We start from the raw sequence: 123,105 nt of genomic DNA on the forward strand, positions 1-123,105 counted from the left end.
GCATTTCTGAAGGCAGCAAGGTGAAAGCTGATGAGAAGAGAGTGATTTTTTTTTTTTTTGGGGTGCCTGCCGCGGTTTTGTGACGAGCTCTTTAAAATGTGCTGCTCACCCCGCATGCTCTTGACGATTAACAAAAGCTGGGTGCTGTGCAATACTAAGGACAATACATTCAAAAAGAAGATTTTATTCTGAGTCACAAAAGGAGTTTGACTGTGATGCCGTGGGAGGGATGCAGAAGGGAACCTATGAGAGAAACCTAAATTAGTCCCTTCAGCAGAGGGCCATGGGCAGAAGGGAAATTTGAGCTTTTCCACCATTTGCTTTGTCGCTTCTTTAGATTTTTCCCTCTCCTGCATCCTCTGAGTTCTTGTGTCTCCAGGACATCCCCATCACCAGAGAGGAAGAGCAAACAGACATAGCCAGAACACCACAGAAAACATCACCAGCATCCAGAGAAGGAAAAGTTGCGTTGCAGTTTCCGTTAATTTTTTACCTTGGTATGAATGAGGGAAAGCTCTTGGAGTTCAGAGCAGCAAGAAGCAGCCTCAGGGATAGGAGGAGGCATCAATACTTGTGACGGTCACGTCCCTCTGTGGAAGAAAAGAGCAGAAGATGGTGGTTGTAGCCATTGTGGTGGTAACGGCGGGTTGCAGTCCCATCACTTGCCGTGGCCTTCAGCCATGGAGACACCTGTGCGGAGGTCAGCGAAAGTCCCAGGCTCCAGCTGATGTGAACAGAGCTGTCCCAGGCTCCTGCTGCCCAGCAGGTAGATCAGAGCAGGGTGTGGAGCACCATCTCCACTGCATTTTCCCCAGAGATGTGAGGGGACATCTGCCCCTCCTCTGCCACCCTGAAGAGTGGCAACGAGCAATGGGAAAGAGCTGCAGGGGTCAGCACCAGGGTGCTGCTGTCCCTCTGAGCCACCCTGCTCCGAGGGCCATCGTCCCCCATGCCCCCTTCCCTCACCTCCCTGCCCTGCTGTACCACCCATGGACGCACCCTGAGCAGGCCTTTCCCAAGGGGATTGAGGTGGATGAAGAGCCGGGAAAGGCAGAAAAACAAGCCCCAGTGACCCCACAGAGGATGGAGGGCCCTGAAGGGCACATGGCTCTCATGCCACATCTGGGCTGCACATCTGGGTGGCGATGCTAGCCTTGCTGTGCTGAGCCACAGAGAGCACCCGGCCTCTAAACTGCTGATGCTGAGCCTTACCGAAGCTGTGAAACCACAAATCGCACTAGAAACTTCTTGCTGTGACAGCTGCACCTACTTCTCCCGGCTTCCTAAAAATAGAGCCTGGCGCGGGGAGCCCCTTGGCCACGGCCCTGCCAAACAAGCCCCTGCTGCCTGAGTCACAGCGGAAGGGAGCGGGAGCATCCCGCGCGTCCCCCCGCACTCGGCCAAGTGCCGAAAGCCGCTCTCTCCGGCACGGGGTGCGGGGGCCTGTGACCATCAAAGCCACAGTGAAACGCCCCAGCAAGGCTCTGCCCTTTCATGTTGCGAAAGGAGAGGGTAGGAACGGGGAAAAGCAAAACCCGCGGGAGGCTGTGGGGCTGCCAACGCCAGCAGCTGCCTCCCACGGCACGACATGACGGGGTAGGTGGGGAGGGTCCCGGCATCGCCTTTGCATGGCCCCTTCCTCCCCCGCCCGCCCCGTCAGGACAGGACCGAAAGGCAGCCGGGGCCATGTCTTCTGCATCCGTGTGGGACTCTCAAACAAAACAAAAGCCTTGGGAGGAGAGGGGGGATGCTGCCATTCCTCCCCACCCGATGGGGCTGAGCCCCCAGCAGCCACTGCTGCAGCCAGCTCCAAGCTCTTGCTGGGTTCCACGGGGCCAAACCCAGCCTTGCCGCGGCAGAGCCACCCCGCCCTCAGCTCCCACTGCCCTGCGAGGGTCCCTGGCCGTGTGGGTGGGACATGCCCATAGGTCAGGGTTTGCATTGTGCCCTAAGGAGAGTTTCACAGCTCTTGGCCAAAGTTCAGGAGGTGATGCCACGTGAAGTGCTGGGATGGGTGGGACCCCAAGGATTTTGGGTGGATTCTGTCATGGGAGGTGGGTGAGATGCAACCCGGATCAGCTGCTGTCCTGCACAGCCTTTCCCTCCGTAGCCAGAGGTTTGCAGTGAGCCCTCGCACTGGCTGAGCCCCAGGCTGGCCGTGCCTGCTTATCCCACCGGGGCTGCGTGGCACCGACACATCTTGCAGCAAATCATCTGGATCCTGACTGGAAATTATCAAGACATGGGCAATCTCCCAGGGTTGATTTGGCAGCCACTAATTTAATCTTCTGCCTTTCTCTCCTGCATTAAACCACAATCCCCCTGCCAAAGCAATATTAATGCGAATTACTAATCTTTTTCAAAACCTTACACACATTGACCTCCATAAGGCTCCCATCATAGGGCTTTCTTCACCACTACAAGAATCACCTCTGTGGCTTTTCACTGCATCCCCTTCCAGCCTTCACTGTCATTCTCCCCTCTCCCTCTGTTGACCTTTGGATCTCCTGGGAGGGTGTGCTCGTCCCTCAGGATCACTGGGATCCCCTTGGGGTCATGCACAGTGCCAAGGTGAGCAAGAGAGAGTGATGCTGCTGGCAATGGCAGGAGATCAGCCAGCAAGGGTGAGCAGCCAAAGGGGTGAGGGGCAGACAAGGAGCACTGCTCTGACCTGAGGGCTCTGGGGAGAAAATCCGCAGACCCTGCCTGGGACTAACCATCCTCATGGAGAAGGCAGCACCTGGGGGCAGGAGGGATCTGTGCTTGGGTGGAAATCCACATGCAGCCACGCTCTCTAGTAACGCTCGGTCTGAGAGCCCAACCAAGACGATGCACACACAGTCGGAGGCAGCAAAACCAATCTTGAATCTCTTGCAAAGCAATGCAAAGGCAGAGCAGCGTCGCCTTCTATGGCATGCAATAGATACTGCAATGGTAACCCACAGCCCTTTTGTCTCGGTGCTGTAAGCCGTGATGCTCTGAGCCAGGCGCGTAGGCGTCGCAAGGAGCCCTCTCCCTGCGCGGTGCCAGCCCTGCCGCTGCTGCAGCGTGGTGGTACGAACGCTTGCCCCGACCAGCTGGTTTGGAGCAGCCCCAGCCCCAGCTTGCTCCTAGGCCAGGCTGCAACGGCCTGAGCTTTGGGGCATCATCTTGATAACAAATCCATTATAGAATCCCTGTGAGCCTGCAAGAGACACGGCAGAGAGCGGATGCTAAAACAACTCTGCCATCTACTGACTTCTCTGGCTCCCCTCCCTGCCCTGTCCATCCCTCCATCCCTGCCGCACACGGCCACCTGGAAAGTTGTTGCTAAAAATGAAGGGCCTCTGTGCTGGGCCGTGATGCCGGAGGAGCCCTGCAGCCAAGCACACATGCAGCCTTGCCTGCCCCGCGCCCCGGGGGTGCGGGCACGGCTCAGGCTGGTCCTCAGGCTGCAGAGCAAAGGGCTTTGTGGGGAGAAGAGCAAACTAAAGCTGCAAAAGCTGCTGTCGACATAATAATGTTCTTAGTGCTCAGGCCAGGGACAAAACCTGCTTAAAGAAGAGAGTAAGTCCAACTTCCATAAAGCACTGATATTTCAGGAATTTCTCCGTCTGAAGAGACCTCAGCTGCAGGTTTTCCTTTGTGCGGCCGATGAAGCAGCCCCCGTGGCTGGCGTGTGGCTGGCCACCTCCGCTTTCCCCACAGTCCATGGGAGCAGGGCCAGTGCAGAGCCCAGGTGCGGTTTAACGCGTGCTCAGCCGAAGCGCTGGCAGCCACGGTGGGGAAGAGGAAGTGACAGCCCCAAGCCAGCCTGGCAGCCCTGATGCCGTGACCAGAGGCGGTGCAAAGCCTGGGTCCAGGCTGAGCTCTGACCGCACGTGGCTGGTTTCACCGACTGCCACAGTGGCATGGACAAGCCCCGGGCAGGGGTAGATGGCACCCCTTTTGTAGGAACTACTGCCTAAGCACAGAAACCTGAGCAGCAAGATCAGCTCAGCATCGCCTCGCTAGTAAAATTAAAATGAAACAACACATGCAGAAGTGGAAATAGAAGAAGGACATCCCTGGTGCTATGGAAACCATCCTACCGGCGTGGGAAAGTACATCCTGGACTAAATCCTGGCCACTGGGGCTGCTCCCTCTTTCCAGCGCTGCAAAGGAAAGGAGCTCCGGCTGCAGAGATCAGGGGAGACACCTGGCCCTAAGGACAAGGCTATGACTGGCACCCCAGCCCCAGCTTGCGCCTTGCTAAGTTCATGCCTTAGCAGTGCAGAGGCAGCTGTGTGTGATAAGTGGGAGTGTTTAAACACACCAGGAATTCATTTTCTCTTTTGCTTTCCTCTGCAGCAGAGTCCTGGTGTGCACTGCACGTGCAGGACCTCTACAGCTGGAGGTGGCTGGTGGGCCTGGGCACTGCGCTGCCGGGAGCACCATGGCCTTGGCCCCAGTCTGCCGCCTTCACACCAGTGGTCCCAGCAGCTTGGGGGGCTTCTGCAGAGGAAAATGGTGGCAGTGCAATGACAAGTGTCAAGCTTGCATCTCGGAGGCTGGAGACTGCCTCTCCCTGCAGTGCTCTGGGGATGCACCAGATGAAGGATGGAGACTTCCCATGGCAGTGCTGCAGTGGGATGGTGCTACCAGAAGCATCTATATGAGGGTTTTTAAGATGTTTCTCTTTCTAAACACTGAGAAAGCTAAAACCATGGTTGCTGTGTAGGTGAGCTGTTCCGCTAATACTTTATTTTCCCACGGGAGATATTTCCTTTTCAACACAGGTACCAGTGGCAAAAGGCTATGTTGCAGCTCGAGCTCTCCTGCCCACTGACACACCACTTCCATCACAGTCAGACACACTTGTCACCAGTAAGACCTGCTTTGAATTTTTTTTGGTCACTGCCCAGAGAGATGCAGGTCTCCAAACACCCTGCTGAGCTGTGTGCTAAGCATCCTTTCTGCAAAGGGTGCTGCACACTTGAAAATTAATAATGAGGTCAATAGATGCGGCCGCGCATAGCGCCTGGTGATGGTATGGCATTGGATATGCCAGCTTCAGCTTTCCCCTCTGCCCTTTTCAGCCCGGAGGAGTGGTATTTCCAAGAAGTGGCTCCAGCCTGGGTGAATCACAGCCCCGACGCACAAGCAGGGCATCTCCCGTCCTTCTAGGAACGCAATGGCAGAAGATGCTGCAGCCCCGGCCCCTGTGTCGCGCTGACGCTGGGAGCAAATCCGCTGGGGTTTCCAGGTACAAGTCACTCTTACCGGCAGACACATGGTGCTTCTCAGAGCTTGCAGCCTGCAGCCTGTTTGCAGAGGGCTGAGAGACCTCAGCTCATCTCACATTTACCACAGGGGCCAGGCATGCACCCAAGTGGCTCCTGCAGAGTGGCTGCATTGCTAGGAGCCCCACATCTGGCCCTGGCCCCTCTTGCGTGGCTGCTTCATGATGTGGGAGCTCTGCTCCGGCTCCTCTGCCACCACGCTCAGGCTGTGATGGGCTGGTAGCTGGAAGCCCCCTGGGAAGCGTGCTGAGCATGTCAGCTGTCTTCATCCTTCCCCGAGGTTTCCCATAAGGTGTGGACAAAGTTTCTGCAGAGCTACAGAAAAACATGGCTTGTTCAAGCACTCTGATTTAGGAGAGGATGGGGCTAATAAACTAAACTTAAGATGATTATCCACGTGCAAGGCCCCCAGGATCAAGTCACACCAGAGGAACAAGCTTCACCTGGAAAAGACTCCTCCAAACATATCTCATGCATAATAAATAGAACCCAGAGCTACGTGCCTCATGGGTGGGTGCTGGTGATGGGTTCAGAGAACAGATCCCAACATCAAATTGCAGAGCCATGGGATTTCAGCTCTCAGTCAGAGTCCCAGGCAGCACATCCCCACCATGTCAGCTGATGAAAGCTGGCCTGGGGACACCCAAACGCTGCTCAGAGCACACCTTTTTCTTTCCAGAGCAGCTCCTCATAAGCCCAGGCTGGGGGATACACTGGTCCTCTCTTGCTTCAATGAGTCACCAAAACCCAGAAGCTGTATTCCCTTTTAGCAGAAAAGCAACATTTATTTTAAAGTGGAAAACCTTTGGCCTAAAAAAACCCCACACACCTGGTGGGAGCTATCACACAGATATGATGCAATCAGAGAGGCTTGCGTGCTGAAATGGCCACTTGCTGCAAAATACAGTGAAAGAAACACCCCAAACACCCTGTTCAAGGAAAATACCCAAAAGGCACTAACCGTAAGGACAGAAAAAAGGACCATTTCCCCCCAGTATTCAGGGAGGGGAAGAAGAACGTGCAGCTATCAAGAAATTATCACCATTTCGCTGAGCCATAAGAAAATCTACCCACATAACTATTGAGTCTTGTCAGCCCAGTGACAGTAACATGGGGGAACCGTACTGGAAACAGGGCTAAGTGGTTTGAGAGAAAGGAAAGAAAACGCAGAGCACCTCCCAGCTGGTTCCCTCAGCATCAGCCTCCTCACGCCCCGCCGCAGGCCAGGAGCCGGCCAGGATGTGGATCCTGTTGGCCTTCGCCACCTGGGCATATAGATGGAGAGATCTGGAAGGCAGGACACTGGCTTTCTCTTGCTGCCTGTGTCCGGTTGCTTATGATACCTTAGATGAGTCAGCTGGTCTCAGTTTCATCACTGGTGAAATAAGGCATCTCTGTTGCTGGGAAGAGTAAAGATCCAGAGATGGAAACAGCCAAATATATTCAGTGGATATAGAAAAAAATCACTATGCCAGCTCTAATCTTCAGAGCAGTATTATTTCAGAGTGGATTGTATCTCGAGGTAAGGCTGCAGGATTAGCAGACCCCTTTTTTCCCCAAGTTGAGTCTGTTTTGCCTGTGGTGGTAACTGGTGAGTGATCTGCCTGTCCTTATCTGAACCCATGAGCTTTTTCGTCTTATCTGCTCCCTTTCTTGTTGAGGAGCAGGAGTGAGAGAGCAGCTGGGTGGGTGTCTGGCAGCCAGCCAAGGTCAACCCACCACAAGGTCCCAGCCCTCCCACAGCCCCATTCACTTTTCACTCTGCAATGCAGCTCCTGAGGAACGTCACTGCCCTTCCTGGCTTCCTGACCAGTGAATTCACCCTAATCCTCAAAGAACTGAGCTAAATCACTACAGCTAATAATTACGTAGTGCAATATTGAGTCTCAGTGCTGGCACACACACACACCCCTCCCATCTCTACTTCACGGTCCCCTGGATCGTGAAGGTCTGTGCCAGTGCCACATGATGCAGAGACAGTTTCTAAGCGACAGCCTGGATTTGGTGCAGGACAGCAAATTTCCCCCATTGCCTCCTGCGGTGTGTGAAATAACAGCGGAGCGTGCACGCAGCTTCTGGGACGGTTGTCAGGATCTTTGAAAAGGGGTCTCAGGTTTTTTTAATTAGTTTTGCAAGGCAAGAACATCAATAGAACTGAAAGTAGGTTCACACCACAGCCCAGCAATGCAAAACTATAACGAACCACAAAACCAGGCAATTACACAGTCTTCTTCTGATGTTTACCAGGTTCATTTTCCAAGCACCGGCTGCTGCTGAAAACAGCCTCAGTGGTAGAAATGACCTCTTGGTCTGCTATTGCCAGAAAAACCACTGAGCTTGTCCTATATGGTAGAAGCACATGATTCAGGTCTTTAAGAGCCCTGGTCTTCAAATAATCCTGCAAGTGTGCCGGTGCAAACGCAGAGCTCTCATATCACCTTCCCTCACATACCTGAGCTCAAAGGGAGAAGATGTAAAGCAAGTTTTCCTCCCTGCATGGCAAGGATGGACAGGCATCTCCCAGGAGAATGGAGCTTGAGGTTCACCGTGCCTGCAAAGAACTATATGGAAAGGCCATATCTGATTAACAGTAGAAAATGGGCATCTCTTAGACCCAGCTATGTCCTTTTAGCCCATTTCAGGAGCTGCCAGGCACTGTCCCTGCTGAAATCCTGACCAGGTTCTCCAGGTTCTCTTTGGTCACAGCCAAAGGCACTATCACACACAGCATCCAGCAGAGGAGAAGGCGAGTAACCACAGACACCACCACAAGGCCTATGCAATGTTCCTTCTTCTACAAAGCTCCTAAAATAACTAGCTGCTTTTATTAAAAACCCCACTGAAGTGACGTTGAGGTAAGAAGCAAGTTGCAGTACTCTGTCTGAAGAACGGAGTCTGGGAGCCCACCCGGACACACTGATATTTGAGCTGTCTCGGCCATGCCACAGGATCTGGAGCTGAAACCATCTCTACCCATAAGGGATGGTCAAGTCCAAGGCTGTGTGTACACTGAGGTGTGCAAGCTGAAACCCCACTGGGCGCACACATCGTGGAGCCATGCCAGGTCTGGACATGGTGCCCACCTTGATGCAGGGACACTTTTCCAGGTCAGGAGAGGAATAAGACCAAAGAACTTTGCAGTGACCAATTCCTTCCTCTGAGCAGATTTCCAAAAACCCTGAGAAATCCCTCTCCAGCTGCATATAAGGACTCAAGAGGAAGCACAATTTACAACGCCTTCGCACAGGTGAGGACGTGCCCACCCTGCCTCGCATGGCACAGAAGCAGCAACATGGCCTGGAGGATCGTGGGGCATCTGCAGCCTCTGCTCCCATGTCCTCTTCACAGCCTGCAGATAACTGGTGTCCATGGGATGGGACAACTTTTTCCTCCTTCCTAGAAGGAAGAGGAAATTTCTTCCCTAACAGCTGCCGCTACAATCCTTTGCAACGTGGTGGCTCCTGCGGGGTGGCAAGGCACTAGCAAGTCATTCATAAAGTTATGCCTCAGGTAGGAAAAAGGCCAGAGCTCTGCATGGGAAATGAGACGCTCTTGAACTTACATAGCTGTCATGGGGATATTAACATACAAAATTAATGAAGAGCCCTTGAGCGTTTCATACATCAGCCCAGCATACAGCCTCGGTGAACACCAAGCGCCAATGCTCAGCAGCTCTGGAACGTGATTAAGGCAAAGGAAGCACTCAGCAGAAGTGACTCCTGAATTGCTGTGTCCCTAACAAGGTTCGGCGGTGGCGGGGCAGAAAGTCTCACCTGGATTGGCAGCACGTTGACCAGCAGTTTTGGTTCACACATGGTGTTAGAGGATGCCGGATGGGGTTGCATGATGCTCAGCACACATCATTACGAGGGCTGAGGGCTGGGTTACAACGCCAGACCAACCCAGCTGGACCTCAGGAGACACCAGCATAAAAGCCATCCTACATTAAGATCAAAGATCCAGTGCCCACCTCCAGGAGTAGCTGATAATCAAGGAGATTAAGGACCCACCTTGTGCCAATCGAAGTTTGTTTGTAACTTCCTAAACTGGGGGTTGCATCCAGGGAGCTGCATTTGGAGAGGCCTGGGCGTGCTGCCGTCCCCCGTGGTATCCCTGAGCTGGGAGCACCACAGTTTGGTTACATGCTGCAACAGAAACACTTGTTCTCCCTTGTTTCACCTGTCTGTCTGATCCTTGCCGAGCTGCCCCGCAGTTTTCATTTCCTTAGCAGTGGGAATTCACTTGTTTTATGCACTTCTTCAAGCTAAACCTGGTGGGAAGTTCGGTTCCCACACCGCGCCATTTGACAGCAGCTCTGGGACACAGCGAGGCTCCCCGGAAAGCCGTGGGAGCCGTGGGAGCCAGGACCTTTGGAAGAAGAGCTGGCTTGCGCGCAGTCTGTTACTGCCTCCTTTTGAGGACTAAGGCATATGCAAAGCACCACACCTGGAGCACGCATGAGCTTTGTATTATCCCTCTTCCACTGGGCATTGTATGTGACTTTTCCAAATATCTTCTTGTTTCAATCCATTTCTTATTCTTGTGTCATTTGCTGTCTATACAGCAAATGTAATGTTCAAAGACTGCAGCAGCAGCAGAGCGTGATAAATGTTAAAGTCTTTGGGATCAGTGAGCATCTTTTTATTCTGGGCATCTACACAGCAGATTATCTTTGTCCTCATGGAGCCTCCTGGAACTGCCATACTGGCATCATGACGTGACATTTGTCACCTGCCTGTCTGCCTGTCACTGCACCACAGATCCGTCGCAATCACCAGCAGCATGCTGAATCCATCCACAAACGTGTGGCAAACTTCATTGCACGGGTGCAAACACATTGCATATCCTCAGGCATGCAAAGTACTGCTAACAGCACTAATAATCTCCAAGTGCTGTAATATGCAAAAGCAGCCCGAAGTGACCCTTGCTGTTTGACCTGCTCCCACTCTCCTTCCGCTGCAGCCGTGGAAGCACCGCAAGGCGGGAGATCCTGCAAAAGGGACGAGACACACACAGCATTTGCACAATCCAAAGACACAGGGGACTATGCACACCTGGCGAAAACCTGCCGCAGCCAAAAATATGTATCTAACGAGGCCGGACCAAGCATCCTTTCTGACTGAGCCATACTGACACAGCTGGATTTCCCAATTTAGGAAGAAACGAGTATACGCCTCAGGAAGAAGAGATGCTCGTCCTCTGACCCTGCCACCTGCACGCCAGCAGCACCCAAGTCCAATGCACAAGCCCTGCACATGGTGGAGTCTCCCTGCAGAATGAGTGATCACAGACAGCAAAATCACCACTGTGATGTTGTTTTCAAAGAGAGCAGCTAGGAATGTATTTCTTTTTCTGAAAAGAGATTTAGGGAGGTCTAAGCTCTAAACCAGGCCCTGAGAAGAAACAAAGAATAATGGATCATGTTTATCCAGGGAGTAAATGGCAGCACTGAGCGTTCAGGAAATGCAAGACCAGACTCATTTCCTACATGGAAAATAACAATATCTTCTTTCATGCCATAAAGACTTCAGGCTCTTGGTATTTTTACTATATGCCAGATGACTGAAATAGAGCTACTTGAGTTCAGAGCCACCAAAGAATTAGGCTGAAGTTACTGAAGCCATTGCTTTGGCTGAGGTTTCAGAAGGGCTCTTAGAGAAGTACAGAAACAAACCAAATCCAAACGCAGTCCTGCAAGAAGGGCTCTTAGTTTCACATCCAACCACATTTGGTCAGTGAAAACCTGAACACTGACAGTTCATCAGCTGCATGATTTACCCAAACCTACTTCTGAATAATCATAAATCATAAAAGTAGCTGTCAGCTGAGAGGCAGTCTCAAGAACACACATCAAGAGCCAACATAACAGCTTAAAAAATCCTGCAAATGCATAGAATGATTTGACTCATTTAATTGCTTAAATCAAGCCAAAATCCAATTTAATAACACCCTTATATACAAAGAATATGTCACAAATAATGCGTCAACAGAAATACATGTTTAACACAAAGAAGTTAAACTGGTTCTGTGGCAGATGCTCGTTTACATATGTATTGATTTAATTACAGATTTCTCTCCCTCCTTTCAAGATTGCTAAAAAAGATTCAGAACACAATCCCAGAACCGCTCAAACTGAGCCAGATTGACTAGATGCACTAATTTTTCCCTTTGGTTGTGCCTGCAGAGATGCGCAACATTCCTGCTCTTATTGACATAAACAAAGTCGGAGGCATGGGCAGGACTGCCATGGCTTAAACCCCTGATGCACCGCTGCATGCGAGGAAGCGTGTATCTGTTTTCATAAGCATAAAAGCCGGAATCAGGCCAGAAGATCCTTGGGTTTTCAGGCTGCATCAAAGCAAATTTCTGTGCATGCTGCAGCTGTGTATATGAGAGATGAGGGGGATGGATATGCACAGGGGAATAAACCTGGCTTTAGGTTCCCGTGCTCCCCAGTTTGCAAAGCTACAGAAAACATTTTTCCCACGGAAGAGCGATAGAGAAGGCTCTTATTTCCCTGAAACCCCTCCCTTCCCAAGTGCTTCTGCATGGAGACGTGCAGCAATTCTCATTAGTCACTGGTATACAGGTTTTTTGTGCCCTACAGCCTGTCAGTGCCTAGAGTAAGACCAGCCTGGCAGCCTGCTGCAGCCCGGGCAGCGCCAGCACCCTGCGGGACGATGCCAGAGCCGCTTCCCTAACTGTCATTTCTCACCAGTATTTCCAGGCTGCTTTCCTGTGTAAGCAAGGAAAAACAAACCTCTACTTTTTGGGATACCACTACACAGCCTGTGGGCAGACAATGGGTTTCCATGCAGGGAGGGGGTCACCACTTGCGCCTGTGCTGGGAGGATGCTGCACAGGGATGCCCTGCGGGATGATGATGCATGTGCATCCCTCGACTCGCTGCTTGCCCGTGGCTGTGAGCTCCAGCGTGGCTTTGCCTCCTCATCCTCCCCGTTGTTGCACCATCCTGTGGATGTTCCTGCGAGACAAGAGATCCGTAACAGCATGTTTTGAACGACAGACACAGAAGCCTCCTCATCAGACGCAGCTCATGCTCCAGCCCTGCCCAGGTGTGGACAGGCATTAGTCACACGCTGACCAGCTTTATTCAATATGCCATCTTATAGATAATGTATATGGATTTTATGCCTTAAATCCATCTACTAAACTGAATCCTCTATATTTTTTTTGCAAGAAACGGGACAAACAGTGCAGCCGTGAGCTTGGTCCAACATATTTGGACAAACCTAGAAAAACAGTCCAAATTGCCCAGGGCAGGCGTTGGGCAATCATTTCAGGCTCTGTCGGCTAACGTAGACGTCAACAAGAGGGTGCTTAGATCCTGCAGGGAGCGGAGTGGAAACACCCCCTGCCCGCCTGCCCCAGCCCTTTTACTCAGAGTAAGTCACCCACCTTCATGCTACGCAGCAGCCTCGGGAGCTGTAAACCCACAACGCGGCTCAGTCCTTGATGCTGTTGTTCTAGCAAAGTACCTGTATGATTCACGAGCAAAATAATGCCTGGCTGCTCTTTGCACACTCACAATCAGCAGTCATTGGTGCAACCTTAGGCAGGGCAAAAAGAGTGTTTTGATGCTAATCTTTTCTTAAAACATGGCACAAATCCAGCACCAACAAACAATGTGTGGTAAGTAGAACTGTGATAGTATCACACGTCTCAAATTTCTTGGTTATGTGACAGCTTGACTGATTTCCTTAAAAGCCAGATTGCCTTAAAATCTACTTATTCTACCTTAAAAAAACCACCTCCTTTATGCATCAAAAAGTCCAGCTGGAAGACTTTCCTAATTGCCCATCATTTTTAATTAGCCCTTGTATTTTTCTTTGGAGTGATTTGAGTACAGTCCCCAGATTGCACAGAACGTTCCTCACACTGGTGAGCTGCACATGGTGACTTTTGTTAAATATCATTTATCCAGCACGCACTTGAGACTTGGTGATATTTGGGTACTTCCCAAGAAGCAATATCATTCTTCCCTGCTCTTCTGAGAACCTGGCTTTTCTGCATTAGTCCATACTGCTCTACAACCTACACAAATCGAGAGGTCCTGGTTTCCAGACCCAGCTAGATGTGGGGGCTGCTCTGTGGGTAGCTGCATGGAGTCCATGAAGCTTTGAGACAAACAGACTTTCAAGGCTTTATGGCAACTAATCTTTAAAGACCAAGAAAGAGTTGACCTTCTGCAAGACCAAAGCAAATCGTTGGCCCTTGACCACATCATTCAGTGGTATCTGCAGGACTTGGGTCATCTCTGAGCCTACGAGCATGGTGCAACAGATGGAGCCCGTGCGTGCAGGGGTGCTTCTCCGCTGCTGATGGAGTCACTCGCAGCCGTCCAGGCACGGGGAGACAGCGTGTGACAAGCAGCCAGTACAGGATTATTTTAGGCTGTGCTCAGCATCAGAGATGCCCTTTGGGTGTTTGGTACGTTCAGTTTTCTTCCATCCGCTCAATTTGTTTTTTTCATATAGCAGAGGGATTTACCTAAAGTGACACTTCTCTTTGGTAAATGTGCAGTATTGGGAGCTAATGCAAATGAGTCATAATGCTGACTGTAGAAACTTTTTATTTTAATTGTGGGAGAGAGCTGTTACTTTATCCCTATCTCAGGTCAAAGGTAGTAAGCAGGAGATGAAATACTGTTTGCGGGGCCAGCCTTGCCCATGGGAAGCAGTGCACCCAGCTTAACCCCCACCAAGAAACCAGGCTGCAGGGGCAGCGTGAAGCAGCAGCATGGGTGCTGACAAGCTCAGCTGGGTTCACGGTGGCCTCTTGCTGAACTGTATTTTGTTTAACACCACATTTGAGCTGGCTCGCAGCCAGTTTGGGTCAGCCAGCTCTGTTATGGCTCCAGCCACCTGAAAGCATCCTCTGAGGTGGCCCGGAAAGCCCTGCAACCCTGCACCACAGCCCAGCCCCTGACTTCTCACCCCTCGGCTGCCTTTGCACCCCCTCAGCAAAGAAACTGCGATCTGGATGATGTGACCACAGCCAAGTTGCTTGCACAGCAATATTGCCAGCGTGGTAAGACGCAGTCCTCTGACACAGTGAGTGATACTGAAACAAGGAGACCATCTTCCTCCCAGCAACCAAGGCATCAAGAACACTGGTTTGCACCAGTTTTCTGCTGAAATCCTTCAAATGTAACGATATATGATAACTTGGAGGGGAGTACCAAGGTCTCAGTGGATCAACAGCTAAGTGGATCAGAGCCCTGAGCCCAAAACATGCAGTGCGTTAAACCAGACAGTACAGGAAAACAGGGCTGATTCACAGATTGCAGTGCAACAATGCTTTTATCCTTCTCAGGAAAACGCCTCTTCCAGTTCTTTGGGGTTTTCCATCATTTGTACTAAGGCCACATGGGCACTTAGTCACAAATCTGCCTAAGGGGAAAAAAAAAAACCACACACATGCACACACAAAAGTAAGGGGCATTTTTACTGACACCAGCTTTGGAAGAGGCTGGCAGAGGCACCAATGGGGCAGGCAGGTTTGGCTCCGGTACCCCTCCGTATCGCAGCTCCGGCTGGGGCGGCTGCAGGCGGCAGCACCAGCCTGTCCGGCTCCTCATGCCCGGCGGCAGGGCTGGCAGCCTGCGAGGCTCCCCGGGCTGCTTGAAATGAAGGAAGCAGAGCCAGCCCTTCAGAAAGGGATAGAAAGGGCTTGGCTCGGGTTGGCTGCCATTTTCCTGGGGGGATTTGGGAGCTCACCCACCCAGGAACAAGGAGCTGTCACATTCACGAGTGAAGGTGAAGGCCTCTCTGGTCAGACCGCAAGCTCTTTCCTACCTGTGCTTCTGCTCTCCATGCTGGGGGGAAGGATGCCATGAATTCACTGTTCTCTTCCCCCAAACTGCTTGCTTGCTTCAATGCTTTGAGAACTTTCCCACATGAACCCCTTTTGAGATTATTTTTCTTGAGGAAGAAAAAAAGAAGGAGGAGGAAGAAAAAAAGAAGGAGGAGGAAGAAAAAAAGAAGGAGGAGGAAGAAAAAAAGAAGGAGGAGGAAGAAAAAAAGAAGGAGGAGGAAGAAAAAAAGAAGGAGGAGGAAGAAAAAAAGAAGGAGGAGGAAGAAAAAAAGAAGGAGGAGGAAGAAAAAAAGATGAAAAAAATATTTTTGATACATGCAAACATAACTCCTATTTCCTGACCTTGCAGCATTGCGCAGGGCACAGATCACACTTTTACTTCAGACAACTACAAACTCACCAGTGCTGACATGCCCCAGCCAGATCTCAGCCTTGCCGTGTGGCTCTGAGCCCCTCACCAGGAGCAGGACTGTCCTGCTTGGCAAAGCCTGCCAGAAAACAGGCTTAAAAACCGCAAGACAGTCAAAAATTCCAGTAATGACTGGGTGTTTACCAAAGGCTACATGCTACATGGGTACATGAGGTGTCCCTTTCTCACCTGTGATGGGGCAAATTAATTGACACCTGAACAAAAATGAAAGCAACAGCAGCTTGGGTTCCCTTCTCTGAAAAGGGATAAGGGATATCAGCTCCAGGGTGAGGGCCACCGGCTATGACCATTTTCCTGGGTGACATTGCTGTTGGCATCACTGGGAGATGGCGGTCCCCTGGGCTGGGGACTGCCAGCCCTCTCGAGTGACCCCAGAGACAGCCCAGCTCCCCAGCAAAGCGCTGCCACCTCCAGCCCGAGTGCACACGGGAGAATGTGTTTCTTTCCGCTGCTCATCCAAAATTAGGAATAACATAAATGCAAATGTACTGTCACATCTCCGTCATGTTTCTGGGACATTTCAGAACTAGGCTGACTTCAAGTAAAAAGCTAGGCTGATGGGGAAGAGAGGCAATGAACGCCCAGAAAAGGCCATGTAAACTGTGGCCGAGTTACCCAATAGCATTCCTTCCCCCTTTTTTTTTCTTTAATAGCAAAAGAATCTCTCTTGTTTGTCATTGCAGTCCAGGACTATTTTTAACACTGCTAATGAGTGACTAAAAAGGGGTGGAGTAGCTAAGCCAGCTACGCTGCTCCCAGCCACCCACAAGGTTTATCTGACCATCAGAGGAGGAGCTGGACCAGGGCCATCCCGCACGAGAAGGCAGAGCAAGGCGCCTGCAAATGCGAGATGCGGGGAAGAAAATGTCTGTGTCCTGGGACATGCATGGTGAAAAAAAAATGTACAACAGTTCCTTGCAGCTTATTAAAAATTTAAAAAAGCCCCAGACTTCTCACAGGGTAGGTATGTCAAACACTTGAATATTTTTTCTGCATTACTCTCTGAACAGGGCTCACAAAGCATGTAGTTTGCATCTCATCTGCCCATCAGAAAAAGACAGGAGAAAAAACCATCTGTGCAAAGAAGTTACTCCTGGACTAGAGCTTTAGAAATGGTACCCAAATGAAGGCAAATAGTGGTTTCCCACAGGGTCAGTAAATTACCAGCAAATGTAACACCCGGCCCACGTTTGTCCTTCTGAGTGGTCTCTGCAGAGGTTGCGGTCTCTGTGCTAGCGTTCGGGGAGTCGGAAGCTGTTTAAATGAGTACATCCCGCATCCCTTCTCCTCCTGTCACCACCATGATTGCTGCATTCAGAGGAGGAACTGAAAATAACCGTGGGAAGTACCAGATGGCAGCTGCTGAATGCAGCATGCCGTCTGCCAAGTCCTTCTGTGCAAAAGAGCACACGTACTGAATGGGAATGAAGAGAACCTCACTGGAGCATGACGGCAGGATGGCAGCGTCGGGACCGCAGCGCTAGCCTGAGCAGAAAAGCAAGAAACACTCCACTCTGGACAAACAATACTGTAGAGGAATATATATACATGTATATAATATATATAAAAAAACCATATATAACAGCCTACCTAATGTAGGGAACTTCTGTGAAATGCTCAAACCTCTATTCATACTAAATCATTAAAGGCAAATTGCACTGATGGGTTAACTATGTTTATTGCAGAAGAAAAGTAAGATGCCTACGAACCCAGGCACGCTCTGGTGCATGCTGCTGCGGGGGCATAAGACAAAACGCCGGAGCAGCAGAGCCTCTGTCCCCCAGCCCTCTACCCCAAGGTCACCATTATTCTAGCAGCCGGCGAAGAGAGCCAGCACCCGCACGCCCGGCCCGGAGCCTGGCTCACAGTGCTGGCGAGCAGGGTCCGGGACGAGACACCGGCCCTTGGGCTGCCCGGGCACTTGCTCCCTTTCCCCAGGTCTGCCACACAGCTGGATGGCAAGGACGCAGCGTTGCCAAACCTTGCAGCAATGGCTCAAAGTGTTCCCATGTCAAGGCAGAACCAGTGATGCCTTGTGTCCTTGCAATAAGTGACATGCATTTAAAAACAAGGGTCTTTTTCCCCCCACACTGTCCAACCCCACTTGGTTGATTCACCAGAAACATGGGCTTTATAAGTCACCTTGAGTATTCCCAGCTGTGACATGCACAGGACCAAACTGTTCCAAGAAGCAGCACATCTGAAGAGCATTTAGATATACTGTTATATGTCTTTTCAGACCTTAGAGCTAAATTATGTGAGCATTTTCTTTTAGGAGGTATGGCAGAAGGAGACAAAAATAATTTTTCAGTATTTTGAAGCAATAACTTCACTGGAATTATAACACACACTAGTAAGGCAGGTGTACAGAGTACAGCTTGGAAATCTTTGCTCCGGCCCATAGAAGAAGTCAGATTATATTTCCACGTAGCCTTGAAAATCAGAGAATTAAGTGCTTTGTGGATGACAAAAGAAAACTACTTGGAGAGGTATTCCTAAACTTAAAACAGAAGAAAGGCAACTTTGTAGAAATATTAAACACAAGCAATTTTTCAGTGCTTATCTATAGGAAGACAGGATGTTGGTCTACCTTTTATTAATTACTTAAAATGGTTCCTCTTGTATGTGATCTCAGGTTGGTCTAGCTCATGTACATGCTACAGCAAGTTTGTATGATACAAACTAGGATTTTTTAAATTTTTATTTTTAAATCAGTACCATAAACACCTAAAGTTGCTGAACTCAAATTATTCATAAAATTCCACAAGGTGTTATAACTGAAGTAGACCAGTGGCAGCACAGATATCCTGTGTAAATAGAGCCACAAAAACACTTAACCAGCTAAGGATTTGTCTTATAAACCACAAGCTCTAGGATCTCAAAGGTCAACTTTCCTTAAGCAACTGCGTAGAGCTGTCAGATAAAGTTAATTGTGCTCCTTTATATTAAATTAATGTATAGCTAATGAAGAAGGAAAAAATAAACCCAAATCTTTTTTATCCTTAGGATTTACAATAAAGGCTAAGCAGTCTCTTACTGCAGGGATTACATACACAAGCCTAAACATCAGTCACATGAGGTTTTACTCACAGTAGCTTCAGCAAACATATTTGCAAGGGCAAGCAGTGAAGCAAAGTGGGGACCTGAACGTGCAGGATCGATGCACAGCTCATGGCTGCCACTTCTGCTGCACGGAGGAGCATCGAGACCACATCCCATTCAGCTCTTCTGAGGTCGGTGGGATGCAGTTGCCGTGAACAGAGGGATTTTTGCTTGTTCTGGTGACACAGCCCTTCAAGCTCAATAATTTAAAATTCAACCACACAGGGTTTATTTAGAAAAAGAACCTTTTATACCTGCAAAGAGCCTGGGAAAATAGACCATTCCCACCTCCAGCTTTTTGCTCAGGGGTATTTTAATTGCATCCAGCGAGGACCCAGATTTCCTCCCAGATCTAGTGTTAATTCACTGTTTTCTAGAGAATGATTATACATTATGAGAGGGCAAAACAGAGCCTTGGGGCATATGCATATTATATAGTTTCTGAAGAATGTCCCTGTGAATTGCAAGTATGGTTACAAATTACTGTACTTCCAAAACATAAATATGATAACGTGCTTTGCTGACCTGTGGTTGTCCTGAAGTCTCTTGCCCATGGTCTAAGACTATTTTAAAAAACATAGAAATATCAAATCAAGATAAGAAGATGCAGCACTGAATTTGTGCTAACTGCATCCCTGCAGTTATCAGTTATTAACTGCATTGATAAGAATTGTGTTTCTTATCAAGAGATGGTAAAAGAATAAACACAAAAAGATTAAAAAGTGCTAAGAGTCCTTCCGGAGAGGGCTACATGAAAAGCCTTAAGTAGACAATGTTTCTTCACAACAAACATACTGTCAGGTTTAATACCACAGCTATTAGCAGTTATTTACCGAATAGAAAAAGATGATTTTTCATTCCCCAAATAGTAAATAGTACATGTATTCTTCCAACTGAGAGAAAAAGCACAGAGTAGCTGCAGTTCATTTCTTCTTGATTCACAGTTGCAAACAACAAAAGTTCACAGCAAGAACTTTCAGAATAAAGTAGAAACATCCAGTTGCTAAAAGTACAAATCTTGTCTTCTGTCATGAATCTGAATACCTGAAAGACACAGCAGTATTAGGACAGTCAAACAGCGTAGTCCATGCAATCTCTTAGGATGTTGTGCAAACAAAATTGCACCTTTGGGTCTGATGCAAGAGGGCCCTTACTAGAATAACCAGAACCACCCCTCCAAAGTAGCCCCAAAATATTGCACATCAAAGAACCAACATCATGGTATGACACAGTCTCAAGAGACTAATACAAATATGGAAGCCTGAATGCTTTGAGAATAATTTCTTAGAACAACTCTCCTAGCAGCGTGGTGGGTTTGCTGGTGAAAACTGCAAATGCTAGCACATGGGTCCAACAGGGACCTCAGCCTGAAGCCAGGTGCTTGAGATACAAAGCAAGGGGTGTCCTATCTTTATACGATCTGAAACTTGGACAGCCAGGGCAGAATAGGTGTTGTGACATGGCAGGCTGATGGTATAACCACAGAAACTAAGGTAGATGGAGTTAGAAAATCATACATCTAATTTTAATAGAATGTTTTCCCTCTTCTCTGTTAATGTAGTTATGGGAGGGGGTGTGTATATCTCAGGGAAAAGCAAGCTTTTGAAATACAATCTGGAAGCAACCAAGGAAGCATCTTTAATTCTGTGTTCATAAGCAAGGCAGCTATCCTTCATAACTGAGTATTAATTTGTTCCAAACCGGCTGGTTTCATCACTCACCTGCAGTGGCATGGCTTACACCGGGATTTTCCGAGCCTTGGTAAGAGCTTGCTTTCCTCTCTTAAAAAAATAAAATACTGGAGATGAGCAGAGATTCAACACAGAGCTAAAAGTAGGCAGTAGCTCCTAAAGAAACCTTGTGCTTTTCCAGCCCAGCCTATAGCACAGGTGCTGGGGAGCTCTGTGCTGTCTGGCACAGCAATATACACTTCCATAAATATAAATATCAGCTGTTCTTAAACATGACACAGCGCAACGAGAAGTATATTTAACAGATAGAGCCAAGAAACAGGGACTCCCACAGCCAGACTAGATGCACACATCCTAAGGACTTGCCAAAGACTCCCTGTGAACATGGGCCAGCCATTTCTTATCTGTTCTTTTTGGGTTGCTTGATAAGCACATGTACGGTGTTACACATGTGGTGTTATGAGGCTCCCCGAACATTCAGAAAGGCCCTGTAAACATCCTGAAAGAAAAGGCCTTAATCGGCGATGGCTGGGGACCATCAAGCTGTTTAATTTCCTTTTCAATTTTTCCCTACTCATTTTCTTTCTGAAATTTTGAACAGAAGTCCACTGTTGTTAGCACTGCTTCCCTTTTTCGATCCCAAGACCAGTTTCATGAAACATCTCCTTTTTTGGAGGAGTTGGTTCCTTGGGCTCCCAAGCCTTGATAGGCTCACATTGCCCCCTTGGGGGAAGAGGGCACCTAACCTTGTTCTTAAATTAAATCCTAGAAGTCCAGACAGTGTCTTTAAAGTAATTAGACTGTCATTTACTAGCTGCAAAAAGTCTAGGGTGCATGCCTGTGCAGCACATACATACAGTCTCAGCTAAATCTATCCAACTACATATCAGGAGCAGAAAATTTGTATTCCAGCTGAAGACATACACACTCTCCCTTTTCCATGCACAGACACAGACAGGCATTAGACACTCTAGCAGGAATAAGTTAGCAGAACACCTACAGTTGGGGTCCTCATAACAACATAGCTTCGGTATAGCCTCAAAAGAGGAACTGCGGATAAGACTGCCTGCAAATATAAACCATACTTTTAGCTCGTGTTCTGCCAAATTCCTGCTGATGCAGATTGGAAATTGGGTAACCCGTAGGTATTTCACAGCTGGTTTTTTTCAAAACCTAAGACTCAGGATTGCTTCTTCACGTGCCTGGTCCTTTTCATCTAGAAGCACTAGGTAGGAGGCGCTGTATTTTTCCAGCAGACTCCCTAAACAATTTCACAATCCTTTTTCTTGGAGACCAGTGCCAAGCTGACTATCTGGGTAACGCCCAAAAACAGCAATGCAGGCGTACCCTAACAGGGCACCAGGGCTCTGGATGGGAAGCCTGATCTGGGAGAGCTTCTCAAAGGCAGAAATTACTCACAAGGGAGCAATTTCATCCAGCAGTCCTAGATGCTGTGGGGATGTAAGCTCCCAGGAAATGGACTTCAGTCACCAGCCGTCTTTATTCTGTGTGCTGGCAGTACATAGGATTGGGATGCCTACTAATTGTTAATAATAAATAAGCAACAATCATTGTTCCTGCATGAAATGCATTAGCTCTGGGAAATCTACTGCAGAGAGCAATTGCAGCCTTTGACACGCAGGGCAGCAGTGCTTAATGACAGGCAGCAATTAGCTGGGAGACAAGGCAAGGCTGGCCCACCAGTCCCTCTACCCTAGTCCTTCCAGCTACAGACAGAGACTGGGGAGGGAGAGAAATCCCTGGCCTTTCTGGTAAGGGCTGCAGTTTCACATCCGGTATTCAGAATATCTTTAACACCCTACACAGAAAGATAGGTTGCTCAGGGCTCTTACCTGGCCACCGCTTTCTGGTCATAATATGGGAGCATCTGGTACACACCATACCTACTACCTATAAGGCAGAGACTCTGATAGCAGTGAATAATGTTTATATTCACTTAAAATATCTCCCTAAGGTAAGCCAGAGGGTAAAATATTGTGCAAGTGGGCAATGCATATTTTTTGATTAAGCTATACTATATAGCTAATCAGTCCCAAGTACCACAGTACATATCATGGGTTATCTATTGAAAAAAATTTCTATGAGCTGGGCTGAAGACGGCTCCAATTTGAGAACCTTAGGAACAGACTGTATTGTTTTGTCTCTTTACATAAGATGCCATCAAAGAATAAAGTGATAGTAAGTATTTCCTTACCTCCCCCAGGAGCTGAACTTTGACTTATATTTTGTAACCTAGCAGGTCCAGTCATACAAGCAGAACTTGAGTGTTGCTTCATGGTACATTCTTGCATGGATGTTAAGCACCTTTCCTGTTGCAGAAGACCAAGAAGAGAACCGTATTTCCTGTCAGAGATCGGTTCATCTGCCACGTGCAGGTCAGGCAAGGCATGATGATATACCGAACTGGTAAGACTGGGAGTCCCAGTCGAAGGGAAGGGCCATAAATCTGCAGGTTGAGTTGGATGACTCCGCAGAGCTGATGGCTGGTATTGGCCTGCCATACCAGCAGCAGAAAAATTCAGACCAGAATTTGACATGTTTGTTGCAGAAGACGACGGATATGGTTTGGAGCAATGTGAAGAGAAATTCCACTGATGGGGAGACATGCTATCTACTTAAAAAGAGAAAGAAAGCATCTGAAGTCTCATCAGTTCTTACTTTTTTTCCCAAGGCAAATTCCAATGGACTTCTAAGGGAACACTACCAGATTGCATATTCATTTTTACAGAAATATATATTCACTTTAGTGCTGCTTATCTTAAAAATCAACCACAAATTCATACTAAAAGGAGACTAAACCACCACCACCAATACTTTCAAATAAATATTACATGTGTTTTCTTACAGGCCACTAGCATAGGCAGGTTTTTAACAATTGCAAGCTTAGACAAATATATTTTTGCAAAGACGACACATTAAGTCATAATGCACTTAACGCATCTGACAGCAATGGAGACTCTTGGCTGGAAAATGAGGACCCAGTCCTGCCAACAGGCCCACGGAGAGCTTGGGAAGCACCCCAGAAAGCACAGGGCTTTACCTAGGAAGTCCCAGCTACATAATCCAGGGCTTTGCAAGCATGATTTTCTTGCTTTCTGTTTGCGCGCAGTTCCAAATTTAAGCACGCTGCATCTTAAATTCCTTAGTGAAACCTAGTCAACCCTAACACTACGCTCATGCATGGAAAGCAGCTCACCGTTCTTCAGGACAACAGTCTCGCCCTTGTGCTTTGTGCTCAGGTCTTGTGGGTTCTTGGCATTGCTTAGAGCTCTAGAAAAATGTTCATCTACCACGCTGTTAATATCCCCTTGGAAATACGTAAATACAACACTCTGAGACCCCCATTCTGTTTTCACAGGTTCTTTGCTTTTACACAGTTTTGGAGAGAGCTTCCTTGTTTCTTCCATTTTCAGTAACCAACAGCCCCTGCCAAAAAAAAAGCCAGACCTGTCAAAGAAATACTATTCAACTTAAAGTGCACAGTCAGTGGTGAGCCCATCTTCCTCCTGAAACTGGTAGGGCCAGAACAACTGTTACTAGTAAGATTAGATTCTTTGTCTGGGCTTCTGCTTCTTCTACACACCTTTTCTTTACTAATTTCCTTATTATATACTTCTAATATGAAATACTTTACAATACTGAAATATTATATACTTTACCAATACTGAATATACAATACTGAAATAAATACAAACTGAAATACAAAATGAGAAACCTTGCAATAAATGTGCGCTACATGTTTCAGAACTGTGATGGGAGTGCATTTTTCCCAATCAGACAAATTGAGTCCAATTAGTCTTTCACTTGTTCAATGCAGTATCTTTTGCTGGCGAGCTCTAAGTTTGATATAACTGTACAATATGCAACCTTAGTAAGGGATACTGCATCCTGAAAGCAGTGAATGGCTCAGAGGTGCAAAGGGCCTGATGGATACCAACCTTGTATGAGTTACCTGTCAATACAATAGCATCGGCTCTATTGAAGAATAAAATGGGCACATCTATCCATCAGCTGTCATTTCTCATCCCTGCCTTCATCCTTCTTTATAACCCTGGGCTTAGGACCTAGCACTGTGCAAACATACCCTTGAGGATGGAAGTGTGCTGAAAGACCTGAAGCACTTAAACAAATAATTCAGACAATATAGAGGTGGCATTAGCCCTGGATGAAGCTCAGGGTGAACTTACCAAAATGCTTTATCCAATTCTGGTTTTTGTATTGTTCAAAAAACATACTGACAAAGTGAAAAAAAAAATTAAAGAAAAAATACTAAATGGAGCTTAAAATAATAATAACTTTAGATAAGGTAAAATTCGAAGTACCTTGATCACTGTCAGCACACACCCCCACAAGGAAAAGACTTCCGAGAGTAATTAGTTTCTCAACCTGTTAGAAAAAGACACTCAGATTAAATTACTGGAGATTCAAATTACGGCAAATTCAAGTAAAAAAAAACCCCAACAAATAAAAAACCTTTTCTGTTTGAAACAACTTACCTAGGAACGTGGTGGGTCTGCCAGTTGCTTAAAACTTTGGTAGCAAGACTGCTAAAACACACGCTGTAGCTCAACCAGAAGTTATGGATTTAAGGCAGGAATTACTCTAAAATAGTTTGCAGGAAGTCAACAGAAGACCATAAGACTCCTTTTTGTTCTCCTTAAAAATCTCTGCTGCCAGATATGGTAAGAGTAGGACAAGGAACGTCACTGCTTGCCCTGGAGAAGCATCGTTTTTATGCATTTGTGCAGTTTCTGGCCGCAGGGGAGCTAGTTCTACAACCAGAGCTCATACGTTCTGCTGTAATCAAAATCATATTTAGCAATGCTCAGGCTACAAATGCAGTGAGAAGTGCCTGCTGTTTCTATTCAATTTTCCAGTCTCATTGTCAGCTCATCACACCGCATAGCATAATTGATTTACCTTGGTAGCAAAAAGAAGGCTGTTATTTTTCAGAGATCAGGGAAACCTTCGGCTGATAGCCAGCTATATCACGCAAAACCTAATGAATCATTAGATTTGTGTTTCCATCCAACTAACCCTGCAATACACAGTGTTGCTTAACCTATTCCGATACATTTATCTGATTTCTTTTCTAATCATAATCCCCCCAATCCTCAGAAGCTTCCTAATAAACACTGCACTCATCTGTCTTGAAGGGTATTCTGAAGTATCTGCAAAGGCTTCCTCCGAATGGTCTCTCAGTGTTTCCTATACATGAAAAGACTGTTCAGGCTGCAAAACCAAGTACTCAGACATTAAGAAGTACGCAGATTAAGGTTATCCAGCCATAACCCATCCCCTTTTTTATGCTTAAGCCTTCATCTACAGACTTCTTGTCCATGTTTATTATTTGCTTCTATGTCTAGTTTTGCTTGTTACCCCTACCTCCCGCATATTCTCTGTTCAGTTTCCCCCCTTCATGATCCCTTGCTCAGCAGGCCCTAATCCCCTGTCATCAACTACCAAATTACGTTCAAACTCAAGAGTTTCTCTGTCCTCATTTTCGGATTTCTATTACTTTGCCCTGTCTGCATCCTTTCCCTAGCTCCAAACCTGAACACAGTGGAGGAGATGGGACACATACAGGTTGGTCACCAGTTAGGAAATGCAAGGGATTTGTAACAGTCATCTGATTCAGAAGACCATCTTTCAGAACTTTAAAACTGACCAAACTTTCCCAAACACAGAAACTTAAACTGAAAAACCTTCCTCCTGATTTACAGGCACCTTCCCAAGGCACATGAGGTGAGCAGGAACTAGCACAACCCAGCCAAACAACTGGAAGAACTTCAAGCACAGGAAGAGACACTATTTTTTCCCAGTCTTGTTTTAGAAAGGAACCCACTGTTTAGGTTAAGAAAGTTTCTGGTTGCTCAGTTGGAGGCCAACGCTTGCCATGGAAAATTCCAACCCAAGCGGTGAAAGCTTGGCAAAGTCATCAGTGACCATATGGCCTGAGAAAGGACTACATCAGGCCGTCTTGCCAGCAAGCAGCAAACCAGCTCTTCCTACACTGCTCCACCACTGCACATCAACATGCAATTTAAAAAGCATTAGCTCTGGCCCAGAGGTCTATTTTTCCTGTTCCTCACTCAGTGCAAGCCAGCCATTGCATCTTTGTACCACTTTATTAACATGCTTAACTTGCTCGTGACATTAATTGTAAGCTCTTTTAGCACCGTTTATTGGTGTGTAGCAGCTGTTACGCTTGTGTGAATTGTGACCACAGTAGTTATAATGCTAGAAAAATGATACATTTTTTAAAAGAAAGAATGGTCATTTATCTATTTTTTTCTCATTTCCCTTAAAAACCTCTTGCGCTTTCCAACAAGTAGTCATAAGAAGGCTGGATATAACCTAGGTTATATCTCAGTCCTCTCAGTGATCATATGCACATGAGGAATCTAAGTGTCCCAAGAGTCAGGACTTATATTTTGTGCACTGTGGTCTTCATTACCTGAACTTCCCATTCTTCCATCTTCCAGCAGGAAGTCTGCAAAAAAAGGCAGAAATCCTTCTGATTTTTGTGTTTGCCACAAACTGCTGTCAAAATGTAGTAGAAGTGGAGCTCACCATGAAACGGACTCAGCTCACCCCACACTACTCTCAGAATGGGTTAATTATGGCAAAATAGTGCATGTAACTGTCCAAGTTATTTGTCCTTCAGGTGGGCAAGGATGCATGGTCAACACAGGCTTAAGAGACATGGTTGTTGACTGCTCATCACAAGTGGCAGTATTTTACAGTATTTTTCACATTCCCCACGCTTGCTAGTACTATTAATTTCCCATCACTGTAGTATCAGACAGGGAACTCTCTGTTCTTTATTTCATGCAGCCCAAACCAGTTTTAAAAATAAATAAAATAAAAAAATTTCCACTTCCCAAGTATTAAGCAATAATTTAACAAGCAGGCATTATCTTTCATCAAGTATCTTTCAAATAAGGGAACATTTGAGAAAGTCAGTGAGCATATGTTGAAATTATCATTGAATCCTCCTACCTTAACTCACTGTCATGAGCAGTGTCACACCAGTAAGGTTTTCCAGATGTAGGATGGTCATGCTGTGTCCAACAGTTTGGGATCCTTCCCCCGGCAGGCTATGTGCACTCTGCAGTGACTACAGGAGGAGACAAGCAACGTTCATGAACTCCCTACATGCTTTCTAGCCTCTAGCTGTGAGTGAACTAGGCGTTTCCTTCAGCCTATCTGCTAAGAATGCATGAAATGCACTCCAACAAGTCAACCAGGTTAGGAGGTTTCAGGAATGAGGAAAATCGGATTCTAAGTAGGGTTTTTTTTATGACAATGTGTACACAATAAAGACGACAGTGTCTGGACTTCGGAAGAGTTTAGTGTAAGATGATAAACAAGTTATGGCAAAGAACCAAACTTGGCCAGGGTCAGAAAGGACTTTCCTATGCCAGGTTATAGCATATTCAGCATTAAGTGTGTAACTATAAACATCTGCAAGAAGGAAAAGATCACCTGTCTCCATCCATAAGCTGGATAACCAATTTTCTCTCTCTTCGTCACTGGATCTGTTTAAATGACTACAGAAATCTTCAGAAAATAGAAATACCATTCCTGTTCCGTAAGGGTGGTAGCAAGCAACAGATAGTTTGGGGGTTTTTTTGTAGTAAGTTTACCAAAATTACCAAATTGCAGCCATTCCAGAAATGCTGAATTAGGGTCAAATTTGTCAGTCTCAGCTGGAAAAATACACTGGGGAATGAGTCACCAAGCTGGTGACATTGTCTTTTATGCAGTAGCTTAAGAGTTTGTTTACTCACCCAGAAAGTAGGAGAGCACAATCCAATTCCCTCTGCCTAAATACGTATGAATCTGCCCTCTGCCATCTCCCAGAACAACTTAACTACTAGGCTGTAAGATTTCCTGGGACAGTGCTTAGTCTTTTACTGACACACTCTTTGCATAAACACATTTTCATTGAGACAGACTGGATTCCAGTCTATCAGCAGGGCAAGTGCCCTCAACATCAGTCATTCGTGCTTTGATCCCTTTTTCTAAACTGTTTCATACAGCAGAGATACCTTCTGCTAAAGCTTTTCAAGACCTCATTCAAGAATTTCCTCTTAGGTAGGCAGTTAAAGCACTCGTAAGGTTGTTAGAGGGCATCAGTTTAAAGCTCCTGGGTGAACACCCCAAAGAACTACTGGGTAAAAATGGGATCATCATCCCTATTCCTTTGTAGTTTATGAAACAACTGATTTCCAGTGCTCTTTAAGCATTCAAAATGTTAAGCCTTAAACAACAACAACAAAAATTTAAATCTTCATTTCTAACAATAAAAATTGAAGTTCTGCTTGTTCACCAAGAAGTCTGAAGTTCATACAAACAAACCCTGCGCACACAATCTCAATTGTAACTATGGTGTCTGCAGTCATTCCTCCTGCTCCTTTTCTCTTCATGCAGGGTCCATTAACACACCAAGCCAGAATGAAGTCTGAGACAAAACCCACGAAGAGGGAACAAATACCATGTCCCACTGTAAACACTTACAGTTCCAGCGACATGCCTACTGGACTCCAGTTGGAAAGCTCTGGCATGTTAACACATAGGCTTTATCAACTGAAGTCACTGGGCACCAAGTGCTATGCTATCTTTTACTGAAGAAAAAAGTAAGACAAATACATTATCTCAAAACTAACCAGAAAAGACTGTTTTGTTCATGAGTTTGTTTATTAAAAAGGTAGTATAAAACACAACCCCTTTAAGAAACAAAATTGAAGACAAATCAAGGGATTCTCAGATGCTGTCACAGGACTAGGTATTATTCAAATTATTTTTTTTTTTAATATTGGTTTTCTAAAGGATGACAATGATCAATGTAACTTACTGAAAGAAAATAACCTGTCAGAAAAATTGCAAGTCAACTTACTGAAAAGTTTAATCTAACAATATACTTTCATGTTACAGAATGAGCAAAAAACCAATTTGCTGCAAAAGATTTCATAATTCTATAAATATTTTACAGAACTTTCAGAGTATCCTGACAGTGAGACTTCAAGCCTTGTATAATGAGCACTAAATTACACACAAGTCAAATCAACACAAATACACAACTTACATAATTCATTTATCATACTGCAGTATGTTTCCTCAAATTCAGAAATAAAAATAAGAATTTAAAATCCAATTAAAATCTATAGGTAATATATTTTTTTTTAAGAATTTGATTAGGTTATACAGTTCAAGAATTCAGGGTATGGATATTGATTTTACTGGAAAATTTAAAGGCAAGTTTGGGTTTCTATGAAGCATCCAATACCTTTACGTTTTCTTAAGTGAATTAAGCTAAGTATCTGTAACTGTAAATAGATTAACCTTAACTGAATAATATCTACGACATGTTTTAGCTAAAATGCACTGCATTTAACATACTAATGTTTTAAGTGAATTGCAATCCTTATACAAAATGTAAATTGTACGAGGGACTGAAATTCAATTAAAAAAGTAATTAAAAAGTCAGCAGGAGAAACAGAGAAACATTTTGATGCAAAATGAAACTAATTCTCTCTTTACAGCTGTATATGAACATTCAAGAACCCGCTACAACTTACGTGCCTTTTCTTTTGGGGCTTTTTGTTTCCAGATGTCTACCTTGGCCATGCTCCTCAAACCATGTAATCTTTGATGAACACCTGTAACTCCGTACAGTTACCTTGCCAGCAAACCACTAAATAGCATTTGATTGTAAAGCAAACTACAAATATATCTTGAAGCTAAGCAACTGATTTTGTATTGCATGGTTAAGAAAGTGATTATGTATGCCAAATTATGCTGAAGTACCAGTTAGTTAATACTCTTTCCCTGCTGTTATATTTAAGTAGTTTCACATCCATTTTGTCACACTGTGCAAATTAGTAGAAACAGCTATTTCTCCAGTTCAAAACTGAGCAACAATGATTATCCACAAATTGTTTCAACCTGCTGCTAGTTATTGTTTTCATAATATACAGAGGGAAGGAGGCAGCTTTTCTTAAAATGAATCTCTCACCAAGCCATGGGATGAAGGAACATGCAGTATACTGGAACACTGGAATAGAACCTAAGAAAAATCAGGAACTGAGCAAAAAGTTTAATTTTGTCACTTCTAATGAGCAAGACAAATCATTAGAAAGCACTTTAATTAAAGAACAAATATAGTGAAAATTGCATTGGGGTTTTAACTTATCAATTTCTTTATGATGATGCTCAGTCAGAAAAAAATGTAAGTTTAAAAAGCTTGTTCAGCTTCAGATTTGTTAAAATTTGGTATTAAACTTTACTGCTCTATACTACAAGATTTTCATAATCATACTTCAAAATAGTAATTTTAACTTGTGAAAAATTTTATTATATGTTCAGATTAATTTATAAAAATTTGCATTATTTAAAAAAGGAAAACATCAAAAGAATTTGGTCTCAGTGAAAATCTGCTGAAAAGAAAGTCACAGCTGCATTAACCTCTCCATAGACTATTAAATGCCTCAATAACTCAATGAATAGTATATAAAAATATATTTTTACATTTTACTGGGGAATAACAGAGGTAGACGAAAGGAAAATACCAGTTTGAGTATAATGCCGCACTTCAGAACAACATATTTTCATGGAAAAACAGCTTTTATTTTCTTAAGAATCCTAGTTAATAGGAAAGCCAGGAAAGCATTTGGTCTCAGTCTTTGTCGGTGCTCTACTTCAGTGTGAAGTCTAGAGGAAAAGGTGAAAAGACTAACATCACGTTTGACTTTTGAAGCAAGCCAATCAAATTTGTACATCAATTGGAGAGAGGAAGGTTACTGCACATATAATGATTCTTTATTTTTCAAAGTCTTTTTTCAAACACTAACACTAACCTTATTTTTTATATCTGATACCATGATAAGGCTTCATAGAACTGTACAATATTTATACATTTGTCAATAGTTTCCCTATATCAGTTGCAATTCCACTGTAAAACAGGTGATTTAACTGTGTAGAGTGTTATATGACTAGGCTCTCAAAAAAAAAAAGCTAACAAAACACAATAGTCTTAACAGATCTAAAGCCTGGAGTCTAGAAGCTGGAAGAAAAAAGGAGCACTGAAAGCAACACCCACCACACTAAATTACATCCTTCATATGCCAAAACCTTCAGCCCTCAAAGGTCTGTGGTGCTTATTACCCATAAAAATAACTAAGGCAGAACCAACACAACCCACAGAGGTAATCCGAATATGCCACTACGTGCAGCTACACACCAGGCAGTATTTCAGAGTCCCTGAACTGTTCAAACACCTGTTTTGCTGAAACGTACAATTCGCACACTTGTAAAGATGAGAAAATGGTCTTTCTTAGCTGGCAAGAGTTACAGCTCTTTTTTATAATGCAACTTGAAATTGGAAATTTGTCACGCCAGCTTATAACGAGTCCCCAGACTTTTAAACCCTGAATTCAAATATCATCTCTGTTGTAAAACCAGATATTTTGTCACAAAAAGATATAATTTATAACCACAGTGGCAAGTGTTAACTTTGATGCTCTGGTTGGCATAGCTACCCATACATATCAATTACATATTTTAAAAAAACCCAAAACAAACTTAGTGTACCACATAGACTTCTGGAGAAAAATATAGATGGTAATCTCAGAGCACAAAGTTTGAAGATACCAATTTTCAGAGTATTCCAAATACTTCAGGATGGAAATATAAGAATTAGCATCTATGGTTTCTTGCAATCCAATATGCATTTAAAAAATTCAAAAGATCCTCCTTACAAATGTGCACTAGTAACCATCCATATGAACAGCATGCTATGAATTTAGCACCAATATTTTAATTGTTTAGTGCCTAAATCCATATTCTTCCATCCTTAGGTATGAAAATAACGGGATTCTAAATGAAGAATGACTATGCCCAAAACAGCTCCCCCAAAGTTATTTTTGAAAGCCTGCCACTTATTAAGATATCTAAAGTTAGAAAGTCTTCTAAATCCTTGCTTTTGGAAATATTTCTAAGAGGGATAGCATTTGCTTTTTCCATATAAAAGAATATTATTTGAAAGCATTTTTTCAAGCATTCTAACTTTTGCACAACAAACTGTAGTTCAAGTTGCCAAAAGCCTTTAAATTTTATAAAATATGGGAGATCCTCCCCACTTTGGAGAGCACATAAGGCTAAACTAAAATGTTGAAGAGAACTCACGCTCATCATCTAACAAAGTTAAACAAAAACCTTTACTGTAATATTAAAGCAAAAACTAAACAAAGCCAACACATCAATCAAAAGCCTATTTTGCATACCTACTGCATACAGACCATAAGAGTTTAAATCAGTCTTATTTCATTATGGCCTAGAATGTGTGTGCTCATGCATTTCTAGTCTCCTTGACATAATTCCAGCCTCAACAGAAGATCTAAGAATCAACAGAAGATCTAAACAGGGGAAGAAAAAAATAATTTACTGGATGCTGTGATTTAATAACATATCTTCACTCAGCTTGCCTTATGTTGGCTATGGCAACCTTGTTTGTTTTCCACTTCCTTTAAGTTTGCGACTTGGTACTACTCTTATCATTTGCTACTTAATGCATAGCAACATATCCAATGCATTCACCCTATGTGTATCACAGCATCTGTTCCGTAAAATGATCCAAAGTACTCAGGACAAGAATCATTTTTGAGGATGAGATACCGAGTTCCAAGGGGTACAGTAAAATTAACAGTAAAATCCACAAGTCTTGTAATAGCTTTGCATTACTTAATTTACACACAGTTACATGAACTTAAGAGTTGGAACATATTTCACACTTACATAAAGAAACACTGACAAGCATAGTTAGAACAAAAGAAGCCTGATGAGTTTTACTGCATTCTTGGCAACTTGAGTTACTTTACCTGAACAGCCAATTAATACAAACTTTTAGAATCTCATTAAATACTGCTTTTAATGAAAACGTCAAAGCACACAGTTGATGACATTCTAATATGCATATATTCCTATGAACATTGTCTGCAGTCACCCTGAAGAAAGGGATAAACTCAAACATCACCCTAAAAACCATGCTTTCATAAAGCATTAAAAATGTTATGTATCTGCTTCAACATCACTGCCTACGAGGCTGCTGTCTGTAGATGGAGCACCATCTTCATTAATGCCCTCACCATTATTCTCCCTCTTATGGGCTTCATCATTTACATCCTTAGATGTGTCATTAACTTTTGAAGGTTGTCTGCCTTCAGGCAGTTTAACGCTACTTGTTGCGGAATCTGAATCAGATGTAGGCTGCTGCTCCTTTGCATCAGGATCCTCTAAAAATGATCCCCACACCTTGAGCCTTTCTTCCCTTTCTCTTGCAGTCTCCTCCACCTATTAAAAATATGTTTATACACATCATTACAAAGTCATACTTGTAAAAATTAGTATTTACACAGATAAAATTATACAAACATTTATATTGCAGTAATATCTCAAGACTTCAATAGGCCCTGTTGACTGGGAACTAACGATCTGTACATACAGGGCTAATCCTCTAAGTTGACATCTCCAACACACAATTTTTAACATCAAACAGGGCCTTTAAATTTTTGCTAAACTGAATAATTAAGGATGATTTTTTTTGAGACATCCTAGCAGTTTTTGACAAGAAGCAAGATGGGGCAGGGGTGGGAAGGGTACGGGGATGGGAACACCAAGCACTTCTCAAATTAAAACAGATTTTCAGTTTGGAAGAAATATTTGATGAAATAGGACCATGAAAGGCTACCTGATAATCTGTTACACCATCCCATGTTTCAGCACTGAGCTGACGGCCACCAAACCACCTTCCATTTAGAGTTAGCTTGCACAGATCAGCTTCTGTTGCTTCTTTAAATGACACAGAAGCCACGCCATCAGGGTGTCGCTGTAAGGAGAGACAACTTCCATTTAATAGTTTTCTAAATAGTGTATTTATTCCAAGATCTTTTGGATTGTCTTACAAAAATCCACCAGGATATAGCTCCGTCCTGATCATACACAATCGTGTTTGAAAAACTAAATTTGCAAGTTTACACATTTTGTTCTATTGGTACACAAAACAGACTTTAACACAGAAAACAAACAAACATTTCAGCTAGTTTAGCTACAAATAAATGTATTTATAAACTTTCAAACTTGTGACATGTATCCAAGTTTGGATCAAGACATGTATCCAAGAAGAGACAGAGTTTCCCTTTACATAGGCTGAAGTAGATAGGTGCTTAAAAATTAATTTCCAAAACAGCTAATTTTAAAATAGTGGAAGATTAGGTCAAGTTTCCATGGAATAAACATACAAAACCAAATAAAAGCTCCACTCATATTTAAAGAATCCTAAATGTTTTGGACATTTACACATCACATCAATTCTGCCAACACAACCTGTAAAAAATACCTACATCAAAGATGAGAACCTTCTTTACTTGACCAAACTTTTCACACTCTGTCCGCAGATCTTCTCTGATTTCATTTAGGACTAAGGGATCCTCCTGCAAAGCAATCACACAGATTAGATTAAACAGAAGCACTTACTTCTCAGCTTTATTTTTGCTCAATCACCAATGGAACGCATCTGCCAATCTATTAAAAGTTCATAAATTAAGTGTTGTTATGCTGCATTTTCAAAGCCACTTGCGAGTTGGCAGACAGTCCTTATTTGAATTTAATAAATGCTACTTATTAACAAGGCTTTTGTGCTGGCTTCTCCATTCTAACACAGTTACTGTCTACTCCCCTTTCCATCCCAAAAAGGAATAGTCAGGATACACACAGTGAAAAAGGCCAATTTGAAAAATATGTATCTTTGTCTTGCTTTTTGGAAACAGATGAATGAATTTTAAAGAAATGCTTGGCACAGGAAAAAAACCCTGCCCAAACAGTAAGTTTAATTTTATTCTCATCTGCCTAGAATTTTGCTAAAATTCTTATGGCAGAAAGTTCAGACAATGCTAACTACAACAGCACAATTTACAGTAGCAAACTGCATCTTCCTACCTCAAAGTCCTTTGGGTGAAACATATTCCTGATAATAACGATGCGTTCATGTCGCATTCGAGTTGCACCATCTTTCTTCTCAGGCCTCCAATCCAGCTGTCTAATGAAATGAAGCAACAGTAAGAAGATATTGTTGCGGCTCTCTTCAGTTTCTACAAGTATTTGTTGAAAAAAAATCATTAATTTGGCATTTCTTGCAATACATCAACTAAAACATGTATTTTGACACAAAGAGTTAAGTTACTCTTCTAAAAAATGCAATAATAATCCAGTTTTACCACTTCTCCTACAAAGCAGTTGAGGTGTTAAGGTACTTAAATGCTCAGAGGGGCTATAAATTATCTTAAGAATCAAAGCATTTTCTTAAACATTGAAAAAATAATCTTCAAGTTTTAATTCCTTCCTAATATCATCTCAGCTACAGGAACCAGCTGCTGCCAAGTATAATAAAAATGTCAATATTTTACCATTTTTTCCTAACTTATTTTGTAAAAAAGGAGATCCACTATTCCCTTTGGTAAAATTTAACTGCTTTTATTTCAACAAACATGCAGTAGCACCTTGAGTCTTACATAGGCATTGCTGCAAGATGTATTTTGTTCCACAGTGTACAGAGCCACTGCCACAAACTAGCAATGTAACTCAGGGCATATGTTCTATGACTTTGCCTTCTCACAAAAAATGACTTCCGGTAGCAATGCCTACTTCATATCCTATTACAAAAAAAGGACACATGCACTTACACTTCTAAATCTCAAATCTTATATTTGCGGGGAAAAAAAATCTTGTTTAAGTTCCTTCTTGTATCTGCTACTTCAGCTGAAGAAAACCTGGATTTCCAATGAAGGTAGCAGCAAGTAAATTATGCTCTTCAACTCAAATGGAACACCAACTGAAGTCAGTTTATTCACACAAATTGCTGTCAAATGCAAGTTCATTATTTTCATACTTCTCTCTCCACACTGGAGACTTCTTATAGCAAGAACTGGCAACGTATCTCTGAGGCAGACATATTTCACGCTGCTTTTATTTTTAATTGATAAGATGTCAAGTAGACTTTGTTCCCTTTAACTATGGCAAAATACTTTTGCATTACTATTTAAAATGTTTAGTGGAATGCTGCTTTCATTAAAATATTAAGTCCTATATACTTCAAACATTTTTCTTCTTTAATCTGCATCTTCTTGGTTCCAAAAGGCAGAAAAACAATTTTTAAGCGACAAAAGCAATGAATCTAGCTACAATTAAAAAACCCAGCATATCTCATACCAGAGAGAGAGGTCTGGGGGAAACTTCAGAGATATTTTAGTATTTGCCCCTATGGAAGCTAGCATCTCTTGTCCTTTGCAACGAGCAAAGTATGGTACAACATGTGGACACCCAGAGTGTTATTACCTTAAAAAAGTAAGCCTAGATATGGTGACAGGACTTGCACACTCTCACAAACTGGGGGGGGGGGGGGGGGGGGGGAAGTCTTTTATCTCCCCAGAGTTGTAATACTTTCTTCTATAACTGAAAAGCCCTTGGTTCCCTACATATTATTTTAATGTGTCAATCATGAAGTTCCTTATGCCAACATTTAATTTAGGGGTTCCTCCCCTCCAAATGTGTATTATTTAAGCTATTTTGCTGTCGATTTTTGCATAACTTAGCACTGCGTTTGAAAGAAAGCAGCTTTACTAAAAGCACTTAGAATTCAAGCAATGTTTTACTGAAATAAAAAATACAAACTTCTGCTGTTGAGACAACTTCTTCTTGTAGTCTTTACATTTCTTCTTCTTTTTGCTTGCATCATACTCCCCCTTCAGTTGAAACTTTGCAACTTCAACGTGCAATTTATAGCCTCTAATTTCTGCCTCATCCAGAAGTCTCAATGCAAGTTGAACTGATTCTCTCTATTTGAAGATAAAACAGAACACAAGCTTTAAAACACATGGCACAGTCAAATTATTCCAATAACACTTAATTAAGACGATTGTGCTAAGAATCAATTCCCTGTCACTGAAAACCATAATGCCACATCTCTTCCAAGTCTCTTGACACACAGTTGGCAATGTTTTATCAAAACCCCATTATTTCTTCACCACTGTTATAGCAGATTAATGCTCCCAAAAGCAACTCCATACATTTCATTCAAATATGTCATAAAAACTAATCTGCAATGGTCAAGCAAGCTGATGTACTTAAAAGCAAGAATAAAAAAAATTCAGGGGGCTGACTTTCTATAAAGCTTGTATCACTTTTCCAAGAACAGCAGACATTGAGGTTCTTAAGTAATTTTTAACGTTTTCCTAAAAGTCCTTTAGAGTGCACGCTGTCTTTATACTTGTGCACTAAACTGCCCTAACTACTAAAATTACAAAACTAGCATAGACTACAAGGCAGTTGATATAGTACTGCCTGATGCTTCTTGCAGAATTAAAGCAGATTGCACTTGCAAGCACTAACTTTCCAAACGATTCACAAGTGAAACAAATGAAGGAAATAGTACTGCAGCCTAAACTTGTATAGGTTAACATAGAATGCAAGAACAGTTCTGAATCTAACCAGTTCTCAATTAAAAGCTGTAAATACAGACTACAGTATGTTCCTTCCTGTCTCGTTATTTCTTTATTCTTGGTCACACAGTGGCATATTTTCAAAGTAAAAGGTGAAGAGTGCCCCATTTCACCCCATAATCACTGGCACTCACGACAGGAACACGTAGAGGCATGTTCAGCAGGTGTTATGGACATTATCAGGAGGAGGGTGGGGGTGGATAAGAGGAAATGAATGAGGTGCACAAGCAGATAAGTGGGCAGTTCTGGAATAAATCTTTAAAACAGACACCTACATTTTAAGTTACATTCTAGATATTTCAAGAATCTTCCAAATATGACTCTGAAACATTGGTCACAGTTATCTTCAACAGGAAGGAAAACTGCATTTCAGTGCACCACTGACCTTTAGATAGCAACAGAGGCCATCTCCTTTAAGATTTCCTTCCTTATCTTTGTACAGTTTGATTTTGTGTTCTTCTGTCTGAGGATCTCGCATAATGATACCACATTTTGACATGACTTGTATAAATTCATCTTTTGTAATGTCTGGAGGTAAACCTGCAAAATAAATTAAAACAGAAGGCTTGAGTATATTCAATTTTTTTTAAAACCTCATTAGAACAAAAACCCCACAGTGTTTCTTTAAATGAAAGATATCAAACTTAAGGATGAAATTTTACATACACCGTGTAAGAAACCACTGCCCTTGGGACCAATATTTTTGACATTACCATTTAAACATTACTTCGTACCAGTATTTTGAAAATCCTTTTACTTTTTAATAGGTGTAACATACAGCAACATCTTTGTGCTCCCTAACGTGCAGACCTAGAGCTTTAGTGCTATACATGATACTGACATTGCAGTGGACACAATGGCCTAGGGAAATGTAACTGTCCTGCCCAAGTTTTAAGTTCCACTGCATCTCTAGGGATAGGAGACAAAAAAACCACCCCAACCTATGAACAGACAGCTATTTTCTCCACCCACAAATTCGACAAAAAAGACCAACTGACAACGTATGGAGTTTTTAAAGTCTGAACTTTGAATTGAGGACAAGGAAAAAAAAAAATGGAGGAGAAAATTATGTGAATGTTCCATGCTAGATTGGCCTGGATCAAGATTTTTGAGAATTCAAGTGTGTGCATTTCTGTGACTGCTCAGAACCACCAAATGCACCTTTGTGTATGCACCTAAAGACAGCATCCCAACATCCAAAACAGGTAGAGAAATACCATAATAAATGCACAGATAGTTTCATTTGAGCTTCCCCATTACTTGCTCATTCTATTCCCAGATTTTTTTTTTGTACTTACTGTTTCCTCCTTATCTAATAATTTAATTATGTATTTATAAAAGCAAATAAAAATTAAAGATTAAAATACTAAGTGATGTGTGTAGCCAATGCACTACCTCATTATAAACTTGTTCTCATTATCCTGTTCCTCAAGAGCTTGCAGAAATTATTTTTCTTGGCTGTAGCTTACTTAAAGAAAAACAGTGACTTGGCTGACACAGGTCACAGAACATCACATTTAAAAGATAAAAGCATGGAATATGTCCCTTATATTACTTTCCCACCTTTCCCACATCTGCAATTTAAAGGTCACAATGGCATTATGCAGTCAGGAACACAACATTAAGTAGCTTGCAAGTGGCAGACCGCACAGATAATATTAGAAGTCAGCAAGACATATACGAGTCTCTTTTACCATCTTTAGCTCAAAGTAGATAAAAAAATGCTATTACTTACCAGTCACATAAACATTTGTGTTTCTGTCTTCTTCAACATGAAACCATCCTAAAAACAGATGTTAATTCAGTTATGCCAATATATTAAACATGGGAGCATACACTAATGTTCACATTCCATCAGATTTCTAAGAATTTTAGCTTGCCCACAGGAAAAGCTCTGAATACGCCTTAATTTGCTTTTTTTCCACCTTGTGTATGGACTTAGGAGGATACTTAGGGAGTACCACAGAATTTTAAAATAATTCTGGAAATTTTCAGAACAACCTGTATCTTTGCTGTACGTAACACTGAGCAATTGCCAGTTTCCACTCAGTACTACACAGGTTGCAGCCTACACAGAGGGAAACCCGTTGTCACTTACCTGGCTCAAGCTTCCGTTTTTCTGCTTTTTGTTTTGGATCCGTTTGTTGTGGTCCTTTCTCATTTGCTGATGGTTGTGTTCCTGATGTCTTAGAACTTACTGGTTGCTTACTTTCAGTTGCTGTGCCAGAAGCAGATGAACTGTCTGTATCATCTGCATGGAAGCCATAGTTGGCATGATACGTTGCCAGGAAATCTTCTGTTATCTGAGAAGAAATGAGGCAAATTAATCCAAAATTTCAAAGAACTATAAATTCAGGTTTGTAAGTGTTTTATGTTACTGCATTCATGATGGGCATTTTCTAATCTGGCAACACAGAAAATAACAGTATTTTAAAACTGGTTTTAAATCATCTTTGTAAAGCCATACGCACAACAAAAGAATCAGTTCAGGCATTACCTGAACTAGATTAACATACTAATCCCATACAGCACATTAAGTTTAAATTTAAAACAAATATTTCAGAAGTTCTGCCTTTTTCCAAGCAAAACTTTCTGCTTTCAACATAAATTGGATTTGCCTGAAGGACAGAAACCAACTGCTCCTGACCATGTTGAAGAGATAAAGTGACACTGAAGGTAAGCCAACAACTTATCCACAGATGATGAATGACTGACATTTGTAGGCATCTGCCTTTTCATATAAATATTTTCAGAGATGACACATATTTGTGTTGATAGACAATAAACATTGCACTTAGATGGAGACACATCTTAACACTGTTTATAAGGCCGTATACTCTACTTTATATCCTACTAATAGATAAATAATTAGCTTGCTTTTTTCTAGAGAGAGACTACGTTTGGATAAAATATAAGATTGGCTAATGTCTATCTTTTAGAGACCAAAACAAAAAACCCCTACAAATTACACCCCCCAGTATTTCCAGCCAGTTAAATTTTAATACTAGCCACCAGCAATAATGTGCAAAGAGATAATACATCATAGCTGATTTTGCTAGCATCCCTGCACTATGAAGTACTTTCTGAAGTTACACACTCTGAAATGATTTATTCCCAAAGCTGAGCCTTAACCTTTGAAAATTTTATCTGACTCTGACCTGTGCGGCACTTGCTTCATCTGTATTCAAAAGGGAACAAAACTTAATGTCATTAAGCTATTGTAAGAGAGCGGTACAACAGACAGTAGTAAGTGTCAATGATAACAATGCAATCTCTTATCTTCCGTAGTGATGGGAAGCTTGATATTTCAACCCTAAGCTTTTATTACGACAAATCAAAGATGCAGAATTGACAGTAACAGGCTTGTCATGAATAATGCAAGATGCTGTGGAGCCCCATATACCTTAGAAGTTTAGCATGAAATAGCTCCTACACTAAACAAGATTTGCAACACACCTCGATCAGGAATGTAAGCAGCTGCTCTTACAGACGTGACATAACACAATGCCAAGAGAAAGGAAGAGTACAACCACCTTTAGTGAAGAAAAGAATACTTCATGTTCTAACAAGGTTCCTTATACTGGACACTAGCAATCTTAGCAAATCCTTAGTTTCACAGTTGATGAAATCCAGAGAATTAAGCTTTTGCTTTCTGGTGAACAATATTATTCATTTTCATCAGAGAACCTACTGATAAATTAGTGATTAAACCTGCAACAACTAGCCACCTTCCTGCAGCAGTATTATTTTTCAGCTTCGGGAGAACCCCATTCTCATGTAAAGCTAAATTTATTCTTAGTAAATTATCTACCATGGACTGTCAAATTTTGCCAGTCATAACGAAGATTTTTTTTTTTCCGTAATATGCTATCATCCTACCATATATACCATTACAACTACTTCATTTTAAAATGTGTTTTCGCAAGCATAAAGGAACTTACACAAGTATAAAGGCTTTTATTGGAACTTATGTCATACCATGCCTGCATGGAAAACAAGCACTCACAGAATTTCTTACTTGGGGCTTCAATCCAGTTCTGGTGGAGAACATCACAGAAAGAGATCAGTTCTACCTCCATACCCACACAGCTGTACAGTTTGGGGCAACTAAGCATATAGGAAAAGAAAGACCATACTACAGGACATGGTAGCATGTCATCAACTACTGGTCACACTAAAATGGAAAGGAATAGATTAACCAAATGAAGAACAGATACCCTACACCTACAGAAGACATGCAATGTCTGTTTTTTCATAGCAAGTGATGAAGGAAGGCACATTAATTCAACATATGATTTTGTGCTATGTCTGTGAAGGACCATAAAGAGTTGGTATCCATCAATACAGTACCATTGAAAGAAAAATCATTAAATAATACACAAAGTTGCAATCACTTTTATGAAATACTTGACTGTCTCCAAATTTTCCTGAGGAATGTTGACAGTTAATATCACTAACTTTTTGCACTGCTTTGAAACATGCTTTAGTAGAAATTCAGCAGACACTCTATTCCCAAAGTAGAGTAGTGGTGCAATACTAGTCTGTAAATGACGATTACTTAGACCAGTCAGAATATTTTAATCTTTTGTCAGAGAAAGAGATAGGAATCTTATTACTGCTCATGGAGTAGATAAAGAACTACAACTTCTGGCTCCTGTGGTCTCTTAAATCTATTTTGATAAAACACTCTGTTGAATAATCATCAGCAAAATGAAGTAACCTGAAATAGTATGATATCTAGCTCAGTGATCTATAACACATAGTGCTTCACACTGATTCTTTACCAACTTCTACTATACATCATATTTGCTAATGAACTTTGCTGTTCCTATATAATCTGTCCAACCCTTAATGTTATCTCCTCTCCAAGATGGAAATTTGAGATAAGAAAGGCATTTAGGAAAGGCCAATGCTTCCAAGAAGGACAGATACATAAAAGAACAAAATAAAAGAACCCTTTTAAAAGTTACTGTGCTTACTGGATATAGCACTCCACAGGGAGCCAGGGATACTCAGTTCTCCACTGCTCCACTTTGTGAGTCTGGATTTTTCACATGTTTTTACCCCTCCGTAAGCCATCTGCTACATGGACACCTTACTAGGTTTACACACATATAAACTTGGCACTACAGGCTTCATTCTCACTCAGATTCTCTGAATTGCAATGAATTCAGAGTCACAATAAGAACCAACACATTACATTTATGAAATATATGCTATAAAATATCTTCGTATCTGTATATTAAGTAATTGCCCTCATTTATTGTTACATAGGAACAAAACTATTTCACTCGCAGATCAGTATATTGGCTCAACACATGAAATCTATGTCCCCTCTCACCTTGAAGAGCCACATTGTTATAGCAAGTTCATTTTTTACACTTAAAATATTTAATTAAAAAAAACCAAGATGAAAAACTGTAACATGTTTCCATTCTGGGGAATGCCTCTAAGCCAAACACACTTAATTTTCAAGTGCATTTCCAAGATCTAAGGAGAGAGAACAGGACATCTTGACGCATGCATCGTTTTCAGAGAATAATAAAAGAGGGGTATACTAGTCCATTTTCACCTAGACCTCTTCACAGACTAGTTCACTTCTTCACTGCCAAAAGAAAGACAAAGATCACCGCAGCTTCTGTGATTAAAAAAAACCTAAACATGTCAAACGCAGTACCGATTCGTTAAGATCCACAAATATAACTGTGACTTCATGCCAGGCCCGAGCAGCTCTACAGATTCACAGCCAAGGCGCAAAGCCAGCCTACAGCTCCTCACAACAAAAGAGCAGAAAGCAGCCGGTAAGGTTACAGATGGAAACAAGGCCAGCTGCCGTGGTTTTGCCTGTAAAAAAAAGAGTGTTTCAGCGCTACAGAGGCTTTGCAGCAGACATCTACTTGGCTGAATCCAGACAAGTGAGCCACCTCCGTGCTGAGGACTCCCAACATCAACTGTTCTTCTTTCTCACCCCTCCTCGGGGAAACTTCGGCATGCCACGGGGAAAGAGCTGCCCCACGGCGCTCCGCGGGCGGAGGGAGAGGCACCCCGCGAGGCCCCCCCACAGCGGGCCGGAGCCCGCCAAGGAGGCCGCTCCTCACAACGGGAAGGGAGGAGGGAGCGCCGAGCGGGCCCGCCCGCCCGCCCTCCGGTAGCGCTGAGGCTCCCCCCGCACCCACCTTGGGGAACCAGGCCTTCTTCTCCCGGTCCCACTCGTAGGCGGCCCCATCGGCCGGATCCACGTACGTGAAGGGGTCGGACTCGCCCTCGCCGCCGGGCTCGGCCTCGTACTGCTGCTGGAGCTGCAGCTGCCGGTAGAACTCCTCGTTCCCGTCCTCACCGCTCATCCTGCCCCGTTCGGTGGGGAATGGGGTGGGGCGGGGTGGGGTGGGGCGAAAACGCCCGCACCGGGCCTAGGCACAGGCACCGGCACCGGCACCGGCACCGGCACCCGCGCCGCCGCCTGAGGCGCCCGCTCGCCCCGCCCCTCTCGGCGGCGGGGCCGGGGAGCGCGCGGGCACGCGCAGCCGGGAGCGGCGGGCGCGCGCGGACCCCCTCCGCCTCACGCGGCCGGTGACCGTCCCAGAGCCCCGCAGCGCGCAGGAGCGGAAGTGGACACCCGCCCGCGTACGGGATTTTTTTCTCCCTCCCGCCCCTATCCACGCCGCAGCCACTGAGCTGTAGGCTGGCTGATCACGTGGAGGGCGGCGGAGCCAATGGGGAGAAGGGCGGGCCCTTCCTGCAGAGGGGTGGGCCCTTGGGGCTGGGAGGGGCGCGCGCGGCAGGGGCGGGGCTTGCGGTGCCGCCCGTGGGCGGGCCGAGGCCTGCAGCGGTGGCGCAGCTTCCGAGAGCGGCGCCGGCCGGGGGCTCGGGCTGGGCTGGGCCAAAGGCGGTGGGCCTCCTCGCTGCTGCGCACCGGCCTCGCTCCTTTCCCTTAGGCTGCAGCTCTGTTTCACCACAGGCAGGGCCTTGGCATGAGGGTGGCTGGCCCTGAGGCCCTGGGCTTGAAGACCCTTCAGGGCCTGCTGTGGGTGGGGAGCTGTACCTAGACGGGCCTTGCGTGGGGGCTGTTGAAGTTTTACTTGTGTGATAGAATAAAAGCCTGCTAAGGGGCATGAAGCACTGAAAGTACTTCCTCCTGTGATACTTTTCTCTATTGTGCCTTGGGCAACAGTGAACAGTCAAGTTGATGCTGTCAGTTGAGGTGCTGTGCAGCTAGCTGGCCGTCATCTGTCACTGAGACTGAAAGTCTGTTTTCATATCCTACTAGAGGCAAAGACAAAACCAAAAAGAGGTGGATAACACTGAAATGGCATGCTAAATGTCAAAAAAATAATTGATTCTTGCTCCTCCCTTGGCACAGGTTGCTGGTGCAAATGGTTTGACCAATTGAAGCTCCAGGGGAGGAGCAGCCGCTGCTCGGCTCTACCCCAGTGGCACAAGTGTCTGCTTTCCACAGAACAGGGGGGTGACAGGCTGAGGGCATCCAGCTACGGCTGTTGCGCTCCCTTCCCAAAGGGCTGGTACGTTGGTACAATGCAAGGGATGAGGCTTGTCTTCAAAATTTTGAATTGGTTTGCATTAATGAAGCCTGCAATTAGTTATCCATCAGTGTAGTACTGTATCTGTGGTTACTTAAATATTTTAAATAAAATTTCCTTATTCGAGTCAGTTCTTTTAAAAGACCTTCATTCAGTGCCATCTAGTGGTTTTCACAGTGTAATCCAGATAGCGTTACATCAAAAACAAACCTAATTGCTAAAGTATGTATTTAAAAGTATTTTTATTTAGGGGATGAAGAAGCACACTGATTAGGTTTTGTTTTGCAAAATTTAGCCTAGAGCTATAAACCCCAGGTATTAAAACAGTGCATGTGTTTTAAATGAAAATTTAGCTGAACAGCCCCAGTGAAGCTGGCAGTGGCTGGTTGCCAGTGGCAAAGCAATCTTTCCACTCAGAAATGAAAATGATATTAAGTAGAGAAGTTTTCTGGAACTGAGTATTCCAGGAACAAATATATCTTTACTGTCATACAGACTGGAATGATAATAAAATCAAAGACACAGTCCTGAGCTTGTGAAGCTCTGTAGGGAGAGACCGACATCAGCTAACAGGCTGGTCAACAGACCGTCAGATGAAATTGCTGAGGATATAAATATAGACTTCTAGTAACCTTTGGCTGATACACAGAGAACATCCAGCCTAGTTAATGATATCTTTCATGCTTCAAGAATTTTCTCTTGGCAGAGCTATTACGATAGTTGTCCAAAGATTGTTTTGTGATCACTTATAAACTGACAGCTTAAGAGACGTTTGTATTAGCTCTCAAATAGGTATTGGATTTTGGTGAGGAGCATGAGAGGCTTAACATAAACTGTGCTTATAAAAATCGGAATTTGATATATGTTTGGAAGTAAGATAATCATAGCCTTAAATATTGTAAGAGTGATACAATTTAAGTCTTAAACTGCTTGTTTGATTTTGGCAGAGTTTTTTACATTCATAACTGAGCAAATGTCGTGAAGTCTGTGCCCACGCAGTACAGATTTCCCCAGTGTGCAGATCTGCCTACAGCAAGTCACTGGGGCACTGTCCTGGGGAGTAGGAGATCCAAATTTAATCTCAATCCGATGGAAGTGAGAGCATGCTTGTGTGCAGCAGGGTTAGTGCATGGTAAATCTGATCTGCACACTTTAATGTAGCTATGAGGACAAACTACCTCAAATTCCCTCACACTTTCCGCAGATAACAGCATGCGTGACGGCAGCTACTGCGGCACAGCTTCTTACCGTGTCACCACCATCTGTTCTCTTCCTCTTCAGTAAAGACAGCGCAGTGAGCCAGCCCAGGGAGCTGACTCGGCTGGAAACTCGTCATTTTGGGGGCTCAAGACAGCTTTCCTCTCAATCACATCCTTGAAACGATACAGTTCATGGCTGCACAAGCACTGCTGCTGCAAGCTGCATGTTCTGGAGATGGTGTGAAGAGCTCGAGCATTACACAGCTTGGATCAGTCTAAGCTGGCAAGAAATGCTGTTTTAAATCCTAACAAAATGTCTCACAGTAGATATTAAAAGGAGTCATTAGCATGATGATTTTGTATCTGTGTCTGGCTCTTCTATGTGATAAAAGGCAATCTTGGTTCATCAGAGCTGATTGTTGGTCTAGAGATACAACCTACTGAAAGTACCGAAATCTGAGTTTCTGTAAAGTGGTGTTTTGCTATCTATTAGAGGGGAACCAGCAATTCACTAGCTAATACTTAATTAGGTGAAGAGTTAACACCCTTTTCTTAAGATGCTTTGTTACGTTAAATCAAGGAGGTAGTAACTAGTGGTTAAGTACAGAGAGATTACTCCTCTTCGGGCTTTCTGTGGGGCTGGAGCTTGTAGCTGTTACACAAACTAGTGAGAGTGAGGAGGAGTCCTCACGGCGCAAAAACTGACAGGACCAGATCCAGATGTGCTAAAAATTCAATACCCTTTCCTATGCTGGCAAAGGAAATTCCACAAAACAGTTCACCTTGCACTGAGGGGACCGTCTGTGGCAGAGCCCATAACTAACCGCTGATTAGAGCCTGTATTTTTTTAATTGTAAGTACCACTGATTGAAAAGTGTAAGTGCTGTAGCTGTATGTAACTTTAGGTTATTCTTTAATTGTCATATTCTTAGCAGAAACACATGAGTGTCAGCGGGCAGCCCATATTTAACTATGTAAAATAAAACAATACTTTATATGAAAAAAGGAGGGTGAGCTTTAAAATGGCTATAATTTCATAACTGATTTTAATATTCTGTGCCATTTGCTGGGGATGCAGTCTGTTACACTATATCCATGCTTTGACAAGGTTCTGTTCATTTTTGTGGATTTTTTTTTTTTTAAACTAAACCAGAATCTCGTAGTGACAGCAGAAATTAGAGTACTGATACTAAACCTGCTGCTAATGTGAACATTAATTGTTACATTTGTGTGTATTAAAGCTGTTAATGTGTACATCTCATTCACAAAACAAACTGTAAAAAGGGTACATCCTAGAAATCGCATTTACTTACTCAGTAAGACTCCACATGAACAAGACCTTTGATGGAGTCTTGCCTTTCAGTATTTTGTGCCTTTTTCCTACCTGTTCTTTCATTGTGGATATAAATAGTAAAACCCTAATTATTCATGCCAATTCTTTGCTAAATACCACTCAATATTTCTGTAAACAGACATTATTCCCATATGCTCTTATAGAATCACACTTGTGTTACCTAGGGGTGAAAGAACTGGTTTTTGGAACACTGAGAAAAGATTGCAAAGGAAACAACCCTTTTCCCCTAAATCCAGTTATGGTAATGTGGAGACATTTTATGGATAATTATATTGGGGGAATAGATGGAATGAATAATATCAGATTGTTTAGATAAAAATAAATGTGGACCAATATATCACGCCAATACAACGTCATGAAGATTTGAAAGTACAGAATTATAAAAGCGTAAAGTACACAGAATAGTTAAATTATGGCTTGAAATATTGCCAGTCTTTAACCAAAACGTGCAGCATATAGCAAAAGCATCAATTTCGTAACAGGATATATTAGCAATAGATAGACCATCCAGTCAGAGGAGTAGTTACACAAGCAAAAAGTAGCTGCATGCAAAGCAAGGAAAATGGTAAATTAGGAAACTGGGGGTTTTAAGGGCTACTGTGAGGGCGTAGCCAAGGATTTTGCAGTGGGAAGTTTGTTTTCCAACAGAGACAAATTGTGAAGTCCAGAACCGTGGCAGATTTGTTTTCCAAAGGCTTTAATAAGCTGGAATAAAGAATGATGTAAGGAACTGTAATGTTTGTTGATTTTTGTTTTGTTTAGAAGTCCCTATAGTAAGATCCAGGAAGATAAAAGTAGGCTCACAAGTGTGTAGGCTTATTTACTTATTTCAGTCGCACCCTGCAACTCCATTAAGAAAAAAGAGAAGGGGAAAATATCAGTGCAATATGTTTGTTATATTTGTACATAGCTCACTACCAGGGAATGTGTTATATTAAGACAAAGAGAGTAAAATAAGGTTTCTGGAGTCTGCTTTGCCATAAATTGTATTTCTGTGTTGTTACATTTCCATTTATTTCAGTGGTGCTATCCTCGTGTACAACAGGTAGAATAAAAGGGAGAATCCCTTTGAAAATTAGTGCTTATAGCCTTGTGGCTTGTAACATGAAGAGTGTAGTAAAATAAGGCCAGGCCTGATGGGATTAAAATGGACTGTCATTAAACTGGTTTAAGATAACAACAGAGGTTGTACTCCAATGCCCTTGGGATTTATAGTTTGGTTTTATTATTCTGATTAGGGCAGTCAACAGAGAGAGACTGCAAATAGATTTTCTCATCTTATAATGAACTCAAATAATGGTGCATGGATGGATGGATTTCCAACCGCGTGTTGTTAGGGGCTCTGTGCAGCTGGAGGGGCGTTATGTCTTCAAGGGTTAGTTAAAATTGAAACTTCTGTGACTGACAGCACTATTTTGTTTAATTCATATGTTGCAACCTCTCTTCTATACTTTAACGCACAAATTCTTCTTTGAGATAGAAGTCCCTTAGTTTAAGCAATGGAAAATCTATTGTGTTTTCTATCACCAGCGCCCACAGGACAAAATTTTGGTTCAGGGTACACAAAATTCATAAAAATAAGTGTCATTCAACATTTTTGTCATGTGGGGTAGGAAGAGTTGCCTCCTGTGTTTCCTGATGGGAAGACAGTCTGTGCCAGCGGTGCTGTGGAGCTTTTTAGGGATGCACAGGCTGCCCATGATAGGCTGTCACTGACTTGCTTCTGCATGCGGAGTCATAAAATCAGTGGATTTGAGATTAGAAGGCCTATCTCATAATGACAGTCTATCCTAATATTAAAAAGGGATACTACTTGAATAACTTGAAGAATAGAAAATTAGTGCAATAGAAAAATCCAGCTCTCTCAGCCTGCTTGAAAATGTGCAGACCACTTAGATATGACCACGTACACTACAGCAGGAGTGGATCTGTGGAGGTAAATGGTTAATCTGACCCCCCATGCCGTACACTTTTGGGGGCTTTACTTCAAACTCACTCTAGTCTGGTTCCGTGGACTGGACGCACAGTTTCATCTGAGAGAAATCCAGGCTGTGCACTCAAGACCACTCTGGGAGATGGAGCAAAGTAAGGCAGGAGGGGACGTTTGAGCAGTTCACTTCAAAAGTGCACTGTAGATCCAAACTAGAACTCTAATACAGATCCACCCCAATTTCTTGATGTTAAATTGCTGTAACAATAAAGAACTCTGCACTGTTGAGATGTTTTACCCATAGATCGCAAAGAATTTTACAAGTGTGGTTAAAGATGATTATAGCTTTTTAAGAGCGATGATCACCTGCTGGTTCCCTTGACTTCCTTAGGAACTGAGAAGGGCATCTCTTTACACAGCAGTCAGCTCTTACACAGAGTTTCAAAGCAAGTCACTGACAGAGCAAAGGCTAGTGTGGACCTGGCCCATAATGCCTTTTTTTTTTTTACTACACCGTACTACAAGTCTTAGCTTTCTTTCATTTTAGCATGCTTTCTGATGTGTTTACCAATTTTTAACATTCAGAACAAGAAAAGAAATAAATCAAAAATCTGCCTGGTTGATCATGTTATGAAATACATGGTTTTGCTTGCTTGCTGTAGTTGCAAGTACTTGACAGAGGGAGCCCTCAGTCACAAGTCAAAGAACAAGTCGCTAAGAACAAAACCATCCTCACAGCCAATTCTCGCACCAACTGTGCTGACTCCTGTCCTGCCCAGTCCAGGAATGCCAGTGAAGGATCCGTGCTCGTGCTTGGGAACATGAACAATCCCTTTGAGCTTACGCTGGAAAGTTCAGCTGTTGCAGCTTCTCCCACACAGTTTGATTTCTTTATTGTATATTTAAAAAAAAATGAGGAACTCCTGATGAAAATTCTTTCACAGACAGGGCAAGGCATTGCACCTCTTTCTAGGATCCCAGTAGTAGTGACTTGATTGCAAAGGCTCGGTTTCTGTCCTTCTTCATCCCAGACGGACTAAACGCTTTCCTCTTCTTTTGTGATACTATAATCTGTTAGCAGTGTAACACTGATTTCTGAGCCGTGTGTGCTGCCCGTGACTGACAGGGCTCTGGTAGGTGTATTACTGTGGGTAGCACTGGGAGGCTTTGTACGAAATTTTGCCTTGCAACATGAGACTTGCTTTTTAAAATGTTGCCGGAAACTTTTACTCAGCCAATAAAGAGCAAAAGGATTGACGCAGGAATTGCTGAAGGCCAAGGCACGGGAAAAAATAGTAGCTATCAGATGAAAGGTGGAAGCATCTACAGAAGCATGGTATGTAAAAGAGCGGTATAGGTAGAGGATGTGGTTAGGCAGCCAGCAAAAGGCAAACAAAGCAACAAGCACCAGCACTGTTTTTGCAACTCTCTTGCGGGATTCAATCTACGAGAAAATAATGCATATTTGGTATTAATAGCAATTAGTAACACATGTTTATGTAGTTGCTGCTGATTTTCAAAGGGGAGTAAAAGTCTAAATGCATTAGTGACCAAAAAAGCAAAATGGAAAGAAAAAACAACCAAGAAACCAACAGAAAAATAAATCTATTTCATAATTTTTTGAACAAAGTATTTCCAGTGCAGAGCACATTCCCTTTCCATTAGAAATCACATGGCAATCTCATCTAGACTAGGATTTAAAAGTACAATAGTTAATGTGTCAGCTCACATGGTCTCAGTGTTTACAATTCAGCGTTGTAACTCCTGAGTTTAATAGGGTCATAATAAAACAAAACAAACCCCATCCCTCTTCAGGAAAGCATGCACACTCACAATTAAGTTAATGAGTCATGAGCATGTGCTTAAGTGCATAGTTGAATTTGGATTGCTAATATGGGCTGAGTTTATGGAGCTTTTTACTCTATTATCTGGTAAAGGTTTTGCACTCAAGAATTCAGACTTAATCAGCATGATAGATTTTGGAAAATTGGACACTTTAGTGCTTGATCATAGCTTACCTGCTTACGGGCATGACCATGTTCTTCTGCTGGCATGTTGGATGTACTTTTATATAAAGTTCTGGCGATAAGAAAATAGTAGACAGAAATGACAGCTAAGGGTACTATATAGAACACTAAGAAGCAAAGCAGGGAGTGGGCTTCCTGCAGGATCTTCTCAGATACAGGATAGGGGGCACATGCCTCAAAAGTTACATTTTTCTCAGGATTGCTGAAGGAATACAAATCTGAAAAAACAGCCTCTGGGATAGCAAATATCATCGAGATGATCCAAACACAGCCAGCTTTACAGCAGGTCTTCAGGAGCGCATCTGAAGTCTGCAGTTCCAAGGGCTTAACGATGGCTCTGTACCTAAAACCAACCAACATCATTGTCAGAATAAATACAGAAATAACGCAAGCATTGACATTGCAGACTTCTTGAGGATAAAGCCGTCTCTGCTCTTGCTGAACTAAGGGTGGTAGAATCGTCTTGGAAATGAAAACAGATACTAGCTCTTTGTAATTAAGATGGAAATGTAAAAGTTAATTTTAAGCATGTATTTTAATGAATTGGCTGTCAGGACTTGGCATTAAAGCCTTCCTAAGTAAAGATGACTTTTACTGTTTGGATTAGGGTTAGGGATAAGGGCACTAATTTACTGTTTGGATTAGGGATAAGGGCAATCACCTCTCCTATTTTTATGGCACTGCCTAGAAACGTAAATGAGGGAATTAGTATGCAAAATTGGTAAAAGTATGAAACAGTTTAACTATTTTATACATACATGAAACCAAGCATGTACACTCCTCCTTTCTTCCATGTTCTTCAGATCCCAGCTGAGTGCAGTGATCTGACTCAATGCTCCAGTATTCATTCATATTTATAAAACAGCAGCTAACACTGTTGTTGATTCATGGCTGTGATTCTGCAGCATGTGGACTGAGTAAAACCAACACCCCCCAGGGAACAGGAACTAGGCCAGGGGAAAATACACCTGAAGACCCATGAGCAGAGTCTTGGGAGTGGAGAAATGAACTGTGGAGGAAAGCACTGGCATTCCCAGAGCCGCAATTAAGGGATGGTCTACTAGCATTATCCTGAGCCTAATTCAAGCGTTCCAGAAATGCAATGATGGCGAAAGGAGAGAGCATACTCCGAATACTCCCGCACCATCGCCAGCTCCAAGCAAGAGCGATAACCCTTTCCTCTCCCTTAGGGATGAATTATAAACCTTGAGATCAAAAAACGAATAGCGCCAGGATGGCAATTGGGCCTGTCCATCTGGAGAGTGGAAGCCTACCAATGGCTAAATGAAGGAGGCCCTTACATTTTAGTTCCAGTTGGCCCTCAATGACAACTGATAAAATTTCTAATAGATACGGGAGCACAGATTTCAATACTAACACAACAGGATGCCAAGAAGCCGGATTTGTGACCCAGATGGCAGAGAGTTAAAGTCACCGAAGTAAACGGAGCAAGTGTTATTTGCCAAACTGCAAAAGTTAATTTATGGCTCCTGGGCGAGAAGCGCATGTCGTCTACTCGCTTTGCAGTTAAAGATCACAATGAAAATATTTTGGGTTTCGAAGTTTTGAACGGTCAAACCTGGCACCTGCCGGACAGCAGTGTGTGGTCCTTCGGTTCAAATGCCAGCCCTCACCCTGAGAGAAAGCGGGAGGCTGCAGTGCGTGTGCAGGATTCAATCTCGCCCTGATTCAAAAATTACTAATGTACCGCAATATCCGATTTCCGCTGTGGCACGAACTGGAATTTCTGAAGTAATAACAGATTTGGAAAAAAGGCACATTATTTCCAGAACCCACTCCCCATATAATTCACGGGTCTGGCCAGTCCGAAAGCCAGATGGGAGATGGCGTCTGACAATTGATTATCGGTGCCTAAATGCCAACACAGCCCCGCCAACGGCTGCAGTACCTAATATTGCAACTTTAACAGCCACACTACAAGCAGCCGCACATCCATGCTAGATGTCAGAGATATGTTCTTCATGGTCTCCTTACAGGAGGAAGATAAAAAGAAATTTGCTTTTACTTAGGAAGGTATGCAATACACCTTTAACAGACTCCCACAGGGGTATAAACATTCACCCATGATTGCTCATGCTGTGCTTGCTGAACTTTTACAGACAGTCTCACTCCCTCAAGATGTGAAACTGTACCAATATATAGGTGATATTCTAATCGGAGGGACCTCCCATGAAAAAGTGGGAGAAGCAGCAGCAGCAGTGTGGCAGGCACTGTATAAAGCAGAAGTTGAAGTTCTACCTGAACAATGTCAGGGACCAAGTAGAAAAGTAAAATTTTTAGATACTTGGTGGATTGCAGGTAGTGCAGCAAGTCCACTGGACACGCCAAGTAAAATAGAACAGTTGCAGATGCCCCAGTCTAGGAAAGAATTACAACCCATGGGTACTTTAGGGTACTGGAGGAACCATGTACCTGGATTCTCTATCATTCCTTGCCCACTGTACTCACTTTTCTGAAAAGGAAAACCGTGGAAACGGAAGCCAGAACATGAAGAGGCAGTCAAAACCCTAATACAGGAATTAAAAACATGTCAGTCACTGGGGACAGTACACCCCTGCAACCCTATTATAGCAGGATGGGGTTTTGCAGAACATGGTACTTATTGCAATCTATTCCAGACCGGGCTGAACGGGCCAAAAAGACCTTTAATATTTAGTTCAACTGCATTTAAAGAGACAGAACAGAGATATTCCGAATGGGAAAAGGGACTTTCGTCTTTAGACCGAGCACTTAAACAAGTTGAGAAAATACACCAAGGGCAACCTGTTCAGACTAGAAGGCCATTTAATTTGCTAGAAACAGTCACTTTATTTTGCAGCCCAAAGCTGAGGTTGGCCTCTAAACGGGAAAACATGTGAAACCATCCTTATGGAATGCCCCCAATATAAATTGAAATTGCAAACGGACCACCCTGCTAAAACACCACCCCTACACATTAATAAAGGAAAAACCCTGTGATCAACATGGCAAATTGATTATGTTGGACCCTTTAAACTCTCCTCAGGGTATCGATCCATCCTCACAGGAGTAGAGGTCATCTCAGGCCTAATTATGGCAACTAAATGTCAGAAGGCTAAGGGTCAGAGCACTGTTAGAGGATTATCCTCTTGGTTTTCAGGTCTACCAACCCCCGATGTCACCCAAAGTGACAATGGCTCACATTTTTCCAGCAAGGAAGTGCAAGAATGGGCAAAGCAGGAAGAAATTCAATGGGCATTTCATACCCCCTGCTATCGTTAATCAAATGGGATGGTAGAAAGAGCTAATGGCTTATTAAAAAAGAGCCTTAAGCCACACGAGGCCCAGTGGGATACTCGACTTTCCAAAGTACTTCATCAACTCAATAATCGGTATGGGCCCACCGGGAGCCCTGTGAGCCAAACATTCTTTGCAAAAACTGAGCTTAGCGCTCCACCTACGGGGAAGAGAGAGTATCCGATAGCATTACAGCCAGGACAACTTGTCATAAATTTACCACAAATGGGAATTGTACCTATGACTCTAACTAAACCTCGTGGTCCACTGGCCTGGGAAGCTACTGATAGCAATGGGACAAAACAGAATCAGTGCATGGTGGATTTTTCCTTCTTTTTAACAGGGTAACCTGTTCGGACTCTCTCCACCGAAACAAGTCGTTATTCTCTCTTACAGCACCCCGCAGGATGGCAGACAGAAATGCTGTGTTCATGTTAGTCCAAACCCTGACAATGCTGCTCCTCCTAACCTGTGGCCAAAGAACCCTAGAATGGCCATGGTCTCAAGCTCATATTGAGTACGTCGGGAGCATGGGAACACATGCTAACAGGAGAAATTTAAATCTTTCCACTGTGGTCATGCACGGAACTGAAGTATACTTAGAGAATGAGTGGAGCTGGTATAAAGATTAAGCTTATGGCAAGGTTCCCCTACTTCAGAGAACAGCAGGGGAAGAAATTAAAATAGGATGCCAGATGATCGATGGGTCTACCATGAGAAGGCATATGAGATTTCTATGTACAACATTACATCAAACCCAATAACAAAAGATACAAAACTTTGCGCCGCTGAAAGATTGGACTGTTGGTACAATTTTACCTTAGTACAACCTGTTTTCATAATCTGCATCTGGACTCACAGAGACATGGGACTGTCATTTCACTTCAAAATAGATGTTGCTGAGGCTAGCACAACAACATCCACCACTCCTCACTTAACATCCGCCCCAATTGTAAAAGATAAGAAAACTCTATCCCCACAAATTTCTGAAATTGGACCTTACGCTATTAAATGTGCAGGCCAACAGCGAGTGTTGTTTAATCCATCACGGTCCCTCAAACGAGTGGAACTATCAGTGCAGATCAATATCTCTGCAATTAAACCTCCTTGCTCACCATTCCTAAGCACGTCCTGCAGAGGATGGTTAGCGTGGTTGCATGGACGAACCCTCACCTCTCCAAAATGATCAAGAAGAGATGTGACTGGTATCGTAGGAACAGGATTAGGAGTATTAAAGAGCATGGCTGCTGAAGTTTTAGCAATCAAAATAAGCTCAGCAACAAGTAATTTACACAAATTAGAGCATCCATTGCAATCCTCTCTATTTGCATTGGGAACTAACCAATGGCTCCTGTCTGATATATTACCCTAATGGGAAAGAATTAATGAAAAGTACCACAAACTAATTGTGAACGCACTAGGTGCAGCAACTGTGGGTACAGTCTACTGTGGCAGCGATTGTAAGAGAAGGTGAAGAGGGCACCTTACCCACTGAAATTCGAAAAGTAATCTGGGATAATGCAACTGAATTTGAAAAGGAATTCCGATCCTGGTGGTGTCTAGTCAGCTTCACTTCTGACGCCACCGACAGTAAAGCCACAGCTTTTGTTTTAACAATACACAATGTTTCGGTATACACCATATACCCAGTCATTGCACTGGGATTAAATCACAACGGAACTGTCCTCTATCCGCTAGAACATAGAGTATGGGCCCAACAAAAGGGGAGCAAATGGCAAACCGTTGATGTTGATGCATGTGTTGTGCGGGAACAACAGGGATTTATTTGTGAAAGTAATACCATTAAGGCCCAAGACATTTGTCTTGACAGTGAACAAAATGTTTGTCATTTTGAAAGACAACCTGATGAAACTCCTGAAACTGTACTTATATATGTTGGAAATGGGTGTGTTTATATGAGAACCCTTTGTAATTCTATATTTACAGACACCACCACTGTAGAGACATATAATCACTCAAATATCTGCATTTGTAATTTTACCAAAATTATGGGATGCGACTTCAACTATTCAGATCTTGTCACAACCCACCAATTGCTACAATCTAACCCTACATTGTATCAAGATTTATTGCCTACCCCTATGGGAATGAATCTTACATTGATAAGAAAGCTATTACAGCATGGTGATCTCTACTGATTGCTGAAACAAGTTCAAGCAAATGGACGAAGAATCATGATTACTGTTCATCATGATGCAAAAGAAATATACCATGTTCTGGAAAGAGTAAAAAAGGATGGAGATCATCATTGGTGGGATACCGTATTTGAATGGTCACCAACAGCAACAAGAACTTTGAACTGAATGCTTCAGCCAGTTGTGATTTTATTAGCTCTAACATTATTATGCTTATTACTTATAATCTTTCTGTATAAAAAGATTTGGTACATAATGAAGCAAATACTCCTTGTTCATCAAGTGAAATCACCCAATAATGTACAAAATGGAATTAATAGTAATATTTTATACTAAAAATGTTTGCTTACTGTGCATCTGCAAGTGTGCCAACATGGTATATAACTAACATTAATTATGACACTTAAACTAGACAGCTTATCAAATAATGGGCCTCTTACCACTGATCTGCAACACACCATGTATTTATGACATAGAGGCAAGAGGAAACCGTACTACCACTCTGTGAGTCGATAAAGTGGATTGATTGTAGTCATGGGGTGGAGTGTGATGGACGCACTCCACCCCTTAACCAAACTACCAGTAGTTTGGTACAGGCTCCAAAGGAGGTAAAGGCCTGCGCTGTAGCTGGGCCAAGAACTCCTCTAGTTTCAACCTCTTCTCCAAAAACCCACAAAGGAACAGAGAGACACAGTAAACATCAATACATATGTGTTTGGAACACCAGTCATGTGATTAATGCATAAATAACAGGTGGCTTTTCCAAAACTCATTTATCAAGGAGCCTCCTGCATACCTTTCCATCGCATATGATTTGACTAGGAGCCAACCACTTTACCCCATAAATATGACAGCCTAAGTGAGCCTTCTTTGAGCTCTCCCTGCTAGGCAGCATGGCTGCATGGCGGTGATCTCCCCTTGAGCTGGGACACCTCTCAAGGTTGCTCCTCAGGGCAGAGAGACCTTTTAGCAACGGCAGATTGTTGGACGAGCCCGATTTGAGGTCCCCCTGAATTGCAGCTGGACTGCTGCCAGGTGACTCTCCCCTTGAGCAGGGACACCTCAAGGTTTGAGATTCCTCACCTGAGACTCAGAGATCCTTCCTTGCCTGAGTGGGAGAGATCCCTTACTCCTCGACTTTAAGAGATCCCTTATTCTTTGACGTTGAGAGATTCCTTGCCGCAACAGGTCTTCGGTAAGTGACAAATAGCTTGTTAAACTTCATAAGGTTTCCTAACTCAGCTTTCCTTTGTATGTTTCTTCCATGCAGTAATAAGATGAACCTTGCCATCAAACTTATTGGACCTTGGTAAACCACTGTCAAACCTCGTTAATTTCCATTTAATTTATTGAACTCTGTCAAATTCTTATTTTACCTCAATAAAACCTATTGCCACTTCTCTCTTTTGAGTGAGGTGCATTCCACTCATCCACGACAAATTGGCATAGTCGGCAGCATTCTAAATCGGGATCCGCGACAGATGTATGAGAAAAATCTGAGTAAATCTATAGATGTGTGAAAATCTGTGTGGAAACGGGACATGGAAAAAGGACCAGCTGTCACAAAGGTGGATGAAGCACAGGAAACAATATACTCTGCTCCCAAAGCGTCAGGGACTCTCGATGATGCAGAAAGAAGAGACCCCTCCAGGGGGGCACAAGACTGGGATAAAGGAAAGGCAGTGAAAAAGGATCCAGAGGATAAGATAGCTTAGTTGTACCATTTTGCACAACCTGAGGATCTGGTCTTTTTCTCCTCTAGGCAAATATAAATAGAAAACTGCAAGCTGGACTCCTATTTATCAAATAAATACCATTTTTCCTGACTTGGAGCTCTTCTAGCATACTGGAACATGATGGTCTGGCATTGCGCACACAACTGATGTGAGCTTTCTCAGTAAGTTTACCATATAGTTACCCTGTGAAAATGTAGCATGGAGTATTTATGTAACAGCTACCAATAAGAATTAGATACAGAAGCAAGTGTCTAAATCATAGAATCATAGAATAGTTGGGGTTGGAAGGGACCTGTAAGGTCATCTAGTCCATGATGGATTCTGAATTGACATCATACAGGACCAAGACCTTGGAGCTATGATAGATAGTTCAGTGAAAACATCAGCTTAATATTCAGCAGTAGTAAAAAACCCACACCAAACCCTAAAAAAAATAAAAATAAAAAAGCAAAATGTTAGGAATTATTAGGAAAACAATGGAGATCAAAAGGGGCTATTGTGCAATTATGTGTATCTCTGGTTCATGCAACTCTTGAACACCATGTGCTGCTCTGCACACCTTAACTCAAAAAAAACATACTAAGGATGGACTGTAACATGAATAGCCTGGAGACATGGATAGGGATCACTGTCTCTTCTGGTACAAGAGCCAGGGCCATCAAATGAAGCCACGTGCAAAGCAAAAAACCAAGGAGTTGTTTATGCAACAGGCAGCGAAAGTCATTGCTAAAAAAGTTCAAGAAGAGGCTGAACAAGGATCTAGAAGAGAAATACATTGAGATTATTAAATAGACAGAAACCACATCTGCTCAGGAGGTCATCTGAAGGCTTAGAGTATAAGTGTAGTGTTGTGTAGTGGTTTTTATTCTTCCTATGTGTCTTTTCTTGTCCTTATACTACCACTGCTGGAGGCTGATACTGGCCTACATGGACCCTTGATCTGACCCAGTGTGGCCATTCCTGTGCTGTCTGATTTTTTTTGGAGTACAGTAACAGTGGCATTGCTTAAATTCTGGATGCATGAACTACTTGCTATTACATACAATCCACAATTGCTGGCATACAAGATGAAAATCTTTTTCTCTCTTAATACTAAAATCATTTTGGGTTTTTCTGTTCCTTGACATGCTCATGCTGATTGAACTGAAATCTCATCTTAGTTTTGTTCATTCAGAAAAGAAGTGCATGGAAAACTGATTGTTCAGCAACTCCTGACAGCAGTCAGATGGGAGCACTGATCCCTACTAACGGTACTTTCATTGTAACCTGAGTTTAATTTCAGGACCTCTGGGCTAAAATATCTCTGGAAAAGACATAAGAACTATAAGAGAAAATATTCAAATTGTGTCACGTCACACTAAGCACTTATCAAGCTGAAAATTACTACAGTATTGGAGTAACCATAAAATCGTAAGAGTCATTCATTTGTCCCCCAGTCTATTCTGTATTTTCTTTTGGCTTTTTACCCCACATGTCTATCTTTTACGTTCTAGGATTTTAGAGCCTCACTGAGTGCATAGGACAAAGGATTTCCACTCATTTTCACAGTTTTCTTTTTCATCTTCCCTGACTACTTGAGTGAACCACTAGATAGCGCCAATATACTGTCTTTTCCCTGCCTTAAGCAATTTCCCTTTTCTGTGCAATTGAGAAAAAAAACCCTGTACTGTACTTCAAGCTAATAGAAGGTCAAAAGTCTTCAAGAGTCTTTCTCACTTCACTCCATTAAAAAGAACTGCTCCAATTTTTCTAACACACATTTAAAAATTAAATGGGAGAGTGCCGTTTGTTTTTTTTTTCAGTCTATTACAATGTGCCATTTAATATTGTGCAAAATGATCATTTCTGCTCTGTTTTCTAACATTTCTAACTTCACACCTGCGGTATCTCCTGGAAAAGCAGTCGCATCAGACCCACCTGTCAGCACTGAGAACAGTCAGGGTAAACACTGATACTCCAACTGAGGTTAACTGGATAAAAGACAGCAGCTTGCACCCAATTCTTCCGAAGAGCCAGGTATCCACAATATAACGTGTTGCATCTACAGGCACACAAGTTAATAAAAGTAGTAGGTCTCCAAATGCCAGGCTGGTGATGAAGATGTTTGGAACCGTCTGCATTGATTTAATCTTGAAAAAGACTTTGATGAGTATAGCATTTCCAAGGAGACCCACTGAAATGATCACAGCATATGTAACATAAATTGTGCACAGTATTTCTAATCCTGGAAAGGAGTCTTCGGTCCATTTTTCATTTGTGGTTTCATTATCAATGATTGATTTCACTTCTGTACCATTTGTAGATGCACACAAAGTCTGATTAGCTGAATGCAAGTATACTTGAGACATTTCTTTAACTGTTTCTTCTCCCCAGGCTGGACTTAAATTGATCAAAAAATGGTTTAATATTTAGCTTGCAGCTTATCAGCAAGGTCAATAGAAAGGTACAGATTTGTCTCTGAAATTAAGATTCCCGTTGCACATTAACTACTTTCATCCCCTTCTGGGTCTGAAAACATGCCTAGGAGAAATGCACACAGATCTTCTTCTGAACTGTGTAGGAGGTGGAGAATTTTTTTATTGGCTTTTCAGCTAGTGGAGCAGAGAGGGAGGAGGAAAAAAGAGAGAAGGGGTTTCTTTAAAGATATTAGCTGAAACGATGTTTTTTCCTTGGAAGTATCTGCCAAGTAAATATTGTATTGTAATTACTGTAGCATTAGGGTTTACATATTACCTAGCAAATGTTTCTTAATATTTTCCAAAATATTCTAAAAAGGAAATAACATGAAAACCTGAAATAGTTTTCTCAATAGTACAGGTAAGCATAGAATATACTAATTTAACACAAAACTCTACAGTATACCTTAATGGCAGATTAAATATCTCAGAGTATAGATAGTATTTGCTGAAAAAGCCATAGAGACAGCCTGTGCTTGTCTATGCTCTGATTGGTCTTTCTATCACAGAAATGCAGTGACCTTCCAAAAGGCAATGTAAGATCAACATTTATGGCCATAATCCTGCTAACACTTATATTAAAGCTTAGGTTTGTCCCTTGAAACAGTCCCATTGCCATCAAAACCACAACTTACGCTCAAGTTTGAACAGGTTATAGATAGTTGCTGTACGGAAGCCTGTTATCTTGTAATAATCCATGTATTTATTGGCTTTGGATGGTACAACTGATGATTCAAATCTGGGAGAAAAATAACTTTTCATGATGCTCTCTCTATCAAACATGTTAGTACTATGGGTTTTCTTATCTTTAGATTAGTCAACAGTCAAATCTTAAACTCTGCTCTGTGATGAACTCCTGATTAACTTTAATGTAAACTAAGGTACGAGGAATGTGACCTATTGAGTTAAATCTCCTGAAATTAAGAAAGCCAAGATCTAATTTCTAAATAGTGGAAGTGGAAAAATATCAAAGGGCGGAGCTTTATGCCTTGAAAATTAATATCAGTAGCTGGAGTATTTTTTCCTCCAGATTGTTCTTCAGCTGTGACATTCAAGTGGAGAAGCTACCGTGCTCAAATCAGAAAAGCAATCTTATAGCCAAGTCCCTTTCTCTTTAGCTGCACACACACAGACATAGAAAATGAAGTTTGTTTCATTTATTCAAAAAAACTCTGCTAAGTACTACGCATGAAAAGTCTAATTTTCCCTCTCCCAATCCTTGCAAACACAACTATGCCATAGGTATCAGGTGGTGATAGACCAGATGGTAGATGGTAGATCAGATAGAAGACCAATGCTGTGGCCAGGTGGAAGAAAGAGTCACTGATACAAAAAGGATGCATGGGTTAAAAATTCCAATTACATTTTTTGAAAGTGCTTTTAGAAGAGAAGTTCTTGTCACGATCAACCATAATACATCCTTTTATGCAGGCACAGTATGTAGGTTGCCCACAGATTTAGGTGCCTTTGAGGATGCCCGATTATGTTGTCCACCCACACTGGCATGGTACTGTGCATTATATTTAATATAGAGTTCGGCAACTGTAGCAGATTGTGACAGCTTAGTGTCAGATAGTTACATAAAATGTGTAGATTTCCTGTAGAGAAGTAGGGTATCACCAAACATTGGGAACTAATTGCTCTCCACCAAGTGTTGAGTACTCAAAGGTGGCATGTGAATGAAACATCAGGTGTTTGGCTGAAACTGGAATTTATCTGAAAGAAACTTGTTACTTGCCTTGAATTCCCCTAGAGGTTGGTTGATGCACCAAAGTTCAGCTAGCAGCATAGATCCCAACCTCTCAGTCCCAGAGCTTTTAGAGCCATCCAAGAGATTAGGGCTGACAATGTGCAATCTGAGGCTTGGTTTATTCTGTCACTCAATCATTTTGTACAGCAGGATAGAGGACCTGAACTGATAGCCCTCTGTGTAAGAGATAATCCAGAGGACTGGAGACTTCTGAGCTGTGAGATGCTCCCAGCAGTTGGCCTGGGGGATGATTCAGGTAGGAAGCGAAAGGTGACAGACCTCCCAACACATATTTAAACCTCTTAAGGACACCGACATGTGCCACAGATGAAAGCAACCCCGGAAAGCAGCAAGGGCTTAAAATTCGGTTTACTCCTGGTATTTCATGTGCTGTTTATTCCAAACTGGACCTGAATTCATATATCTGAACCTGAATGCTCAGTCTGATGCTTCACACTTTAAAAGCCTGCATTACCTGGAAACACGGACACATTTTTCCTGCTCTCTCTAATAGCCCACAGTATATATGTCTAACCCAGCTCACAGCAACATTAAATTCTACTTGGTTTTCTCTTTCTACTGAGAGATTGTATTTTTCCCAGCTTTCTGCCTCCTTGGGGAATCTGGCAGAAGGACGCTCCTTCGTTTCTCACCAATTCTTCCTGGAGTCCTTGTATTACTGCAGGTTTTAGCTAGTCGGCCACATTCTGTCTTTATAGAGCATAAGATACTGTCTTGATTGATCATTAGGAAATGAAAAATATTATTTTGGAAAAGCACACACAATAACATTCTCTAGACCCAAGGAAATTCAAGAAGACTGAAGGACAGATAGTAAAGATCAAATATGCAATTTGTTTATGATGGTAGAATTTCAGTGTTTCTGTTCATCAATTTTGTGTGCCCTTCATTGGTGTCATGGGTAGAAACCAGGCAGGAGGAAACACACCACGTTTTTAACACAGATTCCGATAGCTTTCAGTTGTGCAAATCCAGCTGAAAAGGAAGAGAATGGCTTCATTATGCCAAACAGTAAACAACTCTAAGGCGTTATTTTAGAGCTCTGTCTTCTGGTGAAGAGAAAAGCAATTTGGGTAATTCTGGCCATTGTTTAAAATACAAGAAAACACACAAAACATTCACAGGAAAGGAATGTTCCTTTTGAACTTCATGCTGCAAAAACACCCCAAGTAAAATACTCAAGAGTATATCAGTTAGCTGTATTTTTAATGCAAATTTTCTATTTTAATGCAGTGTGACTGCTGACTTCAGTCATTTCCATGTGCTGCGTAGTGTCACCCACTCAGAAAAATCTCTTTCAGAACCATTTGCTCTGCACCAAGCTAAAATACAGAGAAAACAGCCAAAATCTTAACTCCCATTAAAGAAATTGATTTTCCAAAGTTATAATTATTTTGTGTAGCGCATTTTTATTATTTCAGTGTACGTTGGTCATGCAGAGTTGATATTTATTTATACAAATATGGCAAAATCTTTTGTAGCTAGAGTGCTGGGAACACAAAACTGATACACAGTGAACTACAGCTATATTAGCCAGCCGAGGGTTTTTTTAGGATTATTGTAACTCACTTGCTTAGGTCATTGTTTGTATCATTTCTGCACAGAACTATTTAGTTGTCTTCATTCTTCTTTTATGCCTCAAACTCATTTTCGACCCTTGCTTTGATTGTCTCTCCTAGCAATTTCACCATCTGTTTATTGCTGGCTGATGTATCTCTCTGTCTCTCTGCTGAGCGAACTGACGTTTATGTTCTTCGGGTGTTAACGGCAGAGAGATACCAAACAGCTTGTCTATCCTAGTCCTGAATTTTGGTGGACTCTGTTGTGGCATCCTCTCTTATAAAAGGTGTTTCTCAGATTAAGATCTCTTCTACAGACGAGCCTGACTGCTGTCCATGTGCCCAGGCTCTTCAGCACAGAGCAGGACTCTGCCGTTGGGTCACCACAGGCACATTCCTCTTACTCCTCCCTGGAGGTAGAAAACTGATTTGAAGTCTAGCAGTCTGCCCGTATCAATGTAAATCTGCCTTCCAGCAAATCTCAATAGCCCTTCTTTTAGGTGATCTTCTTTTGACGCGCAAAGGTGAAGGAAGGCTTTTTGGTCCTCCACCAAGAAGTCCTAACCTGGAGTCCTTTAACAATTCTAGTTTATAAGCTAGGCTCTGCAGTTATAACTAGAATTATGTTATCTGAAATATCTTTTTCTTCCTAGTGTTTCCTGAACTGGCTTTGCCACCTTTGTGTTGGGCAGAGGAGTCCCTGCTCTAGAGACAGCCGTCTCTCAGGGATGGGTGTGCATAATTGCCTTATTTCTGACTTGCGTCTGTATTGCAGCATCAGTGTCTTCTCTTTAAATTGAAATTGCCAATAGCATGACAAATAATGGCAAGACGAGGGGACAAAGAGTATCATAACTCTCATCGAGAGTAAGACGAAGCTTTTATCTGACAGTCATTTGATGGGCTGTACAACTTGTGTGACTGTGCCCAATCCATTTTCTAGTGTTCAGGCAGGCAAGTATTAAACGGGAAAGCCTGAATGCACACGTGGAGTGAGCATCGATGTCAGAGACAGCAGTCCATGTTTAGAGCAAATTACTAACACATCCAGGGCTGTTTCCAGTTCTGCTCTGTCCTACTGCGAGAACAGGATTGAGTAATGTCTGTGCACTACATCTGAGTCCCTCCCTAAACAGAGAGAACATCACCTCCCCATCTCGCCAGGCATCCATTTCGGAGCTACCAGCGTCAGGCAATGGGGAGGGAGGTTGCGTAAGGCCCTGCCCGTGCTGGGTTTCTTTACTTGTGAGCACAAGAGCTTGGTTTCCGTGTCTGTCAGTGTGATGATTTTCACCACTAAATGGGTACATCTTCCCTATCCTGTATTTTGATTTTTTACCATTGCCCAGTGTCCTCAGTACTTGGAGACAAAACAACTACTGAGCTATTAAAAAGGAAAATATCTTTTTAGGACACTTCAGGGACAATTTACTTGTCTGTGTCACATTCATAGCAGAGTGTAACCATTCATTGTTGAAGACTAACCATTTAGGAGAAGAATACATTGGTTTATCACTGGGTTTGTTTCCCTATCGCCTGTGCACCGTTGATTCTGCACCAAGGGCAGAGGGAGCTGTGCACTCAGGGCATCAAATCCTGCAGCAATGTTTGATTGGAACTGCGTCCCTGTTTCTTGGAACTGAAGATGAGCTATCCAGTTACCTTTCAAATACCACAAGACTTGTCAGCATGTCTAGGAGGAAGAATAATGCCATCCCAGCCCTCAGTGTTACGAAGGTGAGATGGAAAGTCAGTTCGGATGAGCTGTCAGGAGCAGCATTCAGTGTTACAGCAACAAGACAGATATCTTCTCCGTTAAAATCAAAGAAAACAGCTTCTGATTTTGTTACAATGTCTAAATGCAGACGGTTCAGTGGAGTTAGTGGGACTCAGTCTGCCTGTGATGGGATCTCAAATGCTCTCATTAATCAATGGCTCCAAATACCTTTTATCTTGTTTCTCCATTCTTGCATCCCTTCCAGCCTCCTTTTCCAAGAGTTTCCTCAGCCAGTTTTAGTATGGGAATGGCCGGTGAAATACTGGTGTCATTTCTCAGAAAAGAGAGAAAAATAAATACTGGAAGGTATCCTTGAATTTCTTCAGTTACAGGAACAATCAGGCAATAAAATAATAAAGCAAGCTTAATTCTTTTGGGCATCCTTGAAACTCTCAATGATACATTTAATTTAGAACCATTAGAGTGCCATTACATGCTAAATACTTTCTGATACCTAAAAGCACAGAGTATTGTGCATTAAGACTTAACAATCATCTTACGCAACAGGTAATTATCTTCCCAGTATTTTGATTTTTAATCTCAAATCATTTCCCATAATGACATTTCTTTCGTTGTCCCAATAATAACTGCCTGCTAAATTTAGAAAGAATTCTACATCTTGGCTGTTAGTATATACCTGTATTGCTAACCACTACTGTAGCTCCATAAACTGTCAGAAGAAAACTTACAGAAGCTGTACTGACTTTTAACTGTCATTCTATGTAAAATTTATCACATGGTTATCAAAGCGCTGTACATACATTGAGCTAGAAGGCAGCTTTAGCCACTTGTCCATGTGGAGACATAAAAAGTCTCCAGGGACCCTTGAGTGAGCTGCCTAGACCTTGGATCTGCATCCACTGACTTAGTTGGTACAAAGGCTGGTGGAGTTTTGTGCTGGTCTAAATAGCAAGATGGGAGTGGGGACGGTTTTGCCCGAGTCACCACAGATGCTGCAGTGATTTTACTATCATTTTTTATTTCTTTTGCATCATCTAACCTATTGTTAACAACCCACTGAGATCTGACATAAAATAATTGTCTTCATAGATAAATATACTTTCAGAAATCCTTCTTTCATTGGTTTAAAATAGAGCGCGCATTTCCTGGTGTATGTATTGCTAAAAATAAGCAATCTAGGAGTAAATGAGAATGACTTAGAAATCAAAGGAGCTTTTAGATTGCTGCTTTCTCAGAGAGCGAGCAGAGTCAACTGATACAATCAAAACGGCGGGGAGGAGGCTGCGTTTGTATCGGTAATGCACCGTCAGGTCATGTTCAAGCCAGAGCTGCAGAAGCTGTTCCCACCACTTAAAATTATTAGGATGTGAATCACAAGAGCATAGCAATTTTTTATTAGATTTGTCTTTGTGCATGTCCTCTCCCTGTGAAAACCATCAATGTACGATTCTTTGACAGAACGTCAGCGTAGATATGTTGGAGAAGAGCAAATGTAATGGTGCCGGTGCGGAAGGTATTATTTCAGCCCAAAGAAAATTACACATCTTCATTCCGGCTGACAACCTAAACAATGCCATTCTTGAAACATAAATGATACACTGTTTAGCTGGAAAAGCCATTAGGCATATCATGGAGAGTGGAAGTGAGCTAACCGCCTTCCCAGAACAAATAGCACTTTGCATTTTACTTAAGCAAGTTGACAGGTTTTTAAAAATTTACTTCCAGATTTTGCTTTTCGAATAGAAAAAAAAAAAAAATCAATAGCAAGAATGGAGAACTGACATCACTCCACGCTGTGCAGCTTGCTCTTCTTCCCACTGTTACACCTCCAAAGCAGGAAACACGCTGATGGATCCGCCCAAGAAATGGCATTTCCAGCCATTTCTCGGCAGCCTGAGAAGTCTTAAGTATTCCAGCACTTTTCTCACTGCTTGTCCAGCTTTTATCCAATTCTTTGTTGCTCCTAGTCATTTAATAATGTTATGAGGGCATTTAGCAAAAAATTTAGAAAATCAAAGTACATTTCGTCTTTTATCAGGAATGAAATAAAACAATTACGGTATGCAGGAGACAAGGCCAGTCTCACGTTGCTCTGCTATTGATCCTCTTTTGCTGCCTTTTTATTTTAAATTAGAGTAATAGAAAATAGAGTTGGGAGGACTTTCAACAGGTCTTCCAGTCCATCCTTTGCCCTAAGGCAAAATCAACTTTACTTATACCAATTCTGGCAGATATTTGTCTTATCACTATGAATGTTTTTTAAGACCTGCAATGACGGCAATTCCATGTGCACTCTAGACCACTTAGTCCTTAAAATTAGAAATTGTTACCTAACGTTTAGTCTACATTTAAGCCTATTACCTTCTGTCCTATAAAGTGTATGCAGAAAGAATTACTGCACGAAGGAGAACAGTGAGGGTCAAAGCAGGGTGGTAGAGAAGGAAATGGGGTCAGACTGTCCATCCACCTAGACTTACCGATACCGTAGCGGAGACAAACTGATGTAAAAGGGACTCAGGGGAGGACTAAAGCTCCAGTTCCGCTGGAGACCTTCGCGGCCTCCTTCCTTACCCTCACAGGACCCTCCTGGGGTGCGCAGCAGCCAGATTGGGGGTGCAAGGGGAGTCAGGCACAGCTTTAGCACACAGCGCCATGGCAGAGCGTGTCCTGCTTCTCATTGCAAAGCAGGGAGAACTTGTGTTCAGCAGCAGATTGTGGAACAAAGAGTTTACTAATGAAAATAGAGAATACAGGCAGAGAACAATAGTTCAAGGGTCCAACATATTGAACTGTATTTCATATTAAATTTCTTTCTCATTGAAAGCAATTTCAAGTTACAAACAAGTGGGTACAAGGTGGAACTTGTTTGCATGTTTTTAATGCTAACGTTTCTCCAGAAAGCCAAGGAACCGAAAGTGATCTGTCTAATTTCAAGTAGGCTGGCTGTAGCTACTGTACATTGAAATACTCATCTTTTTCCACTAATTGTTGTGTGGGAGTTATTCACAGAATGAAAGAACCTTTTGTATTTGCTATCGTACATACCAGCTCTAAGACATCACTCCGTTATATTTTTTTTACTTCTCTGTCATCGGTACAGGTTAGTATTTTACTGTATTAGCAATCATCAGAAAATCTTTACTTGAATGATACAGAGAAAGGCATTCAAAACTGAAACTAGGATTTGGTTGAGCAGGCAAGTTACCAATTCAAAGACATTTGTTGAAAGCAAGCCCCTCTTCAGTAGGAGAGGAAAGCGAAGTCTCTCTTGTGATGTCATGAAATTGAGTTTACCTCCTGCTGTATTCACAGCAAAGTATTACTAAAGGGTGAACTTAATCGCCACCTCCAAAGGTGGTAGGATTTTATCTGCTATTGGTCTGTTTTTTGCAGGAGAGGTAGTCTGAAACCTTTATTATTTGTAACGCATGGATACCCATTAGAGGTGGGAATTTCAGTTTTTCTTGTTTCCACATTCCATTTGAAGGTACTGGACAACATCTTCAGACATTTAAACACACATCTACAGCTCTTTAGAGATCTAAATCCAAGTCAGCAGTGCCAGCACGTCTGAAAATAAAAACATACAACTGAAAGGAACATCTTGGAAAGCTGAGTCCAATTTCTTAATGTATAAGTTGATCAAAGTCCATCTCGGAAAAAGTAAGGAAAGATACTGATTGAGGAGCCTAGACATCCATGCCTGAGACAGTCAGCTAACAGGCTCAAAAATATGACGTGAAACTCAATATTATGGATATTAGGTTCTGAGGATAAGTATCAGATGAAGAAGGGAGCAGAGGGATGGCAGGAGGGTGTAAAGAGAAAAAAAAGAGGACAGACTATGAGACGGGCTAATGATGAGGAAGAGAATATTTCCAGTCTCTGTTTAACATGGGGGCTAATCTTGTAAACACGGTGGGACCAAATCCTCATGTGGTCAGTACTGGCACTCCACCAAAGCCGAGAGAGTTGAATCATGGGACGTTTTAGCTCTACAATTGTGTTCAGAGAGATAACTGTACACTAAAAGTAATTATTTAGATCAATGTTTATTTCTACATGCCACAAACGAGAATCATCCTTAGATAATCAGAAGAAAACAAATTCAGTATCAATGTAAAAATCTTCCTTTCTGTGGATAGTGCAGCCCTGTATCCATGGATAGTATTCTTTGGGAACAAGGATGTTTGGTCCCACCATCTTCTGCAGGTACAGCACTCAGGTTGTAATGAACTTCAGCTATGGAGAAGAATTAGGGAAAATTTTCCAAGATTATAATTTGATTTCATTTATTTAGAAAGAAACCTGTCTATGCACAACTCACTGATTTAATGTCTTTGGAGAAATAACAGAAATCAGTGTGTTTCCAAAAACAACCAGGATCGTTTGGTGCTTAGGTCAGAATTCCTATAAAGGCATCCGTTTTTCAGAATACAGGTCTGCAACGATTTCTCCATCTTGGAAGGCAAAATCTCCTGCTGGGATTTTTCTGGACTAAACAGGCTGACACCAGGTCCTGTTCAGCTTTCTGTAATCCCCAAGATCTTTGCTCTTTTGGGAATGCATGAGATGGACTGGAGTGCTCCCTAACTGGAAGCAGGTCCCGTGAGAATGACAGCCAGCTGGCCCAGGGTAGAATATCTCTGAGGTGCTTAAGGTAGGCTGAGCAGAGTTCCCTTCCTTTTGGAGAAGAGCCATACCAGGATCTGAAGGGCTTTTTTACTTTCCTTAGCAAAAGCCATCTGTAACACAGCCATTAACCCCCAAATCAGGTCTGGCATAGACAAAGCAGTGAAAGGTTTCCTATTTATTTCCTTCCATTGGTTGGGATTTGATAGCCACCCTATGGAACCTATTGCATTCTATTCTATGCAGTGCACACCGTTTTTCTCACCAATCCTAAAATTTATATTCGGAGAAGTCCTGGGGAGAAAATCGGAACCATTGAAAGCTGAGTTTGTTCCATCAGAATTGAGACTCCACAAAGCCTGGGATGGTGATTTGTGGTTTAAGTGCCTTGGTGTAGATCCAGCAGTTGCACCTGACCCACTCCAGTCTGAAATCAGAGAGTGGAAGGCACAGGAATAAAATTCTGTACATGTGTCACATGTCAAAGTACTAGGGATCAGGGAGGAGAAAGGTCTGTGCTTGCTTCTTGTGCCATCCTTGCACCTGCCCTGAAGCTGTGCAGCACAATGCACGATTCCTGCTGTTAATTTTTACACTAGCTCTGTCACACTTACGCAGGTGGGGCTGGATACCAGCAATTCAGCCTTCTATTTCCCCTTTAGGGACCCAATCTAGTAATACTAATTTGGATAAGGTCAGACCGAAGAAGACAGGAGGTACACAAAGGAGAGGAATGGCAGCCTTGCCCTTATTGTATTGTACAGCATCAAGCTGGCTCATGCTCAAGGGATAATACTCTATATGCTACTTAGAGCTGAATTCCCCCTCTCCAAATGGAAAGCTACATGTTCCTTGGCAGCACACAATGCACAGGACTACTGCGTACAGGACATATGTGTTCATAAGGGATTTTCAGGCTGGCTTCCTGAGAAGACTAAACTGAGTTAACTTCTCCTTGGTTATACCCATTCTTATGTCAACTAATTTTGATAGACACTCAGAGGTACTGAAGTTATTTAGTTCTTCCAGATTTCTGTGAAAAATCATCACTGTGATAGCCCAGAATAAGCCACAGCACATGTTATTTCTTGCTAGGCTGGTAGCTGAATCTTAGAATAATTTAGGCTGGAAGGGACCTCTGGGGGCCCAAAGTTGGATCAGGTTGCTCATGCACCTGTCCAGATGAATTTTGACTCTCCAAGGAGAGAGACTCTCTCCACTGCCTCTCTGGGCCACTGTCACCTATTTAACTACCCTCATTGGGAAGAATGGTTTTCCTTATATTTAATGGGAATTTCCCTAGCTGTGATTTGTGTCCATTGCCTCTTGTCTTCTTGCTGTGCACCTCTGAGAAGAGCCTGTCTCTTCTCTATAGCCACCCCTCAGGTAGACAAATACAGCAATTACATCTCCCTGCTCCTACCGTGGCTGAGCAAACCCAGCTTCTGCGATAAAAAATAGTTACTAGTACGTCCAATATCCTGCATCAGTTTCTGAATTCAGCTTTATGAAGACTGGAAGGCCACCAGAAACATAGCTCACATAAGGGAACACTGAATGGCATAGGAGAACAGAATTAGAGACCAAGCTGAAAACTTTTTCGGAAAGCTACGTTTTTTACTGCATGCTGTCACCCCATCATCATATCATATAAGCAGTTAATGGAAGAGGATAAAGACCTATTAAAGAACAATTATCCAATGCAATGCAGAAAGGTTATTGAGGAGAGCCTTATTTCTTAATGTAGAACACATGTGACACCAGTAGCAGGCGAAGACTTATGCGTCAAGCTAAACAAAACCCCTCAATGCTTACCAGAATAATTACTCAGATTAAATCTTCCCCAGCAAAAGTGTACTCGGCACTGCTTCACTACTTCTTCCTTCATTAGGCAGTGAAACACAAAGATGAAGAACCCTAAAAAGTAAGAAGAGAAATTCACAGGTTTTCAGGTGGATTCTCCAACCTGCTGTCCCTTTCCTAAACTTTTTGTATGCCACTCATTTGCACCCAGGGCAGAGAGGTGGTCCCTGGGCCAGCATCACGTTGGCCCAGAATTGCACTGAGTCCTTTGTGAGTATGAAGGGATAACGGGAAGAGCTTGCTGAATATTTGGTATAAGAATAATCTGCAAGCCACTGTAGGTTCTATCAACCATTATTATGCCCAGATGAAAAGGATTGTGCCAGCTCCTGAAAAGATGCATTTATTTGCACCCATGTTTCAAAGGCATGAATTCGTATCTTTAATAGTATATCTATCACAGCAATGCTATCTAAACAACACTATCATCCCACTGCAATGGAGCTTTCCTATTAAAATAGCTAAACAGTGTAACACAAAAGCTACGTGAGCACTCCTCTTCCCTTATGCTTGAATTACATGATGTTACAAATTTATTTCTATTCCACAGTCCTAAACTGTTGTATTTATAGCAGTACTCCATTCAGAAATTACCTTGCAAGGTGTTAAATATGCTGAAGAGGTACAAAAAAAAAATCCTCACTGCTCCCCAGGCAAAAAAGACAAAGCCCCAGGTTAAGCCCAAAAGGAACATCAAGCTGAAAGTGCTTTTGAGGTCCTGGAGAAAACTCTGTTTCCAGAATCTGGATCTCTTTTGTGTCCTTGATTTCATGGAGTGGATTTGAAGGAGAACAGTGATGAACATGGCTGTATTGGTCAAAAATATTAAGAAGACGTAGGCCACAACAGAGATGTAAAACACTGTGTTCTCTTGAATCCAGCAACTGCAAGAAAGGGAAGTATGTATTTAATAAGGAGTTTTGTGAGCAGTTAAACTAATGAAGCTTGGTATCCAAAATAAGTCTCCCCTGTGGTTCTCCGATACCTAGTAAGGGGCATTCCCTAATGCCCATTACTTTCCCCCAATAAAGACATTCATGAAATCTCTCCACTTGCCTTTTTTATGGATGCTATAGAAATTCAATAACTTTGAGACTTTAATATTTCTGCCAAATTCAGATAAACCTGACAATTGTTTCACAATTTAATAATGTATACACACAAAGACACACTGCCTTAGGAAAACCGAGTTAAATATGACTTAATTAGGAGTCTAAATAATAGTAGAGCACAAAGATGAGCACTGGTTAGCTTTTCCTCAGACAGCAATTAGTGAGTTTTGCTGCCTTTTTGCTAAAGACGGGTAACAATTTTCCCTCTGAGGTGTCATAGCTGTGTTGCCTCTCTGACAGGATAGAATTCAAATATTCCAGGTAATCTTCACCAACAAGTAATCAGATTGTGCTAAACAGAAAGCAGGGGAAAAAATGGAAGCATTCTTTGCTATAAAACCCTTTTAAAAAAGGATGAAAGAATGCAGTGTTTTCCCACAGGGAAAGAGAGGAGGTTGAGATGATTTAATAAAAGAATTTGAAATGATGAAGAGACAGTGATGTGAATTGACATTAAAAAAACAGAAGCAAACGTGCAAAATACTAGAGCAATTATTCTGCCTTTAGGTTTTACCAGAAATCCAGAACATGCGCGAGCATATATAAATGTCCCATGAGACTGAGTTAATGTCATGTAAAGAAAGAGATTTTCCAGAAAGTAAAAATGGAGTTGACTGGCAGAAGCCCTCCCTGTCCTCAAGCCCAGGCCACTGACGTGAGAGTTACTCCATGTAGTTGCCGTACATCCAAAATGATCCACTGAACCAGAACCACTAAAAGGAAAGGGTTAAGATGGGGGAGCAAAGACAAAAGCAAGAGAGAAGTTGTTGTCTTCTGGTTATTTCTTCTGTCTTTAAGATACTCTGGTGACCATCAAAAAGCTTAAAATATTACACTTACAAATTGCTGAATGGATTGCTCTCAGAATGTGATCCATTGCCATAGAAGTCTTTATTTATAATGAGCACAATAGTAATTACAACAGCTGGTATTCCTAATATGGAAGGCAACAGAAAAAGAGATATTTAGATTAAAAAGATTAAATGGAGAATATGGAAAGATGTCAGATAATCTCTGATGAGTAATTATAGCAGACATGTACATCTTGGGATCAAACTCTACCCCTAAAGCTCTTCTGAAATGAGGGTAATTAAGTGTGTGGCATAGCAGGTTTAATCTCCTTATTTATGTAAATTACAAATGAGTAGACATAGAAATATCTGTGTTTGCAAAATGTTTGTGAGTGTTCAAACATCTCCAGAAGGGATCCAATCTGGTAAAATAAAACCAACTGATTATTACAAAAAGCAGAGTGTCAAAAGATAAGCAGACCACAGCATTTTGCGTTAAGATCTGGTAGAGACAGACATTTTCCAGGCAGTGTTTTATCAGTCTTCCCTTCCACTCATTTCCCATTTCCCGTATTTCTTTCAGTTCAGGCTTTTCTGTTGAGAGTGACTGCTGCCAACAGCACCATTGCGGATGGTTGCCCCTGAGAACAATTATGTGCGACATTAAATCTAAGGATAGAGATGACGATACGCTGCACACTATTCGAAAGCCTAAAAAACCCTTTAAAACAGCATCTAATGGCAACCCAAAAAATACAGACCAAATTCTGCTCTGGGTCAGTGCCTCTGATAACACCTTTTCTAACAGCTGAGCCAGCATTTTGGGTCTTTTCTGTTACGTTTCTCCCAAACAAGTCCCTGATGCTCAGTGCTTGGAGGGAAGGTGAATCAGTGAAGTCCTCAGAAGAGCTATAAATGAAAACCAAATCCACCCCCCGCAGGGGAATCATGCATAGAACAGCAGCTAAGGACACGAGGCCTGGAGAAGAAGATCAAAATTGCCTCTGAGCATCACCCATGTAGGGATGAAGGCTGTGGGCAGCTCGTGCTTCCTCAGGCACACCCGCTGACATGACATAGCATAATAAATCATTCCTGTAAAGAGCAGGAGGGGCAGGGAAAGCAGTTCTTACGCCCACTTTTGCCTTTCCTTGCGTATGACTGTGCAGGGAGCAACGGGCACTTTCTGCTAATGTCTCCTTGGGCAGAAGAAACTTAAGCTGAACCTGCCTGCGGGAAGAAATCCATCCTTATGGCTTAGGGTGTGCACCACATTTCTACTAGCTCAGTGTCCCAACTTGCTTTTGCGAATATGCCCCTATCTTAGAGAAGTTAACAAGCACAGAAGTGGAGAAGAAATCTGCTTACTTACCCCAGCCAGCGATACAGCATTTTAGGATGTACTTTGGGACATAAACATTGAAAACTTTGACAAGAGCCAGGTAAAAGTGAACAGACTCCAGGCACATCCACGTGAAAGCTGCAAGCAAGAAGTAGTGAAGGAGCACAGCCACAGTGATACAGAGACCCGGCTGGTTGAACGAGGACAGCCAGGAGTTGATGAGAAAGACTATGTTGAGCATCAGCAGTGCGGCACAAAGATTGAGCAGGATTTTTGAAGGATTGTCTCTCCGCAGCTTTCTAAAAAGAAGGGGAAAGTCCATAAGGTTATAATTGCATGAGTTGTACTGGGTACATTCATGAATGCAAAGTAGCACAGATGTGTATTCAGCATATTATAAGTTGGCTTTCTGTTATGTAAGTTGTGTCTATCTTAGTGTTTTACATCAAATCACTGGTGTGTTTTTGAAGCAGATCTCCCAGCCTGAAAAAGCGGAGCTTCTATATACATGGAGACCTTCTAGGTTTTCCACACTTGGTGGAGGAGAGACAGACTTAACATCAGCTTTTTACTACTGCATCAAATATTGTTATTGCAATATTACTGGATTATGAAAGCACCCACCGTTACCTAAGCCTAGTGCCCCGTCATGCCAGGAGCTACTGGCACATCCAGTATAAAATGAAACCTATCCAAAAGGACAAAACACAAGAAAGACCAAGAGCAAGAGAAGAGAAAAGTTTCCCTATTTTACTGTTGATGTCATCCAATGTACAGTCTACATACAGGGAATATTCCAGATTGCTGATATCATCCAATGTATAGTCTATATCCAGGGAACATTCCAGATTCTTGACATGATATCTTACCCATGTCCATGGGTAAATTTATAAAATGACAGAAATTTAGGAACATAGAAGTTGCTGAACAGTTCAGACTAGTGCTTGTACTGAAGCATGAGTATTTGAATCCCTCTTATTTCACCACAGTCACAGGTCAAAATAAAGCAATGTCTATACTGTCAGCTCTCAGTCTTCCCTCCTATGCATCACAGCATCAAATATTACCAAACATTCTGATAGTTGCTGCAAATTCATTATTGCAAAAGTATTAAAAGCAATATAAGTAAAAGGATCAGACTTACTCAAGGGCTAGGTACGTCACCAGTGTTATACCCAAAAAAAGGGCAGAAGCACCACATCCTGCATAGCTTATCAGAGTTAATATACGATCATGTGTGATACGTATCTCTGTCCGGGACAAGTCCTATGTTACAAGATAAAGAATCGCGGTTGTTTGCCATAACAGATAAAGAAAATGGCTTTCCACATGTTCACATTGATAAAGAAATCGATTTCTGTTCTGCTTACTGCTACTTTTGGAGGGTTTCCATTAATATTTTTATGTGTTTCTTATTGTATAGTCCTACAGAATATCCATACCAGTAAAAATATGCAGTATTTAAAGTATCCAGTAATAAGTTGTGACGCTGGAAAAGCTGTACGTCAGAAACCACAAAGTCAACAAGGATTCCAGGACCTTGCCAAAATTATTCCACTGGGAGCTCACTTTGTAGGAGAAACTCTACCTTGTTTCAATGGCAGCTGCCATGCTTGGGAACTGCACAAACCTGCTAAATGTCTGGGAGCGTGGGAGGATCCTCCACCTCCAGAAAGCATCCCTCCGCAACAGTCAGCTGGGAGGCTGGGCCCTGCTTCTCCACAGCTGCTGCCAGGAGTACTGTTGAGATGATTTTGTTGTTCCCTGCCACAGTTTCTCTTCTACTTGGTGAAACTTCGAGCCTCGGATTAGTAACCTACACCTCTGATGTACAATCGACGGTGCTGTTAAATACTTGCAACTGTGCTGGTTACTAAAGGGGCAGTGCAGAAGAGGAACGATCTTACAACCAGACTGAATTCTCTTTGCTTGAATGGGAACTTCAGCAAGTTGTCTGAAATCTGTAACATCTAAATTCCTTCTGTAGAAGTCGCATTTTTAGTACCAGGGAGGGCTTCCGTGGCTCTCTTGGAGCAGGGTAATGCTGACCTCTAGGGGAAGCTGGGCAAGCAGCCGAAGGCAAAGGGATGGCCTTGCCCACCGTGGAGGTTGTATCCTCCTGGGATTAGACAACATGAATCTACTCAGTTTGCTTGGAACTTGCCTAACACTTTGCGTTTGTTGCAGCCCATTCTCAGGCACTCATCATTTTTTGGCATTCAACTTGTAGAGGCAGTTTTCTCTGTATTACAGAGAAATAAGAGATGATAGTTAATGACATCTCCCGTATTTATATTAAACTTCCCTTTCTGATGGAGCATAGGTAAAACTTTCAGAAAGATGTAATGTCATTAGTTGCCACTGGCAAGTAATACATTTAACACAGTATTTCCAATGCAGCAAATAACACATTAATGTTACATTGCAAAGAAGTACAAACTACATCTGTAAAATGAATTTGCCTTGAAGCAAGTGACATTTAGAGGACTTTATACCATAAAAATTATTATAACTGTTTTGTTTGTTATTACTGATTTTGGCAAAATTGCAGATATCTAACAGGTTGTATAGATATGAATCTCCCACCTCTCCCCAAAACTAGCGATGACTTTGTTTAGTGCCACGGGACTTTTTTGGAGATGATTCATGGAGTACTTACCAGTAGGACTCCAAAATGGGTAAGATGGTTACAAAAACAGATTGTGTAATTCATATCTGTATATTCCATTTCACACCCCGATGTATTCCAACCACCCAGTCCATCTGTGTAATAGAGAAAAAGGGATTTTTAAGCAGTTAGTCATGCTCAGTCATTTATAGCTCTGCAGCACGCAGAATGTGTGAATATGAACTCAAGTTAGTACAGATTGCAGGGTCATTTAGCCGCACACAAGTGAGATTTCACACAGGAACACATCTTATGTAGTTGCCTGAGAACCTCAAAACTTGGATGAAAGCCTTTGGTGGAATGAAGAAATATTTAAAGTCATTTACATGCCTGCACACAGAGAAAGCAGGAAGGTAAGGAAAAGTGTGCTGGGCTAGATTATGCTGCAGGGTGTGGAAACACAGAAGGCAAGAAATATTTACAGGGAAGAGGATTTGTTTAGGCAGAGTGTAGCATTGAAAGAGCCAGATCTTCCCTGGTAAGATTAAAATTATGACCCTGTTTATGTGGCATGTATGATATATTCAGAAGCTAAGCTTCTGATTTAAAAAAAATACATATTCTAACACCAATAATTGCAGAGAAAAACCTCTCCCACGTGTTCTGAGTTAACCCAATACACACCTCTCTTTCTGTGTCTGTTGACTATCTGAGCCACATTCAAGACTTGACCACAGCAAAGCCCCCACTCACTTCCCTGAAGTAACTGTGAGAAGTTTGATGTTTCATTGCATTTCTGCTTTTTTCTTAGACTAAGTCTTCTTAGTCACGTAGACGCCCCATTGTACAATGCCAGACATGTGTCCCCTAGTAGTAACACTGATGACTGAGGTATCAATGTCGGTGGAAACCAGGAACACACACTCAACAGGACAGCCTCAAACTTTCAAGCTGCAGTGTCAAGGAGCCAGAGGCTCTGTGAGGCTGGTGACAGAGCAAGCGTGGCAGCTCTGTAAATAACACTTACTGTTCTTCTGAAAGTCCCAAAAGACACAGTGCACTGCTGCATTACCCTGAAAGCAGAGAAAAAGGAGGCTGTGGCATTTATTCAGTAGGTCTGTACACCGCCTGCACTTGCAGACAGTGCATCTTGCCTGTAAGCAGGGTTTATAACTAAGGCAGTTTGATTTGATTTCCTCTCTACTGCTCGACAAGAAAGCCCACTGATCTCTGCGATTATTTGCATGGTGGTGCTGCATAGGTCACTGGAGATGCCAGCAGTTTGGGGGTAGCTGGACACTTGGTCATTGGGAACCAGCTGGGATATTTGCCATCTCATCCATGGCACTGAAAACCAGCAGAGGGTCCCAATTTTCACCTTCCCCCTTACCAAGGGAAGTCCTGGGAGCCAGTGTTTTTCCCAGTTTTACCAGTCTTTCTGTATCTTGTAGTCTTTTAAGGACAGCAGAAAATCTGACAAGTTGTCCAGCTTAAACTGATTCCTATGTCTAATCTCATTGGCTTCATGTGGTATTTGAGATGTCATACCAAATTACTGGTGAAATCCAAAAGTTATGACTAAGACCTAGAATAACAACCTGAGATTTTATACAATAAAAACGCCCCAAACAATTCTCTACACAATAAAACCTTTATTTTAGAATTTCAGTGTTTCCTCTCTCTCTCTGGAACCAGGCAGGGAAGACACCTAAGAGAAGATAAAAGCTTGCCTGCATATTGCAAACAGCTGAACAGATTTACATGGGTATTCAATGCAATGTTTTCTCTTGGGGACATTCTAGTTTATTACTCATAATGCGGCAGCAAACTTTCCCAAGGCACAGATTCATTTTCTTTTATTATTAATAAAGTTTAATAAAGCATAGAGTTTACAGGAAGCCACCGTAACAGATAAGCTGTTAAGAGATGTGATCTGTAGACTGTCAAATATAATTAGGCAGAGAGCCAAAGATGTAGGTTAGGATGATATCTCATTAAATATTTAATTAGGATACTTTTATAAGGTCAGGGAAAAAAATCTGAGAGGTGCCAGATGGCCTGGTGGAGTAAAAATGACGGAAGAGAGGGGGTATCTAGATGAAATTTCTGGGTATATATTATTTGCTAGAACTGAATGGAAAGAGCATATTGCCATAAAAGCAGCATTTTCAAGCTCTCATTAACTTGAACTTTAATCAAATTCATCTTATTGAATAATTTTGTTCTGCCCTGGGTTCGCAATATATTTGTGTGGAGGCTAGACCATAAACATTGGCAACACAAAAATGCTAAGGTGGAAATCAGTCAACAAATTTAACCCATGCCCATTTTAAAAGTAATTTAAGATAGATTTTAGTTTTAAACATCATTTTTTAAACAAAACAAAGCAAACTAATTTTGAAAACATCTATGCTATGTTTTGATTTTTTTTTAATTTACCTCTTTTTGTGACTAAAACAATTTGCTGAATTTGGAGCAACTACAAATCATTTCAGGCAAATCCAAAACCTGCCATTTTTTAGCAAATAAACTATTCCCTGAAAAAAAATGTCCAGATCAAAACAAGGAAACAATGAAGACGTCCCTTGCTGCTAAGCATGGATTTCAAGTGGAGACACAAGCTTTACTAACCTGCAGGAATTAAACACCGAGATCTGTGTGGTCTGTCAATGTTTTGGTTGATATATCACAGAGAGGTCAGGCAGGAAAATGTTTTAAGCTTATTTGTCCCGTTGCCAGTTTATTGTAAGGCTAAGTGAAATAGACTCTGCTTCAACACACCTCTGATGAAATGAATGCATCCTACCGTATTTTCGTCTATGTGCTGAAGAGTAATAGTCACAGGCTCATTAAGGTTCTGAATTGACGTGTTTTCAATGCTGGCACTCACAACGTAAGTATTCAACCTCTCCTTCGTTAAACTGTCATCCTGCAGTGGAAAAATACACGCATGCAAAAAAAAATCCAAGCTCTTCCCTGCTTCCATTTTTTTAGATTGTATTTCTTGGAAATGGTGATCAGCTAAACACCATGCCTGATGTAATTTAGCTGCTTGCTGCTTCATTAGAAAACGTAGTTAGTTGCAAATTCAGGGACAGTCTCCACATCAGCTGAAGCAGAACAGAGTTTCAGATGCATCAGCTGGATTGAGAAAGCGGTATAATCATTTCAGTATATCAAAACATCCAGTTGTACATCATTAAGCTCATTAGACAGTAGACACAATTGTGAATGCTTCTTCTGTGTGAAAAGCATTGCTCAGCACACTGTACGCTCCAATCATACCAAAAGAAATGGCTCCCTTTTTAATTACACTCACCCACCCCACCGAGTTAAGAAAACACAGCAAATACTAGAGTAGTCCTAAAAGCTGCATATCAGTGCTGCTATTATTTTAATGGAAATATAAATCTTGAAATTATTTACATGATATTTGACATGTACTACGCATGTTCCTTAAGCAAGAGCTTACTATCAGAGGAAGATTAGGCTATGTTCCTTTCCTGCAGAAGAGCAGAATTGGAATAACATCATCTACAGAAAATGAACAAAAAGTCTAAGGTCTACAGCCACCTCTTGGAGCATCATTGCTACAGCGGAAGTTTTGCTGCCTGGGTACATTTTCCCTGCACATTTCTTAGTGCTCCATCAGTCTGATGCTAAATGTGCCCGGAACAGATGACGCTACTGGGACTTTTCTTTTGTACACACTAAGAACAGCTGAACCGGTTACTGCCATGTTAGCGTTTGTGAGGAGTCGTAGTTACCACAAAGAGTGAAGTAGCGCCAAAAAACTTAAACTGGATCTTCGAATGCTTGTCTGGGTCCGAGTGCTCCGTCCCTAGGAACTTCTTCAGTGATTTTGGCAAAAACACCGAGGCCAAGGCCTTTTTGAAAGGATTTTCTTGAACATTGATCTGCAGGAGAGAGATGACATGCTCAGAGCTGCCTTCCTCAGGTCAAATACACAACGGTACAAAATAGCAGCAGGATTGTCTGGTTGAATCAATGGTCCCTGAGGCGATACTTTGCTCTCACCTTGAGATCCACCCCTCTGTCATAGTAGGTAACGCCAAAGGCCAGTCCTCCAAATACGCTGGGGTCTGGACGCATCACCCACAAAGCCAAGGAAGTGGTTATGACCGACGTATTTCTTTCTGTGTAAGTCACCTTATAGCCAATCTCCTCAGTTGTCTTCAGGATACTTTACCAAGAGCAACAGCAAGAAAAAAAAAAAAAAGATACATCTCTTGAAATGTTCTCCTGGCTTCATAATATGCAGTCAGGACACAATCAGCTAAAAGCTGCTCTGATTTGTGATCACAAGGAGCAATCACTAGAGCAGAATGGGTCCATTTTGGGGTAGATGGCATTTTGTCTGGCACAGGTTCAGGTGATGGCAAGCAATTGAGTTAGCATGTTTGAGTAAGCAAAAACTCTGGCAGGTGGAAGATATCCGCCTGCAAGGGCAACATGAGGTGGTTTGGGAAGACCCGAGTCAAAATTCACACCCAGTAAAATACTCCATTTCATCTGGAAGGCAGTAACTTGTAAAACCTGCTAATTTGATTTTTGCAATCATCTAATTGTAGTCTCAGGTAAAATATCAGAGCCAGAATAATTTAGCCTGCAAGGGACCTCTGGAGGTCTGTCATTCAATTCCCCATCTCCCCCAGGCAGTGTATACTTTAAAGGTAGGTCAGCTTGCTCAGGGTCTTGTCCAGTAAAGCTCTCAGTATCTCTGAGGATGAGATTTCACAGGCTTTCTGGGCCCTGCTCTCAGTGGGGTTTTTTTTCGAAGTAGAAAGAAGAGGCTGGAATCCAAAGGAAGCAGCAAATTAGGGTTGTTTAATGCACATGGGTATTAAGAGTCAGAGAAGCTCCATGTATCCTTTGGTCTCCCTTAAGGCTATTCAGCAGTATGCAAGAAGGGATAATACTCCATTGAAAACCTGTATGACAGCTGGCCCTGACAGACTAAAGGAAAACCTTCCTGTCCTTCTTTGCTTGGTGTTATCTTCATGCATCGTCGGTCCCAGACACACAAGGACCCCCATGGGATCCTTTCAGCCACAGCTGCCCTAGAGCTGCAAAGTCTGGAGTTCAACTTCCTCAGAATATCTGGGATCCAAAATGTCTACTGAGGCCTGAAAGAAGGAGCAGAACAGCTCTTGTGAGGATATCACGCTAGCACTTGTCAGGTCTCATCACAGTGGTTGTGCTCTTTCGAGGTCTGATTTATGGAAAACTTAAACTACCTGAGATTCTCCTGTCCACAAAAATTGTAAAGACATTGTTATTACAACTTGTACATACCAAGTCTATCTCCATTAAGGATCAGGAATCCAGGGCCTATTAGAATATCATCCTTGTCCCCCAAACCTTACATTTCATGGGAGGAGAATTTGAAGTAATGGATATTTCACTTAAAAAAACCCACAGTGTATTTGAGAAGGCAGAGGTGTTGAGTGCTGGCAGCTATCACAGCCCCCACTGCACACACTGCAGTGCAGGAGACTTTGAAGAGAGAGCATGCAGCCAAAAGGATCACGATGCTACTCAATGCTTCCTCTCCGACAGATTTTCTAAGCTATTTTTGGCTACTCCTCCTTGCAGACTCCTGAGTTTGAAAAGGCAATGCATAGTTGTCCAGTACAGACAACTGGGCTGTTGCGTAGTCATTTTTATTGCTTTTAATGTTTCTTATTTTAATATTTCTTGTATTTCTTATTAAAATACTGTTTTACATTAAGTGAAACAGAAAATTGCAGATACGCACAGTCTTTAAAATGAGAGATGCTGAAAGACTTTTTAATGTGATGAATATCGCATCTCTTACACTGTTGGTTAGTGTTGGATTGGTCAGTGCAAATCTTTCCTATTTGGAGCCTGAGGCTGTGCAGTGAGAAGTGGGTAAGGTGTCTTGCCCAAATCAGAAATGGGTCAACTCTGTGCACTTGCATTTGCCTTTGTAAAGGCTGGCAGTGGTTTTCTAAACAGTGCTCTGCTCAGCAACAGAAGCCAGACATTTTGAAAACAGGCAGTTAGTTACCTTTAAGATCTCAAAGGAGAGAGGTGTTTTGAAAGTTATCTAGCAACCTTGATTTTAGCATGTGTGAGAATCACATAATGGATGTAGGATCCTAAATGTAGATTTTGAAGTCTAACATTGAATAGCTATGCTGGAAAAATCTTTATCAGCACAGGTACAGCACTCCAGTCTGGTGTGCTGGTGGACCAGATACGTGTCTCCAGGCTGACCTGCCAACAGACCTCACTGCTGAGCTGTAAACATCACCTCTGAGATGAGATGGCAGCTAGGCAGTCTCCCGGATCTGAGATGCCCCTAGAGAACAACTCTGTGATGGTGACTTCTGCAGAACTGGTTCTGGTAAAAGCACCTTTGACAACACAATAACCAATCTCTGCTGCTAAGAACCACAAGCATGTTTAACGTCCAAGTACAGAAATTGCTAACTCTTGTGGTGATATTTTAATAGACTGAATGAATCACTCCATGGTGCCATTTTAGCTTAGGAAGCCACTCCTGGCCAAGTTATCTTACTTACCTATTGGTCATTTTTCTAATGTTCTGGTCTTCTATTTCTTGCAGCAAAATATAGTTTAGTATAGAAAATATAGTCTCTGCAAGTGTCATGCTCATATCTGCAAGCCTTACGATATCAGAAATTTTACTTGCAATGATTTCTAATTCTTCCATATGCAGTGTTGCATCTGGCAAGAGGTATAAAATATGCTGTACAACATCTTGTGCATTCTCTGAAAAAAAAGAAAGTACAGATGATTTATGTGGCATAGCTATATGTCTAGCTGCATAGCTACATGTCTCTATGTTAAAGCAAGGAGTTAGTCTGCTTCCCCTTTCTTTCCATATGGTCATAATGCTTCTGATCTATTACAAAAATTACGTCCTAAGAATAAATCAATAAGCCCTCAGCGTGTCAATGAAACTGGCAAAAACTTCAAAGTAAAATCTGGATATCTCAAGTTGTATTTTAAAGGAAGAAAACAATGTGCTTTTCATAAGAATATTATCAGCTGCTTTTGGATTATAAAGATAATCTGTAACCAATATTTAGTTTTAACTGTGGTCACATTTACAAGCATTTGTGAGTTGAAAATTACACAAGATCTGCCCTTCTCCCCAAATGCTACTTAACTGGTATAGCAGCAAAAGCAAATTCTGAATGGTATAGTTTGAAAAGTTGTATTTGCCATTCATCGTCTCATCATCCTTCTATAATTTTTTTATAGAAGCAGAGTTTTACACCCTGGGAGTCAGACAGACTGTATGCAACTGCAGATATCTTTCAATGATCTATTATTTGATGCCACTGCTGAGTAGGTGGATAAGCTATAGTATTGTTTTTGTTCACCATTCAAACAATTTGTACTGTTTGGCATAGCTTAAAAAAGATATAATCAGGTGGTAAAAGTCACCTTATAGCTTACATGAATTACAGCACAAACTTTTCAATTCCATACACTGATTTGTGCTTCTTTGTATGAGATGTTATGAACTACTTTGATGTGGTAACAGAGAGAGTATAGACAGGCAAAACCTGTCACATTATTCATTGGTTATTTACTTAGTTCTAAATCTAAATGTAGGATTTGAGACAAGTCTTCAAAGTGGTAGCTAGAGAATTTTGAAGCACCTGCAAAATTAATCTACATTAAAAACACTTTAAGATGACCAGGTGAGTAGGATGCACATAGAACAACCTTATCGCTTCAGTTCTTCAGATGTCCAACAGAAGCATGATCTGAGTATAACTATTTTTACTTTGATTCACTGCGTCACTGAAGTATCTGGTGCATTACCTTCTGTTATTGTGATATCATGGAGGTCTAAAATATTATTTGGAAGTTCTTCCAGTAATTTACATTCAGTCATATTTGGTTTCTTCCAGAAAGCTTGCTCAAGTTCAATATTAATTGCACTGAAAAATGAAAACAGTGTACATTGTTACAAGAAAAATATATATAATAATTGATGTTCCTCATATTTCCCATTTAAGGAGCTAAGAATGTAATTAATCAGCCCAATTTTGAAAGCTGACTTGCAAGTCACCTCTGACTTAGCACTCATTTAGCAGAGTGGGAGCAGAGCCCAAATGCCAAAGCAATTTGAAATGCATCTGGAGGTATTGGAGGGCAGAGAGCCATGAATGGATGGCACAAAATGCTACAGTGCATCTGTTGCCCCTCTCTGCTCAAGCAGAAAGTCAGCTTCCTATTGTGCTGGCTTGCACTTGCTGCAGGTGATGGAAATGATGCAACACTCCCTTTTCCTGCAGCCCGTGCTGGACTGGCCCTGTGTGCTTTGCATCTTCCTTGGCATGGCACTGCTGTGTGCCATGACAGGCTACCGTCTGGTTTCCCATCACACAAAGCCTGGCGCTCCCCCCTGTTTCCCATGCAAGAAGCAAAATGAGATGATCTCATCACTCACCAACTCCTTCGAGCAGACTGCAGAGGGTTTTTCCTGCAGCTGACCTCTGCTTTGGTAGCTGGACTTGTTAGTGGCCAGGAATAATTCCCCTTGTAGGTTGTGTGTGAAAAGCTTTCTGGACAATCCATTAGTGCTGAGGAAGAAATACATAAAAGCTCTTTAAAAAGATTTAATAGTCAAAAAGAAGACCAACCTGACACCCAGGGACCCAGCTGTTCTCTGGACCTCCTTTCCTGATGGGACTGAGCTGTAATCTGCAGACTGGATAGGAGGATACAAGTTTATTGGCTGCAAGAAAACATTTTGCTTAAATATTTCACCTGTTCTTCTATGACCTTCTTCTCTGTTGTTTGACAAGGTCAGTTCTCGGGTAAAGCATTAGTTTCCCAGCATCACAAACTGTATTTAATGACAGTACATCCTACAGGCTTCTCTAATCTATCTGAAGGTGCTTTCACACTGCCCCTCATTATCCCATCAATGTCTTTCCTCCAGGCTTGTAGTTTTATTGTCTGCAGGTGAACTTTTGTAAGTCTTTGGTATAAAATGTGGTTTTGAATTTCAGGTACAGTCTGTTAGCTCTTATCTCTGGCTTACTTCTGTATTTTAAGGAGTGACAGAGATTGTTACCAAACCAACAAAGAGATTATTTGCAATTTGAGACTTGATCCAATATGCATGGCCGTTAAGAGAATGCCTGCAATAGATTTAGTTTCGGTGTTTGGCTCCGGTCTCCCTCAATAGCCAGGCTCTGGGGCACTGGCTGTGAGCAAGAGCTCCTGGGTTTGCAGCTGTATCAGCCTGACCTTCCCTTCATTGCAAAGGTGCTCAGACCTGCCAGGATTCAAATTTTAGCTTACCTCCGTTTGTCTGGAACCCAAGTTTTTTATCTTGCTGTCATTGTATGGTGTTCTAGAGCTTGTGCATCAGATGAGTCTGGCTACTTGTAAGGATGCTTTCTAGTCTAACCTCTCCACAAAATTTAAATTTGATTAAACACTTGTAGCCAGAATTACAAAGCATGTGATTTCCAATGAGGTTTTAATGAAGTATTACCTATTGGCTTGACAGCCACATCTTCAGGTTTCACATATAAGGATAATGGTCCCTCCTCGTAAGCGTCATTCAACAACTGTTTGATCTTGAGACTCAGCACTTCTTGTATTTCAAGTGATGTGGCCTTTATAATGGCCTTAGAGACATAGCTACAAATATAATACACAAACAAGGCTACCATATTAGTAACATTTCACAACTGTAAGTGGCTACAAAACTAAGGAGTAACCCAGAAAATTATATTGAATTGGATAATTGATGTATGTATTTTGTTCACCATAAGTGCAGTCCTATGGTAAATGTCACCAAATGCCACTTCTTACGTGCACTAGTACCTTATTGCTGGAAATGCTTTCTAATTTACAAATTATTTGAAATAGAGGTACAAGAATGTATTTATAGTTTCATGGTAAATACCTCAAAAGGTTTCCTAATAATATTATCTTGGCAAAGAAACATCTCTGTCACAAGTAAGCGTTTTTCAACCATGTTTTAAAGTTTGGAGTGAGCTAGTCATAAAGCAATGAGATGCTTGAGTACCCTTGTGTCCAAACAGAAGTGGCAGACTCCAGGGCTCCCTGGAAAACTGAGATTTAACTAAGCACTTTCAGTATCTCCACAGGATTCCAGCTTTTTCTCCTCAAAACAGCTATTCTTCTGGATAACTATGTTGGCTGACTTTAGGAGGTTTGGAAAGACTATCTCTCGTTGAGTGGCTTCAGACATGACAGAAAGAAGCAAGAAGCCAGCTCTTAGTTATGGGTGGATCACCTCAATGGAATTCTAATTTAACTGAGGGCTAACAAGTGAGATTTCCTTAGGACTGGGATGTTTCAAGTGTTTCCAACTCAGTCCTGTCTCTACACAGTTGTTCCCCACTCAGCACAGCCTTTGTAAACCATTTGCAACCCCTTGAAGGTGATGGGAACCCTGCTCCCCTTCTTCTTGTGGCCTGTCAGAAGGCAATTAGGATTTCCTGCAGAAGAGGTGCAGGATTCATCCTGGCATCCTTCTTGGGCACAGTCCACTCTCTGTTCTGGCCCCAGTGAAGGATACTGCTCACAGCCAGCTCTTATAGTGCAGCACAAACCTCCCGGCTTGCCATGGAAGCACTTTGAGCCTCCCAAGATATGGAGTATGAGAGGGAAACCTCGGATGCTCAAATACATTTCCCCAAGTGAAGCATTACTGTGGTTCTGACTCCACATGTGCTTTTCTGTCTTATACAACTAAAGGTTCTGAAACTAAAACAGCCGAGGAGGGGTATAATTCCTCCTCACCCTAAAATGAAATGAATATGAACTATGGAAACCCAGTTCATAACCGTGGGTCTTACCTTTGTGACATCTGCTTTACCTTCATCTTCAGTTCGCATAGAAAGACACAAAAAGTTAAAAGCTGGTTAGAATCAACTGGTGCAAGTTGGATTTTAAGGACAGCAAACAGCAGAAACTCAGTGTGCTCATTAGCATAGAGCCTATTGCTTTAAATGTTATTGGGACCTGACTGTCCAGAGTAGCCTTTGTTTCACAGTACTTCTAGAGGTACATCACGATAAAAGAGAACCTCATAGTGCATTCATGCTGCCTCATGCAGACAGCAGAGCAGATCTATATCTAACAGTGTTCAATGAGTGTGCTCACCAGAAAGCTATTGCAAAGTAGACTGCTTGCAAATAGTGCTGGGCACATCCAGCATTCCTTTGTCTGCACAGAACATATCAATATCTACTGAGACACAGTGGCTCTCCAGCCCAACTATCTACATGGGGTACATCTACCAGATTGAAGGTCAATATTTAATAATTCCAAAAAATCACAATAGTATCAGCATTTAGACCATGCAACTACTATATCCTCTGTGCAGAGATAAGAAAAAGTAAGTTTCTAAATCAGAAAATAACAAATTACATACATGAACCCTCTTAGAGACAGTGCTTTGTGGATAATTACCCCTGCAAGCAAAAGAGAATAGAATAATTATTTCATAGTAAGCATATAACATGCCCCATTCTGCTGTCACCTAAAAGAAATATCTTGTGACCACCATGAGCCAGACCTTGCGGCAGAGAAGTCATCTTGAATTCAGCATAGGTGTGTCTACATAAATCGCCAAGACCAGGTCCTGTAACAGATATGCACCCTGACAAAAAACACTTCTTCCAGGATGGGACCCACCCTTCTCTTACGGTTTTACAAATCGGATTCACCCCATGTAAACAGTGCAGTCTGTTACTGTATTGTCATTTGTAAAGCCAGCAGTAACTGTGGAAGTCAGAGAAGAAAGTAGGAAGTCGAAATATGCATAAAATGATAAAACTTCATGTCTGTACAAGTGATACTTTTATGAATTGCTAAATATCCCTCTCAGCTGCTCACAGTTCGGATACGAATACAGCTGCATTGGGCTAAAAGGCATGAAACAGAGAAGTCTTGTGCAACAAACCATTGTTTCTGAGCAGGGTTTTGGAACTATAATATCCTTTCATTAGACACTGCCACGCAAGAGCCCGTGTGTACCTGCTTACACAAACTAGACAGCCCTCAGGGGTCTGTGACCCTCACTCTGCGGGTGGATGTGACCCCTAAACTCCTTCGCACTCACATGCAAGCACTGAAACAGGGCTTCAGCAGTACGAACGTGAACGAACCCTGCAGACACCAGCGCTTTCCATCTCCTGCAAGTGCCGATTTCTGTACTTCTTGAATTGCCAGGGTAGCATACCAGATACATCAGCCCACCTGACTCATTGCTCACACACTGCAGAGGCAGCAAAGGTTTCATCTTCATCATGAACCAATATATATGGCCAAAGATGAGGTCTCAGTTTGGCAGCAGCTACTTGCCTTGCATTAGGGAGGATATATATCTTCAGGTGAATGAGCCCAGTAAACAAAATGGGGGTGTTCCACATGAACACAGTTGTACAGATCTGGGGGTCTGGTTTACACCCTTGTCACGGGACTGGTCAGTTGTGAAATGGGTATTTGGAACCTGGCTGCAATTTCACTCGAAGGACAGAGGCCAAGGTGACACCACTATACAGCCAGAGGCTTACCTGACTTTAAAGTTTGTCATAACAAATTCTTCTCCAGTAAATATGATGCTAAACTGGAAAGAAAACAATAATATTTTTATTAACTTGATTTATTGATACTTTACCTAGACCTGCTTGTAAATTTAGAATTGTCATCAAAATTCTAAATCCTGATGAAATGGCTAAAATTTTTTGCAAAATATCAACACTTTTCCCTTCCTTCAGAATTTAATTTTATCCTGTTAAAAATGCGTTGGATAACATGATTCTGAAACGCCACAATATTGTTACATGGATACTTATTTCTGTGTTGTCCCATCAGTTTGCATTCTGTACCAGCTGTCCTCATCATCTGATACTTGCTAGAAATACATGAGAATGAGAAAAGAAAGCTACTCACCCAGTTTCCAAGAAGTTTCCGTGCATCATAGTAATCAGGAGCTCTCTCAGTTTTGTAGAAAAGAGAAAAGTTCATGTCAACGTTAAAGAAGCTGACTGTAAGAAGAGAACATAAGCGAGATGCATCCTGTAGTTTGCACAGAAGGTGCCTGCACCCCTTCCCATCTCCTGGCCCCTCCGTGGAACCACGGTCGTGTTTCCCATTCCCACAGTCACCGAGGCTCTTTGGGAAATCCCAGACTCCAAGTGTCCAAGTCTAGATTACTGCTGCATTGCTAGAAATTTTATTAAAGACCCTAAGGGCCCAAACACACGGTGAAGTTATCACAGCTTAACAAACAAGTTGTGGTTCATACTTGTGGGTGCAGTAACTTGGCTTTTACTGCCTTCTAAGAATGCATAGCAAGAGATAGGAGGATCTGCTGACATACAACACCTTGCTAAGCAGCAATAGCTTAAACATGTGACTGAGTCTTAAATTGTCATGTGTATGGTGTCAGTCAGTATCAGTGATGATCATGTCAGCATTTAAAACGGCCTCATTTAGCACTTACGTGGAATGGTACCATTGGTACTACTGGTCGGAGGTAACGGGGGCAGCGTAGGAGCCCTTGTTGACAATGCTTCACTCGAGTTTGCTGAAAAGAACATTAAAAGGCCTAAGAATCCACAGTGACAAAAGTGTAAGGAAGAGCCTGGTCAAGGTGAGAGAGAGGTACGAGTCCTTCAGCAAAGGTCATCGTAACAAAGAGCTGCTGTTGTTCCACAGACGTCTGCAGGGTGAAGGCAAAGGGGGAAAATACACCTGCGCATGGGGGTTTTTTTAATTTCTCCAGAGATAACTACAGCATAACAAGGGAGAAAACAGGATTTGCGAGTTTAGATCACAAGGAAGACCAGAATTCATGCAACATTATCTTTTTTCATTGCTTGTGTTGAAGAGCAGTTATCTCTCTGTTCTCTTCTTGCTCGTGTAACCTGTGCCAGCCTTCAGAAAAAGGCATTTGTTAAACACTGAATGCTAATGGGTTAACATGCAGTAATGCATGTGAGATGAACATTGATATTCATGGTCTCTGGTTTAATGATAACCTGGCATAAGGATTCCCGTTATAAATGCTGGCCATCCTGCCTGTTGTTTTCAAAGTAAAGAATTCCGAGAATTCATTCGTAGCTAATTTTCCTTGAAGTGAATCACCTTGTCAAACCAGATCCAGCTTTTGCATTTCACATGCAATCTGCCACATCACCAGGCAGACAGGGACAAAACGGGTGATGTTTGTCACATGTACTACGGAAAATTGCAGTGAACCGAATCACCATATAACATTACAGGTCTTGGTGATGAAAGAAAAGCAGGATCACAACATTTTGCTCTAGAGGTACCGTTTCCTTGCTATGCTGGTAATTTTTTCTTCACTCACATGACTGTCAGAGACTTGACATTCTAACTCTGACTAAGAGAAATAAACTTAATGTATGAATACAAAGCCAAATGTCTATGAATAAGGAGTGTGGTCGGAAATAAGTAAGATAAGGCCATGCTTCATAAAACATTGTTTTCTCTACTGTAGTTGAAGGTAAGGGGAATCACTCATGCTTAAAATATAACAGCCCATCTCTGACCCATTCAAATCAATGGCAATACATCCATGGACAGTAACAGAAACAGGGGCTGTTAACAATTTGAAGCCTCGTCTTTTTGTCCTAAATAGCTTAAAATTATTTTGTGAAATTGAAAGGACAGCTGAAGTCAAAAGCCCCTTCTGAACAGGCACACTACGGTACACAAGCTTCTGCTTCCTAGACAAACAAGCAGTTTTACCCTTTGCATTAAGCCACAGGCTGTGCACTCAGCACAAAGTCAAACTGGAGCAATTTCTGAGTTCCAGCTTCATGAACAAGAGGACAGTAAAGCTATTGGAAGTCCAGCTCTGCAGTTGTCTCTCCAAGCTTGGCTCTTGCAGACTAAGCTCAGACCCTTCAGTCTTCGGCTCAGACCTCCAGCCTCCAAATGCTCCCCAGAGGTGCCAGCCTGTGTTTTGGTGTCATCTCATGATCTAGGAAACAGCGGTTTCAGCCCCCGTAGCACATCAGCAGAGGCAGCACGCTCAGAGCTGGCGGAGAGCTGAGCCAGGAGGCTCCTCCACGCCCGGAGGCAGGGGGGTGGGGAGCAGGAAAGATGCACAAAGCTGTTCCAAAGATCAGACTGTCCAGCAACTTGCTTTTGCAGAGCAGTGCTCTTTGTAGCACAGTCCCTGCTGCTCCCAGGGTATACAGAAAGCTGTAAGAATAGCAAGCCTGCTTTTCCCATGATGCTTGATGAATCTTGGATTTTCATTTGGACATCTCTCCTCTTTACTCAGACCTTTTGATTCTGAGATAGTACTAAACTGTTGGAAAAAAGAGGACCTATTTACTCTGCTTTACTCTTTGACTAAAACACTAGCAAGTCCAGGAGCAAGCTGCCACATTGCCATTTCAAGTCCGTTGCCTGCAGTAGGTCAGAAACATGACCTGACATAATGGGTATTTGCTGATTCTTTATTTGGAAAAGATCCGCAGGCTTAGACCATCTCGCTGCAAGACAGGCCTAGATACTCAATACACAGGCCTACCAATAGCCACTAACACTGTTTGACATACACATGAATATGCAGAAAACAAGAAGCCAGAAGTATCTACTAAACTAAAAGCAAAACCCTAGAGACAAAGGGAAACAACTCCTCTAAAGAAAACAGAAGGACCTGAAACTAAGGGGATGTGCTTTTTCCTCCCGCACCCGTGCACACCAAGCCCTCCCCACCCTCACAACACATACTACCGTGAGAATACAAAGAGCAGAACCCGGAGTACCTGACCCCCAGTGCTACAGAGAGGCAGATATTCCAGCACCCCCAGTGACTTTAATCCCACAGACTAAACTCCTAGTGGAAACCTCTATGACTTCCTGTGGTGTGAAGCTGCAGAGATGGCTTCCATGAGCCCCAGTGTGATGCTACAAATAATTAGTCCCTGGTTTCAAGCTGATAGCAAATGAGTGCCTTGTTATAAGCTTTTTTTAAGAACTGCTGTCATAGAGGAAGTGGGATGAGAACGCAGAAGGGCCAGTGCTGTGCAGACATGCCCTATCACTGGAATAAATTCTTTTTTCTTTCCTTACAGAAATACAGACATGATATTAGGCTATGATTTATCAAACCATAAACCAAACTGTTTGTACACCTAGGGTTTAACTTGTCCTCCTGACTGTTACAGTGCTGCAGATCCCTCCAGATAAGAGGAATCTGCATATAGCTGGGTGATTACAGGCTCTGCTCTGTTCCTGTTGTTATCAGTGTAATGTTTCAAAAACCATTGCCTCAGGGGTGATATCACCCAGTGTCAGCCAGGATGAATCAGAAAAATCTGCTAGGGGAAAAAAAAAAATAGAGAAATGGCCAAACAAAACCCAAACCCATTCTAATCAGGAATGTAACTCGCAATGCCTTTTTCATCTCCCGACAAATGAAGCATAATTACAACTTCACAGATTCTAATTTATTTCTTTCTCTTTCTCTTTCTCATTATCACCTGAGGAAAAAAAAATCTGTTTATTCTCACATGTCAAGGATCATTACCAGCAGGCAGGTGTGGGACTAGCCACCTGCATCCTGTAACTTCATTTGCTTTAATTAACATGCATGTAATTCCATTCACGAAATGAGGGCTAAGGCGTGATGACAGATGAGATCTGAAGCTAGAAAAATACTGTACCACTGACATTTTTAAAGTCCTAGTCATGGATTTTGATTTGATAATTTAATAAATGGTTTATTTGGCATGCTGTAAATATGTATGGTTTCCAATAGAAGAGCAGCAAAAATTAGACCAACCAATAAGAGAACTGTAATAAATATATTTCTATATTATTAGCAGTCATTTTCAGATATTGTATATTCATCCCTCTCCCAGATTATTTAAAATTAAGAAGAAAATCAGAAATCAGTGTGTGGGTGAGGTAGGGGGAGGAAGAGATGAAGACTGTGAGTCAGTGAGAGGATGAGAACACACACTTCTACGCTTTTAGCAAAGGCCCAGCTGAGCTGGAAAAGTAAAGGATCATCTTCAAGAACTCTGGGAAAAAAGCAAAAGCAGACCAGTAACTTTAATTCTGCTATCAAGCAAAGCCAGTGCAATTGCTATGATAACTGTACCACTTATGTAAAGTCAACACACCTTCTTAAGGCTGCTTCCTGCTACATTCATATGAGAAGTTTCACTCACTTTGCCTAAATGAGCCCTGGCTTTCCAAAAGTAATGTAGGATTTCCAAAACAAAGCAGGTTGCCCAAATCCCCAGCACAACTGCATAAAGTGTCTACTGTCAAGGTGAACCAAGCAATGCATAGGTCTATAAACAACATATATAAACACGAGAAGCAAAGCTTGCAGCTAATAATTGTCATAGGGCATAAGTAACAATTTGAGTCATGACATTAGCATTGAAATGGCACTTCCCCATGGCATTTCAACACATAGCAACACTTGGCAAAACTATTTCTTATACGCATGCTCCAGATGTTCTCACGTAGACTCAATATACAGGACCCCATATGGACAATCGATATGAACTACAGCCAAGTGCAGCTTCCCCTATCTGACAGACAGGACATAAATCTCAGTATGTATTTATGCCACTCACTGTTATCCCTACCTAGTGTATTGTCAGTATGTCTCTGTGTAATAGCTAGCTCATGAATTTCGGTTAATTAAAGTACGGAGTATATTTATAGTGGAAGCAAAGGTCTTGCCAAGATCTGACACATGACAGATGCTCAAACATTATTAAGTTTTATGAACATCTCTATCACAGCAGTCATCTTAGTTATTGCTCTTGGGAAAATGTCAGACTCCAGAAACCCTTCTCCCAGCGTGGAACACAATGCGGATCCAGTGGTTCAGGGCACCATAGGCAAGAGTAGCCTGGGTGCCCGTTGGTGTAGTTCATCACTTGTGAGACATGCTGCTGTTTCTCCTTGCTCATAACCTTTGAATATTTGGGCCAGCATTTTCCAGACTGAATGTCCAATTCAGGCTGCACTGGAGGATCTTAACTAAATCACCTGGTTCTTGGGGAGTGCTTTAGAGGGAAAAAATGCTTTGACCATTGAAAGCCTCTCTCTAACATGCTTTGTCTCACTAAAAAGCTGCTCAAATTCATCCAGGTTATTGTTTTTGAAAAATCAAAGTCCAAGAACACTGAGCGGAGGCTTTGATTTTAGGTGCTAAACTTTTCATCAGCAAACATGACTAAGCTTCTCACAACGCCTTGCCAAGCCAAGCACACACCTTTCCCACAGAGCAAATGGGCCCAAGGGCAAAGGTGTTAATTGGAAAAGGGAAACTGAGCCTTCCTCCTCCCTCCTCATCAGATCGTGTCCCCCACAGTCAGGGACACAAGTGGCAAAATAGCTCTGGCAACAGGCCGTGCAGAAAGAGGATTGTCGGGATAAAGGCAGCGGGGCAGGGAGCCAGGAGGCAGATGGGAAGGTTGTAATTTAGAGCAATTGTTATTAGTGCCTGCGTTCTTTGGTGCAGAGCCAGGGGGTGTGCAATGAGGGAGGTGGGGGAAATCCCTGTGAGCACAGGTTTCAGCAGCAGTCGGTGATTTCCTGATGCTCTTCTCATTGCCTTGGGCCCTGGTTCGATGAAACCTGGAGCAGGAGATGGGAAAGTGCAGTGGGAACTGCGGTGAAGTCAGCGGGTGCTGCACTTGACAGAGACATGCTGTCTGATGGGACGCTCCTTGAATTCTCAAACTGGACACCAAAAATGACCGATTACTTCGTACTGTGCCTCTGCTTTCCCTGTGAAGCCATCAGCTTTCAGATGATTAGTAAAGATGCATTCACTATTATTGTGGAGCACCTAAATACCATGGCATGTCATTAGTTTTACATAAATTAGTCAGTCAATCAGTCAATTAGTCAATCTTGGACCTCTGTTTTAATACTGTGTAGTTTAAATACTGTGTACTACATACAGACATCAGGACTGAATGATGAGATAACCCAAAACAGTGCTAAGAGTGCTTTTCAAAGAAGCAACATCCATCTAGGGCACACAACAGACAGGAGTCTTGTGGAAAAGTGATTACTATCATCTAACTAATGGCTCTAGTTAAATAGTGTTAAACATACTGGAAGAAAATTTCTGTGTCCAGCCTACCTCGCTCAGTGCCAGGCCAGTTGAGTAGCAGGTTGGTGCCCCAGCAGAAGGATGAACCACTAGAAGGTTCATCTAAAAGATGCCACCCGCCAGCAGCCTCCAGGGGATTTCAGTGGCAGAGCCTGCCCCTGCCAGCTTTCACTCATCCACATCCTCTCTATCTGCTTCAAGAAGAGGCTGTGTGGGGTGAGTAGGCAATGTCGTATGCATGGCTACAGCTCTGTCCACTCCTGGTCTCCATCACAGCAGCAGTGACTCAGAGGCTATTATACAATCCCTGTTGTCCTGAGCAGTGGAGGGTTCCCTGCTCTCTGTGTGTGATCCCCAGTAACACACAAACCCCAAGAAGAGAAAATATTGCAGAGACTCACCACAGTGCAGGTGACGGTCCGCAACGGGAAGGATGCTGCTGAAGTTCCAGTACTCTTCCTTCCAGCTGACAGTATTGCCCGTGGCACAGTCCAGCAGCTCTTCCTGACCCATCACACGGTCCCACATTTGGAAGTAGTACAAGCTGCCAATGAAGCTGTTGCTTACCCGCACAATAAAGCCATCCTTTCTTTTGTGCAGATGACCCAGCACCAGGCTACCGTTGGGTTTCAGGCACTCAGCACTGCCAATGATTTCAGTATGCACAAGATTACCGTTGCAGTAGACCTCCAGCAGTTGTTTCCTGTTGTCCCACAAGCAGCACACACTATACCACACAAAAAGGGTCTGATCGATGTCAATGTCTCGTCTGGTGCCAAAAAGATACAGTCTCAACTGCTTGTTTTCTCCAGAAAGTCCTAGCTCTATGTCATTTATGTTAGTGGAGGTGTTGTTAGCGTCATAGGAAAATGCTGCCCAAGAGCTGACATTGGCAGTCCGGTTTAGGTCAATGCACACCGTGAACTGACATAGCTGAGGGATGCTGACGTTGACCAGAGACACATACTTATCATTTCTTCCCAGTAAATCCAGTCTTTCTCCATGCAGATAACGTGTTTCTGCAAGCAAACGGCATTAGGAAAGAGGGTAAAGAAGGGAAATAAAGTGTCACTTCCAAAGAAAAAGCTGCAATATGACCTCATTTGGGTATTTCCCTGAATGATCATTAAAAGTTAGAAGTTTCTTCTATTTCTAGTTTCTGCTGCCATTGAAATTTAATTCTGACACCACCCACACTACCAGTAAAGAGAAGATGAGTTTAATTCTGCAAAGGAAAAGTTGAAGTCCTCAAGACATGCCAAATAGGAATCAATACAGAATTCAGGTCTAGGGTCTGCATGGTCCAGTATCAGTACGGGTGTCCAGTGCAAAGGTCTTGGTTCAGCACACTCTGGGTAAAGAGCTGTTTGCAGGTTTGGCTCCCAGGTGACATATCACACCCTCAACCTTCAGTTTTTAGGTCAAGGTTTCTGCTAAAAATAAAAATCATAAGGACTGTCCTTTTCTCCTGTCCTTTTCTCAGGCTCCAGAGAATTTGTTTGGGCATCTTTTTTCTTCATTACTTGGAATTATCTCATTATATCTTTACAACCTACTCAAAAAGGTTTTGCTGACAGACACAACCTTCCTGAATAATACTAACTGCAGACCTACACAGGTGGTGAGTAACTTGCCCACATGTGGCCCCAGCTCTGACTGCAGAGTAGCAGAGTAGTACCTGCAGTGGCTCTAACTCAGCCAACCTCAGTCCCTGGAGCAGTTTGGCAGGGGCACCAGCAAGCTGTGGAGGGTCTTTCACTCTGCTTATCTGGGTTTTGCACTCCACCATAAGTGTCTGTTGTACATCTGGACAGGAGGCAGCCCAGTGCAATGCTAAGACACATATCTCCATTCTGGCTCCTGGATTTGCCATGGTCAGCGAGTCCCACTGCAGCCATGGTCAGCGAGTCCCATTTGCCATACTCAGCGAGTCCCACTGCAGTTGCAGCCGGCCACGACAAAGTCCCTTCCCCAGGCGTGAATCTCCGTGAACATGCACAAAGCCACAGAGCAGCACCGGGCCACAGGCAACACATTTAGACAGCAGCACGCAGTCACCGAAGGCAGGAGCCAATCTTTCCACCAGCTCTGTCTGCCACCAACAAAGTGTTGGGGGTGAGGTGGCCCCACGTGCACCATCAGAGCGGTAATTAATTAGACTCAAATTGTAACCCAGGCCCCTCCTGTACAGGTGATCTGCATCTTCAACTTGCCATTGCGCTCACGTGTTTATATGTGCTTCACTAATTCAGGATATATTTCTTCTAGATAAGAATTGCCATTATGTTGAGCCTTTTATAAGGACATCTAGGGGCTGTTTTTACAACATTTTCCTCAAATGAATTTAAAATTTTCCAAACCTGATTGCCGGCCATGCAAATCAGGTATTATAAATCCCCCAAGTCTAACCTGACCAATAAATCTCCAGTGACTATTTGCACTTCTAATAAAGGTTATACACGTCGTGGACTGCAAAAGTAGCTGGCACTTCTCCCCATCTGCTTCACATGCTTCAAATTGGAGGCAAATAGGAAAAGATCCATTCGCAGAGCCTAATTCTCTGTAGGTGATCGGAAGTGGTGCATCGCTGTCCCAGCGTAACCTCGTGCACTCGAAGCATAACAAAAACATTTCTATTACACATAACAACACTGCTATCTTTCATGTCCGTCTCAGCTCTAAAATCAGCTCCACTGAGCACCTCAGTGTGTTGTGGAGCATGCACCCACCTCCTGGTCTAGCTTCCACCACTGCAGCTCCGCTCAGACGGTGGTCTGCACCCAAGATAATTATTTTTCCCTTGAGTGGGAGTACGTAGGACTCAAAACAGCAGCGTATAACATCCATTCGGTGGAGGCCCCTGGGTGGGATGGGAGTTTAGCACCTCTCCACTGACATGCCAGCCTCTGCCTTAGTGGGAGCAAGCCCTTGCACCCAAGCCCAGAAATCACACGGCCAGCGCTGGGACTGCAGGAGAAGATGTGTGGTGGAACTTTAGGGGATGCAGAGAGGTGGGTGTAGCTACTCAATTACAGCTCAAGAATTGAGTAATTCATTACAGCACAAAAAAATGCAACAGCCATCTTCAGCCATACTTTCCAGCAGCTGCAGGGCCCAAAAGGGTAAGAAGCCAGTTCCCATGGCTTTCTGCAAGAGGTGGGAATCCCTGTGGGATGTACGACGGGCAGAACTGACACCCATTCCACGGGTGACCAGAGCACCATTGCACCCCAGCAGAGACATGCTGAGAAATAACCCTTTCAGGGGTCAGGCCTTCCAGTGTCTTATAGCAGACAGATTAGGAGCCTCTGGCCAAAGCTGAGAGAAAGTGGGTAAATTTGGCAAGACCTAGACATTAATTCAGTCTTTTTATTATGGAGGCTTTACTTGGAAAGAGCTCATTTTTTCCTCGACTGCACTGTGTGCTGGAAGTGACCCCAGCGCTACAGGGTGCATTTTAGAAGCATGAATTATCTCTGTGCCCTGCATTGTTCTTGAGGAGAAGTCAAAGAAAGAAATACAAAAACCAACATAGAACTGATTATTGTTTTGCTGGGATTTATGGTGGAGCAAAAAGGTGTTGAGTGTGTTCATGAAGCACAGCTTACTGTGTTTGACTCTGCCTGAATTATTACTGGGGGATTTGGTTCTGCCAGTAGCTTCGTGCTTTTCCCAGAACACCATGAAGTGAGCAAATGCACAGCTCTTATTTTACAGTGACCAAAGTAAAACTAGAAGAAAACATACAGAAATGCAGGAAGACACCCAGGAAAGAAACAAGTGAATAATGACAAAACCAAGAGGCTTTTCACCTCCAAACGTGGACAACAGCTGTGATGCAACCAAAACCTGACATTTCACTCCTTGCCGTATTTTCTTATTTGTACTGACTCATCTGTGGCCCAGACTGAACCAGCATCCCAGGAGAGGGTGTGCATCATGCCCAGACCTGTAGGTCTGCAGGCCAACGTATGCTCAGGAATAGACAAGGACCCCGGTACCAGTTGCAGTGAGAAGGGAGAGGTCCAGAGCAAGAATAACTGCTGCACTGGGGCAGAACAAGATGAAAGTGGGCTCCTATGTAGATCTACTGTGTATGCACAAACCAGGAAACCAGCAGACATCCCCAGGGCTGGGGGATGCCCAGAGCCCACTGGCAGCACCATCCCTGTGGTTAATCCTGAGGGGAATTACTGTACCTGCCAGGAGGAAAAGACTAGCAGCAACCATCAAGATGCCAAGACCCTTGTCAGAAGAGTGCTGTCCAGGGCCACACATGAACCTCTTCATTCTTTAGGCATGTTCTGAAAGAAAGATGTTGGTGAGCACCCCCTTACCACACACTTGGCTGAGAAATTCAGACTGCTCCTGCAATTTGCTGAAATGGCATTTGCAGCACAGGAGCCCAGAAGCATTCACTCCCCGTGACCGAGCTGAGTCACTAGATCAGTAGTCTCTGTAAAGGTCACAGCTATACAAACCCTCTGGTTTCTGCTGGTTTCTAAAAGAGATGAGGTTTACACAATTACACTGTGCATGTTTTGTCCATCTGTCACAACTCTGCAAACCTGTTAGCAACTTTCAACCTGCTTTGACAAAAGGAATCCATGTCTGAAGTGGTGAATTTCCTACAAATGTGGGGAAAACAAGAAGAGAAAGCCCTACCAGTGAGGTTAAGCTGGATGTGCTGACCCACAGTTATACCCCACAGACTCTCGTGGGATGGGAGACCACAGGGCAGCAGACAGGGCAAGAGGCACACGGAGAAGCAGGACACAAGGCTGCTCATGGACAGCACAATCAAAAAAGTATTTGTTCTCACCACTGGGCTTTGTCTACAAATGAACTTTCATCAGTTTTATTAAGCCCTGGGAACATTCTCGTAACTGGGGAAGGGCTAGTTCTGGGCTATAAGTGTACACTGAACACTTAAAGCAAAATCCAAATATGCCACTCTAGATTGGAAGGAGTTTGTCCTATTTTGTGCTTCAGTTTGACTAAAGGTGCTTCAAAGATGACTGTAGTTAAACCAGAGCAACTGAGCAGACAGACAGCTCGATGCCCGTGAGCCCCGGACTTACTCCTAGTGCTCCCCTGTGGTGCTCTGCTTTCTCTACTCACTTCATTGGGCATCAAAGGCAAGGGCTTATTCTTGGTTTAGGACCACACTGGATTCAGCTACTAATGAGGTATATAAAATGGCTGTAGGGGACGGGCGAGATCCTCAGACTGTCTAAGTTGGCCAAGCTCCATTCAGTGGAGTCGCCTGGCTTCTCATTAGACGCAGCCCTCACCTGGGGCTCCCCACTAAGGGTTACCACACTCTGACCACTGGCAAAATGGAAATTGTCCCTCTGTGTCCAGACTTGTAAAATAAACATTAGAAAATTATAAAAAACTGAGCTAATAACAACTCTGTCCATTTCCTTTTAAAACTGCACTTTACAAAACTTACAAAGTTAGGAAATATCATCCAGTTTTCTGTTTACTGCTGTGACAACAAATTTCTTCTCCCAGCCTTCTCCTTTATTACTCCAGCAATTATTTGCCAACTTTTGCAGTAACATTTAAGGAATAAATCATTATGCTCCCAGCCTATGGTACCTAAACAGGACTTCTTACTTATTTCAGGTGATTCATACTTTCTCCTAAAAACACCATAGTCATTAAAAGGTGCTGCTTGAAAACTCACCTCCCTGTGTAGCACAGAAATCAAGGTAGATTTTTGCTGAGTGCTCCACACTGTTTCTTCCGTCAGATGCCAGAAGACTGGTGAAGAGAAATATGAAGAGAAAATCAGGTGGGATGTTGTGATGTTTTCAGTGGGTCAGGCAATGAAGAGCAAGTGATTTCTGTTCTGAAACCACATTTCTTAGGTCCTGGAAAACCTGCTGTGACAGCAAATCTCTGCTCCCAGTCTTCTCCTTTATTACTCCAGCAATGATTTGTTGACTTTTGCAATAACATTTAAGAAACAAATCATTATGCTTCCAACCTGTGGTACGTCACAGGGTTGTATTAAGTTTTGCCCAGAGCAAAGTCCAGAACATGGAGCATTATAAAACACAAATTAGAAAGAAACAACTGAACTGAAGAGTACCCCTTGTTTCTGATTCAAAAGTGACTGCACTGAAGAACATTAGTCGTGATTTTCCCCCAGCAGCTGCCTGGCCTCTATTTGTAGTATATAGCACTATAATGTAGAGATCAACCAGTATCTTTCTTCCCTCTTGCAAGATATTAATCAGTCATTGCCAAGTTAAAAAATATTAAATATTTTTTGCTATTGAGAAAAACTTCGTGAGTTGAGACCAAGGAGTGAGTGGCACCAGGAAAGGATGCTCCTGGCTATAGCTTAGCTGGAGGCCAGGTCTTGAATTCTGTGTTAGCTCTGGAGGGATGAAATGGTTTGCATAGGGCCCTGAAGGACTCACTCCTGTCTCCTGCAGGAGTGTGATCTTAAATGTTTTGGCAGTGGTTCCCAGCAGTTCAGCTCCCTCGCTGGCTCTGGTTAGGGACATAAGAGGAACTGGAGAGAGCCTGAACCTCCCAAGGCTGCTTAACACTGCAGTTCACCCTGCTCCTCCAGACACTCTAGTCTCCAAACAGGATGGAAGTGTCCCTCTCTTCTGCTCTCCTAAGTAATCTAGTCATCCGTCTTCACCTTCTTCCTGACAAATCTGTCTCCTTCTCTCAGTTACCCCTGTATAAAGAGCCCAGACTTCAGGTTTCTCCCCTAAAGTCTACTACAGCACCCCTTAGCCAAACTGCCCCATATCCAGGAACTCCTCTCCTGCCTTGCCTTGTCACTGTGCACCAGCACAGACCCTCTCACAGCCAAGCAGCCGTGGCCGAGCACCCTCCTGCCACCCACCAGCCTCAGCCAGCAGGTTTTGTTTTCTTTCTCTTATGGGCAGATCATACTAATGGAAATTGCTAGGCATGCACTGTTTGCCTCATCAAATCCATGCTGCATAGTTTCTAGGATTCACATAAACTCTTGCATGGAGAGCCTTTCTTCAAGCATGGGACTGAACAGGACTTTTCAAGGGTGGGTGCTTTGGAAGTCATCTTTTTGTACCTGTCAACTTTTTGTACCTGTTAAACCAGTATCACGGCATCATGGTATGGAAGGAGTTTTTACTGCAACCCCAGAGCAACTATTGAGAAGGTCTAGCTGTCCGCTTTCTCCCCTTCCTCACCTTCTTCTCTCTGTTTCCCTGTTTTTCAGTTTAGTTTGGTGTTTTTAATTATTCAACACAAGTTGTTTATCAGCTTCGCTAGAGATTACTGCAAAGGGTCTGGAATGCCGTGTGTGGGCATCTCCCCTTTAACACTAAGTCACAGGCAGGGCATCCATTTCTGCATCCTGCATCCATTTCTGGTCAAAACTTTCCTGTGAAGTTTTAAAAGAGGACACTTAGGACTCAGAGCAGGAAAAAAATATGTTATTAAAGAGTACAATGAAATGAAGAGAAGCAGAAAATGAAGACAGAACACATTCAGACTCACTGGGGCCGTTCAGATAAAAAGAAATTTTGCTTTACTTTGGATGTGCGAAGATTTTTGCCAGGAGGTTGCTATGGTGACTTTTCAGCTCTCCCAAACCTCCTCGTACTGTAATTACATCTCAAAGCCTGTGAGCTGGGAATCTTTGATTCTTTGGAGGAAGAATGTGGGTGGCTGACTCTTCAGGATGTTTTTCAACCAGCCATTTTTATTCTAAAACAAAACAAAAAGATTCATATACTTGTGCCTTTAACAGCTGCTTACAGTTTGCATGAAACCTTCTGGCCTCGCTGGCTGCCATCCTCCCAAGACTTTCTTGAATAATTTTTAAGTAAAAGGCTCCCTTTTCAGAACACCTCAGTCCTGCATTATGCATCAGCGAAGGTTATTTAGGGGATGTTAAGCCCCCAGTTGGACTGAGCTTTCTTTATACCGCTGGACATTTAAATTTGGTCCCTAAACTAAAACGTGCATAATGACGGGAGTATTTTCTCATTTCCTCAGCTTTTGTTATTTACTTCAGTTGTCACTGACTGAGTGCTGAAAGCAAAGAAACACTGCAAATATTCTCCATGTTTTCTAGTCTATGGATCTACCCAGTTCTGCACAGCTCCCCTGAGATAACGCGCCGTTAAAAAAGAGTTAAAACCCAAAATACAAATCCTTTGAATCAGAAACATTGAGACCACTGTTGTTCAAAATAAACAGTATGAAATATTTAACAGCAAAAGGATCCAGTGTTAAGTTTCAGCTAACAATTGTTATTCTTTTTCTTCAAAACAGAAGCATCAGGGCGCCTTGCATGGCCACACAGCACAGAGCCCTGGCTGCACGGGGCGGCTGGGCGAGCAGAGGGAGGGCTGGAACTGCCCTCTGGACACTGATCTGCAAATAACATGCTTGATCATAAACCATAATCCTGCAAATTTTATTGTAAAAGATTAGATAAGTTCACTAAATAAGGGCAGGAAAAGATTAGCAGGGTGTTAATCTTCTCTTTCAAAAACCTTGAAGGGCGTAAATATTACAGAGTATTTTTGGTGAAAGCTAACAGCTAGCCCATAGAAACTTCTAGGCTGCAAATTGGTTTTAATACAAAATTGACTTTTTTCATTCCTTTTTAATTTCAAAGCTAGGAGAAAATCTTTTTGACCATGATTTATTGAATTCTGTACTAGGTATTTTAGAAACCTGGATAAAATCCTTATGACGTTGTAGGCATTTAAGAAATACAACTTTAAGAATATAACCACACCTTCAGATTTACTCAGATCCTTTGCTACAGGCTGATTCTAGAATGGCATATGTTTCGTTCTGTCAAAATATCCCAGGCAGGTATTTTTAGAAGGAAAAATTTCAAATTTTCTACATTCATTTTTTATTTAAAAAAGATTATACTTTTAAAATTCAAATTGGAACAAGGATTTTGAGTGACCCAAAAGAATGTGTTCTGAAACATGTTTTCCTTTTTCTTTCTTGGTTATGTTTCAACACAGGAAGTAGTTGAAATTTTAATGAAATCAAAATCCTGTTCCCCCTGCCCTGAGTACTTATCAAAGGTTCCTGAAAGAAGCCTAGTGTCAGCAAACATTTTGCACCTTGTTTATCGCAGTCTGTTGTGCCATCACCTCACATTGCCTTTCGACATGGCAGAAGCATGGTTAACTTCCAGAACATGATGTTCAACAGGATCACAGCCGCTCTCTGTCACTGCCCACTGTGATGCTGTTTCGGGAGAGTTCTCTGGGCACGGGCTTTTGAACGTCTATCTGTGCAGCCCTCACTGGGGAAAATATGCCCCAGTTGTTTAGCCGCTTGCATCCAGCTCATTGCCATGCAATTGCTGAGATGCTACTATCACTTTACTCACCAGGTGTTACAGCTGGAGTAGTAGGTGCAGTGTGCAGCTGCCTACATATACACTCTCATATAACCACACATGAGCAGTATCTGTTCACCCTTAGCAGCCCTTACGCTGCTCTTAGCAGCCCTTAATTTTTTCTCCATGACCACAGAAGACATATCTGTAAAAAGTGCATCTGGACATCTGTTTTGCAGCTATAAGGTCTTTTCCAACCTAAATGATTCTATGATTCTATAAGGACCAGATTGTTGGTCTTGCTCCACCTCTGAGGTCCTGACAGGTCCCCCAGCCTAGGGGATCCCCAGCTGGTGCCCAGGCACTGAGCCCAGGCCTATTCCTCTCCCCCCAGCCAAGCACCTTTCCAGACATCGGTGCCAGGAGGATGGCCACAGCACGCTGCATCTCATATGAGGTTCCTGAGTGGCTCAGCCCTGGCCTTTCACCTGTCAAAAATATTGCATTACCCCCAAGGATCAAGCCTCACCAACATTTCTCACAGCAAATTAAGCAGAGAACCTTCTGCGCAACCCATGAATCTCTCTGCAGCACCTAGCAGGTGGTTCATCGATCCAGTCTGCTACTGCTGTTACAGCCACAACACATAATTGCTGGGACGGAAAGTGCTACTTCCATGCAACACACCTACACTCCACTCCCTGGCTAATGGCCCCAGAGTGACTGCAGCACAGAGATGGACACAAATTACAATGTCAATCTCATAACTGATTTTATTAGTAGTGTTGCCTCCTACTCCTCTGGAATTATGGATTATGAAAATTGCCTGGAAAGTAATTTGATGTTATGAGACTTTGGAACAGGACCTTTATGGCTTGAGTGGTTAATATTGTATTAGACTCATGTTGTGGAACATTTAAGTAATGAAAGAGGAAAGAGAAGGAAAGGTGAGGTAGATATCGGTGGCTGTGGTGGGAGTTTAAAAGATTGAGCGATAGACTTGTAGCAAAACTTGCATGAAGTGAAAACAGATTCTAAAATGACCTGTTTAAACCTGGCTTGTCTCCACAACGTGGTATGATTAAAGGCACCTGGTCTGCTCTGAAAGAGCTAGCTCAGATGCACTGCTCTGCACAACCTGGTTTACCTACCACACTTCTGTCTGGAGCACAGGACAGATCAGAAGTCCCAAGCATATGCAAATGACTAATGTGGGTTCCTAATAGGGACTCTGATCAAATACCCTTGCCTCTGTCACAGCAGTCTTCACTGAGAAGTGCTTGATTGCATTTAGGTGCCCTGATGAAGCCAGCTTTGCCTTAGGTGCTTCCCCCACCTTCCCAGGAGAAGGGGATGCTCATAGACACGCACACACAGATTGGCCTGGGGAGCGGACTGATGGGCACAGGGCTTTGGACTTGGTAAGATGGAGGGGATATTCCCATCTTGCCCTGAATTCTTCAGTTTTCCCCACTGGAGTCTCAATCCCAGGTGTCTGCCTACCAGGCGACAAGGAGAAGCAGTGGTTCTTTCTGCTGCAAAAGAAACTTAACTAAACACATCCCAAGACACTTTTTACCTGCAGAACTCTGTGATTCTCCTGTGCATCCTGTGATTCTGCAGAACTCCTGTGATTTAAACTTTGGCTTGAGAAGCATGAAGAGTGGGTCATTAGCGTAAGGGTTCAGCCTAAGTAGACCTCCTAGTAAGTGAGCGCAGCAAAAATATATACAACAAATAGCAGAAGGACCTACAGTCACATACCATAATGGTTATGCAGATAAGCCACCAACACAGCTTTTCTTTTATAAGGTATTTGTGACACAGAGGAGGAAATATTTCTTATGGAGTTTCATTTATATCTTATTCTGAGCAACTTCTTGTCCTTCCTTCGTCAAAGATGTAATCACGTTACAGCCAGCACAAGGGATGCAAGGTCGTAATTACGCCGGTGAAATCCTGACTCTACGAAAGATGTGACAAACGTTCTTTGACTTCAGCGGAGACCCCGTTTACTTATCAGGGGGTCAGAGCCGAGCTCTGGCAGGCTGATGCACGCAGATGCTTGCGAACCGCGGGCTGACTGGGGACCACTGGATGTCACTGTTGCCCCACACAAGTTTTGCTGATGGGCCTTTTCCTGGGCACACAGCAGGTGGCTCTTGCAAAGAAAATGCTGTCATTGAAGCAAGAGTAAAAGCAGCATAAAAAGAAGAAAGCTGCTTATTTTTCAAAAGCAGCATTACGAAGAAAGAGTAGAATTGCAAGAAACAGGGAGCGGATTTTGCTCAGGGTTCATTGCTGTCCTCCGAGGGTGACGTAAGCTCATCTCCTTGGGGTTTGCGGCGGCGTGAGCTCAGAGCCCAGCCAGACACTCACGCTCAGCCCTGCAGAAGGTAACATGTGCCAAGCTGACACATGCTGGAACGAGCCACGGATTGCGTTCCTGTCAGCTACGCATTACTGCTTAATGTATGAGCCCGAGAGACTGAAAAGGCTGTTAAGCGTGGCTCACGGTACACTGTAATCCATCTGCAGAACAGGAGAGCTGGTCTGCAGCATCAGTTAGTCCTCCACCTCTCCTTCAGCTCCTTTTTAAATATGCTCCTATCCGGATCCTGGGCACATGTACAGTGCAGGAACAAAAACAGAAAAAAAAAACATAACAAAAATACTGTCCAGTGGTTAATAATTTCCACTGCCATTCTTCCACAAGACAAAAACATCTCTGGAAGAAAAGTAAGAACTGTAAGCTGGGCTCAGATATTTTTTAGTTACCTTTAAAATCATTTGTGCCAGTGAGACAGAGTCCCTCTTGCACAAGACTACCAAAATGACCAACCAGAGATTTGGCCCTGTGCCTTTAATCTGTGCCAGGTTACACTTTAAATCCCCCCTCCCTTGCTAAAATTTTAGTGATATTCATGTAAATATGACGGAGTAATGGTTCTCATCTGAGCTGAACACCGCTGCCCAGGCAGGAGTTCAGAAAGACAGGGACCTCCTGTAGAAGGGGCTTCCTTCAAGTTACTGAGGTCTGATTCTTCTCTTTGACTTCTTCATGCCTGGTGGTTGTGGTTTCAGGAAAAATTTCTGAATTTTGCATTGGACCATTTGCATTGGAAACATGCCCTGGACCCACTCTCTGGCTGTTCCTCCCCGTGTGCAACAGGACTTTTCCTCTTGCCCGTTTTGTTCAGTCTGCTCCATCAACTGTGCAGAAGGGCATTTCTGATCAGTGGTATTCCCAAATAGGGTTCCTGATGGGATTCCTAAATTCTCCCACATTTGCAGCTTCCCTCAATGCATGTGAATGGAGGAAAACCCTGATCCCAAGTTTCCTGATACATGCACCTACATTCAGAAGTTACCTAAAGGCTGGAAACTTACTGTTCATAACTTGAGGATTTCTACATGGTTATGATGCTGCTGGTCAAAAGTATGAAAGCTCCAGTTACTCCAAGAGCCACCAAAATTGGGTGGTTCAGCAGTGATAACAGACTAAATATTTCAGACAGTCAGCTGGGGCCAAAAACAGACCAAAGCAATAGGAAGAAATCTTGTTCCATAATAGTCCATGGACTATGGCTGCAGATGTGGAAGAGAGCAGCACATCAGTAGCAGGATTTCCTCTGCACCCACTGCATCCAGCTGGGGAGTCGGAGCTGCCTGAACTATGTGAACTATTCTGCTAGGAAAAAAGTACAGATGGCACAGAAACTCAAATAGATAAGTGTCATAGCCGAGATTTTTTCCACAGCCTGAATTCAGTGTGTCACATCGTGGCTGCTTTTCTCATTCCCTGTGGCTGAGGAATTTCTTAAAGCGATAATAACATTTTCACTAGACATGAACCAAAACCCTGTAAAAGCTTTGGAGTTAAACACAATAGGATGAGAGCCACATCTCACATAAATGGATATAAATTTCTCCTTCTGCTTACACTAGACCTGGTTGTGCTGTCAGGGACCCAAAACACAGGGACTGTTCCCAGCTAACAGCACAGCACGCTGTCACATCAGCCTTTGGTTCCCCCAGGACAGACCGAGCTGTGAAGAGGCAACAGCCCTTCTCTGTAACATGTCTTATAGGCTAGGATTTATTACTAGGTTTTATTTTATTACCAAGCAATGCCAGGAGTCTTTTTACTTAGTCTCTTGCTTATCAAAGAGAAATGTATTTTGTCCATTAATTAGGGGTACTAGATGTGAGTGGGAGGAAGAGCTTTTGTTTTCTCTCCATTCCAGCTAGTTAACCGCATGTAGCTGGTGAGAAGGAAAAGCAGTCGTGCAGAGGTAGAGCCTGGTAGATGGAAATGTTGCTCTGTGGCCTGCCTTGAAGATGCTGGTGATTTTGGCACACCTCTCGTGCAGATAGTGTGTGTCAAACATACAAACTCTGCCAGCAGATCCCAGTGACTCCCCATTTCACAAGCTGAAAAAATGAGCCATGCCTATCCTTTCCCACCAGAAGTTCCTCCAGGCTGGGGCTGCAAGTGATCTGCAAAGGGAGAAAAGGAAGATGGTGCCGTGTTGTAGGATGGATGGATGAAGGCCAGAGGGGCTGGTTGTTCTTCAGCTGTATCTCAACCCACCCTCACCATCACGCAGGGAAAAGGGGCCCAGGTGGTGGTCAGTGGGAGGGCTGATGTCCTGGCTGCCAGAGGGCTTCCTTCCCTCCCGCAACAGCCAGACCACGGTCACAACAGTGCCGACATCGCCAGTGTTTGCTGAGGGTAGAAATGGGTTTGTCCTGTGGCTTCTGACTCCTGTCCATGCCTGTGGCTGACCATCTGTTTTATCTCTGCTAGCACAGGGCAAACCTCAGGTAATTCAGTGGTTTGATCCAGACGCGTTTATTCTAAGTGCATCCTCATGCCATCCGCACTCTGCTCAGAAAATTTTGATTGGGAATTTCATAAGACACCCCTTTAACTCTTTGAATTCCTCTGTAAATAGGCAACTGCCTTTACTTAGCAACTGCCTGACTCATTTCCTCTCTGAGCAGTCCCCTGGGTTCACTCGGCAGTACTTCCTCTTCACATTTTCTACATCTTCTGATATTTTTCCTTTTTTAGCTGAGGCAGGCCGTTAAAAATAGCAACGGGATTGCACTGTGTGTTTGTAAAATCAATATTACCACCCCAGAGATCTTCTCGAGCCCTTTCTCAGAATCATTCAATTTTCAGTTGTATAATTACTGTTAAGTCTTGCTGCAAGAGAAAGGATGCATTTTAGTAGTCCTAAAAAAAATTTTCTTTATGAACATTTAAACTTGTTCAATATAATTCAGATTTATGCTTTGAAATACTTCTGAAATAATATTGACATTAACAATCTTGCCAAAGTAAGAAAAACGGACTTAAGGGGTGAAAGCTTTTTGCCATCTTTGTATTTTTCCCAGATGCCTAGAGGATACGCTGTTTTTTGATGCACTCTTCTACACTAGCTTACATTAGTTATCACCTAGAACTGTCCTAATAGAGAGTTAATTTTTTGTTGTAAAGAGATACCAAAATTCTAATACATGAAACCCCAAACCCTGTAACTACTCAGTGGAACAAGTTGTGCTGTGCCAATGAAGATCATTTCAGCAAAAAAATCAGCCCTGGTTTTAGGTAAAGAAGGAGTTTGGGATTTACCAGCTGTAGTAGCACTGCTTGAGGAAAAATAAAATTGAAATAGCAGTTATTTTTTCATCATGATTATGTTTACTGTAGACATGTCAGCGTGCAAGGTGCTGCATGCTCACACTGCACACAGTCTCTGCTATATACAGCAGATGATGATCTGCATTCCTAAAGGTGACCCCGTACCCATTTCAGGGCAAGGGCCTTGCTCGGGCCATGGAGAATAAGGGTTAAATCTGAGACTTCACTACACGATCAGTAAAATGTGCTTTCTGAAACCAGAAAAGTCATGATCAACAGTTAGTGATATTTATGCGATTGCCATTCGTGCTGGCAGAACCCCAGCCTGCGCTGCTCCTGGGTCTAACCTGTCCTCCAGGAACGGTCAAGGAAGCATCTCTTCCAGGAGCACCCCATTCAGCCTGTCGCTGCTCTGGGCAGAAATGAGCCACGGCCAAAAGTGTGTCTGAAACTCCTGGGGCCCAGGAGGTGCTTAAATCTAAACCTCGATCTGAACTCTGCTGAAGGGATGTACCTTTGCAGCCCCTCAGAACGTTACATCTGCTCTGCTCAGGGCGTTTGGGAGCCGGAGCTAGCTTTTAATTGCTCTCTCCCAGCTCACTTCCAATTCAATTTTGCTTTAATGTTTGTACATGAGAAGGAGTCATAACTGAAGGGGAGGGGATCCTGCTCAAGTCAGAAGTGTGTATGTTCAGCTGATCTATAGGAGGTAATAACCAGGGCCACACTGGATTGTTCCCACTGGGATGAGAGTCTAAAGACACAAGTCAGATATTTACAATACTGAGCCTTGTTTCCTTGAACACAGAAGAAAACCAAGCAGGGCTTCTCCTATTCACCGTTTCCAAATCAGGGTCATTAGCATGGCCTACACCCAAGACAGTCTGTCCTCCTGTTATTTCAGGAGTCCATTAGATGACTCCTTTTCTCACTGACACACAAACCATCTGGCTTGCCTCAAATCCTCTAGCCTTTACCTTTGCAAGTACAAGCTTTGACATGCAGCCCATTGCTTTGACTGGGAAACCCAGGAGAAACATGGACTCTTAGCTGTCGTTACAGAAATAGGTGGTAATTGGTCTTTCTATTCAGTTTCCAAGAGCACAGTGGTAAGTGAACCACCAGCTTTAACCAAGTCTGCAATCGATGTACCCTCCACCACACATGAAGCATTCATAATTCATGATTTATTCTGTTCTGCCACAGCCTGCTGGAGATAAATTCCAGATCAGATGCTACGTAGCATCCTTCTGTGCTGTATCCTACATTTAGTCACTCCACACAAGCATGCACCTTATTTAATTTCTAGTGTTAAATGATGCAGTGTGTTCAAGTGAATGGTTTCTTAAGGGCTGTACTGCATCAAAGGCTTTTAAGGAAAATTGTCCCATGGAAGCAGGATGAAATCGGAATGCAGAATACAACTTTGTGTTTGTACCACTTCCCTCTGGAAATGAGGTACTTGTGAGAAAAGCAGCAAAGAGGCATGAGTAGTTCTCTCTTTATTTCTGCAGGTGGCACCAAGCATTTAGTTCTGAGACATATTTGTTCCTTTAAAGCTATTTTGAATACCTAAAAGGTGCTCTCTGTGCTATTCTACCAACTCTTCACATATCACAACCTATATATTAGAATGATGCATCAACAAAGCAACAGGGTCTGGTGTGATGTCAACCCTAGATGGTGGTGGCATTAGCTATATCTCACTGAGGTGGTGCAATACTTCTTCCACCAGCTCTGAGTCCCATCGCTCTGTTCTGTGCCAGTCCCCACTCCTATCTGCAGGAATTTTTTTTTCCACAACCTCATAAACCTCATTTAATTTTTCAAAATCTTAATTTTTTATTCATTTCAGGCCCTCATTCCTCTGCTGTGCTCCTGTGAGCTGATCTCCACCAGAAGTACTCCCTGACCGATGAACACCACAGCCGTGCACGGCTGGGATGTGTCAGTCAGCAGGTGGAAAAGTCTCATGGTGAAACCTGCTTTGCCATAGCGTCTCCATCCAGAGTGAAGGGGATCAAAACCTCACACTGACATTAGCCAAGGAGAGGAACAAAGGGCACAGGGGGAGGAATGATGAAACTGTGCAGCTTTCCCTCTTGGATAGGTGCCTGTGCCATATAAGGCATAAAAATAGAGGTAGAGAAACCGCATTATAAGGACATTTAGAGGCAAGATTGTTGTGCTGCACTACACAGAGCCTCTTGTAGCTAAATATCCTCCTCATCCGCACACCCTTGGTGGCTGCGCAGCACATGGCCTCTCTCCAGCTCTAGGACCCCACGTACCAAGCCCAGCTGGTCAGGGGTTCACCCATCAATCCTTGTTGTCTCTGGGATTGCAGTGGGAACCGAGGTGTGAGGCATAGATAGCCCCAGCCAGGGGGAAGACTGGACAGAAGCCAGTGGCATGAGGGAGTGTGGGATTACAGCCGAGGCAAGCCAACAGCTCGCTGCACTTGGGGAGAGGGTATCACTAACCAGTCCCCCATCCCCAGCCCTGCAGCCCTACCCACGCCTCGCACCATCCAGCCGGCCTTGCCCGAGCTGCTGCGGGAAGCTGTGCCCTCAGACACTTTCCACAGGATCAGTTGTCTGCCGATTTAATCCCGCAGAGACAGAGACACCGAAGGGCTGGTACCACACGCCCAGGGCACCTTTCCTTTGAGCAGCGGAGGTCTGCGCAGCCGGGTGCTCAGACCACACCAGAGCATCCTGCTCCATGGCAGCTCTGGCTAACCTGCACGCAAACACCGAATTGGTGAACCAGGGAAAGACCCAGGACTAAAAGTGGACCCCAGTCAAGAAATATAAACTAAATATCCTTATTCCTAATCACTTGCCATCACCGTAAAACTTCAGTGCCACAGTCACAACTCTCAGATTTGCAAACTGTAAGCTCCCCCACACGTAGGCCGGGTGCTTTGAGTTTTCGAGGCTCAGTTGGGGATTATCAGTCTTTGCCAGTTACCTTTTTGGGTGCTCCTTCACACAGATGGCCTGACTGGCTGCATTGTGTCAGAACCAGATTGCGTTTCACTGCAGCCTTTTGGAGCTGTTACTCTATCCCCAGGCTAACATATCTCCCATATTCGCATGCAAAGCAGAGGGACAGCTTAGTGGCCTGAGCCCAAAAATGTTATGACTTATTAATTTAGCAACGCATTTTATTCACCACTGGCAGCATTGGCTGAAGAGCAAAATGGGGAAGTCAGATTCATCCTTGACTCCCATGTTTCAAAATAAACAAACCCATCTATAGCACTGCACAGTCATGCTCAGAGCAACCATGAGCTCCAGGGCTGGACATTGAAGGAAATCACTGGAAACAGATGATGCTATACCTGTCCTATCTTCCTCCCGGTCCCACTCTCTGAAGCACTCTGCTGTTTGACTGGACTGTACATAAGTTTCTGCACTACATCCATCACTGTTCTATTTGGCAACTATTTGTACTGTGCTTGATTTTCTTATCTGGGCTGCTGTGTACGTTACTCAAGGTACGTACACAGTAAATTTAGAACTGATGAAGATTTTCCTTGATTTCCTTGTGTCATTGAGGTACAAAGTCCCAGATTATTTCACTTAGGTAGCATTTCTGGCCTACAGCCGAGTGTGCTGCTGTGTACTGAAGCATGTACTTGTTACAATATGTTATAGAAACATTATAATACTTAAAAAGTAGATAGTGTCTTATAATTTCAAAGCACTGTATAACCACTAACTAATTGAGGTTCATGGCATTGCCTTTAAGCAGATAAGGAACTACCACTAACAAGTAAGTAGCAGCCAACACTTATTACCCTGAGGTCTGAACTACAGTAGTTATTTTTCCAGGTGTAGAACAGCAAAATAATTGAGTTTGCTCAGATGCCACTGTACAGTAATAACTGGCAAATGTCAGTATTTAAATGGAAACTTCAAATGGAAATCCCCCACCCCCACTCCCACCCACTCTTCCACCCAATCTCCAGCAAAATTTGCACAGCTGAAGTGCTACCACCATCGCAGGACTTGTCACAACTTCTTTTCACACAAGTTACACAGCCCCGATACCGCCTTGAGTCAGTGGGGTGCAGGATCTCTGAAAATCATGTCCCTGGGAATCCCCTGAGAAAAGACAAGGCTACAGACCTGGTAGGCTGAGCAGGTTGTTATACTAAGAAGAAGAACTAGTATTGCTGGTGGAAAGCAAGCACCTCATGCTCAGACCTACCAAGGCACTGGGTGCTTCTTTCTTTTTCATTTCCTATAGCAGAGCAAGCTTCAAAGGGCCTCTGCGTGAGCTGCCTGCTTTGATCCAGTGCTAAAACATCTTGAAATTGGGAATCTCAGATACCAAAGCAGGTGTTGCATCACCACAGTAAGGCAAAGGAGAATCTTCAAGGCTTTTCAAGCTTCTCTCCCTTTTTCTTCTTCACTGGACAAACCACGCAACCTCAACAACACGCTTGCAGCCGAGTTTATACACATACGGGTATTATCGCACTGTGTTCACAGTAATTTATACTAGGCCACTTACCACAGGATTTCAAACCACTTAGGGCTCACCACTGTTGACTTGAGCCAGAAACCTTCACACATGAAAGTAGAAATCACAGCAAATAAACTAGTAGAAACTCTATCAGCAGTTCTATGACCTGTGCTAATAGCAGTCATACTGAAAACCATTAACTCCCAGAAAACAAGAGCCCTAGAGGTTTCTGTTAGCAGGGTAAGAGGGTTGGAGAGTACCAAAACTGAAGAGTTTGCCTTGAAAAGCACACTAGAGTATGTGCTCAATGCTTTACTGAAGCTATCTCACTGGCTACTGCGTGTTCAGATGGTTGGTAGCTGTTGTTGTGCATGTCTCGCTGTGCATGGCTATGGGAGAGAATTACAGCGGGTACTCTTGAGGGTTCTTCTGGAGTTAATATCATTTATATGATCACCCAGTGTTGCCACAAAATATATCTAAAGCATTCCCACATGCTATTCCTATGTCTCATTTATTGCAGAAATATTTAAATGTCTTGCTAGTTTGGCACTTAAATTTCTAGAAGAAATAAATCTGGCTGTCCTTTGAAAAGATGTAAATAAATGTGAATCTAGAAGGTAACAGACTGGACAGAGTGGATTTCTTGGGAGGGTCTACAGTCCTGCATGTTGCTGAATCCATGGCCCACAGCATCAATTTACTCATCATGGTGCACCTACCTAGTATTTTACACTCGCAATGCTATGAAGAGCTGCGTGCTCATTACAGACAGCTACCCTGGAGGCCTAATTGCAGAGTACATCACTGATGACATTAGAGGGAGCTGTAATAACTGATTGGCTGTGTCTGCAAAGTGGCACTGGCATACTTTTAGCATCTGCATGATTTGTATCTCTCATTTACAAAACTCTAGTTACTGTAGACAGGCCTCACATATACCACCTTCACATAGTCCAGTCAGGGACATCTTGTCACCTGCCTGTTAAAAACTGGTCATTTTATAACAGTAGTTTTGATTAATTAATTTCCTTTTTCATAAATGGAGCACATGTCCTTTTTCTGTGGTGGAAAGCCTACCTCTGTTGCAGCTCACAGCCATATTTTGAGAATTATTTCTGCTAGGAAAACTCTGCATGCACGTTCCCTAGTGCTTGGTGATTCCCCCAAACAGAAAAGCGCTCCTTGGTTTATTGCTTCAAAGCTGAAATGCTTTCTTTAGATTTTAATCTTGAAGATTTCCCAAAACTGAAGTTAAATACAGATGTGAAGCCAAAGGAATCATGGAATGGTTAACTTTTGGGGGAGAGACAATTAGAAAATGCTCAAGGAGAAACATCTGGCCTTTCTCTTCCTGCTTCGTGCCACCATTCAGAGCTTTAAATGAAGAGTAATCCAAATGGGAAAGTATGAAACCTGCTTATGACAGATGCTAGCGATTTGTTATGGCTGTCCCTGCAATGCAACCCACAGTTTCAAGAATAAATGGCACTGCTGTGATTCTGTAGCAACAACTTCACGAAGCAACCCTACCAGGCAGGAAAACCAGCCACAGATGGGCTGATGCTTGTGTTTTAAGGCTCTCAGCTCCAAGTCTAGCTGCTTGTCACTCCTTCCAGAATCTGAGGTCCTGATTTTCTCAGTAGCACAGGTCTTGTTGGGTTAGTGTTTATCAAGAGCTGTATAATGGATCCAAAATTGAGGTTTGGGTTAAATTCAGGGGAAAAAAAAGTGTAAAAAGAGAGATTTGTTTGTGTAAAATGAGCAGAAGTCTGATCAGAATCTGACCCTGCATCTCTCACTATGTGTGCATGGATGTGTGGGTGCAGGGAGGCAGAGGAAATATGTGAGAGAAGTCATAAAAGCTCCTAGATAATGCCTCTAAAGTATTTCTAAGCCATTGCACAAGTAACAATATACAGAGACTTAAATTCAGACACAAGGGATCTATTTTACGTGGACAGAAGAATACTCATGTGGAATAAGCTTACAAAGAAGCTTCTTTAGGCAAAACAAACAAACAAACACTGGAGTCATTTATCTCCTTGCCCTCTTTTTGTGCTGGAATACAGGAGCTTCACAGTGTTACAGTCTAAAACCGTGGCAGGGGCCTCCTGCTGTCCCTGCCGAGTTCATCTGCAGAATCCCACTTCAGTCCGTTCAGCTGGTCAGGAGTAGAGGGCCCGTTTCATGGGAGGACAAGGTAGGGTCTATGGAAAAGCAGCCTGTGAGACCAGGTTTTTTCCAAGCCATGTAAGAAGACAGTGGGAATTGCCAAAGCAGCAATCTCCAGGCCAAAACAGGAAGGAACACCGTAGATTTCAGTAACAGCTATACTGCTAAAGCCTCTTCTCTAAATACTTTTCTTACAAAAAGGAACTACTCTGTGTTTGCCCAAGCATTATTTCAGTATGAAATTGGTCTTTAAAAACTGATTAAGTAATCCAAGAGCTAAAATCTTTCTTGATACTGCTGAATAGGACCCATGGCTTTTACCCCATATTGAACTTGGTAAGGTTGGATTAATTGAATGGGGAGATGCAGATCCAGCAGCAGAATTAGCAGATTGTAACTCCCAGACAAGAAATGGAACCACAGCTTCTCGACACTGTGAATGCAGCCAGCACCCATCTGTGCCAGAATCACATACGGTCTTTTATTGTGCAGCTCTAACAGTATCCGTCTAACACCAAGAGCACCTTTGGCCTCTGACAGAGAGGAAAGCAAATTGGACACAGTCGTCCTAAAACACAACTTGTTAGTGCCCACTCCCATGTGTAGGGGAGGGGTCCCCTTACAAGATGCTGGGAATGGCAGCTAGATGGCATTGAGCTAAAGGAGCGTTTTTCAGGTAGGTAAATCCCAAAATACTGCAGGAGGTTGAAATTTGGATTAAAGTAGCTCCAGTTATTACATGCATTAATAAAATAATTATTGGATTTTTTAGTTTTGGTTGATTTTTGTTGTTGCTGCTGGAAAGCAGTTTCTTCCTCCTCTTCCCCTTTGTGAGCAGGGTAGTGTAACCATCACTGCCAGGGTTCTCCTTGGCTGGAGTTCACTTTCCTTTGGCACGGGAACGACCAGGCAAAAGGCTGCACGTTGCCTGTACTGAAGCTGCACAGGGAATCAAGACAATGTAACGAGGCTATTAAATCTAGGCCTGCCAAGAAATCTAGGAAGAGCAGGTGGCAATATGAAGCAAAAGGTCTACACGGAGCTTGGGAAATGGGAGCTGTTCCTGACAATTTTAATACTTACTGCAAGCAGAGCCACTCCTCAAACTCCAAGCAAACATCTTACATCAACTTAGGAAAGCAAAGACTTCAGACAAAGCTTCTATCCTTGCGCTAAGAACCTTCCCCATTATCACTACAACTCCAAGCTCTTTATTTTTGCTTTTTCCAAAAGCAGTGAGGCAGTTATCAGGGACTCTCCTCCGCTCTGCCAAGGAGCTTTGCACATAATAAAATTAGCATGACCGACTGCTCTTCTTTTTTGTCCAAGGAGACTTCTTTGAAAACTGATCTTTCAGAAGAAGCCACCTTTGAGCTGTTAGAAAGAAAAACATCTAAGCAAAGTTGAGTTACTGAGAAATATTTCCATGCTCAGATAACTGAAAAAATCATTCTGTATTCTCAAATTTCCCATAAGTACTCACTTCTAGGCAGGGATCAATCAGAAGGATTTTTAGATCATTACACAGATTTGAGGAGTCATCTAAGAGTTTTCAAAAAATGTCCTGTCAGTCAGATGCGCAGCAGTGTTAGCATAATACTGTAACTCTCCACAATGGTGTTTTATCTCAACACCACTTGGAACAATACAATATTCATAAAAAGCCACTGCTGGAATATATTATCTCATCAGCACATGATGATAAGATTAAATTGTTTGGTGTTAGAAGTGATAAGGATTACCATATCAGTGTTTAGCTTGTTGGAATTGTATTACTTAGTGCCATTGACAGTAATCACATCAAAATTCTGGATAATTTCAAATCATTCAGTAATAATTACCAGATTGTGCTGTAGGCAAAGGGAAATGCTGGAATCTGCACAGCCAGTGCAGCATTTGTACAATGACTCAGTGTGATGGGATTTGTACCTTAAGAAAATTGACTGAGCTGATTCACCTTAATCTGTTCTTTGGGAAATGTACTGCTCCAAATCAGAGCAGGACAAGACAGAAGCAAATATAAGAACAGTATTTTCAAAACTAGCCAGCTACTCTACAAATCCTGCAACAAATTCTGGACCAGATTTGGGCTCTTTGGGGCAGGGAGTAGCCTACTGCCGTCTCTGTTTAGCCGCTATTACTGCAGGCTCCTAGACACTGGCAATACAAACAGCTAGCGATGACAGCATTAGGTGTTTACATATGCAGTGAGCACTTGAGCACAGAGCATCTCAGGTTAGTTGAACAGGTAAAGCTTTTACACACACTGTTTAGGCAGCCACTTTCACAAAATTGGCCTAAGAGCTTAACTTTTATTATTTACTTTGTTTACTATCTTCAGTGTGCTCAATCTACCAGACACACAGACATATACACATAAATACAGTAACTATCAACCTCAGAGAGAGCTTCTGCTTGATGGAAAGCCATAGAACAAATAAGTAGATACATAAATGCTGAAGAGACAAGAGATGGTGAGAACAGACTTCTATAGCCCTCTTTTGACCCCAGTAATAACCAAAATTTGGATTTCATGGGGAATATGTACGCTAAGGCAACACATAGGTGTTATTCTATGAAATGAGAACTGGTGGGCATGCAGAGGATTACAGACAGGAAAGGAGCAGACCTGTTTCCACATGTATTACATGTGCATGTTCTTTCTCACTTTATTCCTTTCTGTATAAATTGGTCTCCTGTCCTTACAAAACTGTTATACAGCAAAGGATGATCTCAGTTACAGAACTGGTGTTGTGCACTGAAGCATCGAAACCATTTCTGCCAGCTACCCAAGGTAGCCACATGATCACGGTGCCTTCCCTTGAACTCTTTCATCTTTTATCACCACTTAGTATGCTCTATCTAAATTTAGAAGGCAGTTCTGCAATCCTTGCATTGAATAATACTTGTTCTGGCCAATAGTCCCAAAACCCACATGCAGGAATTGTAGAATCACAGAAACACAGAGCTGGAAGAGACCTCAAGAGGTCATGCAGTCCCTCCTCCTGCCCTTTGATCAGACCTGCCTTTCTGGGCTGATACTCATCCAGCCACAGATCTCCCATGTTGGAGCTTTACCACTTCCCCAGCAATCCCACAATGCTTCCCTATCCCTACCTGATAATGTTTTCCTTAAAATGAAACAACAATCTTCCCTAATTAAAATCAAGTCTATTGTCTGTTATTCTCTCTGCTTCAGCCAAAGCAAGCAGATTATCGCCCTTCATTTGCCTCTTCTTTAGACTAAAAGAAAAAATCCCAATTCTTTAACTTTCCTCATTCATCTTCTCATTATTTTTGTTGACTTCCTCTAGATCTTCTCCAGTTGGCTTCTATCTTCTAGC

General features: G+C 42.8%; 4 protein-coding genes, 1 long non-coding RNA gene and 1 pseudogene across 7 annotated transcripts; 2 read left to right on the forward strand and 4 right to left on the reverse strand.

Annotated features, from left to right (window-relative positions):
* Positions 1-18,050: 18,050 nt before the first annotated feature.
* On the reverse strand, positions 18,051-26,396 carry VGLL1 (vestigial like family member 1). Its single transcript, XM_072876794.1, has 5 exons — positions 24,665-26,396; positions 23,539-23,768; positions 22,537-22,956; positions 20,352-20,411; positions 18,051-19,674 (listed from the first exon to the last, which is right to left on the reverse strand). The coding sequence occupies exons 2-5, from the start codon at positions 23,747-23,749 to the stop codon at positions 19,634-19,636; spliced, it is 732 nt and encodes a 243-aa protein (XP_072732895.1). The 5' UTR covers positions 23,750-23,768; positions 24,665-26,396; the 3' UTR covers positions 18,051-19,633.
* Positions 26,397-27,427: 1,031 nt separating this feature from the next.
* Positions 27,428-44,503, reverse strand: HTATSF1 (HIV-1 Tat specific factor 1). Of its 3 annotated transcripts, none has more exons than XM_072876793.1 (10): positions 44,074-44,503; positions 39,996-40,200; positions 39,633-39,680; positions 38,283-38,437; positions 37,071-37,234; positions 35,340-35,439; positions 34,745-34,834; positions 34,093-34,230; positions 33,491-33,695; positions 27,428-27,462 (listed from the first exon to the last, which is right to left on the reverse strand). In XM_072876793.1, the coding sequence occupies exons 1-10, from the start codon at positions 44,239-44,241 to the stop codon at positions 27,443-27,445; spliced, it is 1,293 nt and encodes a 430-aa protein (XP_072732894.1). In that variant the 5' UTR covers positions 44,242-44,503; the 3' UTR covers positions 27,428-27,442. The 3 variants fall into 3 exon arrangements, with proteins under 3 accessions (XP_072732894.1, XP_072732892.1, XP_072732893.1); XM_072876791.1 differs by lacking the exon at positions 27,428-27,462 and adding an exon at positions 31,149-32,761; XM_072876792.1 differs by lacking the exon at positions 27,428-27,462 and having other exon boundaries at positions 31,149-33,695; positions 44,074-44,502.
* Positions 44,504-44,737: 234 nt separating this feature from the next.
* Positions 44,738-46,929, forward strand: LOC140658597 (uncharacterized). The gene is made up of 3 exons (XR_012044786.1): positions 44,738-45,142; positions 45,258-45,417; positions 46,640-46,929. It is a non-coding gene; the product is annotated as an uncharacterized lncRNA (long non-coding RNA).
* A 4,025-nt stretch (positions 46,930-50,954) lies between these two features.
* BRS3 (bombesin receptor subtype 3) lies at positions 50,955-61,461 on the reverse strand. Its single transcript, XM_072877251.1, has 3 exons — positions 61,031-61,461; positions 51,937-52,288; positions 50,955-51,362 (listed from the first exon to the last, which is right to left on the reverse strand). The coding sequence occupies exons 1-3, from the start codon at positions 61,459-61,461 to the stop codon at positions 50,955-50,957; spliced, it is 1,191 nt and encodes a 396-aa protein (XP_072733352.1).
* On the forward strand, positions 56,087-60,633 carry LOC140658419 (uncharacterized; annotated as a pseudogene).
* A 9,313-nt stretch (positions 61,462-70,774) lies between the features above and the next one.
* Positions 70,775-102,422, reverse strand: ADGRG4 (adhesion G protein-coupled receptor G4). The gene is made up of 22 exons (XM_072877370.1): positions 102,332-102,422; positions 98,534-99,151; positions 92,508-92,591; positions 91,955-92,049; positions 91,576-91,628; positions 90,432-90,471; positions 89,854-89,879; positions 88,518-88,666; positions 87,462-87,594; positions 86,831-86,949; positions 85,555-85,765; positions 83,024-83,189; positions 82,753-82,902; positions 81,792-81,914; positions 80,013-80,058; positions 79,037-79,140; positions 77,522-77,643; positions 76,408-76,676; positions 75,085-75,178; positions 73,727-74,016; positions 73,085-73,186; positions 70,775-71,696 (listed from the first exon to the last, which is right to left on the reverse strand). Exons 1-22 carry the CDS (start codon positions 102,420-102,422, stop codon positions 71,503-71,505), a joined length of 3,279 nt encoding a protein of 1,092 aa, XP_072733471.1. The 3' UTR covers positions 70,775-71,502.
* Between the last annotated feature and the right edge of the window lie 20,683 nt (positions 102,423-123,105).

Source organism: Ciconia boyciana, chromosome 12 (genome assembly GCF_034638445.1).
Source record: "Ciconia boyciana chromosome 12, ASM3463844v1, whole genome shotgun sequence".
In the NCBI taxonomy this organism is placed as follows: Eukaryota; Metazoa; Chordata; class Aves; order Ciconiiformes; family Ciconiidae; genus Ciconia; species Ciconia boyciana.

What these genes read in the sequence shown, in the direction of transcription:
- VGLL1 (XM_072876794.1), bottom strand. Translation starts at nt 23,749, where the DNA reads ATGGAAGAAACAAGGAAGCTCTCTCCAAAACTGTGTAAAAGCAAAGAA. An exon ending in GACTGTTGTCCTGAAGAACG is followed by an intron (nt 22,957 to 23,538) that starts GTGAGCTGCTTT and finishes TCTCTTTTTAAG; the next exon opens with TAGATAGCATGTCTCCCCAT. An exon ending in TGTAAGCCATGCCACTGCAG is followed by an intron (nt 19,675 to 20,351) that starts GTGAGTGATGAA and finishes TGTGTCTTTCAG; the next exon opens with GTATTCAGATTCATGACAGA.
- HTATSF1 (XM_072876791.1), bottom strand. Translation starts at nt 44,241, where the DNA reads ATGAGCGGTGAGGACGGGAACGAGGAGTTCTACCGGCAGCTGCAGCTC. An exon ending in AAGTTGTCTCAACAGCAGAA is followed by an intron (nt 35,440 to 37,070) that starts GTTTGTATTTTT and finishes TCATTTCATTAG; the next exon opens with ACAGCTGGATTGGAGGCCTG. An exon ending in TTCACCCAAAGGACTTTGAG is followed by an intron (nt 34,835 to 35,339) that starts GTAGGAAGATGC and finishes ATTGCTTTGCAG; the next exon opens with GAGGATCCCTTAGTCCTAAA.
- BRS3 (XM_072877251.1), bottom strand. Translation starts at nt 61,461, where the DNA reads ATGTCTCAAGTATACTTGCATTCAGCTAATCAGACTTTGTGTGCATCT. An exon ending in ACTGTTCTCAGTGCTGACAG is followed by an intron (nt 52,289 to 61,030) that starts GTGGGTCTGATG and finishes GGTTGGTTTTAG; the next exon opens with GTACAGAGCCATCGTTAAGC. An exon ending in ATGGTCATGCCCGTAAGCAG is followed by an intron (nt 51,363 to 51,936) that starts GTAAGCTATGAT and finishes ATTTTCTCGTAG; the next exon opens with ATTGAATCCCGCAAGAGAGT.
- ADGRG4 (XM_072877370.1), bottom strand. Translation starts at nt 102,422, where the DNA reads ATGAAGAGGTTCATGTGTGGCCCTGGACAGCACTCTTCTGACAAGGGT. An exon ending in TGTGGCTGTCAAGCCAATAG is followed by an intron (nt 87,595 to 88,517) that starts GTAATACTTCAT and finishes TTTCTTCCTCAG; the next exon opens with CACTAATGGATTGTCCAGAA. An exon ending in CATATTTAACACCTTGCAAG is followed by an intron (nt 73,187 to 73,726) that starts GTAATTTCTGAA and finishes CTTACTTTTTAG; the next exon opens with GGTTCTTCATCTTTGTGTTT.